The 144,179-nt window shown below is 35.3% G+C and overlaps 9 protein-coding genes across 12 annotated transcripts in view; 6 read left to right on the plus strand and 3 right to left on the minus strand.

Moving 5' to 3' along the window:
• LOC113231454 (6-phosphofructo-2-kinase/fructose-2,6-bisphosphatase-like) overlaps positions 1-3,975 on the plus strand; it is a 27,368-nt gene extending 23,393 nt beyond the window's left edge. For both annotated transcript variants that reach the window (XM_026465778.1, XM_026465779.1), the window contains exons 7-9: positions 1,584-1,818; positions 2,102-2,229; positions 2,623-3,975. In XM_026465778.1, the coding sequence (XP_026321563.1) occupies positions 1,584-1,818; positions 2,102-2,229; positions 2,623-2,730 (471 nt within the window). In that variant the 3' untranslated portion in view covers positions 2,731-3,975. The remainder of the gene's footprint in view (positions 1-1,583; positions 1,819-2,101; positions 2,230-2,622) is intronic.
• Positions 3,976-30,045: 26,070 nt separating this feature from the next.
• LOC113231575 (NAD kinase-like) lies at positions 30,046-68,296 on the plus strand. Of its 2 annotated transcripts, none has more exons than XM_026465920.1 (9): positions 30,046-30,602; positions 48,599-48,682; positions 50,141-50,270; positions 52,865-53,059; positions 54,068-54,170; positions 60,336-60,533; positions 60,831-60,988; positions 63,593-63,675; positions 64,716-68,296. In XM_026465920.1, the coding sequence occupies exons 1-9, from the start codon at positions 30,403-30,405 to the stop codon at positions 64,930-64,932; spliced, it is 1,368 nt and encodes a 455-aa protein (XP_026321705.1). In that variant the 5' UTR covers positions 30,046-30,402; the 3' UTR covers positions 64,933-68,296. The 2 variants fall into 2 exon arrangements, with proteins under 2 accessions (XP_026321705.1, XP_026321704.1); XM_026465919.1 differs by lacking the exon at positions 63,593-63,675 and adding an exon at positions 63,135-63,217 and having other exon boundaries at positions 30,047-30,602.
• Positions 68,297-69,655: 1,359 nt separating this feature from the next.
• LOC113231216 lies at positions 69,656-76,114 on the plus strand. Its single transcript, XM_026465422.1, has 10 exons — positions 69,656-69,759; positions 69,969-70,041; positions 73,173-73,345; positions 73,541-73,677; positions 73,974-74,099; positions 74,186-74,394; positions 74,465-74,584; positions 74,666-74,823; positions 75,450-75,694; positions 75,839-76,114. Exons 1-10 carry the CDS (start codon positions 69,705-69,707, stop codon positions 76,112-76,114), a joined length of 1,572 nt encoding a protein of 523 aa, XP_026321207.1. The 5' UTR covers positions 69,656-69,704.
• A 613-nt stretch (positions 76,115-76,727) lies between these two features.
• On the minus strand, positions 76,728-77,693 carry LOC113231245 (U6 snRNA-associated Sm-like protein LSm7). Its single transcript, XM_026465474.1, has 3 exons — positions 77,581-77,693; positions 77,307-77,490; positions 76,728-77,088 (listed from the first exon to the last, which is right to left on the minus strand). The coding sequence occupies exons 1-3, from the start codon at positions 77,611-77,613 to the stop codon at positions 76,949-76,951; spliced, it is 357 nt and encodes a 118-aa protein (XP_026321259.1). The 5' UTR covers positions 77,614-77,693; the 3' UTR covers positions 76,728-76,948.
• Positions 77,694-80,990: 3,297 nt separating this feature from the next.
• Positions 80,991-108,913, plus strand: LOC113231244 (protein brunelleschi). Its single transcript, XM_026465473.1, has 18 exons — positions 80,991-81,376; positions 82,023-82,113; positions 83,228-83,455; positions 84,032-84,300; positions 84,487-84,663; positions 88,427-89,068; positions 90,573-90,737; positions 91,488-91,648; positions 91,875-92,112; positions 92,849-93,051; positions 93,980-94,270; positions 95,072-95,382; positions 101,784-101,865; positions 102,128-102,252; positions 104,817-104,989; positions 106,112-106,309; positions 107,297-107,504; positions 107,968-108,913. The coding sequence occupies exons 1-18, from the start codon at positions 81,187-81,189 to the stop codon at positions 108,197-108,199; spliced, it is 3,984 nt and encodes a 1,327-aa protein (XP_026321258.1). The 5' UTR covers positions 80,991-81,186; the 3' UTR covers positions 108,200-108,913.
• Positions 108,914-111,245: 2,332 nt separating this feature from the next.
• LOC113231270 lies at positions 111,246-113,335 on the plus strand. Its single transcript, XM_026465505.1, has 3 exons — positions 111,246-111,438; positions 112,185-112,389; positions 112,784-113,335. Exons 1-3 carry the CDS (start codon positions 111,347-111,349, stop codon positions 113,189-113,191), a joined length of 705 nt encoding a protein of 234 aa, XP_026321290.1. The 5' UTR covers positions 111,246-111,346; the 3' UTR covers positions 113,192-113,335.
• Positions 113,336-113,462: 127 nt separating this feature from the next.
• LOC113231269 (ATP-dependent DNA helicase PIF1) lies at positions 113,463-116,870 on the minus strand. The gene is made up of 3 exons (XM_026465504.1): positions 116,049-116,870; positions 115,808-115,971; positions 113,463-114,472 (listed from the first exon to the last, which is right to left on the minus strand). The coding sequence occupies exons 1-3, from the start codon at positions 116,800-116,802 to the stop codon at positions 113,483-113,485; spliced, it is 1,908 nt and encodes a 635-aa protein (XP_026321289.1). The 5' UTR covers positions 116,803-116,870; the 3' UTR covers positions 113,463-113,482.
• An 18,048-nt stretch (positions 116,871-134,918) lies between these two features.
• Positions 134,919-136,028, plus strand: LOC113231427 (twist-related protein). The gene has a single exon (XM_026465743.1). The coding sequence runs from the start codon at positions 135,055-135,057 to the stop codon at positions 135,838-135,840; it is 786 nt and encodes a 261-aa protein (XP_026321528.1). The 5' UTR covers positions 134,919-135,054; the 3' UTR covers positions 135,841-136,028.
• Positions 136,029-137,113: 1,085 nt separating this feature from the next.
• LOC113231325 (zinc finger protein 2-like) overlaps positions 137,114-144,179 on the minus strand; it is a 22,410-nt gene continuing 15,344 nt past the window's right edge. For both annotated transcript variants that reach the window (XM_026465604.1, XM_026465605.1), the window contains exons 11-16: positions 144,064-144,179; positions 140,631-140,789; positions 140,195-140,363; positions 139,376-139,465; positions 138,793-138,901; positions 137,114-138,758 (exon numbers count right to left, since the gene is read on the minus strand). The exon at positions 144,064-144,179 is cut by the window's right edge and continues 5 nt beyond it. In XM_026465604.1, coding sequence (XP_026321389.1) covers positions 138,854-138,901; positions 139,376-139,465; positions 140,195-140,363; positions 140,631-140,789; positions 144,064-144,179 — 582 coding nt within the window. In that variant the 3' untranslated portion in view covers positions 137,114-138,758; positions 138,793-138,853. The remainder of the gene's footprint in view (positions 138,759-138,792; positions 138,902-139,375; positions 139,466-140,194; positions 140,364-140,630; positions 140,790-144,063) is intronic.

Genomic DNA, 144,179 nt, shown 5'->3' on the forward strand with positions numbered 1-144,179 from the left:
GACGACCCAAGACGACGCGATTTTACATCGTGAATTGTAGCTTGATAGGTGATCGTCACAGACCAGGCGTTTTTCGTAATATTATCGATTTCAGTTTTGCCAAACGCTGGCACCCCAATTAGTTAATAACGCTCATTCACAAGGTATGTGATCGTGATAGTGTAATACTGATTCAAATATATATAGACATATATATATATATAGATATAGTATAGATATATATATAGATAACACTCTTCTTTAGTATAGGTCGCCAATGGCAACAATGACGATAATTATTACAACGATAAATATTTTATAAAAGGAATCAGAAAATATACGTCATAATCTTGTTTACCGAAAAAAATACAAATAATACTTTAGATATTGATGTTATCGTCTAAAATATAGCATATTATATATGCACTTTAATGGAAAACACGTACAGCCGTGACGTGTCGACTATTATTAGTACTCCACTAGTGAGCAATCAACAACACCTGGTTCTTTTGGACCTCATTTGTTTGTACTTTACCTCATTTGTTTGTAATGTATCACCCGACTATGTCTCTATTGTGGTCTTGCTGCTTTATTTCTTTATATTTACGAGAGAAACGCACACGTTTAAATCTAATTCAGTTTTGGACAAATGGACCAAAGAGGATCTAGAAATGGACCATAAACTAAAGCAAGTGTATGGGCGAAGCGTTGCCAGTTTAATTTGGTCCGTCTGTGACATGAATATTTTTGTTATATTTAAAGACTCCAATTTTAGAATTCGTTCATTAATACCTGCTTATAAATATTAGTGGTTTAAAATAGGTTTCGGTAAGGCAATTGGTGTTTTTCATAATTTTTTCGATTTCACAGTTATGCCAGTCGGTGGTTTCCCATTAAGTAGTTAATAACGCTCATTGCAAATCATACGCGACAGATTTTTCTAATAAAAAGATAAGGTCGTGTAACAGTTGTAATATAGACATATCCTTGCGTCCGTTGGGTGGACAGTTACTGCGGCTGACTCAGCGAAAATTTACAAATAAAATTGAGCCATTGCGAGGTGTACGTACAGAACGTCATCATTTTAAAAAGTAATTTAATTTTCCATTACTCTAAACTTTATTCACGAGATTTCCACACTTTTACGAGCTATAAAACTAAGAAGTTATTTCCGGAAATGTGTAATAACTTAAGTTTATCGAGAATAATTACGTAGGTATTCTATTAGTTACTTTATTTCATATTTAAACAGAACATAAAAATTAGTTGCATTTTAATTACGTACTAACACAGCATAGATGTAAATTTTATTTAAATTAAAACATTTCTGTGCGAACTAAGCCTGAGTTAAATATTTTTGCGACTACAAAGAACAAAATGTTATATAAATAACGTACGAAACTCGCTTTGGACCGCAAAACAACGTTTTGCTCTAGCTTCCGTGCCAAAACATAATTAGGTATGTAGGCATGTACTCATGGCCCATTTACAATGGTCTAAATATTTTATTTAGACAGAGCCATTAAAAATATGCATTAGTTTCACGAAAGATAATGATTTATAAAAGTAAAAGTTAATTTAACGGTACTTTCTCTCCTCACCAGGGCATCTGTGAGGGTTTAACCTACGAGGAGATGCAGGAGCGTTTCCCACAAGAGTTTGCATGGAGAGACCAAGACAAGTTGCGCTACCGCTACCCTTGGGGAGAATCCTACATCGACATCATGACCCGTCTTCGTCCAGTTCTCTCAGCCCTTGAAGATGAGCATAACGTGCTTGTGGTTGGCCATCAAGCTGTTCTACGCTGCATGCTTGGATACTTCCTAGATGCTAAACTTGGTACGTTTGATTTTTATTTTACTGTCACTAAGTTGAAGTCGACTAGTGCCACATTATCTTATGCATATAAACTACCTAAAATATGTTTTAAACATGTACACGCACTTACCCAGAATAACTTATCATTATCACTGAAAGAGTTTACGTGTCACGGTCTTGGTGTACATTTTTCATGCTTCTGTACTACTTCTGTACTTCTGTACTAGGGCATTAACGCTTCGTTGCTTTTAGGAATGTAAATATTTAGGTTAGATAAAATTAATAGTTTCATAAAATTTTACAGATGAACTTCCGTACATGAACGTGCCCTTGCACACTATAGTGAAGCTCACATCCTACGGTTACAAATACAAAGTGGAGATGATCCAACTTCCCATTGATTGTGTGGACACGCACCGCAAACAACCAAAGGTTAGCTAACGTTATATATTTTGATATTTTGCACACTTATATTAAAAAAATATGATTCAATATTGTATGTTCTAGATGTTTTGTAGCGTGCAAGATGTTAGTCAGTATACTTTGTTGTCGATTTCATTAATTATTGATAAGCATAAGAAAAGTCTTAAAAGAATTTCTCAAAGATGAGTAGTAGGTACTATTGTCCTTTTGTCACTTTTAATAGTGTCGTTGTTCCGAAACAAAGCGTTGACAGTTTGTGATCAAATGTTTAAGTTTGAACTACGCGTTCCATTTGGCCCATAAGGACTGGCAAAAGACCAGGTACAAGGCCCACTTAAATACAAGTACGTACCTAACAACGATATTTTTAAACGTTTGACTAACTAATTGTCTTTGTTACAGAACTGCTCAATCAGCAGGAGCACAGCTGACGCTCTAGTGACTGTTCCGTCTCACTACGACACGCTTCCATCCAACATCTGGCAGAACTCAAACGAAGCACAAATTTAGGCTTCAGAGTCGGGACCCAAGAGGTCTACGGCACCGTAACAAACCATACCAGCATTACTAGGGTAGTAAACCCTCGGATTTCCAGTATGGGTTACGTCCACGGTTGTGAAAAACCATGGATCGAAATTACGCCACACCAAGGCGTCGAGAGTTGATATAGATCTCTGTTTAGACGGAATTTGGTGTGAGTAAACTTCACACTGCAATTGTGTGCAGCGTATGAATTATTCATTTAATTTTCTTGTAAGACTAATTGTACAATTTGAAATTATAATTGTTTAAGGTGAACACATACTGCGACAACATTTGATGAAAAATATGTAAATGTTTTGTCGCTGTTGTTGCCCATCACGTGTGTCAATTGAAATTTCAATAGAACGTGATCTCTAATCTGCACTGCTACGGCTCAATTGAATTCGTACAAAATAACGAAATTAAATTTGTAATGAACTATGAATGAAATCTCCCTACAATATACACAAATAAGACTGAAAGGGTTTCTTTTTTCAATAATTTCTGTTCATTTTTGGATCGCAATCAAAATGTTTTGTGTTCTTATTTTTAAAAAGGTAATTAGATAGATTTATTTAGATTTACTTACATGTTTTTTTCAATATTGTTTTAAAGAATAATAATATTAAGCTTATTTTGTAGGTTGTATTATTAAGTTTTGAGTCGATTTAATTGCCTTTTACGCATAAAAAGTGATGTCTCTATAAAAGTTTATGTAATCAGCGTCTAATCATGTCTATCGCGAATTTTAAGGCTATACGGAAAAATCTATCTAATTCCAGTTAGTTAGCTTTACTGCCTTTATTTTGCATGTAATCTCTATGATAAGATAGTCTCAATTTAAGTAGCTTTAGAATATACTATGCCCTTATCGTCTTGTCTACGTGTTTACTTAAATCTACACGATACTATAATAGATTATTTTTAGAGCGCCCGTAGTAGTATGCATAGGCATTTCAATTTTAAAGACGAGCTCATGAATGTATTGAGATACTTCATTTTATACTTAGTTCAACTGTTTTGATGTTGAGTATAAAACGTACTGACAAGTTTTTTAAATGTAATGCTTAAATAATACTAAGCAAAAGGTAGAATCCTTGAAACGGACTAGTTCTAAGATGTTATAAGCTGTATGGAAATTGAACTCTATAATCGTATGAAAAATCTTATAAGAGATTGTTGGAAAGACTAGAACGAATGTCAAATGGAATTGTCTAAAAAATCTTAATCACCTTATGTACTTTTATAATAAATGCTGCATTCTAGTTATGAACAGTTATTTCATTTTAAGCCTTACACCTTAGTGAAATGGTTAACATACTACGTAGTCACCAGCCACAAGAGTTAATTAAGGGAGAATTGTGTCACCTAATATTTATGATCGAAGATTACCTATGAATAAATTCATACTGCTGTACTCAACTGTACAGTTTAATGTAATGTATTTATTTATATCAAATTCTACTATATAACTTAGTTGCAGTTTTTTTGCTACTCGTTAATGTACTTATATCCTAATAAAGAGTAAAAAAGGCTAGATATCGGTATGCGGTCATATCATTACGGTCGCTTTTTGTATATCAGCTTATTTTTTGTTATACTTATTGATCGGTGTTGTCAACGTAATTTTTAATGTGCAATAAAGATTACGGCTACAGTTAATGCGTGCAGTCGTGATCAACTGCATACAGTCAAGACGTCGATTGCATGCAATTGCGGTTACTCCGTGCGATCGAGAAGTCGTCGATTGCATGCAGTCGAGAGTTCAGCATCGACTGCAGCTGATGAGAACAATAGTCCGAGAATCACAAGTAGCAGTTGTTATTCTTATGAGACATTATGATTTTTGTATCAGAAACAACTTGATCTTTAGAAGTAACGGCAAAAGGTAAAAATTACCTATTTGAGGGCTTATTCAATAAATGGTAAAACAAAAACACGATTGGTGAAACCTTTCCCGACGGATTTATATAATTTGCTCAATTCTTTAAATATTTTGTTTTGTAATGGCACTTTTGTTTACATTTTTTTGTAACGCAAATTCTACCGACCGTAGAGTGTAGTCGGGGATTACGGATGTGAATTTGTTGACAAATTAAAATGGCATTCAGGGATTGAGAATAAGTATTGTTTTTGATTCAAACTCACGTACCTATGCAAAAATTATGTAAGTCAATGTTAGTAGTGGAGAAATAGCTAATGTTCCCAATTTCAAGATTTATCCTAAACCATAAAGAAAAAAAAAAGAAATCTGGCTATAATAATTATAAAAATATGCCACACGTTGCACTAATTAATTAGTGTCAAACTAGGGAACGATCTGTACTAAGAGTTATAGAGTAGATACGAAATCCATTAGGTGGTCCGTCTTTCTGTTTAACAGTTCAGATACCTACCATAAAATTACTTGAGGACGTTACCCAAAAGTGCTTGAAAACAATGCAGAAAAGCTGTTAATACTACTATATAAAATTGAATCTGGGACACACTCTTCTACTACCCAAAATGCTAATCACTCACACTGTGCCATCGAGGTCGTCATAGTCGTCAACAACTAGAGCAAGTAAGTATATACTTCGACGCCTCAGTTCTGTGTACGTACCCTGTATTTAAGCCACGACTCCTAACAACAGCAACAGAGTTCTCGATGTAAAACAATAAGAACCAGTCTAGTGTCATTACCGATTGACAGACAGGCCATCGATCAGGCGAAGGCTGCGGCGTGATCGCGTCCAGATTAACATCTGTGCATGCGCCGATATAGTCGCGAATGAAGGTGACTGATGACTGAGATTGTTTCCTTGATAAATATATCGATAATTATTATTTTTATTATTGTAGTGCATTTAATACAGCTGGAGACGGATACGCAAATGGATATTGGAAGCTAAATATTAAATTAATTCAAAAACTGTTTATTTTTACTGAAAATATATACAAGTTATGCAGCTTAATCCAACGATGACGTCGATACGGTAATGGACTATATACGAAGTTATTGAACTTCAGTTTTATACCAGTATTTATTTAACTCGATCTTTTGTTACAATATTAAGCAAGAAAATATTTACGGGGATCCAAAAATAATTATGATTAAAAATAACAAAATCCGACTATTTACACACGTTCATGATACGGTCTTATTGTCGGTATATTGGTATTACTGTGAGGTCAGACGAGCGTAATTTTGTGAGTTGTGAGTCGCGTAGTTTGAGTTGCGTTGTTTGCGCTGCATTCGGTTGCATATAAGGGCGCGTTCCCACTATGTCGTCACGTTTTATTATCGTTGGACGACTGGCGCAACTATCTGTTCCCACTTGATCGTGACGACAATTTATCGTTTCACGACAGCCTCCTTGTCCATCTCTGGCTACGGCTAAAGCGGGCAGAGGGCGCGGGGTACGAGAGGGGAGGGCAGATAAATAAAACGTGACGACAATAGGAGCTGCGACAATCATCTGTCTTCACGTTTTTTTTCGTGACGTTTTTTATCGTCAGACGACTGTCGTATTAGTTGTTCCCGCTATGACGACAGTTTGTCGTTGTGACGATAAAAGATCGTGAACGACAGTTAATCGAGTCGTGCTATATGTGAACAACTTCATTTAAATATACAAGCCACGACACTAAACTGCACGACAATCTGTCGTCACAACATAGTGGGAACGCGCCCTCAAAGTGAAAAAACGCAAAATGAGTTATTTGCCGACTCACGGGCGTAATGAAACTGATTTTCGGTCACATCGTGACGAGCTGGCGCGGGTGGTGGTAGGGGTGAAGGAAGGGGTCACTTTGGTACAGGATGCGCGTGAGTATAGACGTTTCTTGCGAAAATGATCGATATGGAGGTTAAAATATAAATAATTGAACAACTTACTAGATTGTTATTATTAGTCTTTCCTCTGAACTGATGGCTTTTCTCGTATTTGCATCTGACTTAGTAATAAAAGGTTTTCCTAAGCTTAATAATTCTTGAAAAACATATATTGGCATGTGGTAGTACTTAATAAATTGATCTGAATGTTCACATGAACTTGTATATGTATAATATATGAAACTGCACACACTTTAATTGTTTCATATTGAGTGGATGTACCCAGCTTCTTTTTCTAACATCGTCTTCTAATGCTTCATAAATGCATACTATTTTTAATGGATCCATTACAACATTACATTACGACACAAACACCCAGTATAATTGTTTATAAGCAACTGAATAAAATACGTTCTGCTGGCGCTTCAACCAATTTCGGTCGAGCGCAAACTGCGCAACTCAAAAAACGCAACTCACAACTCACAAAATTAGGCTCGTCTGGTCTCACCCTTAAGCTTAGGAAATTTTATTTATAAGCAATAAGAGCTACCTGCTTTTTAAAATGGCACAACGCCCTGAAAAAAAAAACTTTGTAACATAAGATATTACTCAAATTAGGAGATTTCTCTCATTGCATTTAAAAGATCTATGGTCCCATCAATTTATTATTGCATGATTCCCTTGACTTCTTTCATTGCATTTTATAGGATTTATCCAGCGAAACTATTTAAAATTTTTTTTTGGCATATTGTATTTTGTTAATTAATTGTCGATTATCATTATCATCCTTACACATTAATTTCATAACAGTGGGTGCAAAAACTAGTTAAAATTAAAGCTATGACGTAGTTACAGACTGGCATGATGAAACTATAAAGATCCCTATGTTTACGTTATATTTCTGAGTAGCTGGATTTTTAGTATGTTTTTATTTTATTGCGTTGTATCTTTTGTATGGCGACAAGTGAAAATCGGACGCATTGTAGATGCGGCGATAGTAATCTGCCTGATAGTAATATAATTATATTTATAAAGGATAGGTAAGCGCGGTGCACACGTACTTAAGATCAACAGCGTCAATTTAGCGCCATAACAATAACTTTATACAGTAGGTACTTCTCAAACACGAATATTGAGCGTGATAAATGTTAACCTTTGTTAACAACAAAACAACTTAGTGTTTTTCTAGAAAATTCTCAGTAAAAGATTAACAAGAGGACAAGTGTTGCACGAAAGAAGGCTCCCCGCATGACGTACATACCATTCCTTTCTTGAACGTCTTGCGCATTCTGGGCAATAATCGGCGAGTAACATACGGCGTACGCTACTCGCCGATTAGCAATTCCTTTCACAGCAATGGCAAGCATTCTACGGAACTGTATCTTTTCGTATCAATGAATACGAAAAGAAGGATGAGGACAATTAATTATTATTATTATTATTATTATTTATATTTATCAAGGCTTTGGCAAAGCCATCAGCCGAAACACAAAGTTTAATTCTAATTCTGTAAATATGGCCGCCACAAAGAGGATAGGCAATTTGAGGCGGCGTGCTTGGATTGACTCGGGATTCCTTAAAACGGGCCGATATGGGTATTTTAGTTCGATATTCGTATAATTTCGCGTTTTAATCTTCGATTAAGGCACAATAGCACTATCCTATTCCACTTTAAACTAATTGAAAGTAATAAAAAACGACACTTTTCCCTCCAAAAGGTCCAGACCGAGTCTTTTTTTTTTTGACACGGCTATGAGTATGGCCGTGTGAAAAAAAGAAAATAAATGTAGGCCATATAAATATTTTTATCGTCGTTATCATTGACTTATGTAAGTCAATGGTCGTTATGAATATGATTAAAAATAAGTAGATAATATACACACATCAAAAAAAGTTTGCGATCAATAGCATAAGCTCCTATAATTCTTTAAATTTAACTTTATCAAGAAAAAATCTATGTTGTATGCTTTCTTTAAATAGGAATACCCTGTTTGAAATTAAAATATAAAACTATTTTTTATTATTTATTTTAAAAAATTGAGCCATTAATCATAATGTAATAGTGATAGAAATTTCATAGAAAGAAAAAGACTGTTTAATTAAACTTAAACAACAATTTATTATTAAAAGGTGTGAATTCAATATAAAATAACTCCTCCCCTGGCTCGAATACATGCGAAGATCCTCCTGGGCATGCTGAGGATCAAGTTATCCAGCATTTCCTGGGGTAACCTATCCCATTCTTCAATAGCGGCTTCCCTGAGCTCTTGAACTGTCTGGGGACGTGGCTTACGGTTCCATACTGCTCGTTTAAGAGCATCCCACGCGTGCTCTATTGGGTTTAAGTCGGGCGAGCCGGCAGGCCAGTCTAATCGTGTGATATCGTATTCTTGAAGAGCAGCATTGACTCGTTGAGCTCGATGTGCGGGCGCATTATCATCGACCAGTACAAATTGGTGCCCATGGTTTACTCGGAATGGTCTGACGATATCATCAATAGCAACTGCTTTGTACATGTCTGCTGTCATGAATACGCCCCGATACGGGATCAAAGGCGTTCTAGCTCCAATCATAATGCCACCCCAAAAGGACACCGATTTTCCGCCTTGCTGAACTGTTCCAGTGGCAGTTCTTTGTCTTTCACGGTCGCCTGGTCTTCTCCAGACACGGACACGTCGGTTATCTGGATGAGTGCTGATTCGGGATTCGTCAACGAAGAGACAGTTTTGCCAAATGCTTTCGTCCTCACCTTCTTCATTTTGCCGAAGTCTAGCCCACTGCAATCTTCGTTGTTGACGTTGCCGGGAATTGAGCGGAGCTCGCCAAGACCTCCGTGCTCGTAATCCAGCCTGGTGCAAGCAATTGCGAACGGTCTGCGTGCTAACTTCAAGCCCAGAGGCGGCCCTGACTTCTGCTTTTATTTTAGTGGCGTTGATTGTTGGATCACGGGCTGCCAGCAATCTAATATAGCGCTTTTGGGCAGCTGTCAAAACAGTTGGGCGACCGCTGCGGGGTCGGTCAGCTAAATTCCCCATTCCGTGATACCTCTGCAACGTAGCCACGACACAGGATTGGGATATAGCAAGTCTGCGTGCTATTACTCTCGTGGTGTATCCTTCTTCCCTCAAAGTTACCATTCTAGCTCGTAAAACCTCTGATAATCCTCTTGGCATTTTTTCAATCACAACTTTCCGCGAAAAATATCTTGAATCGCTTATAATTAACTAAATCAGATTTCTGAATGAGCGTAAGCTAGGACTGAAAGCCTTTTTATATGAAAAAACAATTGAACGGGGTCATTGTTTTATGTTCTAATTTATTTTTAAATAAAGAATCTAAAAAGAAGAAAAAATCATAATATAATCTACAGTACCTAACAAAAATGATTTCAGTTTTTCGAAGTGATCGCAAACTTTTTTTGATGTGTGTATGTACGTAAATATTGCAATTGTGTATATTAATACATGAAGAAAGGAAATATAGATTTTAGTATAATTATGAAGAGGCGTAACCCCAGGGTCGACGTGCATGAATAAGTAATTTTAAATAATGTATTTAAGAATATCAAATTACCATTTACTTTGGCGTTAACGGCGAAGAAGAAAAGCATGAGAAAGCTTCCATATTGGAAGGTTCACAAATTGAGATGTGAAATCCCATAATACGCTTCGCGCATTGGATCCGAATGACGGATTATGGCTTAAGCCCTCTATTTAGAAGAGACTTGTAAGACGTGTATGGGTAAATCAAACTACATTCACAAGTTAGAACTTTAGAAAGAAACAATAAATTTTCGTCACTTGAAGTTTGTGCCAAAGTTTTCCGATCGTGTTAAAAATAAGTATAGGTACAATTTACGCATTGATGATTAATGATAAAAAAAATATATCAAACATAATCTCATATCGCTTCTCTCCATTAAGTATTTCATAACCATCAAATAAAAAAATAAACGAATAATTGTTGCCTCCGCTTCTTCTCGATCATTTATTTTTCAATTGTCCATTTTTTAATCTCCAGCGATGGTTATTTATTTGTTCACGCAAAGACAATTTATCACCCAGTTAGTACCTTTACAGCTACCAGTCCTGGCGAGAGATGTCGCTATTCACTGTATTAATTAAATTTTTATTGAATTGATATTCAATTATTTTTTGTGAAATTACTCCACTAGTTAAAATAAAATGATAAATGATAAATCTGTCATAGATTTCTCATAGATGGCGCTACGACTAAAAAGTCGTTGAAAGACCAAGTACAAAGACACGACGCAAGCACATAGAAAAATTCGTGAGGTCCGTTGGTTCGTTCCGTGGCTTAGTTGGTATAGCGTCTGCCACGCTATGCAAGAAGACGTCGGTTCGAATCCGACCGGATCGAAGGATTTTTTTCTAAGTGTTCGATATTTGTATTAATAATTATAACAAACCTCAGTACCTGTTCCTGCATTTGTTTTGGACCCGTCAGTGAAGATGCGAACCTCTTTGGGGTTTAGTCCTTCATTGGGATCTTCAAATAACTGTATCTTGTATTTTTTTGTTGTAAATGTATTGTTTGGTGATCCTGTCCACAGCCACCTCCAGTAGCGGTTCCTCCTTAACAATATTGTAAAGGATTTCTGTATGTCCTTCTGTGCTTCCATAGGCCAGCTTTGTTTAAAACGCACTGCCGTTGTCGCCACTTCCTGTCTGATGAACAGTGGGAGAGGAGGCAGTAGGTTCAGCATCGCTTCGAGGGCCGCAGTCGGAGTTGTTCTCATACAGCCAGTCGTCGCCATGCATGCTGGTCTTTGGAATTTGTCCAGCTTGTCGGCTGTGGTTGTCAGTTTAGTTTGTGGCCACCATACTACCGCGCCGTAGCTGATTGAAGGTCTTATCACCACTGTGATAGCCTCTAGAGTTATTTTGGGTGAAAATCCCCATTGCTTACCTACCATTCTATAACACTGCCAGAAGGTGATTGTAGCTTTCTTGATTTTATTGTCCAAGTGCTTGTTCCAGTTTAGCTTGTTGTGAAGTGTTACTCCTAAATACTTGGCTTCCGCCGATAATTTTAGTTCTGTGCAGAAAAGCCCGGGTAGTAGGTACTTACCCAGTATTCTTTTGTTTGTAAACATTATTAGTTCTGTTTTTGTTGGGTTCATATATACTGCACCATCTTTCCACAATTTGGAGTGTAGTTTGTGTGATATCGCAGAGTGTATTGGCATTGTTTCCTGTTATCAGTATAGGTATGTCATCAGCGTAGCCTACTGTAAAGAAGTGTTCCCTGTTTAATTTAGTGATGAGATCATTTACAGCCATGTTCCACAGCAGAGGTGATATTACCCCACCTTGGGGGCATCCCCTCGCTGCCACGGCCCATGGCAACTCATTTATTGTTCTTTGCTTAAGCATGTTACTAATCCAGCTGGTCAGCGCTTCATCCATTCCGTGTCTTCTTATTGCTGAGTGTATGTTGGAGAAGCTTGTTTTGTCGAAGGCCCCTTCGATGTCTATAAATGTGCATAGGCAGATCGCTTTGTTATTTGTGTTTGTGCAGTGCCTCTTTAATCCTGCCGACAACAGCATGGAGGGCCGATTCAGTGGATTTGCCTTGGTTGTATGCATATTGATTGCCGTGTAGCGGTATGTTCCTTAGGGCTCCGTCTCGCAGTTCCCTATCATATAACCTCTCTAGTGTCTTTAGTAAGAAGTATGTTACTGCTAAGGTTAAGTTTCACAGCGAAAAAATTATACAATTGAAAAATAAATCAAAAAATAATTAAAGTATAATAAATAAAGAGCCAGGCAAGGTTAAACAGTATAGTAGAGATATAGTTCTAGAATTAGACGGCAAACTTATTAAATCAAAAGATGAGGTAGCCCAAACTTTTCAATCATTCTTTTCGGGATTTGCCGTGAACAATACAAAATCATTAAGTTCCTCTCCATTTCTTGGTATTGATCTCCTAATGAAAAATGTTAAAGTTTGTGGCAGTGTATTTAATTTTCATCATGTTAATTCAAAAGACATCATTAAAGCTTTTAAATGTATACATGTTAAAGAAACTGAAGATCGAGCATATCGACTAAAGTTATAGACTCGGTAATTTATCTAATTTCCCCACATTTAGCTGAAGCATTCAATAGGTGTGTTGACGAAGGTCTTTGTCCCGATTTGATGAAATACAGTAAGGTTATTCCTTTATTTAAAAGCGGTAGGAAAGTTGATCCTAGTAACTATAAGCCCATTTCAATTCTACCAGCTTTAAGTAAAATATTCGAAAAGGTTAAGTTGACTCAACTACTGTCGTATTGCGGCAGGAATCATATTTTTCATAGTAAACAATATGGGTTTACTAGTGGTAGATCGACTAGCGATGCGGGGCTAGCACTACCAAAACATATCTTTGATGCTTGGGAAAGGTCTCTGAACGCTATTGGGGCTTTCTGAGACCTTTCCAAGGCATTTGATTGCGTGGATCATATTACTCTTATTAGGAAGCTAGAATATTACGGAGTAAGTGGTAAGGCATTGGAACTTGTCTCGTCATATCTTAACGGTAGAATTCAGAAAGTAGATATAAATGGAGTGACTTCTTTGGTTTCTCCGGTAAAAATGGGTATTTCGCAGGGCTCGATACCTGGACTTTTCTTATTTCTCATTTATATTAATGATCTACCATTCTTTGTTAAGGACCTTTGCGAAATAGTATTATTTGCTGACGACACATCGTTGATTTTTAAAACAGACAGACATGACGTTACCTATGACAATATTAATGATACCCTTTCAAAAGCAGTTTATTGGTTTAATATTAACAATTTATTGCTCAATGCCAAGAAGGCAAAGTGTGTTAAATTTGAATTACCTAATGTAAAAGCGACTAGCCCAATCATAGAAATAAATAGAGAAAAGTTAGACCTTGTTAATAAAGCTGTATTTTTGGAAGTGACCTTAGACAGTAAACTCCAATGGTTTCCACATATATCTTCCTTGGTCAGCAGATTAAGCCCTGCTGCATACGCAGTCCGCAGAATACGTGAACTTACCGATATTGCTATTACTAGACTAGTTTACTTTAGTTACTTCCATAGTATAATGTCCTACGGGATTCTCGTGTGGGGTAAAGCGGCAGATATACAAACCATATCTATTTGTGTTGCAAAAACGAGCGTTTCTTTTTGTGTACCGTTTAGGTTCTCGGATTTCTCTCAGAGAAAAGTTTAAGGAGACTGGTATCATGACTGTGGCATCACAGTACATTTACTCAAATGTTTTATATGCCCGTAAAATATACATAACTTCGTTAAAAAACACGATATCCATAATATTAACCTTAGAACTAAATCCAAACTCATGGTACCACGTTTTCGTTTAACTAAGGTAAACAATTCTTTTATGGGGAAGTGTATACGTTTTTACAATAAGATTCCAGAGCATATATTAAGCTCACCATTTCCTAAGTTTAAAACTTACATTAAAAGTATTTTAATTGAAAAGTCATATTACTAAATTGTAGACTACGTGTTAGATAAAGATGTATGGAAAGACAACGTGAATCTAGATTCCACACAAATACGATTCAAAATATATATAGCATTTAAGTTTATTTGAAAAAAGCAATCCCTAGAGTTTCTTGCTTGTTCTTCTCAGGGAGGTCAGCGTGGTGAGCAGTAACTTAGAAAATGACGTTTTTAAGTGTAAAAATTTTACCTATGGACTAAATGATTAGTTGACTTTGAACGATGTGAGGCTAATAGGTCTGAAGGATTTTGTGTCAGTATAATCGTTTTTTCCTCGTTTCGGTATGAAGATAACTTTTACCTCTCTCCATCTTTGAGGCACATAGCCGAACGCTAGGCAGGCCCAAAAGATGTTGACTAAGTGCCGGCCGGACCAGTGCGTCGCCGCCCCATTGTAGTGTGGGGAATACTCCATCTTCGCCCGGGGCTTTGTATGTTTCAAAGGTGTTTATTGCCCATTTTGTTTTGTCGTATGTTACCACCTGTTCGGCATATTGCCAGTTATGAGTGGATGTGTTGTAGTTGATTTCTTCACCCCTATCATCTTTGATGAACCTGCATCCTGGGAAGTGTGTTTCCAGTAGGGTTATTTTTGTTGAATTTCCCTTATTCTATTCGCTTGTACATAAGACGTGATGTTCTCGCAGTAGCCTCACCATGAGGCCGTGCTTCTGTACCGTATGCGCTTTTTCAATTTAAATTTGGCCGTCTTGTAGTTCGCGGGCAATTGTAATAGAAACATCAGAAGTACAGTCAAGAGCACTTCAAGCTTGACACTTTGTACTTTGGACCATTCGTAAATAAACGACATAGAGTTGGATCTTAAGAGCTCTGCCTCATTAAGACGCCATGGCGACGTCGCCAGCTACGTATCCAAGCAGTTAATATTGAAATGTATGGTACCTAACTCAACTCATTGGCAACGTCGCCAAATTGGAAGCGTGGCCACGAGCTACAGTTCTCTACGTGGCTTCTGGATACTCTGGCGGCTTGGCGACGTTGCCACTATAATGTACACGATCAAACTGCACCTCGCTCACTCAGTCGCCAGTCAGCCGCCAATTTGGACGCTCGCTCGAAATATAGTACCTAGTTGATGTTGTAAATAATGAGTTCCGATACTGAAAAATTTATAATAGAAATTCAAAACCCTCCTTGTATATGGGATAGTTCATGTAATGAGTATTCCGATCGTAACTTAAAAATTAAAGGTTAGGACGAAATAGTAAACATATTTAAAGAAAAAAATGAAATGACAAACCAAGAAAAAAACAACTAGGTAAGTAAGTGTAGGTACATTTATTAACTTTTATTTATACATATTTGTCTTGCCATGGTAATGTATTTTCAGTTACAAAATAATCTGCTAGTTTGTCTCGAACTGTGAGTGCCGTTCTTCCTCCTCTATCGCGATTTCGACTTGAACCTGGTTCAAATCCTGTCACCGTCATAGTATCTTCGTAAGAATAGCCATCTCTGGAACGTACAAAATTGTGCAATATGCAACATGTCCTTACAATCGCTTTTGCCAAATCTATATGTACATTAATTGGCCTGTGAAAAATCCTCCACTTGGTAGATAAAATCCCAAATGTACATTCGATATATCGGCGTGCTCTTGATAATCGGTAGTTGAATATTTTTTGCTTGTAACAAAGATTGTGTCCTCCGTATGGTCTCACGAGGTTTTCATGTAACGCAAAAGCTTCATCTCCTACTATTACGTATGGAATATTGTCACCGTTTTCTGTTAATGGGTTTGCCGCAGGAACATGTAGAGATTGGTTAAGGAGATTAGTGTATAAAGCACTATCTTTATAAATTGCTGAATCGCTGCTTTTTCCATACGCTCCAACGTCTATGTATAGAAAATTGTAATTAGCATCACACAGAGCAACTAATACAAAAGAAAAATAATGCTTGTAATTAAAGTATAGTGATCCAGTATGCATAGGTTTAATAACTCTCATGTGTTTCCCGTCAATGGCGCCAATGCAATGGGGGAAGTTTGCGTTTGTTTAGAATAGAATAGAATAGAATAGACATTTGTTTCAAATTCTCTTGCAACTTTTTCCCAATCATTTTCTGTCTTTGGAAGACCTATAATTTTTTCTTGATATTGACATAGAATGCTACACACTTCTCTAATTATTGTGCAAATTGTTGTATGACCGAGTCTGTAGTTGTAGTAAAGGTCCATGAGTGAACACCCTGACGCAAAATACCTAAAAGAAAAGATAACATCTTTATTGGACTGCAATAGGCTGTTTGATTGGTTGATGAACAGTTATACTAAACTTCTTTATTTTTTTCCGCTGATACTTTACAAAAAAGGTGGAAAAGTATCCGTGGTTGCTTCACACGAGAACTGAACCGGCAAAAATCTTTGAAGTCCGGATCGGGTCGTGGACCACGTAAAAGCGAATATATTTTTTTAAACAACTTCTGTTTCTACAGAAGGTTGTCGCATCAAGAGAGCCTGAAGTTGTGGCAAAAGAATGAAAAAGAAACAGAAGACTGCACCTGAAGATGACAAATTTTTAGAAGTTCTTAACAAATCCATCAAAAGTAAAGAACAATATGAAGTTGGAAATCACGATGAAGACAGGTTATTCATGATGTCTTTAGTTAGCACTTTAAAAAAGTGCCTCCTCAAAAAAAATGGCAACCAAAATTAAAATAGTGACAATTCTTGAAGAAGCTACTCGCTCTGTGCCCAACATTGATGATAGTGCATTATACCGTCAAAGCTACTGGTCACAAACAGAACCGCCGCCGTCACGAAGTTATCACCCTGGATATTCTACTGTTCGCGGAGAAACCCTACCTATGATGGACTACAACACTGAGTCATTATCTAGTGCACCGTTTGCCACACCACCGTCAAATATGACAAATGCTTCAGAAGATTCATCTATTTTAGATATATATGATTAACTTGAGATTTTTTTTTCTGAACGAAATCAATACAAATTTTGGTATTAGATTACAAACTCGCCAAACTGTTACGTTTGATGGCGAGTGGCGCTCTTTCACATTATAACGGACATGTTTCATTTTCATAAATTTGATTAAAATACTACCTACTTACCTGAATGACACAAATAGTTTTTCTTCCGGACTTATTGATTTTCTAAATATCGTATCCTGTTTAGTTAAATCATTTCTACATAAGTTCAATAATTCGTCAAAAGATGCTATTGACATTCTCGTGTAATTGAAAAATTTTTCAGGATATTTTCGTAAATCTCCATACAGTTTAAAAAAAATACCACTTCGGCTTCGATCTGATATAAAAGGATGAACCCATAGTTTCTTTTTTTTTCTATTTTTCTCGACGTAAATAACAAAGAAGTGCGATTTCTTCTACATCCATTCCTGACGACGTAAACGAACTTACTGTCGAGACGCCATGTCCACTCGACTTGGCGACATTCGGATGCCAGAAGTAGCCAGGCCTGCGCCGCTGGCGACTTCGCCATGGCGTCTTAATGAGGCAGAGCCCTAAGTGTCAAGCTTGACGTGCTCTTGACACTGTACGTATCTATTAACACCAACAGTTTGGAATCATAATTTGTTAATCTTCGTGTAGATGTGTACAAATTTACATATTCAGTATAGGAGTAAATAAAACATTTAGAGGTACTTAATACAAAAATCGCTACAAAGAATTTTTATTATTTAGCACGCACGAAAACCGTTGTAATTTTACCTTATACTCTGAAACATGAAGAGATTTGTTTACGGTTGCAACTTATCTTAAAAATAGTCTATTTATAATATCAAGCGACATAATAGAAATATCTAGATTTATGACAATTTTAGCACACTGATATAGTTCACCTTGTTATTATTATAACTTATCTATGTAACTATTTACATGTTCATTGTCTTCGAGAACATATATGTTCTTATCGAGTTCTTAGGTTTTCGCGATTGTTACACATAGGAAACGAAACTATTTTTCCGGATTTAATATAATAATAAAAAAAAATTTGGTCACGGTTGACCATGATGGGACCTGTAACGAGCGCGAAACGTCGGTTTGTTTGAAAAAACAAATATACGCGATTTAAATCCGGAAAAATAGTTTCATTTCCTATATAATATGTTCTTATTATAATTATCTCCAAGAACTTAGTATAGGTAGCTCTATCGTGTAACACAGCATTGTATAGTTTACAATTCTCCTATACATATACGAGTATATGATAAGTAATGTCGATCAAGTAGATCCACACCTCTCGAGTTGCAAGACTGGTTTGCGATCAGACGATACTCAATAAGACAATGTTAATTGATTTATTTTCACAAGCCATTGATCATATATTACATCACGAGTTGTAACGTAAGTAATAAATAGCCCACGGGCTGCTCCCATTGAACAGTCGCCGCGAGTGAGAGGCTGCGACCGTGGCTTACTTTGTCCACAAACTGTTACGGACCTAGGAATTATCTGGTATTGTTACTAGTAAAATAGGGTTTAGAGAGAAGACTAAACAGACAGTAGTAACCTAGCCTCGCAGATTTACTGCTCACAAAAAACCTAAATATAAACACATGTTGAACGGATGCTGTAGGTACAAAGTCGCGGTATACAGACGACATGGTAGCGTAGAACCACGCATTGTCATACAAATGGCAAAGACGTGCACACGCGGCAACGGTAACCGATTACCGCCAATTTCTATTTTTATTTTTTTTAAACATTTGTGTTTAAGCGATGGACCGTTGTTATAGGTTGGCTGTGTTAGTGATACAATCGTGAATTAATTGTGAATTAATTAATTGTTCCTTGATCCAGTACTTTAGACTTCATTGCCTGTGCTCTCGAAAAGTAAGTATATACTTATATCTATCTTCTATTCTGTCTATTTGCGATAGATGCACATGTAGGCACGAGTATCCTAATAAATTTACTTGATATGTTAATGTTAGTTGGTAAGTATGACTGATTTGAAAATTTACGTATCTGAAATAAACAATGGATATATTACTATGACACTTATATACTTACATATATAGTGAAAGCTGTGACGTTAGTGTATGCAAGATTAACTTTACTATTATAGGTACAACACCTTTACCCAAGTAACATCATTGTTCATTGTAAAAAGCCTGAATGTATGAAATGAAAATATGACGACGTAGTATATATACTTGACGACACGCGACGTCTTTAAATACTAGTAGGTTCCTAAAAGTCTGAATTTTTAGTAACTAATTTGCCGTGAATTATCCATGGTTGCCTTTCTTCTTTTTGAGACAGAATTATGTTCACCAGTAGACGATATATAAAGGTGATGGCAGTGTGGATTAAGATAAGACAAGTGCTAAGATAATTAAGTAGTAATTAACTCATATTAAATTAATTACTCAATCTACATATATCGTTTACCTCCTACACGTGATACAAACAGGAGGCAAACGGTACAAGAGATAACTGTCAAAAAATTTACTTTTCTCCTGTCATTACTTTTATAAGAACAATAATAATAACGCGCACACACTCAGCACCGCACTAAGGAAACCGTGTATCGCGGGTGCCATGGACACACACATATACAACCACAAATTACACCCAAACTCACGAGAGAAATAAATGAAGGCCATACAAATATTTCTCATAGCACGAGAATCGAACCCGGGAGGTCTGCGTGGCAGTCGGGCATGGTAACCGTTCGGCCATGGAGGCAGTTATGCAGTTTATGCACTTTTATTGTTATGTATAGGGTTAAGAGCAAGTAAGTTAAGTTTGATACCTAGATTTAAATCCAACTCTATGTCGCTAGCGATAAAAAACAGTCCAAAATGTCAAACTTGATTGGGTTGTGGCTGGATCTCATCACCATAGGATGGTAAATATATATGTATATATATATATATAGAGGTATATTATAATGATAGTCTAGTCTATAGCAATGTGAAATAAGTACATAATAAACTTTAACGCCCTGTAAAATGCTACTGCTAGTGATACGCCCAGTCGTCGTTACTAATTTAATTAAACGGCTTGTACGAAGTTCGCCTTGATCTCGGAAAGTTAACTCGTGTCCACAGTTGAAAATCACACGAACCTGTTTGTCGAGAAAGGAACATTTAAAAGGAGAGCGAAGTTCTTCAAAATGTTTTGTGTCAAGGCCCGAATAAAGTTAACACAAGAGCGGAAAAAATTTATGACAGAAGACTTTGAAATTTTGTGTGATTAATTGATTATCAGTGATCGGAATAATATGTAGTTTTTTCGAGGAACAGAGTCGGAAAGTGGAGACTGCCTTACGACAATATTTTTAGTCCGGGATTAGGAAAATTTCTTAAGTAGGTACATTAAAAAAATTTAAGTTATTTGGGATGTAGTTGTAGTGGAAGTATTATACAATCTTTCGGAATATTTAAAAAACTTTAATAAAAAAATATTTTTTTCTCATACTTTGAATCTAAAAGTAAGCATACATTTTATAAAAGACTATCTCCAACCAAACTGAAAACAGTTACTTAATACATGTAATTGGAGTTATTAGACATGTCTTTCAAACATTCTGTTGAATTGTGGACATTCCTGCGGAATCCTAAAGCTAACGCATCGACTCTTCATGACTGTACGTTTCAACTTTCTGACACGATTCTCATGTCAAAATCAGCGTCCTGATTTTGATTCAAATCGGAATCGATCCGATCGAGTAGTCTCCAAATCAGATGGGTTTCTGAGCAAGAAGATGAACCCTATTCCTACCATATCTTTCTAATTTGTGAGTTAAATCAACTATTGTTCAAAAAGTTTCCTATCGGCCAGTTGTGAATCGCAATTATGCGCCTCGACTCAGAAAAGTCGCAGTTTCCGATCGGGAGAGGCAATCAAAATCCAACTGTGTTAAGCATGCAGAAAACTTCTGCATGCTTAACACAATCTCCTTTAAAATAAAAAAGGATGCGACAGGTAGGTAGTAATAATTTGAGTATATTTACCAAAACTTCAAAGAAGAATTACACATAGATAATCACTACTAAAAGTTTGTCTATTTATTGTTGGTTATTCCTACTAGCTTATCAGCAGATCCAGCCTTTTCCGCTGCTGGTTTCCTCGGTTTGTAAAGTACGGAGCCGTTTAGCGGATGAAACTATTAATACTTTTCTTTTTGCGCATTTACTACCAGATTAGTGCTTAAATTTTTCTTATTATGATAAATTGAGATTGATCTTAATAAAGAACTTAATAACATCCTTTCTTTATTTGAATGAAAGTCCTTCGCAAACTTGTAGTTTCATTACATGACCTTATTTCTCGAAGTATTTCAGCATTCTGCGGGATCCAGCAAATACCAGGCAAAAATAGCAAATACAAGACTGGAGGGGCTGAGATTATCCTGCGGGATTACATTCCCTACAGTCAAATTAGGCTTGTTTTCTCATAACAAAGCATTTTAATTTAACCAATTTTTCGAAATAATAATTCGTTGCAAATATATTCAAAATGCAATAAAATCGTTATTACTTAAATACTGGATTAAAAGTGATGTTTATCTTTCCGGCATTATAAAGGCGTTATTATCCACTCTATGTGTAGTACCACACCGGACACTCCATACAACGGCTGAAAATTATTTACCTACTACTACTACACACAGCAAGGTGCTATCTGCACACGCACAAATGTGTGCGTGAAGTGTCACGGTTACCCATCACTTGCTCGTACTATTACGACGTTACGTGGTCAGAGCGGCAACATAGCGAAAATTCTAACGATAATCTGTTATATATAATTCTATTATGGAATCCATATGGAATCCTAATAATTACACATGTTCATTACGTAGGTATTTATATCGATACAATTTTATATTTTTCGTTCATTCACTAACTAGAATAATATTGAAGATTTATTTAAAAAACATATTAAAAGCACTTAAAATGTTATATTTTGGACAGGTACCTTTAAATAAAGTAACCTAAGTATTTGAAATTGCGTGTCCAAGTTTACCGTTTACCTAGTATATTCTTCTAGGTAATTCAAGAATCTATCTAAGTATAGAGTTGATAATTAGGTATATTCACTACGTAATATTTATCGGCAAAACAAATAGAAAATTCGAGAACTCTTATCTAACTCACGAAATTATGGCGTTTTACATTGATATAATAAATCTGTATTATATGTATATTACTCTGCACTAAAGAAAACAATAATTGAATGAGTCTCAGACGTAAGTTTTTTCACTTAAGTCGTTGAATCTTTAAAAAAATGAAAGAAACTCCTCTCTTTATCCGGTTTAGATGATTATAAACAGCCGTACATAACACAATTCATGACCATTATAAATAGTAACGTAAAATGATGTTATATATTGACGTACAAATTTCGTAATGAATGAATGAAACCTATATTAAATTTTCTCGTTCTCTCGTTCAGTCAATGTGACCGTCAATGTGCGGGGCGTGGTGCAGTATCTAAAGCTAGGGAGGGGCGGAGAGTGTCCGCTCTCGTTACTTATTTGTTCTCTGGTAGTACTTCTTTGACGTTTATGTACCTACGTTTATATACCTACTGTACCTAGTCCGATCTCTGCTCATAAGGTACCGTACGGATCGCTCCTGCCGTCACGCGCCCTTTGTGATTCATTTATTTTTATCGATATCGTGCATGCGCACGCATTACATACATACATCACTAAGCAGGAGAGAATATCCGATAATTTCTGACCGAGTCTGCGTCGAGTAAATAATCTTCGTGTAGTTGTTAGAGGCCATTGTTTAATTCTCTTTGTTCTTCTTTTCAAAAAGTTAAAACGTATGCTTAGAACTATACAGAGTCGAGGCGATAGTTTTAGGATCCCGAAGGAATGTCCATAAATCAACAGTACGTTAGAAACACACATCTTAATAATTCTAATTACATGTATTAAGTTACAATTTTTCGACAAAATTTTCCTAAATATTTGGTAAAATTTGTTGCAACAAAACGTCGCAAAGTTAAGATAAATATAGTCTATCTGCCTATCCCAAAATACGCCAATTTTCAATGTATGATTTCCCAAATCTCGAAAAGGTAAAACATTGTCGTACGGCAGTCTTCATTTTCTGTCTATGTTCCTCGAAGCTTAGGTAAGAAACTACCTATTCCGATCACTGTTGGCTATACTACCGATATCATTTAATTGTTTTATTAAAAAAATACCCCATTTTTTGGGGGAAATGAAACGTTAGCACATCTTGAACGTTTTTGTCAGATACATCGTAAATATTAATTTTAACGTAATGTTTGTTAAAACATGGAAAACTGATAAACCAGGGCAAGATTAATATATTTCGAAATTCGTTTATGACATTATTTATTCCTCCTAGAGCTCATAACATTAATTTCGAAATAAACTATGTTCCTCTTACCTCACCTGACCTTACCTATACTGTTACCTACTATTTACTTCGGCGAGCGCTTACGGGCATAAACAATAATAAAAAAAGAGAAAATTTTTATAGTGTGTGGCATTGCAAAAGGGTAGGAAAACGGTACAAAGATCAACAGCTTACTTAGGTTTACAAGCTGTGTAACGTGCAAACCAGAAACGGAATATTTTATTAATATCACGTCATTTGCAAACTTACTAAAGCATATATGACGCAAAGTATACTGATGAAAGAGTCGGTAGAAGTCTCTATAACATTGTTTGTGTTTAAATGTGTACATTAACACATGTAGGTACGCTGTTCTCGATATTGTAGTACGTTTTATGTTCATGATAAATGCAAATTGTGTCAGCGTACATTAAAGAATTTGGCAGAATAATAATAATATTATGTAAATCCTTACCCTTATACTACCAATCAAGTTAAAGAATAATAATTAAAAACACAAACAATAATGATGTTAATCTCTTCGTCCGACAACGCGACGTATACCTACATGCAGTCAAGAGCGCAACAATAGCTTACTTTTTGGACTTTGGACCGTTCTTATCGCATTTAAGTAAGGAATAAACGAATTTGAAAATCATTAATGTAAAACGCATGCTAACTTAATATTTACAACAATTCAATTTATTGCTCCTATTTTCACTGTATTTTTAAACGTAGTTTAATTAATCTTTCAGAATGCTGAACGAGCAAGATTTGGTAGTGGCTCGTGCACTAGCAGCAGAATCTCGAGACAATTCTCCCGGAGGATCTCCGGGCCCGCTGCGCAAGCTTACGGATAAACTTAATACTTTTCGGTAAGCGTGGAGTCCTTTTTCATGTGTTTTAATATACTTGACGCTAAGCCAAACGAAAATGAACCATTTCTGTCATTCGCTTCGCCGCGCGCCGTCTGTTAGACATGGGGAAAATAGCGTTACATTTCTATCGCCGTGACTGTCGTTCCGGTTCCAAAAAAATCACAGTGATTTTGTATTTAATGTAATTTTGTTTGTTACTTATGTAATGCGAATCTTTGGATTGTTAAAAATAGCAATAAAGTGTAATGTAATTATATTTCTAGTAGAACACACAAAGTAGATTATACATAAATATAAAATACCAACTCTTCCTATAATAAAACAAATATACAAAAATATTTTACTTTGTTCATAAATAGGTTTATAATAACTGCTGCTGGTGATTTTTTCATCCGGCCTTTCTAGTAGTAATAAGCACTTACGACCCTTTTGAGTGAGCAAAGAAAGTCATCCTATTTCATTTACTCCCATCGCCGAAATGGCCCGATTTGAAGAGAACTACAACGAGTGGCGCGCTCAGTTACCACGGAACGGAGATCGCGCATTGTATCAAATACGTATGTCGTGATGTGAGTGACGGGGATGGCTATTGGAACGAAGGAACACCTATGTGACTTTGGAACGTCGTTCCTTCGAAACTAGTCACGGTGATGCTGTTTGACGGCGGATCATCGTGATTTTTTCATCGTGATGTTATTTATCACCCACCTCTACCGTCTGTCACTGACTGGCTGGAGTGGATGGGTCAAATGTCAGTGTTATTTTCGTACGCGTATAACCTACAATATTTGGGCTACGATAATTTAAATACGTCCACTTCGTGTTTCACATACATTTCAAAACAAGTCACTATAGTGTGTAGCAGTGGAATTTCAAATTATGATAATTTTCTGGCAAACTTTAACAAAAAGCTGTTATGAAGATGGATAACAAAAAAAATCTTAGTAAACAACCCACAACCAGCAAAGCATCAGAACGAAAAGTTTCTATGTCTTCAGAAGAAGAGGACAGGTATGTCTTACCTTTAAAAATAAGCCATCTTTACCACTTAATTTTATTTAGTTTAAGAAATGGAATGTCCGTACGAAATATGCATTTTTGTTGATCATAGCTTAATGCCGCCCCTCGCCAGTTAAATATCTATCACTATAACATACGGCAAATAGTTGAAAGTGTATTATTTATAGTATATTTCCATTTATTTCAAAACTGTGGAAGTAAATATTGTGAATGATATACAATAAATAAATAGAAAATGTTTCGGTAAAGTTCGGTTTTTCTCATTAAAACTGTCATTATTGCGTGCTTTTTTTGAAACGATGAACACAGTGCACAAGGTCATGCGCGAGAACGGCTTCGATATTTTGTCTCTTTCTGTTATTGTGCTGAACAAAATGGGTAAACAAAAAAAGCAAACGCAAGTATTCTTTTACACATAGGACAAAAAATGGCAGATTTAATAATTACATTTTTTACACGTTTTAATTTTTAGTTTGTGTATATTACGTTGTGCGTTTCTTGATTATTTGTTACCATTAAGCTGATGGCTCTGAAGCCAATGCTTTATAAATAAATAAATAAAATATTTTTTGCAGCTATACAGATTTTATACCTACAAATGAATTATTTTTATAGAATTCAAGTTTAATTACATACGTGTTGAGTTTTTTAATTATTTATTACCTGTTTGAGCTGATGGCTCTATAGCCAATGCACCATAAATACATAATAATAATAACCGTAAAAATGGCGGGTTTTGTGTATTGTTTAATAAAGTCACATATTTTGGGCAAATTAATTTTTCATTTATGTATTATTACCAATGGTCTGAAAAAGGTGTTCCGTTTAAGTAACGTGGTCTTGGCTCAATTTTCAGAATGCTTGTTTAAGCATGCAGTCTCGTGTCTGTCTGTGCGAAAGTGTAATTTTTCACGTTATTGATGCAAATAATATTAACATAAATTTTTATTTATTGCAAAGAGCCTGATTTTTGTGGTTATAGATTTTACAAGACCGGATATCACGTATTGAGTGTTTTAATTATTTTGTTACATTTTCAAGCTGATGCTCCATAGCCAATGCTCAATAAATAAACAAACAATTTATTCATTTTCGGGGGATATTTCTGTGTCATATAGAATTAGAAGATGTTCAGTTTCCATATTATTATCATTAATACTGCCTTGTTGTTTGTGGCACATAGTGATGTCCCACAAACAACCAGGCAGTATTTATATTCTATGGATTTTTTCTTTTAAACCCAGTGGGGCTTAAAAGAAAAAATCCATAGAACGTAACCGTATGAATATCAATCGTATCATAAATACTAACCATCGCAATTTTGCAATTCAAATTAAATTGTGTTAGAAGAGTCGATACTACCACTACCTCAGCTTGAATTAAAATTTTTCACCTACTGAATCGGTTCTATTGCGCGAGTCGAGCGTCAGGACCACTGGCTTTATTTTAGAATTTATTTTTCTACAAACGAAATTAAAGCCATTTGAAAAATGTATATCGTATATTATACGTTTTCTATTTGTTCAGTTGATATAGAAAAATTTAGGTATATGTAAAGTGCCTATTGAATACAGCAGTTTTCTTGTAAAATTCGAAGTAAGTTTGTGTTTTTTGTATCGTGAAAATTTTTAGTATTGTATTTTCACACCATGTAATAATGGGTGTATATCCTAAATTTTACTATATACTTTCCCCAAAGCGATTGATTCAGCAACCAAAGCCATTTGAGGTTGCGTCAATTTTTAACTGAAATAAACATGTTGTTCGTGTTTATAAAGAATAGCAACTAACTGTGATTAGAATTTGTTTTCTATTTTGATAATTATTATTAAATTACGTTCTATTCTATCTCCATTTCTATCTGTCAAAGTCACCATGCTATCTTGGTTCGACTATAAAATATGAGGATCAGCTATTAAATAACTATGAAGATAGGTTAATTACTTCTTAAATTTTACCCGTATGTCAAATGTTGTTATAGCACTTAACTACTGTAAAAGATAAAAATCATAAAACTCCTTCTATAAACTTAGAGCAAAGAATAAGAGATGCGATTCATTGTTGCTAAATAGAAATCAAGGCGTTTTCGTTAGAATCGTTTTCAGATTCTATTAAAAAAGTAATCTACATTCCTTACTTGCTTACAAATAGCAGACAATTAGAAATGAAACAAAAACGTGTCGAAAGGACCAGATTGCATTCCAATTCTTAAACAATATAAACACTACCACAAACGGGCAATCTAAATTCCATGGCAGGTAGGGCGCTGGTGTGTTCAAAAAATGGGCACACCTTCGAATACTTCAGATTCCAATTGCCGTGTTAATGTTGTATGATTCCGGATAATGCCCACACCAACTGTACTTTAACATTTTTCCTTGTGTTCTACTCAATGTCCTATTTGAGTGATTCCTGATCGTTTAAAACGTCACATATTATTTCAATATATAAAATTAAATAAAAGAAGTATCGACACGATAAAAAAAGAATATATAAAATTGATATCATGTTTAGTGTAGATTCCAAAAATCCATTGTGTAGTTTTAACATAAGCAACATCATTTCTATGCTTGCTCTTCGGTTTTTAACTTTTTCAAGATGTTTCTGCTTTCCTTGACCATTGTTAGCATTTCTTCAAAGATAAGTAAAATATATATGAATGACATTTCCTTTCAATGCTAATCTAGGACCAAGACAATTGAGTCAAACGCGAGTGTGTAATGTTTTCTGAAAAACTCCTTCCGTGCAAAGTGTTTCGTCTTTGCTTTCAACTACTTCATTGACAAAACACTTTCGTTAATTAACTGACTCAAAATTAACCTATTTATTCCCAAAGTTATGATCTCATACAATGTATTTATGTATATGTATGTGGTTTCTCAAATTAAAGTGTTCTGTATAAAAGTTCAAACTGTTCCTAATGAGGTCGAAATAAATATGACTGATTATACTATTTCTCCGGATTATGTAAATTGCTAAATTGTATTTACGATGCTTTAAAAATATCATGTCGAATTTTGATTGCTTCTTAGAGATGCAAGTTTACAAAGTGATACAATAAAGGTTATCGAGTCTCAGCCATAATATACACGCTTGCAAGCATGCGATCTGATACACGTATACATAATATATAATAAGATCATTGTGACATTAGGGGTTAATTTTATCAGACAACGGTTAAATGTTAGTGTAATACCTAGATAAGCATTTTTTCATTCACTTAGCAAATTTTAAAGAGGTAATTGGCAAAATGTAATACGTGAGGCGCATTGTAAGTTTCCGGAATGAATAAGAAAAAATACTACAAATGGTCAGAAATTAATTTATTGTATTATTTTTATTTATATATATTTTATTTATTATTTATTTTCATACGATTGAACCAATTTTGAAAACATTTATGCCACTCCTCCGTGACAATCTCTGAAACATATTTTTCATACTCTTCGACAGCCTCTTCAGGTGATGAAAATCGTTGACCGCGTAACTGGTTCTTAATTTTTGGACACAAATAAAAGTCACAAGGTGCCAGGTCGAGACTGTACGCAGAATGGCTCATAAGGTCAACGCTGTTCACCGTCAAAAATTCATTTGTCTGTCTGGCCGTGTAAGAACTGGCATTATCGTGGTGCAATGATGATACGGCGTTTACGGTTTTTACGGAGTTTGTCAATAACTTCCAGCAAACAAATGGTCGTGTGCCCATCATATTCAAGGTACAACGATTCTCCAAAGCAACAGTGGCCACGTGTCCAGTTTTATTAAAAAAAGAAGCAATCATCCGCTTAGAGGCACTTTGCACGCGCGCCACTTTGGTTGGTTTCAGCTCATCTCAAAAGACCTATACGCTCGATTGCTGCTTTGTTTTGGGATCGTAACTATAAATCCATGTTTCGTTACCTGTTACTATGTCCCACACCAAATTTGACGATTCTTCGTTAAATCTAGTAAGCATGGCATTGCACCAAGTGACGCGATCCGTTTTTTGAGCGTCAGTCAAATTGTGTGGGATCCACCGAGAGCACAGCTTTTTCACACCCAAATGTGTGTGTAGTATTGATTGTATTTGACTCATGCCTATGCCTAAAGATGCCCGAATCTCATGGCATGTCACATGCCTGTCCCTTTTTTAATCATACGACGCACAGCATCGATGTTTTTGTTGTCACAGCAGTGGCAACAAAAACACCGACGACCAACGACGGGCGACCATCACGAAATTCGTCACTGAGAACACACAACCGAGTTTGAATTTTGCAAATCAGCTATAAATAGTCGTCTTGCATGGTGCTTTATCGCCAAAAGCAGTTTGAAGCCGAGAAGCTCCGCTGAACTGTTCCACTTAAAGTCGTAGAAAATCATACTACGAAAATTTTCACGAGTTAAATCCATGGTGATGTAGAGAACCAATTTCTAAAATGATGCCACAATGTAAAAACAAGTGACAGACAGATGAAACAAACTGTATTCTACAGGCAAAGAGTTCCATTTTCTAATGCTCTAATTACTTTTTAAATATTGTTTATGTAAGTGACCAGTTCCGGAAACTTATAGTGCGCCCTATGTAAGTAGCCGTTAGGTTGCACGAATTGGTGTCAACAGAATCATGTGCGACAGAGATGATCAGAGAATCTCGTGGTCTAATCTGTGAGTTAAAGCTGTGACAGTTTAGTAGCAGTACTGGGTACACTATCTATCGGACAGCTGGTGACAGGCGCAGCATATTGTGGCTATCAGTCAGTCGGCGCCGGCAGTCGTTTGGGCGCTCCACCCGCGCTCTCACGTACGCATGGATCGCGGCCGCGCGCTTCATATACCGAACGGTTTCCGTATAACTCAATAATTTGCAAGTCACCAGCCTTGCAATTTTCAACCAGTCGGACTGGCTTCACGTGTCCGAAATTTTGCAACACTGTGCCGACACATAGAAGGTTAACGTCGTTAACGTATACTCGTATAAACACCGCCGGTTGTGAAACTTTGCAAAGTTTTTGCTTCGGACGTTCTAAAATTGCATTCCTAAGGCTTTAGTCAAGTATGGTTGCAATTGTGACGTGATCGTTGAAAAATCTCGATTCTTGTGTTTGGGAGTGCTTTGTGGTTTGAGGCTATGTTATCGATGGATTCGTTGTGGTGCGGGTCGGAGGGCGAGCTGTCGACATTGCGAATGTGCAAGGGATCCGACCGCGCGGAGTACCGGCTGAGTCGACGCAAGCCTTCTAAGAGCTTGATTCCGCCTGCACTGCTGCACACACAGCCTGAACAATCTCAACCACGATCACACCGCAGGAGACGGTCCGGCACTTGGCCGTAAGTTTTACGACACAGGATAAAATATGTTTTCTCAGTTTAAATATTTAACCTGAAGAAAGAATCATACTTATGCAAAAAAGCATGGAACGTGGAATAGTTGAGCCGTAGTTTACATTCTTAAATGGATTTATTCAACGTGCAACACAAAATATATTTAATAAAGGAGTTCGTAAAATATAGAAAATCAACGTTGCTTCTAGGAAACCGCACCAATGACGCGTAGATGTATTATAAATGTCGAAATCTGCGTTATTATTCATTTTGCTACTCGTAAGGAGTTTAATAAGTAATGGCCAATAAATAGGATGCGGATAAATGTTGGTTTCAATTTGAGCTAATAAATATTTTTAGATCCTATATAAGATTTTCCTCGTGCTGTTAATTTAATCGTAATTATGTTTATCCTATTTTTAAACTTCAGTAATAATCATAACTGATGGCTAAACTTTCTCATGCTCACATTTGAACTTTTTTTTTTACTCTACAGTGTTATTCTTATTGTCTTCCAGTGTACCTAATTATTATATTCAAAGAGCCGTTACTGTACTAGTCTTTACTGTCATGATTTTTAACAACACTAGCTCGTGATAGGCCTTTCTAATGTAGACACATTCCAATGCCATTTTTATCAAAATAAATAGATTATGTTAGTATATTTTAGTTTTGACGTTTTGACTAGACGTTTTGAGAACCCTCGAAACTATGTAAATCGCAGCAGAAACTTTTGTCTTTTTTATCATAAGAGCTAATTTACCTACTGAACGTATCGACGATAATTGTATTATTAACAATAAAACGAATAATGTACTTTCATTCTTTGTACAATAAAGCACAATTTAAGTAAAACATTGACATTCAATATTTATTTTGTCTCAATTGTTATAAAATGATCACGACGAACAATCTGAATGTAATATCAATCGCAAACACGAGGCGTTAGACTGATTTAATGCAGAAGAATTAATTAACTGTATAACCTATGTCAAGCCAATAATTTACGGTAGAAAAGAGCATTTCTCTCTTGGCGAGGTTCTTCCATAATAATCGCTTACGGTCAGGTTTCCATACTAGTGTCTTGTTTTTGCGCTTACAGACGCTACTACGGTTTCACTCTGTTCACCCCATTTCTTTGTTGCCGACCCTGATGTTTCTTCACTTGGGCCGTAATATAATCCTAATATGGAAATGAGAGTACTTTTTAAACAAATCAAGGAATTTGAGATTTCTCCACACATCTTATCTTATTGCTTCAGGCTATTAGTTTAACAATGTCAAGGTTTATATGTTTATAATATGTAACAAGTTACCAGATGTTGGAATTCGTGAAATAAATTTTTGTTTCCTGTATATTTAAATTACAGATTGTTATCAAATTATCTTCGTAGATTCATTTCAAAAACGCTTCAAAAATGGTATCATGTTTTCACAACACCTACAGCAACTATTGAACCATGCCTTTTTTAAAGCTATGCATGTCACTGTGCGTGTGTCGAATCATTAATCGATAAAAGATAAATTTGTCAACCATCGACACTTGCACTGGTCCGATGATATACACCCAGTAGAAAGCCAGTCCTGTTCACAATTAGCTTACCCGTTTGAAAACTTAAAGTTGCGTTGAACTATAAAATCAGCATCCACTTTACAAACAAGCTTGTACCAAATTTCACGCATTTTCTAGAAATATTTCTAAGCATTAAAAGAACCAATTAAGATAAGTAAAATCGATTACAGGTAATAAATTAATAAATTAAAAAGTTGTTATTCGATTATACTGATGGTTGGTTTCTCTGTCATTTTTACTATAACTAGGGTGAAGCAGGATTACAACTTCTGCTTTTGTAATTAACTTCGTATGTATTTTAAATCGACAATGCGCAAAAAAGAATCATAGTTACCCTATACTTGGTCTGAAGCGATTAATCAACAGCAAAATAATTCACGTAACATTTTATTCGTCTTAAAGCATATTTTGCACATCATGCTACGTATTTATTATTCGTGTTCTTTAATCAAATACTTATCTAAAACAAATTATAACTTATACCTTGAACAAATAATGGCACTTATAACAGACGATGGCTACCAAAACTTATTGTGTCACACATTAGCAATATGTGCACTCCGTCGGGTTTCACTTTAGGCAATATTTGCTTTCCTAGCCAGGCTTGAACGCGTGCGTGCAATCTGCGCGCGAGTCGCGTAATCTACGTAAACGCAGACGTATTGTACCAGTTATGTAATCTATTACATTACGTTGCACCGCAAGCGATATTTCATTTATTCTAAAATTTAAAGAATTTAGTCCGAAGATAACTCCGTACATGAGTATATATACACAGTATGATTTAATAAAGCTACATTGCATTTGATTAGGTATTACAAATTATAATCAATAATGAACAATGAACTTTGTTTCAAATCTAGCTATCACGATATATCAAGACACGATAATGCACGACTTGCGCGAGAGTGGCTTTCAGCGGGAGATCTCTATGCAAGAATACAGTATCGTTGAATGGCAGACGTTGTTATAATATTTTTGGCATACTTACTTGCATTTTACAGCAAAACGTGACCGAATTGACAATGTAGTCATAGATTACAATGTGCTATTGAAGTAACATAATTAAGCGGCTTAACTTTTAGATGATATTATGGATTACTTTATTACTTATCTACTTACAAAATAATCTATACTTATATGTTTATATAGTCCGTGCATTGAAATCATTCAATTGTGATAGTATAAGAAAAACAGTTTAAACAATTGTTTCTGCTATTTGCCTCTTTTATTTATTGGATGGATGAACCGATAACTTGGTGAAAGTTGCGGAAATCCGCTGAATGCGAGCAGCACGGGATCGCAATCGGTCGTAGTGGCGTTATTTTTGAAGAGTCATATGTTCAGTAGTGGACTTCTTTCGGCTGAAATGATGATGATCTCTCAAAAGTCTCGAGAAAACAGCAACACTTCATCGGGACAGACAGACAATATATGATCTATCCCCTAAGTGTCTTCCGCTTTTCGAGGTTAGCCTGCTAATGTCAACTTTAGTTAAGTACTTATTTTCTTTAATGAATTTCGTATTGGCTGGAAATTGCGAGTGCCTATTTATTGTTTATGTACACGCCAGCACATCAAGCTACACATTGACGTATCTTGTCCCGTTGCACTGGAGGCGATTTTCGAACAAAAATGTGTAGTCTGATGTGTCGTTGTCCGTACATAATTTAGGTAGTCTGACTCTAGCAGTTACTTTTTATAAGACTCAGTCGATCCATATAGGATGCGGAATTGATCCATTGTCAGCCGATGAATAGATGTAGGTACCTACGCTTGAAATTCTATTGTCGACTTCTTATTCTCAATATATCGCGCGGTTTTTCCTACCCATTCATAGTATAAGGTCTCTGCTAATAAACTTTTCAAAAGGTGTAAAATGACAAATTGAGGCCTGTTTTAGAGCGGGTACACACAGCTACTTATTGCAGCGATGGGCGATACTAGCTATTTACATGCGGTTGCAATCGCACGTTCGCATCGATTTAGACGCGTGTTTGCATCGCGATTGTATCACACACTGCAGGCTGCGACTGCATCGCGTTTACGTCGCGATGGCATCGCGTTAAGTCGTGTTTGCATCGCCATTGTAACGCTGTAAAAGTCGCAATTGTGTGTAAAAGTACACGATTAGCAACTGCATCGAGACTGAATCGCTGCAATTGCCCTGCTAAAATTAACCGTGTATAACCACTCTTAATTGTAATGACTTGGTTCTTTTCAATCATGCGGGACTGATGGTTTTGAATACATCAGGAAGTTTATGGAATTAAAGACAGTCTAAGCCTTCGTTAATACAATGGTTGTAGTTTCGGTATTGTTGTATATTTTTAAATTAGAGTACTCATCTAAACATTGATTTTTTAATTTTCTATTGGCACAAAAGTTGCCTTACACGTGTTCTGAAAGCTGTGAAATATTGATTACGTAGATTCTAAATAGAATGGATGCCATTATACAGTAATAACTTTTAACCATTTTGGCTATTAATTATTTGCCCATATATAATGTGTGTTGGCTATTTAGTACCTTATTTGTTGACTCTGAAGAACTTACATACGTTTCGCATCATGTATGTATATATTTTTTTAAATAGTAAATTTTATTGTAAGTCAATGAGTAAATGTCAATGTAATGTAGTAAATGTTCTATAGCACCTCATACAGGTACAAGTTTAATACAGGTTGATACTTTTTATTTCAGTCAAGTTTTATACAACAATAACAATTATAATATGGGTACCTCCCCCAAAAAACGCGAAAAAGGTCCATGTTAAATGTTCATACCTACTTGGCCGATTGGTAAATTAAATTATTGCAAACAGATTTGTCGAGTTTTGTGTTTCATAATGTACATAGATTGGGATAGAGATGGGCGCCAATCGAATAATCCTTGACTGGAGGCGTCTGGTGGTTGTTGACTAGCGACGGCGGCGACGCGATCTGTGTGATATCCATGTGGCTATGTAGCATATACACATTTTTCAGGTTTTTAAAAAACACTAAAACATTGTTTCAAACAATCTTTGTTTGTTTTCAACGTTTTTACACTTGAACTTGTATTTTAGGTAGATACTAATTATTAAAAAGAATAAATTTAAAACACGTTTGTAAAAAAATCTATATTCAATAATAAACGCTCTTAATTTAAATCTAGTATGAATAGGATGCACGTAGACAGGAGCGTAAATCAGTTTAAGAGTTTAAAATATTGTGTTGAAATATATTAAATAATTAACAAAGAATTTGATATTGCATTTTTCGATTTTCCTCCGGTCAAGTTTATCGGAGGCGGCGGCGGCGGCTCGGCGCACATCTCTAGTAAAAAATGATGTGATACGTATTGGCAAATTTTTTTCGGGTCCTTTCGTTGAGCGCCAGGTATCTTTTGCCCTCGTTTTGTTTGCACCCGATTAGATAGGATAATGTAATTCAAAGCAATTTTAAATTAATTGTACTGGGACAGAAAATGCATTTTATTAAAATAATACAATTTTAATAGGTGTGTTCTTGGCCTCTGTGAAAATAATTTGGCATAACATGAAGTTCATGAAAAAAAAGGTTTGTTACACTTGATGAAATGAGAAGAAGTTACAATTATTGTAACAATTTATTTATCATTTTGTAGCACTAATTACTTAAAATAAAATATAACTTGAAAAAATTTTTAAACGATACTAACGCAAAATATGCATTTAACAGGCCAACATCAAAATAATTGTTTTTATAAAAGTAAGTTTATTTTTTAACCGACTTCAAAAAAGGAGGAGGTTCTCAATTCGACTGTATGTTTTTTTTTCTTCTTTTTTTTTTGTATATATGTTACGCGATAACTCCGGTATTTGTGAACCGATTTTCATGATTCTTTTTTTGTTGGAAAGGGGGTATTTCCATAGTGGTCCCATTTTATTTTGAAGAAAATCATCTACCTCAAAGGGTAGCTGTTCACGCATGAAGATTCATTTTTATAAATAGCGCCTAACTTTAATTTAGGAGCAATTACTTTTAGCAATTATTTAGTTGATTTTGCTATTACTCCAATTCAAGGCGTCTTTCTCTCGATATACTTTGAGTAGTGTCGTAGTGAGAACCTATTTTTATTATCTCCAGTATCAAGTCCTGTATAGTGGCGAACTAGGGGATATTTCAATGAAACTTAGCAAATAAACGTAATTCCACGTACTTTTGAGGTCGGTTTTTTTAGTACTCTGTACTGAAATTATTAACATTCATAATCAACCATAATAAATAACAATTCAAACAAAAATGTTTAAGTATAGGTAATTAGAACAATTGTATTACACATACGTAATTTAATCAATTCTTAAACATTTTAATTGTCTACAGTACTTATATTTTAATTGTCTATAGTGCAAAAGAACTCGTATCTGACAAAAAATATTGATATAGAATTTATTTAAATTGGGTGCAAATAACGAACCCTTTTTGTCGTAACTTAGTTTAATTTCTTTATTTTTGTTTAGGTATAAATAGTCAATAAGAAGACATAAACACGTGACACGACATGAAATGGGAAAGTTACACGAAAACACATTATGGTGTGTGATTTTATTTAATTCTTAAATTGTTGTCATAACAATTTAATCCAAACATTGTTACTTCATAGTACATACGAGGCTTATGATACCTTAATTTAATTGTGTTTAAATGAAGAAATGAATGAAATGAAGAAATCCGTTGCCATAGAACACATTTTTCAGTATTAACAGTTAATTTTATTATATCGTGGCAATTATGTCTCAACATTTGCATGTTATTTGCCCCAGTTCCAGTGGGCGGGTCACTGCAGAATGCTCTACTTGGACTGTTTGACGCAGGTGTTTGAGTTTTACTACAGGTCACCTACTTATGGTTCAAAGAATTGTCGACAGTATAGCAATGTGGGACAGATTAAAGAACTTTTCTGTCTGAATCTTCTAATTGAATTCTTCCCAATTGTATGACATTCGGTAATTAAGAACACCCATTTTGATAATAAATTTTTATCATTTACACGTGTTGCTCAATTCTGTAACTTGCCATGACGATTTGTTTTTAATGACTGAAAAATAAGCATCACATTTCATATAAACAAGCCTCAACAACATGGCCGCTATGAACTGTCAAAATCTATACGCCCTTGATGGAAAACCCTTTATCTAAATTGTTAATGTATACTTAAATGGTAATGAATAACCATCATAATTATGCTCTCTTTGGCATAATATACATATTGCAAATTTGTGTTTAGTCCGACAATGCTACCAAAAAGTTTTTGCGTTTATGTTTGCATGTAAACCAAGTCCCATTGTAATGCAGTTAACTCGAAGGACCAGAACACATTTCCTGACCGTGGCCAATGAAGCAAGAACAGTAATGACCATTATTGCGCAAGTGCACTAGCGCACGCATTTTTAGCTACTTTATAATACTTGTACACAATACCTAGATCATCTAGTTTAATAACCGATACTTGACACACATAAACTTGGTATTTATTTTTCATGCTTAACGACTCCTATTTGTCCTCATTTAAGCCCGGTATGCTAAATAAATAATAGTGATATATAGGACAGCGCTTTAAATAATAATGCATGGTTAGACTGTCAGATCGAAAAAAATCTACGACTGTTTTAACTTCCTCCTCTTCTATGTTATTTTTTACATTCCTACAACTAATACTAAAGTATATTAAGGCGAGTTACCGTAGGAGAATCTGGTAAAACTATGTTGCTAGATCACAATTCGACGCTGGAAAGGCAAAACGTCTAACGTGCATTTGGAAAATATTACAGAAAAGCAATTTAATGTAATTTTTTAGAAAAAAAATCTTGACTTTAATTTTATTTGTTACATGGAAAAATAGGACGTTTCCGCTTTTCCACAATATAACAAATAAAATTACAGTTTTGATGATTTTTTTTTTTAAATACTTTCAATTGCTCTCCTGTAACGTTTTCCAAATGTACGCTAGACGTTTTACCTTTCTAGTGACGAAATGCTTTAGGTATTTACTAACGGTAAATGACGATCTTACAAAATATATACGATACACCTAAGGATATTCTCTATACACGATAGGATGTAGTTTATCCGATCATATAAAATTCTGATTCTGAAAACAGGTTGAAACAAAAGTCTAAAAACGAATTATTTGAGAATAAAATATCCATCTTTTTACATAATTTTTATACGGAGATATTTCTCTTTAAGTACTATAGAGAACCTGCTAAATTTTGGTTCTCAACTGAAGCTCTATTAGTTATTAAATTCACATTTATTCCAAAATTTGCAAATTGCCCTGTGGTTTAAGGACACGCCGCGCCGCCCGGTGTCCCGTCGCGAGAGGCGAAAAATATCTTAAAAATAGTACTTGTACCTGAGAATATATATATAATATAAGGCCTCTGGAACTTTTTTCTGTGCATGGACTGCGATCCTTTGAGTCAATTGATCACGTGTTCACGGCCATTGAGCCGGGAAGCTTTCACGTGCCAGTCAAAATGTCACAGAAAGCGAGTAATACAGCTTCCCACTAGTGTTATCCCTTTTCTCGAGTTTTTCGACCAAAAAACTTAACTTTGGTGTTTGCCTGTACTGTAACTTTCACTGGTGACATACTCGCACGTCATCGGCAGCACTAAGGACGGGGCGTTCTTTAAGAACACAATAGTGGTATGTAGGTACATCAAATATTCTTAAGTAGAATAGGTACTAGTAAGCTATAACACAGCTACAAAAACTACAATTAACTCGCTCACATGCATTTTTATGACCATTAACTAATTCTTCGCTAAATATCGTCAACAGATGTAATATTGTTATTTGAAGAATATTCAACATTTCCGATTTTAGTGCATTGTTATATTTTTTTAATGCTAATTTATTAGTACTTATTATATAATATTTATTAGTACTTATTAGCAATTGTAATTCAAGTTTCGTGTCGTAAATGAAATGAAATAAATACGGTGAGCGTCAAATGGAACTTAGTATTTAACACACATTTTACCTGATTTGGCATGCAACATTTTACTTATAATGAATTGAATTATAATAATACCATGTACAAGGAATAATTAGTCCATTAATACCAATAAATTAATAATTATCAATCAGACAATTAAATATTATACTTACATAATATATCAAGTACCTACTAAATTGTAAGTCAACTTCAGTCACTTTGTAATAATTTGTCTTTAAGCCACATTGTAAGTCTATTTCTGAATATATTTTTTATGACCTCGATGGTCGAGTGATTTACACACTGGTTTTCATAGTGTCGCCATCTCTGAGGTCTCGGGATCGATCTCCATCGGGTCAATATAGAAACTAACATTTCTGTATTGTCTCGGGTCTGGGTGTTTATGTTACCGGCGGTGTTTCCGGTTTCCAAAACACAAGTTCTTTAGTTACTTACTTTGGGATCAGAGCAACGTATGTGATGTTATCTAATATTTATTTATTTATTTATTATTTGGTAACGTTTTAATGTCCTTTGGTAGAGCGTTACATATTCGTACTGTATGTAGATATCCTTATAAATACACAATTATCACCGCATTAAAAGATGTCTAACGCATAATGCATTCGTATAAATTGTTTATGAAATATAGCACTCTTGATAGCAGCATTCATCACAAGTTTTCTAGAGCTTGTGCCAGGGTCATAAAGATGACCCCATCGACAATTTAATAGGTTATACGTATATGATGGACATTTGTAAACAAAGTGTACAGATAAAGAGCAATAAAGAAACACCAGGGAGTAATAAAATATGTATATTGTATAAAGCATTTATATTTACATCTTTTTGAAGATTCCCAAATAGGCAATACATACACACAAAGTATTCTAGCAAATGGAAAGTAACAAATACAATGTAATCACTGTACAGTAAGATATAAAGTTTTGTATGCAGTGCAACAAGTACGAACGAATGTTATGATATCACTCAAAACACAATGATTGATTGATGAAAAGGCAAAAGAAACGTGTTGAATGATTTACAATATGATTCCTTTGAGTACACGTCACAAAAATGGAAGAGCCAGGAAAACTTATGTATTTGAAGAGGTATTTCCATTGCTGAATAAGGCAATATTGATATCGAGTTCTTAGGTTTTCGCGATTGTTACACATAGGAAATGAAACTATTTTTCCGGATTTAAACCGTCGCGTAAACAAGTCTGCAGTCTGCGAGCATGTCATGGATAAACCTACACATTCAATGAAGTTTGACAAACCCCAGGTCCTTGCAAAAGAAGTCCGTTATCTACCCAGAATGCTGCGAGAGGCCATTGAAATTAAAAAACATCCTAATTTCAACAGGGAAGATGGCTTCTCCATACCACCAGTTTGGGATCCAGTATTTCCTCTAATGAAAAATCCCAAACAGACATAAGACTGCAGTACTAATTAATATGTTTTAGTTTATTCTAATTTCTATTAATAATTAATAAAAAATTGAACTTAATAAAAATTCATTCAATAAAATAATTTGTAAAACTTAATATAGCGTAAATTGGAATGTTTTCTTTGTAAAATTAAAAATAAGGTATTTAATTAATAACTATTGTAACTATAGTGAAAAAATAGGGTGGTTTGCATCAATATTACACATAACTGGTTGAAGACTGTACCACCTCAGTCAACCGTGACCATGGGACCTGTAAAGGGCCCGAAACGTCGGTTTGTTTGAAAAAACAAATATGTATACGCGATTTAAATCCAGAAAAATAGTTTCATTTCCTAAGCCAATATTGATTTGATATGTAAATACAATTACCCTTACTTCATTCATATAATTTGGTTTATCTTTTTAGTCATAATACTCCTGTAACAGTCTACCAAACACATGTAAAGAACGCGCAAATAAACATAATCAATGTTTTCATTAGTCACTGCTCGACTAACGTTACTGAAAAGTCACGGAAAATTCTAGAAGCTACCAGATCTGTTGTAGGGCTAGATAATACACAAAGGTATGAAGAGCAAACGTACCGGTTATGACAAAACACAACGCCTATGTCGGTCAATGCTGTATGTTGACACCTCGTCACACGATCGATTTGGTAAAGAGGGACTGGACTCGTCCTTGACAGGTGCTTGGAACTAGAAGGACAGGTAACACGTGAAACTGGACAATACTGTTAGAAATACCTACAGTATTTAATTGGAAAAGCATAATACATTCACATTCCTTTTAGTAGACAAATATTCTAAAATATCAGAACAATAATGTGGTAGTACTTATTTAGTAAGTACCTAGTACTTTCCGTACAGTTTTCCACCAAAAACAAATTGCTAATCTGGTTATAAACAATAAATCGAAGCATGAATAAGTCCTACCTACATATTTAACCGAATTGCTGATGCTCATCACAATAGAAGCCTGTGCCACTTTACGTTGTTAAATATTCACACATTAATAAATTAGGCTTTACAGACCTTGAAAATGTGATTAGGCGGGTAAGTTATTCTGGCGAATGGCTTGCGTGTGGAAAATAGGTTCGGACATAGTTGCTTTGCCTACCGTCAATCAAGATCCACAAACCTCAATGCTCTGTTGAGACTTTGTTTTTGTAATTACAAAACTAACTAACCACAGTGACTTTAATTACGTTCCTGATTTCAGTGGTATAACATGTTATTTCATTGAGTATTCAATTTGAAAAGTCATCAACATTATTTGTCCATCAACGTTAAGTTTGCAAGTTACGAAACCCATTGTTTATTTTATGTTCTTGCTCGCTTCCTGATGTAAATGTTACGTCATTTTTCAATACAATAAGTAGTATGAGGCATATGTTGTACAACACATAGCAATCAACTTTTCGTTTAACTTAGTTAATTAAACGACAATGAAACCTTACTTTCCGAAGTAACTGTTCGTGAAATCTTTGCGTGACCAATGTGTGACGAATATTTGTGAACCTTTATGCCCTTTTCAATACCTATTATCAACCTTTAGGGAAAAGTCGTGCAAGAGGAGTCCGATTAAAATCCACGTAAATGTAAAGAAATTTAATGAACGAATTAAATATAATCGAACACAAGCTCTATGGCTATTATAATTATTTTATGTAACATAACAAATAATCAACATTTCTCAGCAACATCGCTTTAAAAAAAACTTGCAAAATAAAACCGTTTTGCCCATAGGGGGTCGTCGGTAGAACCGGTACCCTAAGCGGGCAAAAAGAGAACAACATAATATGAATTACATCCTAATTAGGGTTTCGGATTTCTCGACATATTTTAATTTCTCGAGTTTTGACAATTCCCGTACCTGATTTCTGGAGTTTCCTTAGTTAATCGAGAATTTTTTTTAAAACCCATAAAAATCAGTTTAATCAACTGTAAATGTATCTAAATAAAAACACATTTTATATGAACTTTTCTAAATAGTTTTGGTCTGGGTGTTTCCTGGTAGTGCCCCGGTAAATTTCGGGTTCGATACCCGTTAAGACCAATTAGGAAAATGAACTTTCCTAAATTGGTTCTGGTCTGAATAGGTAATTTGTTGTAAAACAAACCACCAAAGTTTGCGTTGCTCAGCCGCTGGCTGCGTTTCAAACAAAATTATATCTTATTAGGGGTTAAAGTATGAAATTGCCGTTTTATTGCAATAGGTTCTTTGAATTTTCATAGAATCTTCATGGTTTGAGGTTTTCGAATGAAACTTTTTTCAAATGGTTTCTGTGATTTTTTTTTTTTTTAATTTGAAACATTTGAATATTGACTTTCAATTGTTTTTGTTATTCAATTTAGACAAGAAAGATGGATACTGCGAAAATTCGAGTGATTTTTGAATACGAGTTCCAACGCGGAACTAACGCGGCAGAAACAGCCCGCAATATCAATGCTGCGTTTGGAGAGGGGTCTACTAATGAACGCACCGTGCGATTTTGGTTTAAACGCTTTCGTGATGGAAATTTCGACTTAAAGAACGAGCCACGAGGAAGACCGCCCACACAGGTGAATAACGATGAATTAAGAGAGATAGTGGAAGCCGATCCTAGTCAAACTACCCAGGAATTAGCGGCATGGTTTAACGTTACCTTACCCACAATATTGACTCACTTGCGTCAAATCAATAAAATAAAAAAATACGAAATATGGGTGCCTCATGATTTGACTGATCTGCAGAAAGAAACGCGTGTTGAAACTTGTGTTGCCTTGTTGAGCCGGTACAGAAATGAAGGAATATTGGATCGAATTGTAACATGTGATGAAAAGTGGATTCTTTATGATAACCGGAAAAGAAAAATGCAATGGCTGACCCCAGGTCAAATGCCACAACAGTGTCCTAAAGCAAAACTTACCAATAAAAAGGTAATGGTAACTGTTTGGTGGTCTCAGCATGGTGTTATTCACTATAGTTTTCTCCGATCTGGTCAAGCAATAACGGCAGATGTCTATTGTGCCGAACTCCGAATCATGTTGACAAAACTAGCAGTAAAACAGCCCCGACTCATGAATCGATCTTCACCATTATTGCTCCACGACAACGCGAGACCTCACACAGCACGAGAAACCATTTTGACCCTTCAGGAACTGCAGTTAGAAACCATTCGTCATCCTCCGTATTCACCAGACCTTGCTCCAACGGACTACCATTTTTTTCGTGATTTGGACAATTATCTACGTGACAAGAAGTTTTCTTCCCAGGAGGCAGTACAAAATGCTTTCACACAGTTTGTGCAGTCTAGATCGTCGGAGTTCTATCGCAAAGACATTAATAACCTTCCCATTAGATGGCAGCAATGTATAGATAATAATGGCAACTATTTTGATTAAATAAATTTGTTAAAAATTTAAAAAATAAACAATTTAGATTTTCAGTGCAAATCGGCAATTTCATACTTTAACCCCTATTACTATTGAGAAGCAAAGTAACAGTATGCGCCGAGCGTCTCTTTTGGTAGAAGAAATGCCTACTTTATGCAGTAGAGAATATGTATACCAAAAAGCACTCTGAGTTTTTCATTAATAAACACCATCTGTAATAAATACATTAAATTAAAGCCATGTATTCATACAAAATAACAAGCGGGGGGAAAAAGGGTTTTGCCCGTATACCTACCCGTTTCGCCTTGCACCTCCCAATCTAAGCCCACGCCGAGAATATTAATAAAATTAAGCATTTTGTTAGTTAATGCACTCTGTGTATCAGATAGCACGCAGACTAAGCGTTATCATGGTATGCATTAATGTACAGTAAACTTTACATAAATCAAAAAACACAGCGCACTCACCTTTTTTAAACGCAGAAGCTTATAGAGGATCCAGTGTACTTGGCGAACTCGTGCTGCTCCCCGGGGAATGCTTATTTGCTTGCGGAGGGAGTACTCGTAATCAGGGTTTCTTACTTTGGCTTTAACACACAGTATATTGAAATACTCTTTTTGCCCACCGTAACTTTTACACCCGACGTTTCCCTACCTGGTGATAAAGTTCATTTTCACAAAAGAAGCAAGCATTGCTTGGCAAAATGTTATCATAGCTATCAAGTTCTTATCACAAGTATCAAAATCAGCTATTGCTTGCATTCCATTTTAGGTTAGATAGACAAAGGTGTTCTCAATTTCCTGGCTTTGTTTAAAATTGACAAAAAGCTTTTCTTTGAGGGTAATGTGAAGTCTGTCAAGCGTTGCAGTTCGCAGCTCAAGCCGGCCAATGCCGAGTCCAACGGCACGCTCTTGAATAGTACTGAACGAAATCCGAGACGGCTAATCAAACTACTGTGATTTTGGCTGTAAAATAAAAAGATTAACCAGTGTTATCTGTAATGTGATTGTCCACCTTCAGGTATTCCCAAATATTGCCTTTTTGGCTATTCATTCTGATGCGTTATTTTAAGGACATCTGTTTTGGTCCGTTTTTCATTTTATCATTTTGATTGCTTTGGTGCATCCTGCGGTTGTGCAAGTTTTTGTTGTAAACAGTCAAGGGGAAATTTTGTTCTGCAAGAAACAGACGATAAAATCTTTGAAGAAACCGGTTGAAGCGATTAGTTCACTTGCAAATGACGATAATGCTAGTTCTCCAAGGACACAGCTGTCATTCAATCGAGTGGAGAGGAGGGTTCCTCACGCGCCAGTCGCCGTCGCGCGCGCTTCTCCAAACGACCGTAACCTCTACTGTTCCGTTCTAACCGCCAGGTTGTTTACATTACAGTTTATTATTTAATAGATAACATTTAGTGCAAACAGTGTTGAAGTTTTTGTATTGTAACCTCACCTAAATTAGATTTTTTTAAATGACGTTATTCTTTAGGAATACAAATCGGTATTTGATTAGTTGATTTTGTTTATTATGAAATTATGTTCATGAGTTCGTACAAGAAACCATTGAGATTTTATGTCATACATCGTTTGAGTTAACTTAGAGTGTCAGTTTGGACTTAAAATTCGACATTGTTTCGCATTATGTGTAATGAAATTTAACATAATAATATTGTGTGTCAACTTTACGGAAAATGTTGCGAAGACAATTCTCTCACGATACTGGGAGGTCTACACATGATTCGGACTCTCAATTTTTCGATAGAAGGTATGTTGCTACATTAAAAAAATAATCGAGATATTACCTCCAACATCTTTAAAGCCAGTAGTTTTTATGTGTGTCCCGAGATTACACTCTGATTTGTTTTTTTTTGTTATTGTTTTCGTTACCCATTGTGTCTTTAATTAACAATCTGTTCAACCTTAAATGGAGATTTGTTCAACGGCTTTTCAAATCAATCATTCATATATTTGTGAAATATTTTTCAATTATTTTTTACACACACTCATAGTCTCGCAATATCCTGTATCGCGAGTGCCATGGACACACAAATAGAGAACCACAAGTTACATCCAAACCCACGAGAGAAATAAATGTAGTCCATGCAAATATTTTTCCCGCCCCGGGAATCGAACCCGGAATCTCTGCGTTGCAGTCCATCATGGTAACCGTTTGGGCACGGAAGCAATTATAAATATTGATTTATGAAGAAGTGACATAATCCTAGCACTGTTTGCTATCTTAGCTCTACAGTTATCTACGTTACAATCAGCATTTTGATGAAGTGGTTATTGACGGCATGTATATTTACAATACCACCTTTTGTCATATTATAGTGCTGCTAATACTGTTAAGAGTCTATGCATCCTCTAATGGCTTTGGTTGATTCCGGATAACAGTGAAAGCGTTAAATGAATTACTTTGGAAAAAATATATAGTAAAATTGAGGACATACACTGATTATTACTACATGGCGTGAAAACACGATTCCTAAAAATTTTCACGATAGAAAAAAAAACACAAACTTACACAAACGTTGCAACGTTGCGTTTAACAACTCCAAGTAATTAAAAGTCAAAGTTCTGTATTAGTTTTTTCCCGATTTTAGTCACATTATATAAATCGTAATGCCTAATACGTCCAATATATCGTATAAACTAATGTACATTATTAAACATGTTCCAGTTGAAGACCGTAAAGAAACTAACATAAAATCAAACTAAAAGAATGCTTTCCATTTAGTATTGTAATACTGGATATAGTAGAATTGAGTAAATACTATCATAAAAACAAACACTTTTAGTATTCACCTTCAGAGTTGAAGAGCAACAATAGTATACTTATAAAAAAGGTACCTGTTTTGTTTTTTGTTGCGAATCTTCCTACAACATACCTACGTGACATGTAAACACATGTAAAACAAATTTGAAACACTATAGAAAAGAATACATACGGCAACTTCGTAAGTAAGTATAAGGAGTGGATAAAACTATTATGAATTATTTAATTATTTAAACATTTTTGTCCCTTAATAAGGAAAATGACATCACCGATGAGTTAATTCTAGTAAAAAAACGATAACAAATTCAATAGGTACCTTGTGAATAGGCGTTATTTAGGTGTGCATGCTCCATCGTCACTTTCCATCAGGTGAGATTGGAAGTCAAATGCTCATTTATTTTTTAATAAAAACAATTTAAAAAATTAAAATATTACCTCAAATCGGAAATGCAGTGTGAGTAAAGTGCGTCATACTCTATTTTTTCATTAGCAAAGTCATCGGGTTAATTCTAAAGTTTCTGTATATATAATTGTGTAAATTGATATACAGAGTGTTTAGTTCTAAAGTTCTTCAAGAACAATATTCTCAAATAAAAATTGACTCACTAAAGGATAAAATTTTCGTAAAATCCTCGGTGCTGTGGTTTTTTGTTTAGCGCGCAAACAGAACTTTTGTCTGATGTCCAAACTTCTTGCATACATTATAGCACATACAACTAGCACTACTTGGGCAGAATCTTAGTTTCATAAGGCTACTACTACACACTACCTATGTAGTGTTGTGAACCAATATTTAATCCATCGATACTCGTCTATAGGTACTCTAGATACTGTCGAGACCTTGAAACTAGTAGGATGTTCACCATAGTGTCGAGCTAAACTGTCGGTAATGAAAATCTCGACAGAAAATCGACTAACAATGATATTTTTGCTTACAGATGAAAAATAATTGAATGCTGATAAGCAATAACGTCAACAACCAACATGAATATTATAGTTTTGCGAAAATGGCAGCATAAAGAATTTTTCGTTGTTTTTGATAGTTTCTTCTAAAATTTATTTATAAAATGACAACTACAAAAGTTGTGTTTGTTATTGTTAGGGAATTATAATAATTTATCACAATAATTGATCATTCCTGAGGTGACAACAGCAAAAGTTTTCATTTCACAAATTTTAGAACAAACTATCAAAAACAACGAAAAAATCTTTAGGTGAAACATCAAACTATGATCATGTTGGTTGACACGATATTGCTTACCAGGATCCAATTTGTTTATGTATATATCTTTTGCTTTAAATTTCGAATTTTGTTTTTTGAAATACAGGGTCAAGAGCACGTCAAGGTTACTTAAGACTTAAATCCAACTCTATGCCGCTTACGATAAGAACGGTCCAAAGTACAAAGTGTCAAACTTGATGTGCTCTTGACTGTACCAGTAAGTAGCCTCCCGTATAAAAATTCATGCGCATAATTATGTTATGTGCGTAGGTATAAACGCACGGTAGCAAATCGTGACTGTCTTTTGACAATATAGACGGTTATAGACGTCGCAACGGTTACATTCGGTCAGGTTACCTTTCCAACATTATACATTAAATTCTGTTGACTCTGGCAGTAAATACGGACAACTTCTAGATATACACTTATTCCGCTTGCGTACATTTGATTACGTTGGTAATCCAAAGAACAAAGATGTTACTGTTTTTGATATTTGAACGTTTTATCTGATGTACTTTTTAAAGTTCATTCACCCACGAAACAAATTTTTTACTTGACTTATAACATGATTTAATGCTACCAGTCTTTGCTGTTTGGATGAAAGTAATTGATTATTTTCTTTTATTGCTTCCAGAAGGACCAGATCCCTCAATGCCCCAAGCCCCATACAACAATTCGGACCATGCGGCAGAATAATGAAGAACTCCGCCATGGTTATGTAAGTATTTAATATGTTCTTGTGAACAACCCGTTTACCTAATTATCTTTTCCAACAACTGCACTAAGGTTTGTCAGAATACTAATTATTTATAGCTGCTAATTTTAAATAAGGTCCCAATCGTCATCTAAAATTATACAGTCTTTCGCTTTATTTACTATATTGCGTGCTTAATGTTACTAAATAGGCTTTTATTGAAGAGCTTTTTCAAAACTTCAGTAGTAAGTAGCCAATAAATACATACATAAATATATATTTAATTAAATACTCAACCATTCTCAATATCACTATCATTCATGATGACGTGACCTGAACTCGAGGTGGAGGGCAGGCTAACTATTATAATGTGAATACACTCACCGACTTTTATAAGAACAAAAATAAAAGTGAGAACTTAAAATTGTTGCGTTTATATTTAAATAAATAAGAATTAAACATAAGGTAGCAATTGAATTAACAATTTAACATTTTTAATATCGACTTTGTAGAAAAAAAAAATTAAACAAAATGCATTATTTTCCATTTTGTGACAAACCAGAAATGGCTAAATATTATAACAGCATGAATTGATTAGACCAAAGTTTAATCAATTAAAAAACCACTCGACAGACCCGTATTAGTAGGAAATAAAAAACAAACGAATGACAAATTTTTTATTTTCAAATTAGACCTAAAATAAAAGTGTGATATCCAGCCAGACTTTTAAAAAGCACTGCTTTATTTTTGATGCATGCACATATGATATAACATGTTATACCATATATTTTTTCCTATTTTCTCAATAGAATATAATATACAGGGTGTAACGTTACACCCTGTATAAAATATGAACATCAGCATATTTTTTTTAAATTTAGGTCTTTATCATCGTGACTAAGCAATTTGCACTGCCACAGCCTTGTCATTACGTTAACAAGTACCTACTTCAAAAGTATCTTTAAATCAAGGTTATAAAAACGCCAGGTATCATGGAGGCAAATTAACAATTATACAACTTTGTACATGTAAGTGTACATCCGTGATTGATTTATACACTTGAATAAAGACGCTTATTCAAGAATTTGATTTTACAATAATTTTTTTTTTCAAACAAGACGTTTTGTTTTAAAGTGCAATGCAACGTGGCTTTTCGAGGATTGATTTTCGAGTAGAACACTAAAAATTTCATCATCATTCTCGCATGCCCATTTAAAGTTAAACTGCCTCCGCGGTCGAACGGTCCCTGATTCGATTTTCGGGCCGAGAGAATTATTTGTATGTACATTTGTTTGTCTCGAAGTTATCCAAACTTCCTGTAACGTAATTTGTGGTTATTTATGTATGTGTGTCCATGGCACCCGCGATACAGGGTTTCCCTTATGCGAGGCTATGAGTGTGTGCGTTGTTAATGCTATAATAGTCATATTAAATGTAAATTGCCTGTCGATAATTTTAATTTAAGAACGCTATACATTGCAGGCAAATCCAGGATCCGGCGTCTCAGCGGCTGACCTGGTACAAACCTCCACTGACGGTGCTGGTTATAAAGAAGGTGCACGATGCCACTATACTTGCACCCTTCGTACAGCTCGTCCATTGGCTCGTTCATGTGAGTAGATATATATTAGAGAGCATATCAAAATTTTTCCAAGTTTCAGTTTTGACTTTGTTTCTGAAAAACTCGAGTTAAGTAGTTTCTGCGAATCGGTAACGACTTCGCTGTAACTTTTTTAGTTCTTATCGACGATAGCGCCAAGTAGGCGTTGAAACAGCTTTTTGCATAGACGATAAGCGAATAAATAAACGAATAATATAATGTCTTATTTTTATAATACATTTATAAAAAGAAGATAGCAGTGAGCATTTAAAACGAAACCATTCTGCCACAGTTTAACTTAACTTTAAAGTTCCCAACTTTCTTCCAGTCAAAATATATCTAGTTTACCTTTCACCAAATTTACGACAAAATTGCTAGATCTATAACATAGATGCGAACTAGAAAGGTTATTGGACCCAATCTAATTATAGTTCGCGTACGTTACGGCCTAATTATAGAGCTGAAGTTGAATCAACTTTTCATTGCTACAATTTTATTTCGCGAGTTCGTCGCAAGACGCGGCTAATACGGTCATCAAAGGCGCCTTTTGCTCACCGTATTAGCCGCGTCTTACAAAATTTGTTGTATTACCTAATTTTTGTCACATGAAGAGCTCTTCATTCAGTCACCTGCGCTGAATAAAAGTAGTATCAGTCTATATATGAGGGGTATAGAAACAAAGCCGACTCTGTCCAAATCAAGAAAACGAGATCTTTTCGTTTTTCAACATCTTATTGCCATCTATTGGTCACAAAAATTTACTAACTATTGGATGGTATATTACAGTTATGTAGCAAAATTAAACAAAAACGAACCAAAAACAAATGATATCACCCTGATAAAAAACGAAGTACCATAGACATCAACGAATTCGCTTCTAATGAGGGGATATTACCGACCTTGCATCTTAAAGAGTCATATACTGAATCTATAATGTACTTATATCATATAACGTCGTTGTTTCCGATTTCCATAACACAAGTGCTTTAGTTACGTGCCGTGCGTGCGTGCGATTTTCTATTTCTTCATATGACAGTCTTAGAAGCCAATTAGTTATCATATTCTTACACTCATATTTATTTTTTAGATGAGACGCTAAAATATTATTACTTTTGTTGTATAAGAATCATCCCAAAAAGTAAAAGAACTTTTTGCTGAAAGAAGTTTTGCAGATAACTCTTCGGGGAATGATATTCACACGTCTACTGTATTGCAATGAAGGAAAGTATATATCGGGAGGGGTATTGTTTATTATAATGTATGAGTGTCATTATTATATTTTAGTTATATATAATATATGGAATATTAGTGGGGTAGAGTAACCAATATATTATATTCGAAGGGCTTTCATTCCGAGAATCTACTTAAAAAAAAAAGAAATCTGGGTCCCAAGAAATTCTAGTCTCCACAGTTGTTTGACATTTTCAAAATTCGAAAGTGATATTTTCAGTCTCGGTAATATAGAATAATATATAAATAATAATATAAATATAGAGACTTTTGTTTATATTTTTTTCCATCCTCTGAGGAATTTTGCGACTTATGTCAATTATACAATATTAAAAAATCTACTGAATCCTTAGAGATTTGGAAAAAAATAGTCTAAGACTAAACCGACCAATTTTTAATTCTGGTTATGTGGACTTGGCAACACTGTAAAATTGAGCTGTGTACCTGTAATCTGTGAAGATTAATTAACGATAGTAAAATCAGGTCCTCTATTTGAAACTATGCCCTTTATCTCTTAAGTATAAATAAAAATAAAAAAGAAACTTTCAAGTAATTTTTTATTTTATGATTTGAGTTAATAAAAGTCTTAATTAAAATATCCTAGCCTACAAATATAGAAACCGCTTTTGACGTTGTCTCTAATATTGTCTGGAATTATCGAGATCGCATCGAGTCTCGGTTTTTTCCCGGGTCGCGAAACTGCAGCGAGACTGATACTTAATCCGCATGAAAATATTTGTGTATTTTAGTCCTCTTAGTGACCGCTGACATTGCTACAGTCAGTATATGACGTGAACTCCAACACTAAAGTAATAGTACTGACATCACTTCAGAAATCAATCACATAATGATGATGAATTTTCGTCATCCATATTAAAAAACTCTGTATTTATTTAAGTTTGATATAGTAAAAAGCAAGAAAATGTGAAACTAAAAATTTGTTGATTATCACTAATTTCAGGTTTCTTACCACGGTATGACTTCGTTTTATTTTCCCGATATTTCGGAACGGTTGCACGCTCCATGGTCACGGGTTGACTGGACGACTTCAGATGACAGCTTTAAGAGCAGACATATGTATCTGTCTACCGTCTTGCGCTTATGATATAGATATGTCTGCTCTTAAAGCTGTCATCTGCCACCGTCTAGTCAGCCCGTGACCATGGAGGTTGCAACCGTTCCGTAATATCGGGAAAATAAAAAGAAGTCATACCGTGGTAAGAAACCTGAAATTAGTGATAAACATTTAGTGAATAACCACGAAAGCCTTAAAATTTATATAAAAATTTGTTGTACAATGACAAAGAGTAAGTTTAGTGTGTATTATTTATAAATGGTAAAGAATTAAAATAATATATATCCATTTTTTTTTTCAGGAGAAAAGCATGGTAGTGTTCGTAGAGGCTGCAGTACTAGACGACGTTCATTTGAAGGAATATGGCGACTTCTCCTCAGTGAGAGAGCGTCTGATGACGTTTCGCGCGGGTACAGACGAACTCACGGACAAGATCGACTTCATTATATGTTTGGGAGGAGATGGAACGTTGCTACATGCCAGCTCGCTCTTCCAGGTGAATAAAATATTTCGGAATAACTTAAAAAATACCTGAGGTTTATGAAATATATGCTTGTTCGATCCAAACCAGTTTGGCGTATGATATTACCCAATATCGTCCCCTTAGAGTGAAAACTACGCATACGCGTTTTCACATAGTTCGTTTTTACTGATTTTTGTTGAAGAAAAACTTATGAACTTTTTAGTCAAATATATTATTAAAGTAATATCTTCTTCTTTTAAATATTATGGCCCCATCGAAATAATCGATGATTTCACCAATGTCAAGTAAAAATAACTATGTACGGTAGTTTTGTAAAAATAATATCATCTTTTAAATGTTATGGCCCCATCGAGATAATCGATGATTTCGCCAATGTCAAGTAAAAACGACTATATACGGTAGTTTTATAAAAATAATATAAAAATTATGGCGGACGCCATTAGCAAGGCCGGTACCTCTGAAAAGTAAATAGTATCTGAAAGAGGTATAACTAATTAAAATGCTAACTACAAACATTGTTGCGTTTACTACATTTTACACCACATTTTTATCTTCATTCTGAAAAGTTACATAGAACTCACAAAGGTATGAGGTATTCACTAAGACGACGATATAATTATGTGGTTATTAATAGGTCCGTGAAAACTAATTAAAACACTCCATTAGGAGCTTATTCAGCTAGGTAGCCAGAATGTAAGTGTCATTACGCCCAAATACCCTCTCATTATTTATAATAATAAACTAACAAAAACCTATGCACAAAATAACACAATAACGCTATATGAGAGTTATATTTACGAATTATTGCATGCATATTTACGTATTAACCAATTTTATTGTACAAATATCAGAATTGTGTAATAAACCACATCGTACTGGTTTTTGTCTGGTCGTTCCAAGAACAGTAATAACTTTTAATCTATATAAATTTTCATTCATAAACATAATGCAAACTTCAGTAGATATGGCAACACCTTCATATTAATTAAAGTGTTGTAACGACTTGTAATTCAATTTCAGCAATCAGTTCCTCCGGTGATGGCATTCCATTTGGGCTCGCTAGGGTTTCTCACACCATTCGAGTTCAACAACTTCCAGGATCAAGTCATGAACGTATTAGAAGGTAACATTACAAGAGGACTATTATAACAATTTGATTAAAATTATAAGTCACACCAAACCCAAGAAGGTGGTACTTAATCCTCTAGGTCTTCTAATCTAATCTAAGTCTAGTACATTTTATTTAACTTTTAGTATGCTGGATTATCTACCCTAAAAGTAGGTACATTACACAAACCCCAGGTCTCATTATCTAATCAAAGTCCAATACGTCAGAGTTAAAAGTGAAAAAATTACTTATACAGCTTTCAGGGATCATACGAATGATAAATAACTTTTATTAACTAAGACAGCAACATAAGCTGTTGCCGTTATTAATTTTAATTGCGTAGTTACATACACAAGCGGGGAGAGCGAAACCATGAATTAATATTTGGAATCGATCGATTCGCGACGCATTACTGATTCTCAATGCGAAAGAATATCGATTCCTCGACTATTTTGAATAATGGACGTCCATTTTAAAAGTTAGTGCCAGATTACTTATTAAACCCCAGGCGATCACGGTGAAATGAGACATCTATAGATGTAGTGTGGATTGTACCCGTAAAGAAATAGCGAGAAATATGATTTTAAATTCGTGGAACAAAACTTAAGGGTCGTATTCTAGAACTCTATTCAATGCTCAAGTCAGGATTGCACTGGAAACACAAGCACTGGAAATACGACCCTAACAGCAAGGGACTTGAGTATGATATCAAGTGCTTTAAACTTTACTCAAATCCTGACTTGAGCATTGAGTAGAGTTCTAGAATACGACCCTCAGTATCTCTTAACCATGTCCTGTTGACCGTGCATATTTATATGAGAACATATAGCGATGTTTGTTCTGGCCCAGTGATTGTGATGGCGCTGGATCAGGGGGCTTAATTCCCCGTAAGACCAATTTGGGAAATAAACTTTTCTAAATTCTGAGTGTACCGGGTGAATTCCGTTGCTTTGATACTAGCCTAATACCTAGTTTTTCCGTGGGTAATTGATGTGATTATCGGGCACAAAATAAACCAAATATCATTTAAAACATGGTTCGCGTTTTTCTTCTACTCTGTGTAATTCAAATTCATTCAAATTCCAATTCATTTATTCTCAGAACAATTACTCCATATTTGTTAGTAACAATCTTATGAGCTAAGTTAGTAGAAACTAGGATAACAATTACAATACATTCAATTAAATTACAATATCACATTATTATTAGAAATACATTATTGTATGTCCACGTGTAACACGGTGAACCTACGGAAAATAGCCGAGTCCATTCTTCCTGCTGTCATCCATCATGGATACCATTGGTGCTCCCACGCAATCGCAACATCTGCGACGCAATATTCTTGCGCATGATTGCCTAAAAATCATCTACACACGCATCCGCAAACATGCCAGAGGCGCCGCAAAAGCCGGGAAGCCTCAACAGTACCCTAAAGATGTTGTTCTACATTACACGCAACACCCGTATAATGTTCAGCAAAACGAACTAACACTATGCTCGGTACATAAAACTATTGCTATGGCGAACCTTCTCAATTCTGATCCCTAGAAAATGTTAGTCAACTTTACATTTATATATATTAACATCAATAACAAATCGATTTTTTAAGCAAACATACATTATTTATTTAGGACAACTTTCAAAACATACACAAACAAAACGGTCAAAACAATAAATGTTGCGGTTCTAGTTATTGTGTTATTTCACTTACAAGTTGCCACGGCATGCGTTTATACATAGGAGTAAGATAAATAATCTCAGTACAGAGTATTAAAAAAACCGACCACAAAATTCATTCATCCACTAGTTTGCCACCCTTAGAGGCGGAGTATTTTCTTTCTAATTAATGGGACCCCTACTGAGGTACCCTCTTTCCAAAAATGAATCATCAAAATCGGTTCACAAATGAAAGTTATCGCGTAATGTACAAACAAAAAAAACCATACAGTCGAATTGAGAACCGCCTCCTTTTTTTGAAGTCATTTAAAAATAATTCACTAAGTACTTCCAAATGTACTATTTATGCTTAATTTAACATGCATTCATTATTTACGTGTTAACTAGATTACAGTTTTGTATTACACACATTATATGACATTGTTGACCGTGACACAGCAGAGGTTGATGTAGCGTGAGTTTTTTTCAACGCAAAACGCATAAATATCACACTCTTATCTATCACCCAATTGTTTCGTGGTCAACCAATATTACCACTAATGATGATACCACTTAATAAACAAACTTGTTTGTGACTAATAGCATATATTTTTAGTAACAGTAGAGCTTCTTGTATTTCTGCCGCCAAGCAGTAATATGAGCATTACTGCGTTCGGGTTTAGAAGGTTTTTTTTATAATATCAAGTGACGGGACGAACAAGTCCTGCAAGCGCCTGTCCATAACAGTTGCAGTGCCACTCAGGAGATTTAAATCGCAAAGTTCAGAGGGGCACTGCCACTCCGCCCGTCACCCTGAGACTTAAGTTGACAAGTCCCATGTGCCTGTAATTTGTCTGTGAATTTGTCGCTGTGGCAATGCCCATAAGATATTTGCGATTGAAAGCTCTGAATGACACTGCAACAGTATGAATAGGCATGTGGCTTACCACCAGGCGCAGACTTGTTCGTCCCGCCACTTGGTATCATAAAAGAAACATTCAAAATGTGATCACTTCAGCACGTGATAAACTCATGTTAAGCTCAAAAGCCACCTAGTGCGTCAGATCGTGTTTAATATATAAACATAACAATAAATATTTGTACAATTAGTGTCCTAAGGAAAATGCGGTCGTTAAGTTTCCTGTAAGTGCCTAAAGGCATTAAGGAAACGCGAGTAAACATGCGCAAACCAAGTGCTTTTGTATACAAAAGTGCGAATATTATTATCACTAACTACAGGTTTAGGGTAGTAGGTAGGGTAGTAGGTACTTACCATGGTGTGACTTTTCTTATTATCTCGATATATCGGTATGGTTAGAACATAGTATAATAAGCAAGTAGAGCAACTCCCGCCTGTTTGGCGCGTCAATGCATACACGTCTCTCGGAGTATGGGGTTGTCACATTAGTATTATTTTATAGGAAATGAAACTATTTTTTCGGATCTAAATCGCGTATATTTGTTTTTTCAAACAAACCAAGGCAGACGTAAGTAAGAAGGTAGACATTTCGACTAATCCGTAGAACAAAGATCTATGTGCAATACTACTTGTACTCAGGATATAGTACATTTCGTTCGTTCTTCTACACAGTGGATGTCATATCGACCGTTATTCGATTTTATATTTCCAAAACGAAGTAAGATATATAAAGTCTCAAAACACCTTTACATAGGCCTTAGTTTGAATAACGAAATTATACTCATAACGTACTTGTTCTCTTTTCGCTATTTAATCACGTCAGACTCTGTTCTTCGGATGACTCGATTTTTTGCTACGCCACAACACACAGATTATTTATACAGATATATTTGCATGGATTTAAACTCGCTTTCTTATTATACTATGGTTACCGTAAGGTCGTTGTTTCCGATATCCATGACACAAGTGCTTTACTTACTTACTTTGGGATTAGAGCAACTTATGTGAAATTGTCTAATATTTATTTATTTATTAGACTTGTCTACTACAATGGTCGTTCAAAAATCATGGTAACATAACAAACGTAAAATGTTTATGGAATAATCTTTGATATCTATGTACAGCACATCAAGTATACACTTTTGTTCGAACATCGCCTCCAGTGCAACGGAAAAGGTCCGTCAATGTGTAACTTGATGTGCTGCCGTATTTTATAAAGCAGCGTATTACATAACGGCTTTCCGCTTTGCAATACGGCGCTGTTTTCTAATACGGCTACCTCGTTTTCATTCAGATTGCTATTCGCCTAAAAAAAGTACGTCACATTATAATAGCACGTGTCGTTTCACAAAGCGGCTAAGAATGGTGTCGCCGGAATACAATAGGGCGCGTCATTGTTACGCTGCTTTGAGATACTTAGCTCCAAATACAGTAGAGCTACATTATCATAACAACAAAAATTCTATCCCAAACAGCAACTGTTTTAACCATCGACTAATCGAATCGAATAATTTATAAAAACAAATTATTTAAAGCTCAACTTAGACTGGCTATGGTTCGTTACGAAAGTAGCTCCCGTAGATGCATTTTATCAGTGCGTCTCTTTCTGTCAAATGTAACTATTAAGTTGTTGTCTTTTCTTTCTATTATTGGCACGTGTGCCTAGTGTTGTACCACTACTTAATTTGTAAATTATAAAGTAGTGAAGATTAACAGTAGTGAAAAAGAAATTAGACAAAACTTTCAAATTTAATTGAAATAAAGCTGATAATGATAAGTGCAGTGTTTATTAATTAAACAATTGGGATTTTCTGTGGAAGTTTGTTTTTAAATAATTTGTAATAAGTGTAATATTTTTTATTTTACGTAGGTTTCCAAAAGATCCACTTGTAAAAGAAAAGTGGGTAAATGCTACCAGACGCGATAATTGGTTCCCGTCGGCTTAGACCTGCCATCTTACCTTACGTGAGAGGTGTTACAGACAAGATCGGAAGAGTCCTCAGGCGTGCATCTATCAAGACCTATTTCAAGCCCCTGAGGAAGATTTCTCAGTTCCTGAGACCCGTGAAATGTAACATCCCCTTACAGGATGCAGGAGTTTACAAGCTTGACTGTGAGTGCGGTCTCTCTTACATTGGACAAACAAAGCGAAATATTTGTACCCACGTCAAAGAATATATAGCTGATGTCAAACACCGTCGCGTAAACAAGTCTGCAGTCTGCGAGCATGTCATGGATAAACCTACACATTCAATGAAGTTTGACAAACCCCAGGTCCTTGCAAAAGAAGTCTACCCTACCCATCTAAGAAGAATCTACCCAGGATGCTGCGAGAGGCCATTGAAATTAAAAAACATCCTAATTTCAACAGGGAAGATGGTTTCTCCGTACCACCAGTTTGGGATCCAGTATTTCCTCTAATGAAAAATCCCAAACAGACATAAGACTGCAGTACTAATTAATATGTTTTAGTTTATTCTAATTTCTATTAATAATAAATTAAACTTAATAAAAATTCATTCAATAAAATAATTTGTAAAACTTAATGTAACGTAAATTGGAATGTTTTCTTTGTAAAATTAAAAATAAGGTATTTAATTAATAACTATTGTAACTATAGTGAAAAAATAGGGTGGTTTGCATCAATATTAGACATAACTGGTTGAAGACTGTACCACCTCAGTCAACCGTGACCATGGGACCTGTAAAGGGCCCGAAACGTCGGTTAGTTTGAAAAAACAAATATATGCGATTTAAATCCGGAAAAATAGTTTCATTTCCTATGAGTAACAATCGCGAAAACCTAAGAACCCGATAAATAATTTGAAATTAATCTACGTACATTTTTTTATTACAACGTAATTTTGAGAGAAATACTCGGTGTTTTCTTTTGTCGTATCTTTTAGTGTAAGTACCCATATTTATTACAAGTAAAAACCATTCCCATCCCTATTCGTGATTTATGACATAACGCGACCTTGAAAAGGCCAATCAGTTTGCAATCCCAACCGCTCCCCGCGCCCGCGCACCTCAGCTCTTTGACACATTTGTTTGTTTGAAGAAATTAAGACATTAGGCGTCTATTAGGTTATGATGTCGATGGTTTTAACAAAGGAGTTTAGAACATCACTTTTAGCAGTGGAAAAAGCAAAAATATGCGTGAAATTAGCGAACAATGGTGAACAAAAGTAACGCAAACAAATTCAGTTCTGGTCTGCTTTTTCATGTACTAACCTAACCTACTGAATAGAGGGCGTAACCAAGATTTGATCTATGTATAATTCGTAGTCAGGGTGACATTTTCCCTGTGAACAATACGGTCAGACGTTGGCCGTAGCTTCGTAGAACGTACCGTGATCACAATCCGGCTAAACATGAGGTAGCCGTATTAGAAAACAGCGCCGTTTTGCAAACCGGCTAGCCGTAATGTAATACAGCGCTTTATACAATACGACTGCGACACATACATTATAACATTATAATAGTAGTGACTTTTAACTTTATTAGTGTTGTCGTTACAAAAAAACTAGTTCATAAAAATACTGCTACAATTCAAACGTAAGTCCTCGTTTCAAATATTGTTATTATTTTTTTGTACTTTTCAGGTCACGCAGCATTAACGTTAAGGTCTCGGTTACAATGTGTAGTGTTAAGGAAGAGTATAGACGAAAACAATGACAAAAAGAAGCCCACCACGATCCTAGTTCTAAACGAAGTAGTTGTAGATCGAGGACCATCGCCGTATCTATCCAATATTGATTTGTTCCTTGATGGAAAACATATTACATCTGTACAGGGCGACGGTGAGTACAGAATAAAAAGACCTTCAATTGATTTTTTTATGACACCATTGCATTCGTTTATTATGCCAATAAATATTTAACATTCAGTTTATTAAAGCTGTTATTTTTATCAATATTGTCATTGAAAAAATTAAATTGAAACTGGTTTCAGACAAACTATAAAAAGAACCTGTTATTTATTTTAAAGTACATGCAATGAAATTGAAATTTTTTACGTTCCTTCGCCCAGTCATTATTACCCAAATAAATGTTATGCGTTTTCTATACAGCTATTTTAGTATTGCTTTTCATTTGCAGGCTTAATAGTGTCCACTCCCACGGGTAGCACGGCGTATGCAGTAGCTGCCGGCGCCAGCATGATTCACCCATCAGTGCCAGCTATCATGGTCACACCAATCTGCCCCCACTCATTGTCCTTCAGACCCATCGTTGTACCTGCCGGCGTTGAGCTCAAAGTACGCTTCCACAACCTCTCTAGAATTTTCTATGACCACTCCTACCGTACTAATTCCGTTCACAGATTTATCGGCGCCAAGTTTGATTTGTTTTTTAATATACCTTCATATTCGAGACGCGTTTCCAAACACGAGGATTTACCTTCCAAGTTGAATAAAGTGGCGATCATGGTAACTTCAATATTAACTGCCTCCGTGGCCGAACGGAACGCTGAGATCCCGGGTTCGATTCCCGTGCCGGAAGAAATATTTTTTTAAGTAAGTAAGTAATTTATTTAGTAAGTAATTTATTTATTTGTACATAAAAATAAATACAGTTCAGTTACCAATAACAGGAACAGGAACATATTACACCTTATGGAATACGTATGTTTAAGACATGTACTTTTAAACTTTATCTAAACCGGTTACACTGGCTCCTACACTAGGCAAAGCCTGTCTCGTAGGTAACCAATTCTGGAAAGAATGTAAAGTCTGTTCCAATCCATTCCGAACAAACAGCAAACAAGAGTGTTTGATGACTCAATATATCGAACAAGCAACACATTCACGTATATTTCGAAGACATCGACTTGATATCTCACCATTGTCTCCATTTTATGGCCTACATTTATTTTTCTCGTGAGTTTGGGTGTAAACACTATGGTTGTCTATGTGTGTATCCATGGCACTAGCTATACCGGGTTTCTCTAGTGCGGGATTAGTTAGTGTGCGCGTTATTATTAATATAGGAGACGCTACTACCCGTGATCCATATTTACTCTTTGATCGCTTTCTAGAATAAGCACAGGATGGATTTGCCATAGTAAAATAAAACAAGTAAAGTAACTTCATACAAATTTAGCAGGGCGACTTGTATGTGTGCGTGGCCGCCGAGCGCAATGCACGGACGCAGACGTTCGCATAATCTCACTCGCCATTCAATATAGAATTGATGAGTTTGTTCGCTCAGTGTCACTAGACATGTTTATTGGTGGTTTAAACAAGAGTGACTCAAATTCAGAATTATTCCGCATTTTATTTATATTTCGTAATCATACTCCTATAATCCAGATAGCAATCCGCTATGTTGGCATTATAATATCAGTACGTAAGTACTGCATTTATCAAAGATTATTTTAATATATCAGACAATGTTGTGATGAACACATTAATTTTTTAAAATTACACTTACACCCATCTTACAACGTGTAGGTTGTACAACTATAATAATATGACAACCCTACTTTCCTAGTGAAATATAAGGAACATTGACACGCCGAACAGGCGGGACTTACCTATATTTGTCTTATTACACTATAGATTTGCTGTGGTTCTCTTCGTCAACCGAATGACAACGGCGTACCCATATTTCATGTAATGAAATACTATAATTCAGACTGTTTTTATAGCAAAACCTGGAGTTTGACTCTATAAGTGAATCATCATCTTCAACCCATTATTCGTCCCACAGCTGGGCACACGTCTTCTCTAAGGAGAAGGTTTAGGCCGTAGTACTACACGCTAGCCCGGTCCGGGTTGGAGACTTCATACATTTTCCGCAGACTGTGAACCATCTTCTACGTGCAGATTTCATCTAGTGATGATAGAGACTCCCATCTGTTAAGGCCTATTTAAAAAAACTCGACTTATTTTTAACGCCTCACGACTAGACTAGACTATTCTTTTAACCTTTAAGTCTTGAGTCATAAGACAAAAACTGAAGGAAGACTAATATGAGTTGATGTCTAACTCATTTCACTTTATTTATAATAAAACAAAAGAAGTGTAACTCCATTGTGTATTAGCCTAAAAGCTTGAGCTGTTGTCTAATATAATGCACGACCAAGACGCGAGTATTTTTTTTAAAACATCTGGAGTCGTCGAGTCTGTTAGTATAATTGAGTCTTTTAATGAAAACTCGAGCCTCCGGACTTAATTTTGGAGTCTAGTCTCGTAAAATGGAGTCCAGTCTTGTTAATAGGCCTTAAAAGACTTAGTGTTTTGCATCACTAGCTTTATCACGATGTTTGCTTTCTCTGTTAGTAATACCTCTCGTATTGCAACTTCACAAATTATAGAAGAAACAACAGTTTGCCCATTGGGCTTCCACCGCTCTTATAGGTGATTGACTAATCCAAACACTACAAATAATATGACATTTTAGATCGCATTATCGCCGGAAGCACGAAACGCCATGTGGGTGTCATTCGACGGCAGGAGTCGACAGGCGTTATCACACGGCGATAGGTACTGAATCCTAAGGGATAAACAATACTGCATTGTATTGACGCACCCGCAACGCTGTAGAACGCTTGTAGCATCGCATGTGGCGCCTAATTTTCATTGACTTTTTGTAATTTATAGTTAGCGTAATTGTTAAGTTAGTAGTAGTATTTATTCTTTTAATTTTAAAACGTATTAACTCGTAACAAAGTTAACCCTGCTAGTCTTAGATATGAACTAGGCCTTATAAACTATAAAAAATAACATTTTATAAAAATTGATAATACTGGCAACACACTGTAGTATTTTGTATCGAAACTGCTCAATAGTTGTTACCTACGGAAGTCAATGCAAGAAATTGTGCTTTACGAATATCTGAATTAAGCAAGCTTGTTTCAGATAATACCTAGCCTAGAGGCGCGTAACGTTGCCAGCATCTCCTTCGATGGCCGCTCTCAGATGATACTCAAGCCAGGCGATAGGTAAACATGGCAATAGATCAGGGTACACTGGTTCACTCTAGACTACGCTAGGCCATCTCTAGAATTTAATTACCTCTGACAGTGTTTTTGTGTTTGTAGTTTTGTTTTATGTAGTGACAAAATCGTAGCAATAGATTGTTTTTTTTTTAATTACTAACTTTACATGGTTGGTGCTTTCTGCTTCGCTTGGCTTTTGTTATTAATGTACTAATAAATTGAACGTTTTTCTAACCCTGCGGAATTATAGTAGGTGGCTAACAACATTATTTACCCCAAATATATTTTGGTTGTATTGTTACGTGGAATGACCAAAATGTCACCCAAATAGGGAAGTATTATTTAGACCGACAAGTCCAGTTAACATTTGTTCTTAGAGTGGTTACACACGGTGACTTTTAGCAGCGATGCAAACGCACGCTCGTGAAACGCTACACTTGCGATTTATTAACTGCCTCCGTGGCCGAACGGTTATCATGCCTGTGGACTGCGACGCAGAGGTCCCAGGTTCAATTCCCGGGCCGGGAGAAATATTTGTATATATAATAATAATAATAAAAATATGTAATTTGTGGTTGTTTATGTGTGTGGCCATGACACCCGCGACACAGGGATTCCCTAGTGCGGGGCTATGTTGAGTGTGTGCGTTATTATTATTATTATTATATTATTATTATTATTATTGGCAATTGCATCGATGCAAACGCGCGACTGCGTCGATACAAACCCATGATATGAATCCCAAGTGTAGCGATGGAATCGCGCGTTTCTATCGATGCAGTCGCGCGCTTGCATCACTGATTAAAATCGCGCGCGTGTGTAAGGTAGACGATTAGCGACTGCATCGCTACTGCATCGCTTGTAAAAGTTGTCGTGTGTAACCGCTTTTAATGTTCATGTTGTCCGTTAGAGAAACAAGTTCTTCAAAACTGCAACGGGGAAAGGGTTCAGATCTAACTTTTCAACATTTATATTCTGAATGATGTATTGTATATATGTATGATATATGTGATATATGTATGAAAACCATTTTACATTTTCAGTCTATACGTGACGACGTCAGTCTACCCAGTGCCTTCAATATGCGCGCAAGACCAAATCTCAGATTGGTTCGATTCCCTTGCCGAATGTCTTCATTGGAACGTGCGAAAGAAGCAAAAACAAATTGACGAACTGAGTGATTTAACTCACTCATCCTCAGATACTCTAGAAGAATTGGACGCCAACCATCATGACACAGAAAGACCGGCAGACACGTGATCTTAGAATTTTAAGTATTTTATTGTTAACGGTATTTTTAAGGAGAAGGTATTGGTCCTTATAAAGAATTTTCAGACATATTTGTCTAACTTAGGTACAGTTTTATTGTTAAAACTTGTTATTGGCAATGTTTCAAACTCGTGTATGTGTTGTCTTTTTACCTACAGTCTTTCTCGCAGTCTTTCCTATATTTATCCAAAATATTAAATGCATACGTATAATAATGTAGTTTCTATAATTACTTCAAACCGAATTCTCTGAAGACGGTTAGTGAGTTTGAGGCATTGCAGATGTTAATTTATGGTAGTACGTCGCGATCCTTTTTTCATACAAAGGTTTTTACAGATACGTCGCCACTACGATATTTATGTAAAGTGTTAATATGCGGCAATATAAAAACAATATGATTGAGTCTGAGAAGCGATTTATTTACTTATTTGTGTATTCAAGGAAAATCAACAGCTTCATCAATCAAAATATCCATAAAAAAAGGATAAAAACTTACACCCAAAAGTCATACAAATCAAACACGAGTACACAAATTTAGAACAAACCATAAAACGCGCACACAACAAGCACTCGCATAAAAAAGCAACCCAATATCTGCGTCACTAGAGCCATAAATTATTTAATAAAATAAAATAAAATGTCTGTAAGTTTACGCTTTAATGCACTCGCATTACAATTGGATATGTCAACATCCAGATTATAATTACTCAGCACACTGTCCAAACTTGCTAGTACTACAAAGAAAACTATTTTGTCTAATTGATTTTCGCTAAGAAAATTGCAACAGGGCAGTAGTGTCTCATAAAACACATAGGTATATTACCGAAATATCACCCAATAAATCGGCGCAGTCAATATCACCGTTTATGATGTTTAGAATTGTACAATAAAAAAAACAATTAAAACAGTTAAAAAAAATGCTGATTCTATATAAATAAATAAATAAACTCAAACGTATTACGTGGCACAATACCGCAAATTAAACTCTTATTGCCTATTTACACCTGGTTGACAGCACGCCTCTGCTTACCCACCATCAAGCTACCGGGTGTAAACACCGAGTCGTTTGTCGGCTGTTGTTCGCTGCCGAAGTCGACCGAGTCCTTTAGGTGTAAACACTGTCAAGCGACTCGATCGCTTTCAAGCAAGACATTCGACCGGATAGGTTTCAAACGCGGCCGCGTCCCGCCGCGTTGTGCGTGCTTGGGTCGTAGACACGTACTTGAGCAGTAGGGCTAGCACGACTTGCGCTAGAGTGGCATAGCGCGAGATACTGCTATTCTCGCAATAGCGATACTCTTCTAAAGCGCTCTCTCGAAAGTCACCCTTTGACGTGCTAGCCCTACATATTGTTGAATGTTTTGAACGATTTGTTGTGTGCATAAAGTACGTGCGTGAGGACTGCAATTGCGTGGCGATTTCGAATTGGTGATAGCAGCGAAGGCGGCAGTCGACTCGGTGTAAACAGCGCGTCGACTCCTCCTTCGACAAGCCGAAGTAAGGTCGCAGTATACAAAATTAAATTACGTCGACGATCATATTTTTCAAGTCCCGTCCCGTTCCCGTCGCGTATAATCTGTAACGATATTAACAGTAAATCACGTTACGTATGCTGCGACCTGGTAGTCTGCCGAAGGTGCAATCGACCCGGTGTCAGCACACCTTTACACCAAATTATTTTTTAACTACAATATATATATATTATGAAAACAGGATCGTGATATAACACCTTATAAGAACGTGTACTCATTTTAGGGTCTCAAACATTTTTGATCCCAGCTAGACTGGCAAAATGTGTTCAATGCACAGGCACATGTACTGGCTAGTTAATTTTTTAAAGATATTTTATATTAAATTTTGGCGAAAAAGCTTCATTACAATATAGAATAAAATGGAAAAATCATTGGAAATAAATAATTTAATGTTTTTGTGATACAGTTTATTTCAAGTTGATTTTGGACATTCCCATGGACAATAAAATATAATTTCGTTATGTCTTAGTTGGGTATGTTTTATTTACGTTTTATGAGTAATTTTGTAAACATTTCTGTTGTACTTACTGGTTTTATATTTATACGTATATTCAAACTGGCAAACAGTCAAACGATCCATCTAATGGAATTGTAACCTCCGCGCCGCTTGTAGATATTTACAATACAGAGGAGGTAACCATAACATAGCAAATGTATTACCAGCCAAATGACATGAGATCTTAAGGCTTCTGAGCCTGTAGTTGCACTGGCGTTCTTCGCTCTTGTATTGAGAACAAGGCAGTACGCACTGCTTTGCGGAAGAAGAAACTGTGGTACCAAGAGTTCCACAGGGACAGAGCACCAGTAAATATGATACATTACCTCTTGTAACATAAAATTAACTGGATAAACTATTTATGTAAACGTAATAGTAAATATTTATATATTTTGTGAATGTGGTTGAGGTGCTACATGGAATACTATAGTGCCAATTTAAAGATAAGATTTGTGTCTTAAAAATTTTCACTTGTGTTCAAAGGGAGCACAGAACTAGTTCAAATATTTACACTCAGCTTTTGTATCGTGAATTTGTAACTCGATTGACATTGTAAAAAAATTGTGATTTACAGAAAATAAATATTTTTCAAAAGATCTTAGAACTATATATACGGGCGTGCCACGGGACAATATCGCTATGTAAATCGATTGCAGCAAAATATTTATTCTTCATTGGTGTTATGTAAATAACCAAGTTGATATATGTGTACTAGCACTCCTCAAACCGCGGAACGGAATTAAAGCTAATTTTGTAACGAAATTATATCAACTATGTACCGTACAAACTAGATACTATACGGTAGCTGCGGGAATACTCAAGACTGCGCGAGAAATCATTGAGAAGACGCGCGACCTGTTGTTCGGCTCGTATCTAGTTTCTAAGTTAAACAATTGACAAAACATTCATTATACTATGGTAACAAAAATTCGTTTCGATTCCTTTCGGCGGCAATGTTAATTGAACCTAGTAGTCGTCGAACTGATCAGAGAATTTATTTCAGTTTTACACTTTTTAATTAACCCCGTTCTGGGACCTTACCACGAACTCTTATTACGATTCAGTTTAGGATCTAAAATGAAGATTGTGAGACAGCACTGCATGAAGTGTATATCACCAACCTGCTTTTTGTGGTGAACCTATACTGAACAGTAATAAGAGTGCATGGTAAGACCCCGATGACTTATTAGTATCGATATCTATTAAGTCAGTGTCTGCTATGACTCATGACACCACCGTTTCATCTCACGGGTGTCAACGTGCAAGAACATGATCCATTATCGGTATAAGCGTGTTGTCTTTTTTCGTGAAAAACTTTACAATACTCTACCATTTTGCTACAGCCTATTTATTCTGCATCATTTCAGTCGGTTGTCTAGTGTTATAATTTGTGTGGAGATAAATAAATACTTTATTATGTATTTTCGTGAAGAAAAATAGCTACAAGCCCCAAAAATTTTAAAATTTAATCATGTTCCTTTCCAACAGCAATATTCTGGTTGATACTTTTTTGCTTTGATATGTAGGTATGTTAAACGGCCTAATACCTACTGTTGACTAATATTCATAATACATGATACAATTTACCTTATTTTACTAGACTTACATAATTGCTGTGTTCTGGCAAATAAACTTATTCTATTCTGCACTAAAAATACCTAACAAAATAACCAGATTTGAACGCAACAGTAACAAGATCATCCTACTTCAAACATTCTTTTCCATAGCGATCGACAATGCAAATGTTAATGTAAAATGCCTGCATAAGACTTCTCAAATTATGTAGGTATTTATATCTAATTCATTATACAGTTCCATCACACTATACAAATATTGTCTTTGTAAAACTTGATCATAGAGGGTCGCTTAAAGTACGAGAACCTTTTTATCTGTTAAGAGATTCAATATTTGGAACTGGCGTTTCACATAAATAATGTAACTAAAATAGTGTAATGTTTTAATATAAATTATACAAATTCGATAATTTCATTTTATTGAAACTTTCCTGCTGCATTGGAGACAAGCGGAATAGCTTGAGCCGGTCAGAATTGTTTTTTTGATTATTATATGTTTTGTTCAAGTGACGGAACAAACAAATCGTGCACCTGGTGGTAAGCGACACGCCTAGCCTGTTCATAGCAGTTGCAGTTCCACTCAGATCTTAAATCACAAAGATCTGAGTGGAACTGCAACTCTGAGACATAAGTTGACCAAGTCCCATGTGCCAGTAATTTCACCAGCATGTCCATTTGCATGCACTTTATGTCCGTGAAATACGAGCGAAAAAGACGTTGCGCGTTACACATCCGCTCAGAATGCCGACACCTTTTTCGCCGTTTTTACGTGCACATAAAACTTTTTTCCAACCGGCTTAATGCTTGTCCATAAATTTGTTGACTCCCTTAGCCGACAAACTCCTGTTCTTATTTTTATTTTTTATCCGTGTTAAAACAAAAAAAAATGACACCGAGTGAATTGTAAGTTCAGCCCGAATACATTCTCCAACTAGGAAATTTAAACAAATTCACGTAGTCACTTCACATACCAGAACTATTAACGTTTCCCTACGAACTATAACAAAAACACTGAACCTAACTGCTTACCACAGTTATTATAAATAATAAATTTCCTTTCTTTCACTGCCGACGAAGAGAACCGTGCAAAAGAAAGTAATGACCATAGTCAAGCAGCGTTGGTTGTTAAGTCAGTGCCTCCGTAGAAGCCGCGGGTGCAGCATGGCTCTCCTTTCGCGAATACTTGCTGCGATTGCGATCGCTTTAGTTCTTTTAGGTAAACAATTAACAGTAGCAATTTTAATTTTATCTATTCTTCAACAAATTTCTTCAGTAGAGCGATACAGTGTTCATTCAAAATACTTTGGATTTTGTTGTGGGTCATAAGTTTTATTGTTTTAAGTACCTATACGTAATTAATTCCTTTTTCTAGTATTTTATTATAATAAAATGAGGTGTTGTGTAATATGTATTGAATTCTTGCAGGAGTGGATGGAAAACGGTTAACGACACGTAGTTTGATAAATGTAAAATGTCACGAAAATGGACGATTTTACAGGTTCGTTCGCACACTATTTCTTACTTGTACGCTTTATTAAGAATTTTATAATAAGTTAGTATAAAATTAATTTCTACTGACACAAATGATTAGAACGATTTAATGAATGCAATATGGAATCCTTACAGTGTTTAGCTTAATTGAAAATTGTGGAATGTGGTATGTGTACCTGCATACAGTGGTCTACAACTATACGTAGGTACCTTTCAGGTGCTTACAAAATTAACCCATCTAAAATTGAACGTAACATTGTTCACACATAAACTAAACGATTTACTTGTCTATAGGTATTATTAGAAATACTTGCATCGCATATGAAATCCAATACTGTCGTAACTAAAAATAATTGAATTGAGGAAACACGACTTGAAAATAAAAAAAAAGTTGAATTAATCTTACCGCGAATTATTATTTAAACATAATTAGTTAGTTAGATATAACGAACACATGGGATTTGTCAACTTGTTTCGGGGTGAATGACGGGAGCAGTGGCAGTGCCCCTCAGATCTTTGCGATTTAAAGCTCTGAGTATCACTTCAACTATTATGGACAGCCGTGTCGCTTACCATCAGGCCTTCGACTTATTCGTCCCATCACTTGGTATCATAAAAAAAAATTGGTTCCATTCAGTATTTTTTTGAATTTTCAAATAGTCTTTTCTCAAATTCTATCATTTTCGAGTTACGACGGTATTTGGCTTCATGTGCGACATATCAAAATGACTTAAGTGTTATTTAAATAAACACGAACGCTTCACAATCTTACCCAATTCGCATATTTTAGCGCTTGACCGTGCGTAGGTAATAATTATATGGTGAGTGTACATCGAATAAAAGAAAAAATATTGAAACCATTTTAAAACCAGGATAATATTAAAACCAGTTTAATTAAATTCATAAAAGCTGTCAAGTTGTAGAATTGTGCTCTACAATACGGTAGGCCACATTTCAATTATATAAGTACAACCAGTCAAAACTTATAACTGAATATTGTCCCGTACCTTATCACAAAAGTTTCAATTTGCAGTTGAAAGTAAATCTAAATTTGCATAGCTTAACATGTAGTTGAGTAAACAATCTGCACGTCGTCGGTGTCAAGACACAATCAATATTGATTTGACAAAAGTAACTTTTTAGGCATAAGATTTAGTATAAATTAAGGAAATATATTTTAAATTGTCAATAGAAGTGGTAGGAAACGAATCATTTAAACGGCTATCTACTACTACTTATATTTGATCTATATTGTTTACACTAGACCCCTTTTTGAGGAAATGTAGGTAATTAAACTTATAGTTACCTACTTCCTCATACATTCAGTCATTGCTTTCAATTATGCATCTTGTTATGAAACCCAGTTTCATGTTATGCTAGTTTAGGTTAGTGTTATGATTTTCAAAAATGAAAACAAAAGGTCTTGTTTGTGGAACAAACGTAAACTAGCGAACCATTAAGTTTTGACATTTATATTATAATAGAAACTCTAGTAATAATAGTTTAAACTGATGATAACTTAGGAAACTAGTTTAGGTGCAATAAAATAAAAATTACCTACTTAAAGAATAGATTTCTATCCTTCCCTACAATCTTGTTAGGTCTTATGCAATCAAGCAAACACACAGTTATGAAGGTGAAAAGCGTGATTGTCCGAGAGAGTTAAAGCTGTAAATACTGGCGCGATTACAACTCTACTGACCGGTAATTCTTCACGGGTGACATATTTGCCTTGAAAACAAGTAATTAACGTAATAATTACCCACATTGGATTCATTATTTAATAACCACAATATAGCGAACTGCAGCAGTCGCTGCAAATCTTTTTCATCAAGTTTTAGACTCAAATTCTAAATTTAAATGTAGGCACATATACCAGTTCTTGTCGCCTTTTCTTTGATTTGTCACATCTCTTAGTTTGTTTCTGTTTTTAATAAACTGTCAATACATTTTCTTTGGACTTGCTCCTCTCTCGCGCACCCGACCCCCAATTTTACAGTCCGCTACAACCGCTATGCGAGCTTTGTTCTTTTTTGAGAATAAGTTACTTAACCTTGTTCTTATATATTTGAATCTTGATCTTCCAAAATATCTAGGTACTGGCAATGACTGTCAAAAAACAAGAGTCAGGTATAGGTACAAGGAGAATACCAAAATTGGTAAACTCGTTATCTAACCACTTAACCCCTTAGATGTTCTAATTCATGGATGTTATATTCCAATAAATACCTAACAATTTCCAATGCCAATTCCAGTCATTCTTCTCCATTATGATTGAAATTCCAGCATACAGGTGAGCATAACGCCAAACTCGCGGTTGCAACCTGCTGACCGACATGAAAAACGGAACTTGGTACTGCACGGAAACTTCCGTATATCCGTTCATCCATTTATCACGCGAATCGATCACGGTAGAGCAGTGAGTAGTGGGCTATTCTATTTCCCGCATGATGTGATATGCTGCGGGCGACGACCCCGCGCGACTTTCGCCGCAACCTTGACTCGGGCCCAGACCGCACTCTGTAGCGCCAATGGTTGCTGTCCGTCCGCCGCATTTCGCACAATTATCATTTCCTGCTACTTGAGAAATCCACTTTCGCTGTTCATTGAATCTGTGTGAACATGACGTAATTAAAGCACTGTTACGTGGACAATATCGATAATGATTCCGCAGTTTTGTGTACACGCTACGAACACATGAAACACGCAACCGTACAGTGTAATTGATTGGCGATTAGTACTTGGACTGAATCTATTACCATGGTATAATATTATGTACTACTATGCTATTACGTTTAACTAGATATACTTACTGGAGTGCTTTTTGGACCGCCTTAAAATATACCAAACCGTGCAATGATTCAAAAGGATTTTGTAGTCTTTATGTACACACGCCTGCACATCAAGCTACACATTGACGTATCTTGTTCCGTTGCAATGGAGGCGATTTTCGAACAAAAATGTGTAGTCTGATGTGCCGTTGTCCGTACCTTCTTCTACCACTTTTCCATCGTCTCCTTTAAGTATTAAACCAACGTTTAGGTAAATAGATGGTCAAAAAGAGTCTACGTAGATCTAAATAATATCCAACATTCCAATTTCTATAATCTATCTCTTACGTTTAATGCCTCCTATCAGAAATCCAGACCGAGCCGAAAGCAAAATATGGACAGTAGATGAATGCGCAAAATACTATCTATGTTTGGACAACGAGGTCTTCGAGTTCCGTTGTTCACCGACCCTACTATTCGATGTGAACAGACAGCTATGTGACAAGCAACAGAACGTACACAACTGCGATCTCACTGCAGGTAGGTACACAGTAACTACGCATTTCTTAAATTAAAGTACCTACGTATGTAAAAGTTACTGGCTGGACAACCGCTCCCAAGAAAGTTGAGCTTCATGCGTATTGATTTACATGTAGGTAGGTACATACATAGGTAAGTGGTGATTATTTATATCAAAACAAAGCCTGGATTGTCCTTTCACGATTCCATTTTCAGAGACAAAAGTGCCAACGCCTCTGCTGGACAAAGCAAAATGTGCTAATGCTACATATCTCGGTTGCTCCAACGGAGAATGTCTTCCAGTTGAATATTTCTGCGACGGCTCCATTGACTGCATGGACGGTTCTGACGAAGTAATTATCTATTCTATACGATTACGATATTCTTTAAGTTTAAAAGTAGGTCAAACATATAAGTTGGCAGTAACGAACGCAGATTGCGATGATTTTGCATTATTTTCACTACATGACTTCCAATACTGCGCTATAATTATATTATAATATTTCGTAATCTCAAAACATGATTCCCATTAGAGGAAGAAACAATTTCTAGTGTTAGAGTCATTAACTTTCACTATTAGTGCACCCCCTACAATAGACCTGAGACACGAGATTTTTGCTTCCTCTTTTATGATAACATGATTTTACAGGGCTGGTGCGATGTAAACTACGACCCTAATGCTGCAGAGCCGTGTGATCCTGTTGTCTGTCAACTTCCAGAATGTTACTGTACTAAAAATGGTACTGACATACCGGGAAACCTTGTGCCTAGTCAGGTAACATCCTTATATACAAACGCGATAAGTTATTCTCACAGTTATTCATGGCTAAAGTTCTTTCAAAAATTTTTTTACTTACTCAGACTCCACAAATGATCACTCTAACGTTCAACGGAGCGGTGAACCACGAAAACTGGGACATTTACACGAAGCATCTACTTACATCAGAAAGAAAAAATCCTAATGGATGCCCCATCAAAGCTACGTTCTTTGTGACCCATCCTTACACAAACTATAGACATGTGCAAAAGTTATGGAATGATGGACATGAAATTGCTGTTAATTCTATTACGTAAGTTCATTTCACAAAAATTCAATTTACATTATGTTCATTAATGTCATCATCATTTGCGAAATTGTAGATACCGGGGTCCAGCAGAATGGTGGGCCAAAAACGCCACCATCGAAGATTGGTTCGACGAAATGGTTGGTCAAGCCAACATCATTAGCAAATTCGCGGAAGTTCGGATGGAAGACTTAAGGTTCGTACTGTAATAACTAATCATATTCGGATCGAAAGACAATCGATTTAATTTTTATTTATGACGTGTTTATTTCCGCAGAGGTTTGAGAGTGCCAAATTTAGCAGTGGGATGGAATCGACAATTCCTCATGATGCAAGAATTTGGATTTGTATACGACGCAACGGTTGTTGCCCCTTTGGTCGATCCACCATTTTGGCCATATACCCTCGACTACAAAATGCCTCATAAGTGCACCGGTAAGTAGAGTTCTACATTATAATTAGTTACATAACATAACAAAAGGAACTTATTAAATGCTTCCCTCTTTGGAACTAAATATGCAAGAAATATTAATTTGAAATTCCATTTTACTTTCTTCCTGTATTATTTTTTCGTATTTCATTAAATTTAATGTGTACGTTAGGTTGTGTAATTCTCTACTTTACAGTTCATATCATTAGACATAATAACCTATTTTAGCTGCATAAAATAAGTGGAGCGTGCGAGTTGTTAATCAGTCGATCTGATGACAAGTAGATCACAACAAATTTATTCAGAGATCTTAAGTGTGCTCACATGTTGGTTAAGTTCTACGTAATACCGTATGCGACTGTACTTGAGATAATCTCTGAGGGTAATATGGCCTCAGTTTATAGCAGTAAAAAAGAGATTGCTAGCTATTATTCCGTGTGGAGGATGCACCTGTTGTTTGTTAATGATATAACGTGAAAAGAATGCGTACTTTGCAAAATTTTCGACATTTCACTATAGAAACGTAGAATTGTTTTTGTTTTGGAGATGACATAAAGTAAACAGTTAATGGAGAGATGCAAAGCCAGGTTTAAATATATTTGTCACTTAATTAGCCTTTGTCGTATTCTAGGTAGCAATCAATACTGTCCCACCAGAAGCTATGCTGGTCTTTGGGAGATGGTGATCAATCCTCTTATCCATGGAGAACATGTATGCGCAACATTGGACTACTGCCCTTCAAGAAAAAGTGCTGAGGATATGTACAATATTCTAATAAACAATTTTAAGAGACATTACCTTAAAAACAGAGCTCCATTTGGGATACATATTAACCCTACATTGTTGAAGAACTATGAATACTTGGCAGCATTTAAAGTGAGTTAATAAATGTAAATTGTTTATCTTGTTACCTGCATTGGAAATACTAATTACAGTGAAAATAATCTTTCTTTTTTCATCCTAAGTGAAAAATTAGAAGAAATTAATGAAGAATTTTACATTAATGTTCCTGGTTTTCAGAAATTCGTAGACGAGCTCCTGGGGCTCCCCGACGTCTATTTCGTCTCCTATAGTGAAGTAATAGATTGGATGAAACGCCCAACACCAGTCCTACAACTAGACAAGTTCCAACCATGGCAATGCCATCGCGTTTTCGATGAATGCGAAATTGCTTGCACTAAACCTAAAACTTGCAAACTGCCATCAAAAGTTCTAGAACACGACAAGTACATGATCACTTGTAATGAATGCCCAAAAAGCTATCCTTGGATAAGAAATGAGTTTGGAGTGGAATGATAAACCTAGTAATTAAACTGTTCTCAAGTTATAGTAACTTTGTCTTAACACCAATCTCTTAAGTACATTGTTTTTTTTTTATTGAGACCCCTAACGACTTACCGTGTTGTGTAATATGATCAAGGTCAAGACTATAATAGCATTTGAAGTAAAAAATATATATGGTCTATAAATATCACAGCTCTTGGACAACCCTGCAGTACATACAATTTATAAGAAGACTACGTGATTTCTTAAAGAGTGGTATAGAACTGAAGAGAAAAAAATAATTAGTTACCAGTACTATGAACGTAATGGATATTTAATTTATAATTTATTTTAGAAATAAGGTTTATACTATGTATGATCTGTAATTTTTTTGTTCTAAGTTTGATGTGCAATAATTTGTGAGTAGAATAAAATATATTTTTCAATAAACCAAGTAGTCTTACAATAACAATATTAGTTTATAAGACAATTTGTAATTGGCTTACTAATCTACATACAATACAAATCATTTGTTTGTCCTGTACCTATGTGTTTTATATTATTCACCTAAGTTGAACTTTTGTGACTTGTTGTGTGTACAGCAACAACAAGTCACAGCAACAGTTTAGATCTATTTTAAAATATCAGTGTCTGCTGCTGAAAAGACGGTTGCACAGACGCACTTCTTCACTTTGTGACTTCTTTTTATTTCAATAAATGTGCCTACACCCAAAAAATAAACAATAAAAGAAACAACTTAAAAATGTTAATGTATCTCTTATGTTATAAACAAAAGAAAACACAAAATTATCTTAAATTTACTTAAAATTACACTTATATTGTTCAATCACATTAATAAGCACAAAACTATCCTTCCTGTGTTATGAAAGGGTTTGGTATGGCCTCCATTCCATCCATAGGGCAGATTAGGACCACTGATGTTCCACGACAGACTACTAGGCCTAATGCTCTTGTGTCATCAAGTAATTTGTAGGGGTCATCAGGATCTGAAACAATATCATAATAAATTAATGAAAATCATTACAATTAAAAGTCTTACATTCTATGCAAATTCTGCAAGTTTTTTTGTAACACTACACTACCTTAGTGTCATACAATAAATTTTATTTTCACTGTCACCATGTCCACATAAAACGTAAACCATGTCCAGAAAAAAGTAATATCACAAAATAATTGTGTGATGAATACAAGGCTTCACTTTTACCTCTAAGATATTCTGTGGTATTGTCCAATACAAGGTTAAGTAAAGGATCATAGCCTTTAAGGATTCCCGCCGCTTCTCGTCCACCAGCGAACTTCACGCGAATACTTTTCTCGAGGTACTTGCTCAAATCTAAGATAGACTCCTTTCTTCGTTTCTCTTTGCTGTCCCCCGCACCCTGAGTGGCCTGGAGATTTAATTGTTATTTTTGTGTTGTGTCTCTCGTAAGTAAGTATATTAGAAATGTTACTTGCAAATTTAAGTATTTTCTATTTACCTTCGATTTGTCGCTTCCCTCTTTCGACGTCATTATATAATTCAAATTAGAGGTGCCGTTAATTAAGTTATATAGGTACGAACAATTTATTTGTTATTTAGCGGCGCGTACCACCCAAACAAACATTACCGATTTCGAGGTTATTTCATAATGACAGTTATAGTTCCGTCAGAAATCCGAAGAAAAAATGACGTTAATTTTTTTACGAAAATTAATTATTTGCTTCACAATATTCACAACACCGAACTATGTAACGATCCTAAATACATTGGAAATATGTAAATAACTTTTTCTTGTTAAAATTTCATTTTAAATATTCGTTATATAAAAAATATTACTACTTACTACTAAATATTACTACTATTATTACTTTATTGTACAACAATTAAGTATTAATGAAAATTCGTCGCTGCAGCATTACGGGATATGGCATTTGAAAAAGCGAAAATCGACCGAATGTAACTTGTACAGACACGTGTTATTTTTCTATCTACAAATCACACAAAAGCACAAATATCTTATGTAATTAGACACATTTAAGTAGTTTATTCACAAATGTTGCCAAATTTTGCTTTGGTTTCTTGAGATTGCCTGTTTGTTTGTGTACTTTGATGATTGTTGTTAACGATTATTTTAAGATAGTGTTGTTCTTGGAAGCGTACATATTATCGATATTCTGTTATCAAAATAATTCACTACAAGGTTTTTATTATTATTATTTTTACTATTTCAAGTTTACCTACAAATAAAAAAGAAAAAAGAATGGTTTGGAAATCAAACCGCCGTATAATAGCGCCGAATATAAACATTGAATCAAAGACCATCTTCATTTATTCGCTTCATTTTGAAGAGTCAAATATTAACATAACTTCGACTGTAACTAGATTACATGATAATGCAATTCCATCATTAAGTTTATTGGTAAATAATTTTATATTTAATTTAGATTAAACAAGACTCATTTACTAGGCATTCTCAGTTCCTGAAAACAAAATTATCCACTCATTTCCGATTTATTCCCACTGACAACTCTAACTACTAAAAATTCTTATTTTAGAAACCCAGCAATACAATACCTAGCTGACCGAGTGAAGGCGAGCGCTAACGTGTATAGAGCTCATTTGACGTGGCTTGTCACAACTCGCAGTCGCTCGTGACTACTTGTCTCACTTCGGAGAAGTGTCGATTTTTCTGCACAAATCAAAGGCGCTCGGCCAATAGTAGTCAATTAACATTGTATGAGCATTTGCAGGCTATCTAATATATGCGAAACATGTTTATACTAACACTGTCTTTTGTTACATCTCCTGTTATACCATGTTTTAAGCAAATAAACGAACGATAATAATATTATTATTGATAATATTACTACTTTAATTTATTTCCAAATTATATGGAAGTATTAAAGATTCACTTAAATCAGTCACTGATATTAATTCTATACCAATGCATAAATACAAAAAAACTTACACTATTTGGAATCTGTTTAAAAAAATCTCTATGAAAATATGAATCTTGAGGTTGGAAATGTATAGAATTTATATTTCAAAGTTTTCTCTTTTTTATACACTCTCAAATTACATTTTTTCTGTGCAAATTCACTTTTCGTAATATTTGAGTATTTGTAATATAAAATATAGAATAAATTCAACTTTTCATGTGACATTCCCGGATATTACCATATAACCTAAAGTATTCCCAAATGGAATATTGATCTACTTTAATTAAATGTTTGCATGTCGATAATGACTTACCGATACATTATGGTACGACACTAAAGAAATCCGCCATTTTGTTAGTTCAATTTTTGTTTAGGTATGCACGCATAGACGTAGCGCGCCTATGTATGCACGTTCATTCCGTAGCTAGGGCAGCTCCTTTCTTTTATTTTTTTTTCCATCCTCTAAGGTTTTTCCAGTAGATATACTGTTTTTGTACGACATGTACTGTTCTACTGTTTTTAGCGAAAATCTACTATTTATTAGGAATTTTCCGATTTTTCACTTTTCACAACTGTTCTTGCCGGCTTTTTAGTTTTTATGAATCGTCTTTTCTATTTACGACGTCGTACTTTATGTTTTTGGAACGAAAGCGTAAAGCACATTAAATAAACAATGTTGTAAACTGTTATTATTGGATAAAATAGGTTATTTATGCACTCCACTGAATTATTTTTTTTAGCTAGTCCACAAATGTATCTACTAAAAATCTTTCACGTGCTGGCATTTAGCATTAACGTGATCTCAACTGTGACTTTCTAAGCATATTGAACATTTTTCGGAGTTTTTGCAAAACTTTGCAATGTGATCAAATAATAGAACATCGTCCTTTCATATTTTTTTTGGTATTTCGGCATATTTATCAATCACAGGTCTAGAAAATGCGGGGAAGTAACATCTGTGGTATTATTATCCAAATACAATTTTTATTATCAGATACCAACATATTAAGATAACATCAAAAACATTAGGTGACGATGTTTGAAGAAAATTGATTTTAATTGTTTCAAACAACGTAAGTTAAGCATCTATTCTTCTGCTTTTTTTTCCCTGAATCTACTGTTTTTTTCCTTAGAGGATGGAAAAAAAGTCTAAGGTTTTTTCTGTGCAATATCTTCCGATTTTTCAGATTTGACCTAGCAACACTGCTTCAACGTAGAAAGATTCGATTCGCTCTGGGCCTTTTGGAGGGAAAAGTGTCATTTCTATTTTGACTTTCAATTATTTTGTGAAATCTAGTTTAAAGTGGAATAGGATAGTGCTATTGTGCCTTAATCGAAAATTAAAACGCGAAATTATACGAATCTCGAACTAAAATACCCGTATCGGCCCGTTCTAAGGAATCCCGAGTCAATCCAAGCACGCCCGCCGCCTCAAATTGCCTATCTTCTTTGTGGTGGCCATATTTACAGAAATATAATTAAACGTTTATGTTTTCGGCTGAAGGACTTTGTTTCCATGGCCAGCAATAAATTTTTTAAAAAAGTAGAAAGATTCGATTCGCTCTGGGCCTTTTGGAGGGAAAAGTGTCGTTTTTATTTTGACTTTCAATTGTTTTGTGAAATCTAGTTTAAAGTGGAATAGGATAGTTCTATTATGCCTTAACCGAAGATTAAAACGCGAAATTATACGAATCTCGAACTAAAATACCCGTATCGGTCCGTTCTAAGGAACCCCGAGTCAATTCAATGTAATTGTAACGTTTCTTTGTATTGTGTTGTGAAGATAAATAAAGATATTTATTATTATTATTAATTCAAGCACGCCGCCTCAAATTGCCTATCCTCTTTGTGGCGGCCATATTTGCAGAAACATAATTTAAACGAAGACATGGCTCCAAGTACTTGTATCCAAGCCAAAATTATTAATAAAAGAAAGATAGAAATTAGAAAATATTTTCGATGATACGCCCCGTGAACATAGATTATTAAAAAAAACGGGATATCTTCGAATGATTGACTTGGAAATCATTAAGAAAGAATCTTATAGAATACAGAAAGATACATAGTGCATTGCGCAGACTGTTAAATAAACTTGTGTCAGAAGTTCGCATCCTTATTAAATTAGTGTACTATTTTGTTTAGTAAAATAATCAGATGATATATCAATGCGATCGTCCGTGAGCTACATCCTGTCTCATGCGCCTGGAGAGACGGTGATGTCGCATCCGGACTACACGCAGCAAGCCCAGCACCATGCGTGCCTGCTGGTGCTGGTTAAAGGCATAGGCGGCATGCTTAAAAATTTCAACAAGCTCTGGGAACGTATACAACGAGTTAACAACATCAAAGTAACTGGTAAACATGCACATTTCGTTTCATTTACGTCCATTATTCTTAATTGAAGTAATGATTTGTTTGCTCTTGGAGAACTTTTTAATTACTCTAATTGTTGTAGATAGTTATAGAATTATTACAATTTCTAGAACGACTAAAAATGTAGTTAAGTGTTCTATACATGAATATAATAATCATAGCTCAATAGTTTTGTCCTTATTTTTTATATTAAATTATAATTCAAAGTTACAATATAAAGTAACTCCTCACATTGTATTCCTCCTTTCTGACTATCCAGTCACGGCCCCCAGAATAGGAATATATAATATAGGAATTCCTATAGGAATCTGTGGACACAGAAACAACTTAAAGGCCTGACGGGTTGCTGTCCCACAAGATTGTCTGACTGAGACTATACAGCACGGTGTATAAAAACTGGTATTTGCAAGAGATTTAGAATAAAGAAATCCCGCCCTGTATCATGGCCTGCGCAAAAGTATCCATTATACTGGCAGCATTTGCCTCGCTGAACGGCTAGGGACACTGTCAGCACCAACCACGACCCAGAGCAGTGATCGCAGCCACTGGCTGAGTCGGCGACTCAGCTCTTTAAACAGGTCAATGTGGTAAAGAAAGTATAGAGTAAACAGTATTATGTATATTTCAGACTCATCTGGACAAGTGAGAGATATATGGGTGAGATATGTTAGAGACTATCCTGTTGAGAATAATGACTGGGGAGATTTCCAAACACATAGGTAAAGTAAAATTAGCTCTGGAGCTTGATGGCTCTTGGTAAACAGTAAAGGCTGTAACCTAGAAATAATGCGATTGTATGCTACTGATCTTAAATCCATTTTTTCCTTTTAAGAAGTCCATGTAATTTAATAATTGCAACAATTATTTGAGTAGTTTAATATGGTTAGATATTTCTAACCACCTCCTAATACTTATGCAAACTCCAATAATAATGTTTGTTTGTTTACCTTTAGATTCACAAAACAAGCTCATAACTGTATTATATATTGTCGGTGTTTTGTAGGAAGGGTGAAAGCACCATTTCTGAAACATTTTCAGCGGCGTATGATTTATTTTCACTTCTTGTTTTTTTTATTTGAATTAAGTTTAAGTTTTACTTATTAAATTCAAAATTGAAATTTAAAACATGCTCTCCTGAAAAATTTTTCGAAATGGCGCTCTCGCAATTTCTACAAAACACTGACAATATAATAAAGTACAGCTTATTTTGTCCTTCTTATCCATATCATTAAGAAGTATAGAAAGTACCCATAGTTACAGAGGGAATTATCTAATTCTGAGATTAGTTTACATTATTTAATTTGGTAATCTTAGGGTTGTATTCCAGAACTCTACTCAATACTCAAGTCAGGACTTGAGTATTGCAGTGAGCACTGAAAATCATACTCAAGTCCTTACCATTAGGGTTGTATTTCCAATGCTTGAATTCATACTCAAGTCTGCTCAAATCCTGACTTGAGCATTGAGTAGAGTTCTAGAATACGACCCTTAGACCTGTACTTCACCATAACTCAACTAGCACAAGCCATATACATTATGTTGTATACATATACACACATGTGTATATATGCTGTTTAAGGAAAAATAGTCACCTGTATAAATAAAACATGTGGAAATTGCAAGTTTACTCATGGGTGTAGCTTAACTATGCAGATCGGCTTTTGGTAGTACCTATTTAATAAATTTGAAAGGTAATACTAACTACATATCAGACGTAGTGATGTTACGGAAATCAACAGTGCAAAAATCCCTACTAAAAAACCTTGACTTGAATGGCCTTTTCTGCCACCATGTGTAAAACAATAAAAAGTTATTATTAACTTTGATTTTTAGGAGACTCCTTGGGTTAATAACTTTAAGCAAGTTCCAAAACCAAGTAGAGCTTAATGAAGTATGTCGTGTCCACGAATCATTGAAAGTAAAGTATTCAAACACCTTGTATGACTCCCGAGCATTCATGTTTGGGCCTAACAGTAATATGAAGAAACCTGAGCAGGAGCCTGAGTCTTATAACATTTTTGAAGATGATAAGTGCACGGCGGGTCATAGTATCAGTGACAAGTAAGTTTTATTTTTATTTTGTTAATGGAATACAATAGAACACAAATACTTTATTAAAAAAAAAACTACACTGCACACGTAAATTTGGCAGTTACAATACATAAAAAGGGAAAAAACAATATAACAGAGTGTACACACACACATATCACACAAACAAGAAACAAATAACTATAAATAAATAATCCAGTGACATGTTGAAGTGTTTCATTGTAGCTTGTAATTACACAATTGTTTATATGGAATTTAACTTTGTAAATTATTTGTAGTTGCTTCCAAAGAATTAGAAAAAAATAGTAAATAAAATGTTATTATTTTTACCATATTACAGTTAGTGTTGATTAGTAACATAGAGTACCTATTCATATTTGTTACACAGATTTTTTTCTGTTCTTTAGTCCTGTACTGTTCAGCAGGATTTTGATAATAATCCTGTCACAAATTAGCTTTCAAAATGACAAAATTTCATATTTCTAATTTGTGAATAAAATAAGGTTACTTGAATGACTATCCTAATAAATATTATGACTGTGCATTAACATTTAGATAATCTTTAATGTATAGGTCATCCCTTTTCAGTGAACCACAAGACAGTCTTACATCATCAGACAGCTTCCCACAATCCTCAACATCTACTCAGGAAGATAACTTCACCATTCCATCAAACTTCAAAACACATGCCATGTTCTATGGCGAGAATGACCCGGTGACTGATTTGGAACAGAATGTGGCTGAATTAATCAACGCTCTGTTTTGGGTAGTTGAGTCTAAAAGACTAGAGAGATCTAGAGAAAAAGTGGAAAAAGTTACTTTGCTGTTAGCACCATTTGAAAAGAAAGATTTTGTTGGTAAGAGATTTTTTGGTCATATCATTTTTATTATCAAAAATTCTTTCCATAACGTAATAATGTAAACATGGCGTATAATGGGCAAAGTGCACACTCAAGCCCTTTCCTTATTGGAAATTTGATTTGTCACAGTTTATTATTGAAGGAAATGAAATTGTTTACTGGACTTCAAAATGTGGTTTTCAGGCCTTGATATGGAATCTCGCAACAACAAGAAGCGATGCATGGGTCGCGTTACTAAAAATCTGGCGGACTTAACACTTCAAGCAGGATTAGTGGCAGAGAGTCTCAGCATGTACCATTCAGCTGCTGAGATTTTAAAGTCCGTCAATGATTGGTTATGGCTCGCGGCTGCTAAAGAAGGTATGCATTTAGTATTATGAACATATTCATAAGTGTTGTTGTAATTGATTGTGGTTATTTGTACAAGGGAAATAGGTTGTAGGGCGATGTAGCCCCACTCTCACTGCGATCAGTATGACCTAATATAAGAGTCCCATGTCTTTAGTGCGCCTTCAAATTAGGCACTTATAGAAGCACTGCAGCTGCGCCACTACTAATTACACACATACAATATTTAGAAACGCAGCTGCAGCGCCACAATCGTGACCATAGATATAGAAAAAAAAGAGATATGTAATGACGCTATGTAAGATCGGGTACCGATGTCGCCACTTTTTAGTTTGTGCACACAATTTAAACTTTACGCTCTATTATCTACAATCATAACTTAAAGATTTTGATTGGGTAGGGCTTAAGACGTGAAAACGACGTAACACAATTTTAAAATTTAACAAAATAAAACATAAGTCACTTGAGTAAGAGTTATATTACAATATTTCAGTATTTTTTTCATCCTGGTTCAGCCATTCACCATCAGGTGGCGTTTTAGTACAAATGTTACTAGTATATAATAGCTAACTATTACAAGTAAGATGGCGCTGAAACTCTTTTTCCCTTACAATAAGAACTCACGGAGTGGTTTTCACATTTTCTATAATTGTTTCTAATTTATTTTGCATGCACATGTAAAATAAAGCCAATTTTATTTAATTTCTTTTTTAAATGCATTTGCTATGGAAATTTAAACAAAGTCAGAAATAGTAATAAGAAAACCAATCTTCCCATTTTCCTGCAGTTCCAATCCAACCTTCTTTTATTTTTAACTTATTGGAAAAACTTAAAAATACTCTACATTTAATCTACGAGTATAGTGGAATATCTAAATTATCTAAAACAATAATACACATACATTTTTCTTCTAGCAACAAGCAACATGCAAATTGACATATAATTGAAACGGTTGTCTGAAATATGAGTTCTGTTAAAGTTACTCGAAATAAAACGTTTAGTAATAGTAACATAGGGAATTTTGTTGTATATGATAGAAATGAAACACTATTATTTTTTTTAGCAATACTTGTTTTGCAAGCATTAAAAGCTTCTTCTAAAATAGGAGTCCAGTCTACTGGGCTATTGCTCTTTACCTTTGGACCGCTGAGTAGTGCATGGAGAGGTACTTGTAACTGTGCGGTGCCAGTAATAAACCGCCTGTAAAAATTTAGGGCACCTAGGAAACGCCTTAAATCTTTTATAGTTTTAGGCCGCGAAAAATTCTGTATAGCTTTTACTTTATAGGCTGAGTTCCCTCCGAGAATACTAAATAGCCTAGAAACTCGATCTGTGGTTCGGCAAACACACACTTGTCGACGATAAGTAAAATACCGCAATCGTTAAACCGTTCCAAAACCGTGCGTAGGTGCACCTGGTGTTCTATATTGTCGGCAATATTTCGCACAGGGTACCTATCGGGTATTGTGCGCGCGTTAAGTGCGCGATGATTGCCACAAGGGCGCCACCCTTTGTCCTTTTTAGGTACTAAGTGCAAAGAGGATGACCACGGATATCCGATCTCCGTGCTATACCTGTGCGCACCATATCTTCAAACTCGCGCCTCGCGATTTTTAGGCGGTCAGGAGCTAAACGCCTTGGGCGTGAGAAAACAGGTTGTCCTTGTGTTGTACGTATGTAATATTGTGTCTGGTATCGAGTTCTTAGGTTTTCGCGATTGTTACACATAGGAAATGAAACTATTTTTCCGGATTTAAATTGCGTATATTTGTTTTTTTAAACAAACCGACATTTCGGGCCCTTTACAGGTCCCATGGTCACGGTTGACTGAGGTGGTACAATCTTCAACCAGTTATGTCTAATATTGATGCAAACCACCCTATTTTTTCACTATAGTTACAATAGTTATTAATTAAATACCTTATTTTTAATTTTACAAAGAAACATTCCAATTTACGCTACATTAACTTTGACAAATTATTGTATTGAATGAAATTTTTATTAAGTTCAATTTATTATTAATTAATAATATAAATTAGAATAAACTAAAACATATTAATTAGTACTGCAGTCTTATGTCTGTTTGGGATTTTTCATTAGAGGAAATACTAGATCCCAAACTGGTGGTACGGAGAAACCATCTTCCAATCAAATCATCGTCCAACCAAGCTGCGAATATGGCGCAAAAATTGGATTGGATATCTCCCAATTCCTCTTTAAAAATGAGCTTAACGCTCCGCCCTTGTGCTGGATAAACGGGAAATGAGTTCAGACTTCAATTTCTCATATTTTTCGGTAGACGGTGGTTTGGTAATGATGTCTTCAACTTCAGCGGCATATTTGGGTTCCAACACCGAAATTACATGATAGAATTCCGTAGGGTCTGTCGTAACATTCGCGAGAGCAAATTGTCCCTCGAGCTGCGCGAACCATAAGGTTGGCTTATCTGGCCAAAATTATAGGTATTTTGACACCAACGCGGCAAATTGATGGTTCACCTTCCGACATTTCGTCGATGTTATATTTTCTGTTACGCGAATTCGTTAAAACCAGGGGTCACCACTTTATATATAGGGAATTTTGTTGTATATGATAGAAGTGAAACACTTTTTTTTTTGTAAACAAAAGAAAGTACCGTTATTCAAGGGCGCGAGCGCGACGTCTTAGCCTCGGCATCGGTCCAAGCGCATTGACTCTTCAAAAACACGAGAGCGCAGGAATGTGCGTTCGGCTCGGCGGAAATAGCCGAAGGTGACGTCGCCGCCATTATCCACGCGCGCGCGCATCGTCAAGTAACGGCGCTACTTATTTATTTATTTAAAAGTAACAGCAATAACATTTATTGTAAATATTTAATAATATTCTAAATAATGTAATCGCTTCAATAATAATAATAAAATAAGAGAAATCAATTAAACGTGAATGCTTTTCACTTTTGCAGTCATAATTAGTGAACTAAAAATTACAAAAGCGCTACAATCGCGCAACTGCAGCGCTTCTACAAGCGTCTAATTTGAAGATTTTAGTCATTTATTTTAGTGAAGAATTTACTCAGGTATAAAATAATTCAGACTACTCCTGATTAGTCCTACAAATTGAAGTCGATAGTCTCGGAAGAAACTTCATGCTCAATAAGGCATATATTTGTATGAGGTGAACTGCAAGACATTCGCTAACGATATAGATGGGCGTTTCATGTTTAATTATTTATTTACAGTACTTATGATAAGTGTGGACTATTTTTCTTAGGGTCGTATTTTAGAACTCTACTCAATGCCAAAGTTAGGATTGCACTGGAAACACAAGCACTGGAAATACGACCCTAATGGCAGGGACTTGAGTATGATTATTTTTTTTTTATGTTGAGTGTGAGCGTTATTACTATTATTATTATTTTGAGTGCTTTAAACCCTACTCAAATCCTGACTTGAGCATTGAGTAGAGTTCTAGAATACGACCCTAAATGTCGTATTCCAGAACGCTACTCAATGCTTAAGTCAGGATCTGAGTATGATTTCAAGCACTGGAAATACGACCCTAATGGAAGGGAATTGAGTATGATTTCGAGTGCTTTAAACCATACTCAAATCCTGACTGGAGCATTGAGTAGAGTTCTAGAACACGACTCTTAATATTTAATACAAGTTAGCCATGTGTTTAAGTCTGAACTGAAATTCGTATTTTTTTTCCTGTTGTCTCTTCATGTTGACATCTTGCTATTTAGGCAGAGTAAAAGTTCGAGCAAATAACATTACACGGTACAAATATGTTTCAGGGCTCTGTGCAGCATCAGCAATACTTTTATATCCAAATCTACGTTGCTCGACGCCGCTACAGAGAAACGCTAGTCTACAAGAGAGCTCTCCAAGCAAAACAAAGCCATTATCTCTATTCAATCCTAACACCAACACTGATCCATTTAAAAAGTTCAAAGTGACTTCATCCCCCCTTAGGTCTTCTAAAACTTCCAGTCCTGTAAATCAGCCCAGTGAACTAACGCCATCTTCATCTGAAAGCCTAGAAACTTCTTCCAGGCAATCCGAGACTGACAATGCTGACTCGGAATCTTTAGCCTCTTCAAGCGATATTGAATATCAAGGTCCGAAATCCTACTTAGGTCCAGACCTCCCTTCAATTCCTAGACAACCTCCTTCTCAAATTAATAACCAGTATTTGTTAAATGGGGAAGAAATAGCCGAAAAGTATCGAAAAGCTATTATTCATTACAGTAAATACCAGAATGCTGGTATAGTAGAGACTGAAGCTTGTTTTAAAGCAGCTAGAATTGCTATTGAGCAGAATAATAGTTTACACGCGTCTAGTTTTCTACAGAATGTTATATTTATCAATTTGACGCTTAGCGAGCAAGAGAAGATTCAGAGGTTTGACACACTTGCTGATCTTTACAAGGAAATAGGTAAGCTTCTTTTTATGATCGTTTAATAGTAAGCAGTTATGATTGAGTTTTAAAAATATTCCGTTGAATACAAAAATGTTCTCACCCTCGAGTACTAAATAGCGAAATTGCTTCATTAAAGTTAAAGGTAGTATTTAACCGCTCACCAAAAAGCAAGTTTTTTCACAGCCAAATATGTCACTTCCCCAACAAAAGTGCTGATTGCACATCAAAATATGTACATCAAAAGAAAATTTATTTAGCATTATGTACTAAAATTAATGCATAACATTTTATCGCAATGCATATCTATCATCTAAATACATATCTAATATTTCTGACATACAACAAATGTATGGCCATAAATTTTTGACAAAAAACATACCTAATTCACTAAAAGGTACATCAGTTTATCGGAATGAAACACCATTTTATTTGATATAATGGTCTAATTGTACAATTTGTCCAAAACAATAAGATCAACGAATAAAATTAAATTTCACACAAACATTGCAACAAAGTCTAATGCTTGAAAATCGCAGTTTTTTTTTTGTATTTGCAAGTAAAGGTTCTATTTAGTTCCAATATTATTAATTATTTTTCAAGAAAATCAGCTCCAAAGCAGAGAACAAATAAAATTACGGTAATTTTGTTAAAAGAATTGTTAATTCGTTTGACTTAATTTAATGTGCAATCAGTATTTTTGTTATGTAAACCATACTTTTGTTAATAAATTAACACTTTCGTTATTAACTGAGAAATTACCAGAGGTCTAGTTTTGATATATGTTTTTAAATTGTTTTTGATACTAGTTTTGTTAGACAGTTGTTTTATTTCTAGTAATATTTTTTAGATGTGAAAGTTATTTGAATAATGGACATAATTTCATATGTATTAAGTTTTCTGATATGCACTTAAATATTTCCTTAAAGTTATTAATAATCAAATTTCAATAAAAAGTAACAATTACGTATTATCAAGTAGCATTTTATTTATTTATTTCTGTTAAAACCTAAATAATTTTCTATGTTTTTCAACCCAATTTCTCGTTCATTTTATTTTCTGCAGTAACGTGCTGAAAAAACCGTATTATATAGCAAATAAAAACTCGACGCGAGTCGTCAATATATGCCGAAAGTATGATTAGACCCGATAGCAGTTGATAGGCTAAAAGAATTCTGTTTTTTTTCTCAAAGACGCTCGGAAATGATAATATTATTTTCAATGGTAGAAACGCGAAGCAATATTTTACATGATAAGGTTGGCAGTTTCTCATTATTGTAATGTTTTCGAAGAAGGAATTTATTGCACACCAGTAGGGCTAGCACAAAAGGGCGAGATGTCTATATGCGAGAATAGCAGTGTGTCGCACTTTATGTCGCTCTCGCTCAAGTCGCGCCCTATCGTGCTAGCCCTACAGCAATTTTAGTAGAAATTCCATTATTGTCGTGCACTGACACCGGGTTAGTTAATTGGCCCGGTCAAACTCGTAGTCATGTTTGCTATAAGGTAAAAATCATTTCAGGCTTTCTCCGCAAATCAGCGTTCTGCCAACGCCTCGCGGCCACCCGTCAAGTGAGCCCCAGCAATCCGAACCCCGACTGGCAGCGTTGTTATTATCTCATGCTGCATAGCTTCCCGGGGCATAAACTTAGCTTGGATCCAAATTACGTAATCCAGCATCAAGTCGGTAAGTTAAAAGTATACCATTGTTTTTCCAAACAACCTTTTCATTTTACGTTTGACTGACTTGAGACAATTTTCTTTGTGATTATGTGATTGGTTATTTTACTTAAGTGACAAAATTATCGTCAACCTATTATATGTGCACTTGTAGGGCACGGGTCTCCTCCAAAGAGAGGGCTTAGACCAGAGATTTCCAATTTTTTTTATCTGGTAGATAAACTATTGCCTTTGCAATATTTTATTTATTTCAATTTACATTGAAATTGGCGAATTTGTTTGACAGCTGACACATTGCTAGTGAAAAACTTTATTAAAAATAAACAAATTGATGTTAAGTTTTATACATTTCATCCAATTGAATATCTTGTTTGTTGCAAAACATTAACGTACCTCATAGGTGATTTATACGTCTATTACAATAAAGTTTTAAGTGTTTACATAGGTACCGATCTAATGTGGATTATTCCATTTTTAAGACAATTTTGACCACGACCTACCTTAATGGGTTCCATCCAACTCTCGTGGACTCCCATTAACGTCTCATGCACCATCTATTTCTTTTTCGCTTACGTGGACCCCTTGTAGGTTGGAGTGAACCCCTGGGATTTGCATAGACCACTTTGGGAATCATCGGTTTAGACCATAGTCCTTACAAACGTAATTATAAATATCAAATAATTTCAGAATGCCTATATCATCACGTAATAACTATAGTAAACAAGCACAGAATCAAACTGATTTTTGTCGTCATAAGGTTGGCCCGCGCTTCAAATCCAGCTGCTACAAGAGCTAGTAGTAGCAGCGCGGCGGATGGGTCACCCTGCGCTTGCCACGCGTCACATGACGTTTCTCCTTCAGACCATGTGGCCGCATCTTACCAAGCAAGAGCATAGGGATCTCGCTATACAATTACAGGTATGTAAAATATTATTATACTTTAACACCGTGTTTGTGCTATTTTAATTACTCTCTACTAAGGTCTCCTTTTTTAGGAGCCTATAATGTTGTTTAATAAACTTTCGTAGCTTGATATAATTCAATTGGAATGGCTCCATGAATATAGAACAGATATAAACATAAGAAACTTTAAGTTTGCCTACAGTACGTACTTGTCACCCTAATGAGAAGTGTTATTTTCTAGGGTCTCTCAGCTCAATGCGAGGGAGGTCCCGTACCTTTAGTCTTAGAAACGGGCGAAGTAATACCACCCGCGAACTTAACACACGTGCCGCACTGTTCGTGGTTCACCCCCCGCCCCCTCGCGCCGGCACGCACACCTCATCTCATCAAGTGCAAAGCGCAAACTGGGCCTTTTATATTTACGCCTATACATTTTGGCAGCCTTGAGAGGAAGGCGAAGAAAGATGAAGGGAAAATGGGTAAGTGTTTTTAAGTTCATAGGAGAGCGTAGAGAGTATATATAAGTGGGTTCGTACGAAAGTAAGTGAAGGAAGGGATGTTCGCCATGGCTCTCCAAAGTGGCGATCGATAACCCTTGACCACCGCAAAGGGACTGTAAAGTCTTGAGTGTTTGTATACATATAAGTTTAAATAATTATGTAAGTTTATAGAACGCCTTTTAGTCGAAACTCAGACGTATTGCAGTCAATAAACTAAACTATTAAATAAACTATTGTTTATTGACTGCAATATCACATATTGCAGTCAATAAACAATAGTTTATTGACTGCAATATTTAATACATGACGAAACCGAGAAGCTTTTGACTATAACATCGTAAATGACATGCTCTCATACGATTGTCACGTGTCACACACACACGCATCCACTCATGTACAAAACAATAAAAAAAATACTTTTTAAATTTATTTCCTAATCGCAATTGCACAAAGTAATTTAAGTACTTGTTCAACCAAGACATAAATTGGAGATAAACACTCCTAACATACACAGCTCTTCTAGTTCAGCCTTTTTCTCTCATAAATATATAAAATTCATATTTATGAGAGAAAAAAGCATAACTCTGTTTTATTAGTTTTTAGTAATTTTTATTGGGAGAGAAAATAAACAAATATTATAATTATATGAATACTGTAGACTAAACTTCTTGTAAAATATATTATATAATTTTATGCATACCATTTCTTCTTATAGAATACCTGTGGGTTGAAGACGATATTTGCGAAGTGCAATTGAAATTAACAAATCCCTTACCTTTCGAGCTGAAAGTGTCGAACATGAGACTACTCACATCAGGTGTTGTATTTGAATCCATTCCGGAGACTATAGTACTGGCACCAGATTCACCCACTACTGTGAATCTTCATGGAACGCCAAAAGAAATAGGAGAATTGCAGGTAGGACGTAAATAGTACTTAAAAATATATACCACAATTTAATAATACAAGTAGGTTAACTCCATAAAAACGTAAAAGTGAGACTTGTATGTGTGCACACCCGTCGAGCGCAATGCTCGGACACACATATTCGCATAATCTCGCGGTGTACTCACGTTACATAGCGCGTTTCGTCTCACATGCCATTCAATATTGAATTAAAGCGTTCACTTGGTTTTTAAAAATTACTTCAAATAGTAGACATGTTTATTATTATGTTTAGTGGTTTGAACAAGGGTGACTCCAATATTTCAATACTTCAACATTTCATTTCTATTTCATAATCATACTCCAATAAACCAGATAGCAATCTGCAATGTTGGTATTGTATATCAGTACGTCAGTAATGCATTTAACAAAGGTTATATCAATACATCAGATAATGTTGTGATGTACACCTTAATTTTTAAAAATTATGCTTACAACTTGTAGGTAGTACAACTGAAATAATAATAGGACAACCTTACGTTCCTAGTGAAGTGTAACGCGCCGAACAGGCGGCAGTTGCTCTACTTGTCTTATTATAATACATACTATCACAGATAGAGGATAAAAGTAGTTTTCTTGTAAAGAAAATAGATATCAATCGAGAATTTGCTCATTGCGTTTCGTTTTAAACTCCTCATGTAATATAATATCGCCCAGGACGTAAATTCTACATCTAAATTTATTCAATAATAAATCAAAATAATGAATACAGTGGAGACTTGAGTGGCGGTAAGTCAAACCATTAGGCTACCAAGACTTCATTTTCATTGTACTCATTACCTATTATGTTGATGTATTAAAGTCATAAAACGTTCACTTTGTTCATATTGATGTATTAAAGTCATAAAACGTTCACTTTGTTTCATACTACTAAAAAGCTATGACTGTGTATCTGTTTTAGATTCTCGGCTACTCAACCCACACTCTTGGCGTTAAATCGAATTGTCGTCTCAAAAACATGCCTACACCTAACAAATTCCCGGCTTCTTTCTCTATAGAGGTCATACCAAGTTTGCCTACAATAACCATTGAGACCACAGTTACATCTTCTGGGGGTAACAGTCTATCGAGTATGGAGAATATAGGCAGTAACACTAATATATCATTATATAATGGGGAAAGTCAGGAATGTACTATGAAGATTACCAATACTAGTGCTGTGCCTATTGAATATCTTGAACTTTCTATACAGGTAAGTAAAGAGAATAAAACATTAATGATAATGGTATACATAAACATAAAATCTTATAAACATACCTAAATATACAACTTACATTATAATTATTGATTTATAAATATTTGACAAAAAAATGCATGCATTTGTTAACTGCTGACTACATAAATTTACGCCCGATTCTAATTAATATACGAATATCTAACATTAATTGAGGCTATCAGCTCAAAAGTAGTGTAACAAACATTTTTTCTGCAATATTCCTTTCAGTAATACTAAAGTACATAATTATTTTATATTTGGATGCTATTTTCATGTATATTTTTTTTACAATAAGACACATTTATTTCGGACTTGAATCCATAAATAATTTGTATCATAAAAGAAACAAAAATTAGTAACATACTTATAAACTATGTTAGTAGGTACGTTAATTATATTATACTTATTTGGCATACCAGTTATAAGCTACTATATGCAGTGAGTTAAAGCGTTTATTAAACGAACCATCAACTGTCCGTTACTATGGTCAAGAGACTGTTGGCACTGCCGTGCACCCTCTGCATCAAAGAGGATTTTCAACAATAATTACATATTTTTAAACATGAAAATAACTAATAATAAACTAATTGTGTAATTTAGTTCCATTTAAGTAAAATTGTAGAAAAAAAATTGAGCGTGAGTAAAAGTGGTGCACTTTTGCCCTGATAACCTCAATTGTAATGTAGTACTTTGAATTTTTTTTATTTGTTTCAAACAACCACTTTTAAACTTTTAGGGAAGTCGCTCATCTCATTTTGTTTTATTTCACGTTTCCAGTCAAATATGGACAATCAACTTCAATCTAAAGTATTCCAATGGTCCAATGAAGATATACAAACACAACTGCCGATTGCACCAAATGACACCGCCACTATAGTCATGAAACTATACGGAGAAGCAGATTTCCTTGACCTTGGCGGTGTTGGTGGAGAGAACTTATTCCCTAACAGTCTAAATTCAAATTATCCCTCAAGAGTAGGTTCACCAGTCCCCAACGCGCAGACCTCACTGCCTACGCAAAGTTCGAATCAACACACATCTTTAAATAGCGGTTTGATGCCTAATAGAAATCTTTCTGGGAGTTTTAGGTAAGATAATTTAACATTATATTATTGCAGGCGTTCTACTGTTCATACATTGCGCGATTACATTATCTTTGAACCAACACCAATTGCTCGACTAAGTAAATCGCGAATTTGCTCGAATGTTCACGCTCAATCGAGGACAACTTCATACAAACAAATAAATGTATGATTATATCTCAAACATAAAAGAGTTATTCCATTCGTGGTACTAAGATAAATGGAAAATTTAACCAGGCTATCAGTTAGTTTTTTGTAAATAGCTCTCAAAATCCAACAATTCTGAAATAAAAACTATTTTTTTTACCTGCAATTTCCAGAAAAAGTAATGAATAAAGTAGTTCCGAATTTTTAATACTATGTAACTTCCAATTCCAATTTCTTTATAGTGGCAACATCGATTTACACGATGATTCTGCCAATGTCAGGGTTGAAAAAGAAAAAAAAGGGTTGAAAAAGACACTTTTACGTTGGTGTGACTATGTACAGTTACGTAGCCGAAGATCAATTGAGTACGATGAGAATCCAAAAAGGGATAACACAAAAACACAAATTAGACATTCACATCACATGCATAAATAAAAAATAAAATAGAAGGGGGGATGGGTTTATAAATATATAATATTGTACTGTAACTAAATTTTTGACAGAAAATAGTTTTTAATAGATAAGGTTATTATAATTTAATATTGTTGATTTGGATAAATTTGGACAGGGTATTTACAAAAGGACTATGAATTTGGGTCAAAAGAAATGGTAGATTAATGGGACGGGGCATATTTTCAGGGAGCAATTCGTACAGGTGGAGTCTTATTATTACAGTGGAAAAATATATGATCTACAGTGCCCTCCTCCAACCCGCATTCACAAATGGAATTGTCTCTTACCCTAATCTTGGCCAAAAAAACTGGTGAAGTTATGTGTCCTAGGCGCAGTCTAATAATTATAGACGTTACCAGTTTACTTAGGTTTCTACGCTTAAAGAACCAAGGACGACGAGGTATGTCCGGTTGAAGGTCTCCGTATTGTTTACCTTTAGATAAGCGGGTCTTCTGCCAGAGATTGTCCCAAGTCTTAAACATTTAGGTTTGGCTGAAATACGGAGGTCCCGGATATAGCATTGATAATTCGTGATATTTCCAAGCCGGGTGGCTTCCTTGGAACACGAGTCAGCTGTTTCATTCCCCAGAATACCGCAGTGGCCTGGAATCCATGCCAGAACTACTTCAATGCCCTGCCAGTTTGCATATATATAGAGCATCTTTGATTTTAAGACTCAAAATAAAATTATCTTTACCATGGAAGCTTCCAAGATTGCGATCGCTTCACCCGTAAATACAGGGGCCTGGAGGGGAGATTTAAAATCGAGGATTATTTTATACTTGGGGATCCACACTGCAGATCCGCAATCACGTATTTTAGATATACAGATTAGATATATATAGATAGATGTAGATATTACATATCTTCTGCTAATTTAGAACGTCATTATATAGACAAAACCAGTTATTCCAATCCTTCTTAATTATGTTTTCTAATTTTGAGCTTGCATTTGTAGAGTTTTTATTAATGCCGATATTGAAAAGAATAGTAGGTTGATATATTAAGGAGTCATAATCAAATTCAGAAATTGGGTTTTTATTATATTGTACTGGTAATTTTTCGGTATTTGAAAATTTATTTAGGCTTTTCACTAAACGAGGGGGTCCTTATAGGTCCAATACTTAGAGGTTGGGATTAACTGGTTGAGCGATCGGAGCTTTTCAAGCAATGGATGAGAGGATATTTGTAGAACCTTGCATAGGAACCTGTCACACAGATATTGTCTTCGGAGATAGAGAGGCGGCTCTGAGCACTCTACCTGGAGCGCGTTAATGGGGGAGGATTTCATAGCGCCAGTTATGATCCGAAGACATTTGGATCGGATTTTGTCCAGTTTGCAGAGGGCTATTTTGTGGCAGGGTTCTAGGAGGAATCCGCCGTAGTCAAAGTGACTGCGGACTATGGCGTTGTATAGCATTATTTGGCTGTAGGGGTGGGATCCCCAGCGTACACCAGAAAGTGCTCGCATCGCATTAATACCGGATGCAACTTTTCTGCATATATAGTTAAGATGATGCACACCTGTCGTTTTAGAGTCAAGGATGAGACCGAGAAATTTGACTTGGTCCTGAACATCAATCGGTTGACCGTTTACGGATAAAGTGACTTTAGGAATACTTCGCTTCCTAGTAAAGACAACAGCGTTACACTTAGCCACTGAGAGAGATAGTCCGTGATCTGTGAGCCAGTTATTGAGATAGAAGAGGGCTGAGTTGAGTCGGTTAGTCGCGTCTAACACCGATGCCGAAGACGCGTACAGGGCGATATCATCTGCGTATTGCAGAATATTGCAAAAGCAGTCTACCGTTCTATCGAGGTCGAAGGTGTATACGCTATATAACAAGGGACTCAAGACAGATCCCTGAGGTAAACCTTTCCAGACCAGTCTTGGGGGTAGGTAATTGCCCTGGACATTGCCATAAACATACCGCAAATGATGTTAACCAACCTGATAGGGATACTCAGCTGAAGCATTTTCTGCCTGAGAATTGGAAGTTGTACATTGTCATATGCAGAAGTTATGTCCAGAAATACTCCAAGTACGTGATGGTTTTTAGAAAAAGCCGACCGGATATCAGTGGTAAGAACACTAAGACTATCTAAGGTGCCCATTCCTCGTCTGCTCTCCAGTATCCACTCTAATCGGTTCTTGACAAGATGTTCCATGATTTTGGCCAAAACCGAAGAGAGTGCAGTAGGTCGATAGGATGTTGCCATATTGGGATCTTTGAGAGTTTGAATTGGGACTATTATTTGTGTTTTTCAACTTTGCGGTACTCTACAGGTCTCAAAAAAATTATTGATTAAATTTGGAAAAAATGTTTTAGATTTTAGATTTACTTGTGAAGATTTAGTGATAAAAGAGTAAGGGATACCGTCAACACCTGGTGAGGAGTCCTTTAGATTGTCCAATGCACAGTTTAACTCAGCAAATGTGAATATGTCCTCCATTCTATCTAGTAAGCTTCTCGACGTAGGGAATGTGGGAAGACAATCCTCATATGGTACAAAAGCGGAGGCCAGTATGCCAGCGAATTCGGTGAGCAAAGGATCGGCAATGTTAAGAGTAGGATTATTAGTCGATGACATTGATCTTCTGAAACATTTGAGTTTTTCCATACTAGTGATGCGGGCAAGCGTGGCGAAAGAGACTTACAGAATCTCTGCCATTCCAAGGCTTTCTTTTTGGTGAGCAATATTTTAGTACGTGCTGATATTTTTTGGAAGGTTATATAGTTGTCCATATTGAGATCGCAGAATAAATATTTTCGACTAGATTTCGCTCGCGAACACTGGCAGTGCTTACCGCGTCCCACCATGGAGGAGAAGAAAGCTGAATTTTTAATGTGGATTGATTTATCTGCTGCTGTAGAAAGGGCGCTTACGAATATATCATATAGATCCAAGAAGTTACCAGAATTTACATCTGGCTAATTTGATAATTCTTCATCGAGACCAGAGAACTTTTCCCAGTCAGCTTTCTCCAATCGATATTTTAAAAGTGGAGCAATGGCCGTGGGAGGGAGGGGGGAATGATGGAGAACTGTTACAATTGGGAAGTGATCACTACCATAATGAGTTAGGGAGCACTTTCCAATTGAGAAGAGGGGCCATTGAGGGCGAAGCCAGAGTTAGATCAACGGCACTAGGGTTTTGGATAGGTGAGACTCTGCGAGTGGCTGAAACATCATTTAAAACGCAGACATTAATGTCATCCAAATCTAATAAGAATGGGGATAAGGAGTCACAACAGTGAGAGCCCCACGTGGTATGTTTACAGTTAAATTCTCCCAGAATGATAAGAGGGCTATTAATTGGGAAAAGGAGGGTTTCTAATTCCCTTATCAATTCTAGGGAAGGATGTGGGATATAAACGGATATGAAAGAAATATTCATTGCTCTGGCAGCGACAACATGCAGTCCATGTCTATGTGGAGGGATTGGAATCTCATTGTAGAAGATAGATCTACTGATGGATAAAGCACAGCCAGCCCATCCATCATCCCTGTCATCCCGGAGACATGAGAAGCCAGGTAACCTAAACTGGCGCCCCGGCCCAAGCCATGTCTCCGAGATGGCAAGAACAACACGGGAGTGTCTCTTGATTCAATGTAAAATATCATGTTTTTTATTTTTGATGTTTCTACAATTCCATTGGAGGAAACTGGGGTCCATTATAAGGTTTATTTTTAAACGTGGGTATCAACTCATTGAGCAGGGTCAAAACATAAGGAGGAATAATATCTGAGAATTTTTCTAGGATGTTTACTAGAGTAGCAGTGAGTAGTTCAACCAAGTTATCATTAGCTGACGGTGAGTCGGGTTCTTCAGGCCTATTTAAGACATTACCATTCGGGAGTAAGTATGCCGGAGTCGCAGTTAGACTCTGGTGGGCCTGGACGTCATAGGAGGGGCTCAATTCTGGTCTTAACTGGCAAGTTACATTGACAGTCTTTCTGTAAGAGACGCAGGTGAGGACGATAAATTTTTTGGAGACTGGTAATTGGGTAGAGTCTGAATAAGGAATTCTCACACACCTGAAACGTTTCGATGCCACTGAGTAGGAGATGTACTCTTCAGACATAACAATTTTTATAGATTTTTGACGTGAATGCTCAAGGCACTTAAAGTCAGTAGCCTTATGTTTTTCTAGAGACAGGAAACAAGATACATTACAGTCGGCTACATCACAAGAATCACCTGCGTGATTTTCAGAGCATTTATTGCAATGAAGCTTTGAGCGGCAGTCCTTACTTACGTGACCAAATCGACAGCAATGACGGCATTGAATCGTAGGTAATTATAAATCTCGACTGGAAGAGACATATTAAAGCAGTATACTTTATCAAGAACATTGACTTACAATTATATGGACGTCGGGACCGCGCTAAAAAGTGTCCGCACTTGTAAGGCGCTAAAATCGTATACAGAGCGCCAAACTCCGCTTTAGTCTTCATTTGTTCGACTGACAGCGCGATACTGCGATGACATTACAATTTAAATTTCGAATAGGTTGACTTGGGACATTTTTTTCGTGGTTTTTGTATTAGACCCGTCGTCCATTCATTTGTAAGTCAATAATCAAGAAGGACCTGACCAACAAAAGTTAAAACCACAGTATGATGTCAGGGTCCATTCACTTACACCATCAGTAGCAACTTTTCTTTATTGTCTGGCTCTGATAACTGAACCGCATGTATTGGGAGATTTCGGGGAGAACACAAATTCTTCCATTGACCAGTCTTTAGGGACATGACGAACTATTCCCATACGTGATACCTGATATCTTGGAATGTTAGCAGTAAGTTTATTCTTATTTAGGAACTCACTGTCTATAAACAGGTTTGGTTCTTCTGCAGTCTTGAATTCTACGCATACTTTATTCCTGCGTAATGATCTAATCCCACATTGGACAATGTCAGGAACTTGATTTTTGTGGAGTAATTGAGCTACTTTAGGGGCACTAACTGTACTGCCAGGAGAGTGGATATCCTCGATTTTTGATACCTGAACTGAGAATGGCGCTTTGTCAAAGGATGAGAACTTGATTTTAGAGTGTTTTTCGTAACCAGGAACAGTGAAAATGGTTTGGATGCTGGGGGCAGACGGAGATGATCCTCTTTTTGCTTTGACGCTATTTACGTTGGTAAGTGCAGGGCGCTTTTGAGCAGATCTGTGATAGTGCAAAATCACCACTTGCATTGACATAATTGAGGATACCTCCCCTGTCAGGGTGATCATCTGCGTCTGACTCCATCAAGGAAAGGAAATTAAGGCTCTTACCAGATCAAATTTTGTTAGTTATCTTTCACCAAAACAAAAATACAGTACAATATTTAGAATCTTAATTGTAAATAAGTGAAAACATTCGAGTTAGTATAAAACACGTGTATTAGACAACATATCAACGAGCAGAATCTCTAGTATGTAACTTAAAAAGGAACGGAATCCCATATTGACAGATCAGATATCCATATCATTCTTGTATTTGCTATAATTTTTTATATTATTCTTATAAAACTGACTCTGGTCGAGAAAAATAATAATTATGTTTTAGAACATTTTAGCGTTTAAGTGTTGCTGCTTTTAGGACTTTTTTTAGTATCGCCGTGTTGCTGGAAATGCAGGCCACCATGTTTTTTATTATTCTGTTAAGCTCTTTATTTCAAGCTTATATCTAGCATAGAAGTTGAGTCTGGTTAAATTTTTCTGGGAGTAAAGTGCCAAGCTCCATACTAGTTCGGTACAAGTCTTATTTGTTTTGTAAATAAACATTGTACCTAATTTTAATGTATCGATTACAGATCAACGAATTCTCATGCAACGAATTGGTCGGCACCTATCTCTGTATTGCCCCCTTCGAGAGGTCGTCAAGTAGAAACTCAGGTATAAATACCGTTAAAAGTATCGTTTCTGTTACAGTACTATACCTACTCTATACTATACATTTATTTAACTATGATTAAATAAATGACTACACAAAAAACCGGAATAATCTATATAAACTACACTACATATTATTATATATTTAGGAAATGAAACTATTTTTCCGGATTTAAATCGCGTATATTTGTTTTTTCAAACAAACCGACGTTTCGGGTCCCATGGTCACGGTTGCCACTCAACTCAGTCAACGTAATGTTTGCAGGTGATCATAAGATATTCAGGCGGAGGTGGCAAAGAAATGCATTGTAGACAATCGACTCTGCAGATCAATTTGGAACTCCTACCAAATGTATCTATTACCCACTGGGATGTGCTACCGGCTGAAATGTAAGTGTAAACTTACGAAGTGTAATATCGCAATTATTTCTTAACTAATCATCACTACATTACTAGTAGTTAGAATTTAAATATAAGTGACAATATACAGGTAAAGGTACCTTATAGTCATTGTATAGTCATAGTATCTTACACTTTTGGTATACGTTTTTGGTACACAACCATTTTCATAATACAATCCCGCCATAATGTATCATTACATGCGGATCGTTACATATTCGTATTAAAGTTACTTGCGCACCTTATGGTGAATCTAAATCACCATCCCTCGTAAAGAGTTTGAAAGTCGCGTTAAATTAAATTTGTGTCATAATAAGTGCCGGAAAGACAGTAATAACATAAAAATAAACTAAATACAACAAAATTATTATTGATACAAAGACGGAACAAGCATAAAGAAAAATTCCTTCGATCCGACTTCTTCGCGTATCGACTTTTATATTTATGAGCACCAGTACGCAGCGACTCAGCATTATCAGTGGCGTTGTACAGGCCCTCCCTTGGTGTAGGGGCACGCAGGACAAGACTAGAGATGTGGCATAGTCTGGGGAGAGACACCACAAATGCATGCGCTCTCCGAGCTACCCTATCTGTGCATGCCTCCTTGCTTCGGCTGACTTCGGTCCGCAGTCTATTTAGAGACTTCCAAGTGTGCCAAGGCAGATTATGCCCAGGAGGGAGGTGCTCTGACAGCGCAATGAGTGATGCCGTGGGATATCTCTCCTTCAATCCGACTGGGCCAGTATTTGTTGCATACAGGCCAGTCGGTTTGAAAGATTTCTTCTATGTGTTTGTATGATCTTTATATCAATAATAATAAGAAACTAGTGGAGTTTTTTTACCAAAAATATATGAATATCATAGTAGTAAAAACGTTATGATGTTCAATAAAATAAATAATATAATAACATACAATTTTTATATTAGTAGTACAGTCGATACTCTAAGATACCTGATCCTAGCCGACTTTCTGGTTCTTAGCACCTTCTTTCGCATTAAAAAAAAAAGTAAAGGAAATCCATATTTTGGTTAAATTTATATTTTTTTTTACATGTAATGTAATTAAAGATCGTGTTGAATTAAAAAGTTTCTTAAAACATCATTCACTAATGATGTAATAAAGGAGTCATAACAAATGATTTAACATTTTTGTATGACTCAGAACCAAATAGTCTGTTAGAGGTAGTGATGAAAGAGACCCAGTCTTTTAAGGTCTTTTAAAAAACCTCGACTAATTTGTAACGCCTCACGACTAGTCTAGTCTTTTTACCCTCAAGTTTTGAGTCATAAGACTAAAACTGGAGACTAATTCGAGTCGAAGTCCTTTAACCCTAGGAAGCTTAAAAGAATTGTAGGACTAAAACGACTAAAACGACTGGCGCCTTATAGCCTGTGGAGTCGCGAGTCATGAGCCGTATGGAGTGATTTTATTTCTACCCACAAGATATTTATTTTCCTATTGATGGATGACGTTAACGTAGCTTTGTTCACAGAACTCAGTTAATTATAACCAATTCAATAATTTGTTTTTTTAAGAAATATTTGTTTCTTTAATATAAAAATGAATGGATACTGAACCCAACAGTCCAAAGTATTTTATCAAATTTTAGTGTCTGATACTGTCATTTGACCATAATGCTGAATGAAACATACTATTTATGAACGTATTAAGTGGAGGTCCACAGTCACTGCCTACCCTTGAATGGGTGACAGGCGAGATTTTTATGTATATATTTGTTCTATGTATTACAGATAAATTGTATCTCACTAGTGTGCACGGGTTTCTAAAGAAGTTTAAACAAAAATACCAGGACTTCATAATAGGAAAAGTGGTTAAAGACCAATATTACACACAATAAAAAATGGCACGTTAGAATTGGATTTCCATAGACTTTTAAATATTGGTTGAATTTCATTATTTTAATTTACTCGCAGAAAAAGTATGATAAGTCATAAATAATTCTATAATTAGGTCTTAAAATCTCGTACCTATTGCTTAAATCACTCTTTGACTCCTAATTTTTATTATAAACAAACCGTGATTATTTACTACATACTACGTCATTTTTATTTATAAACTTCGGGTTTAATAAGGCTGAAATAGGTATAAGTCTATTGCAAAGTACTTGAGTCGTTTAAGCGTCGTTTTCCAGAACTCTACTCATTGCTCAAGTCATGACATGAGTATGATTTAAAGCACTCGAAAACATACTCAAATCCCTCCCATTAGGGTCGTATTTCCAGTGCTTGAAATCATGCTCAAGTCTGCTCAAATCCTGACTTCAGTATTGAATAGTGTTCTGGAATACGACCCTAAGTCTTTTAGGTTTTTCTTTTACGAAGTCTTGTTTTTTACTAAACGTAGTATAACGATTGAGTCTTATTAATAAAAACGCGAACCTCCAGTCTTAATTTTAGAGTCGAGTCCTGTTAAATGGAGTCGAGCCTTTATAAAACGCCTTAAAAGACTGAGTCTCTTTCATCGCTAGGTAGGGGATCCGAAATCTTAGAGCATCGACTGTACAAACAAACATTATTTCCATTGAACATTTCAGCCCAACACAGCTCTACCTAGTACTAGACGTGACGAATCTAACTAACGAAGAAATGGACTTTGAATATGCGTCGGGCAAACACATCTTAATTGAAAGCAAGGAATCGTGCCGTGTGCCTGTGCCGTTAGATAGGTGCCCTTTTAACGCACCACCAACAAGATTGAAAGATGATGGTATGTGTCAGGACTTTTCACACAATTCATTCTGTTACACACAACTATACTAAAATGTCTCTGAGAGCTACATATTTCGTAACTTTCTTTGAATGGTAATTTGACAAAACGTTATAACTTTTCATTGGATAAAATTGAGATTAAAAACACTGCTTGTACTAGTCAATTAATTATATATATAATATAAAATTTTATTCTAGTATGGGAAGTCAGAGGTCATTTACCTTAGAATTAATTGTACAGCCTAATATATAATATTTACATAATTTTTGCACCTTATTTAATTTTAGTTATCTATTCTGTAATTAGGCCTTGCTAAATAAATTATTGTTATTATTATTATTAAAAATGATAATTGGGGCTATCAACGCAAAAGTGGTGAAATGCTTTTTTTCTACGATATTACTTTCAATTATACTAAAGTACATAACTATATTTGGATGCTATTTTGGTGTATAAAAAATTGTATTGGTCAAACATGATTACTATTTATAATATGAATTTGGCTAAATTTAAATCCTATAATGATAATAATAATAATCTTCTATAATACGCATTTCATGTGGTTACACCACTTTTGCGTTGATAGCCTCAAAAATATAATACAGCACCGGTCACCTTGATGAACCACTGAGCAAAACAGAATTAGTTGTGTTGGTACTTGTCTTGCCTGCGCCCGTACAAAGGATCCGTACAGAGGATGCGTCAATTAAAAGAGAAACCAAATATTATGTTGTCGCTTTATACAAATTATTGTTTAAGTTCTTTGCTATCGTGGATATACCCACTAGCTAAAATATGAACCATTCAATTAAAAATGAAGTATAAATCTACATATGTATTTGCCTATAAAAATTAAAGTACAAAACCAAAAACTGCCAATTAATGATTATGAATACAAAGATCGAACCAACAAAAAAAAAAATATTTCGTCGACCCTGTGGGACTTGAACCCACGACCATGCTACACCGTAGCTTTGCTCTAACCATCTGAGTCACGGGTCTAGTTACCGATTCGTCGAAATTCTCCTATGTGTGTTTTGTTATAGATCTTTCGGCATTCGTCGCCGCTAGAGATATCTAGTGTGATTTTTTTTAGATTGCGTATTAATGTTCTTCCAGACTCAATCGACGTCCGTTCGACAAGCACGGGCGCGTTAAGTAACAGTCTAGAGCTGATGTGTTCCGAACACATTACTAATAACGTGGATCTGAAATGGCACCTCATGCAATCTGACATCCGTGGTAGAGCATCTGTTAAAGGCATCACATTGTCACAGGCCATGATGGATATTGTTAGGATGTCGCCTTTGAATTGGGGTAAGTTTGAACGTTATTTAAAAAAGATATCGATGGTTTTCTAGAATAGTGGCCTATCACAAAATCACCTAAATTATCAGTAAGATGGTTTAGAAACAATTGCAGAATATCTAAAATGCAAAGCAGACGAATTATATACATGCTCATATTCTCACATGTTTATTTTAAACAATAAAAAGTTTTTTTTTGCAATAAAATTTAGCTCATTCTGAGTGCATGTCTGTAATAAGACGAAAAAAATGAACTATTTTGGTTGAAGCTACTGTTTTTGAAAAGCAGCGGTATGTATTATAATATTATTGCAAGCTGTGTTGTAGTGAAGTAAACTGTTATCCCTGAACGATACAAGCTGGATGTCGTATGGGATATCAACGTCAACATCTGCACTTTACAGCAAGTAGACGATTGACAATTTGGAAAATATCTGTATCTAGCTTATAGTAAGCGATATACAATTGAATTTAAATCTTAACGAATCAAGCTTCACGTGTTCTTGGCTTTGTACTAACATGAACCTGTCACTAGTGTAGTGTATCGACTTAGTGGATATAATAATACATTGTCTCACGCGCACAAATGATGGCATAGCCGTCAACTGTGCGTCAGTTGGTAGAGGGAGCTCGACGGGTTTGGACGTCTTATGTGACGCTGTGCGTCCTAAGTGAGTCAGTGTAATGTATATCTGTAAAACATATTTAAAAGGATCCTACTACTATTAAAAAATAAACATTCATAGATTATAAGTTGCATCCTCTTGTTGTAGTGGTGTTTTTAAAGCTTCATGGAAAACCAACGTGTAATTTAAAATTAAAACTTATTTTGAGGATAACTACATAAAGTTGGGCAATATTAGTAAACATCGTTAAAAAAAGCGAATTACAGATTTATTAAAGAAATAAGACAAAGGTGTTCTTTTCTTAACGATAAGAAGAAATTCACCACGCAGTAAGTTATTACAAATTAACCTTATTTATTTTATCATTGCAGAAGTAAGCGTAAACAAGCAATGCATCAAACCGCAAGAGGAGTACAACTGTTCGGCTGGCGAGTGCCTGTCCTTAGGCGTGATTGTTGCCAACCACTTAACACAGCCACTGCATAAGCTTTGCCTTTCTGTGCAATTCTATCAAGATTATAACAATGGAGTTTTGAATTACAAGCTGGATAATAGAGTTGCTACTGCGGGGAACAATAAGTATGCTAATTTGTTTTTTATTATAATTACGGTCACGTGTCATATACAAAACACTAAGCATACTTCTAAGGGTCAATTCATTGTTGGATTGTAATGCGTAAGCTACGGCATGAAGCCCGGTTACCCTGATTAATATCGCATGTTACAGTAATATGTCATGCGAATTACAAATAATACTCATTAATCAAACATGCTCAACACAAATTGGCATTATTTTATCAAGAAAGAAACAAAGTTTTTTTTACGGACCACGTAACTCTTTACCGGCCTAGGCCAGGAAAATACGAAAATCCAATTCTATCCGCAACTCTAAAGTTCTAAATCAATCTACTAACAAAGAACTATGTGAGCAGACCTAAGAAAAACTATCATACAGAGAACTGCCCAGTAGCATCAGTGTAACAGAAACGCGGCTTTATACTAAATAACGCACTAATACATAAGTAATAAAATGTGCTTACAGAGTGGTGCTAACTTCTCTACCAGAGTCAGCGAAAGTGTATCACGAATGTACAGTTGTATTCCTAACGCCCGGCGAGTATAAAATCGACATTCAATGTTCAACAACAGAACCAGTGTTAGAAGATACGTCGCTAAGAGATACTGAGCATCCGTCCATTATAGAGCCTTGTTCAGGAGAAGTCAGTCATGTTTGGAGATTTATACCACCTGTTGCTATCAGCGTTACTGATTGATTTTGATATTTGGTGCGGACATGTAAGTGGTTAAGAAGGAGTGAGCAGTAGTCCGTAATAATAAAATCAATAAAGAAATGATAGCACTTAGAGTGGTTACACACGGCGACTTTTAGCAGCGATATAGACGTGCGATTGCATCACGACACTGGCAATTTATAGGCGGTTACATCGATGCAATCGCTTATGTTGAATCATCAAAAACGTGCATCACGATTGTATCGCGTGTGTGGAAAGGTAGACGATTAGAGACTGCATCGCAACTGAATTGTTGCAGTCGCGCTACTAAGTCACCGTATGTTACCGCTCTTACTTGGGGTAAATCTTATAACAAACTTGTCATAGTTTATAAAGGTGTTTTTGTTAAGGTTTCTTGTTTATCTCATACTCGACTTCTAGTCCCATGTTGGCTTGCAGGGGTACGAATTATATTGCTCAATTCGCAATTTTGCTGTTTCTGGTGCCATTTGTTAAACACGACCTACTTCTATTTACTGCCAATAAGTTGATACTGTTACTGTATTACTGTTGAAAATCTGTAATCGAAGGACTACTTTATTTCAAAATATTGACCACAGAATATCAAACTATTTATCAAAGCTTATACCTAAATAATTTAATAGGCTAATATTATGTATTGAATTATTTATTCGTTGGGCAGGCAACTAAAATAAATATTTGTGTAATTAATTATTTTAACGTGAGAAATGTATATGGCTGACTTTGTTATAACTGTTGTAATAAAAAATTATAATACAAAATATTTCATTATTTCGCATCTTTTCTATTCAAAAGATTTTTGATGAAATTAAAGGCACATGGGACTTGTCAACTTATGTCTCAGGGCGAGGGGCACAGCGGCAATGCGCCTAAGATCTATGCAATTTAAAGCTCTGGAGTGACACTGCAACTGTTCTGCTGTCCGCTAACTAAAACGCAGTTAAGTGACAAAATATTTTTTTAATATATAAAAAACCATAAACCAGTTTTAGAATATTGAAATTGTTTAATGATATTTCAGCTAAGCATCGCTAGGGGAAGTTCCAGGGATAAGTAGAACACGTTAACTAATTTTAACTGTTTTTAAGAGAATTTTGTGCTCTTCTTTAGCTATTTCAAACGGATATTACACTATTTATCACTTAGGCGCGGTTTAAATAATGGACAGGCGTGTGCTTACCACCAGGCGCACAGTCCTGTCACTTAGTTATTTTGGCTTATTCCTCATGCCCCTAATGGTAGGAATAATTCATATGTCCTTGTGTTAATGTGGTGCTAAAATTATAGCATATTAATGGGTGCAATTTTGTGTTTTTTTTACAAATCTGAGATGCACGATAAACAAGATAAAACGTTTGGGTAGGTACAACGGGCGTAAATAAAATAAACTACGTAATCTTGTCGTATAATTGTATTACGACCAGTGACATGTGAAGACCAAAGGCGAATCTGCGGCACCTCGGGCCTAGGACAGCCTCTTTAAATATTTTCTGTTGTGTTATTAATGTACACACCTACTTGTAGTTGTAGATTGGCAAAAAGAATTTTAATTTAAACTATGCCGACGATATGGTGCTCCTGGGTCCAACGGCGGGCTCAATTGCGGAGTTGCTTCGAACTTGTGAACAGTACATAAGTTCTCACGGCCTTGTGTACAACTGTGCCAAGAGCGAGTTTTTGATCTTTGGGCTCCCCGGTAAGGGAATGTCCTACGAACCAAAGATAAGTCTGAACGGTTTGCCCCTGAAAAGGGTAGATAAATTTAAATATCTAGGACATTACCTGACGGATGATCTCAAAGATCTAATTGATATTGATCGAGAACGTAGGGCGTTGGCTGCCAGATGTAACATGTTGGCACACAGATTTGCCCGTTGTAGTGAGGAAGCCAAAATTACATTATTCAAGGCATACTGTCAATCCTTCTACACGGGTGGTCTGTGGGTGAACTATACGCAGAAGGTACTCAGCGCCCTGCGTGTTCAATATAATAACGGTTTCAGAATGCTGATGGGACTACTACGGCATTGTAGCGCATCCTCGATGTTTGCTCTAGCGGGAGTAGATGACTTTTTTTGCTGTGATGCGAAACAAAAAGGCGTCACTACTCTCGAGGCTGCGTTCTAGTCCTAACAGCGTACTGAAAATGTTTGCGGCTAAGCTTGATGCGCCGATGCTTCAACATTTTATCCAGGTTCTGGTGAGATCATCAGGTTATCGGCGCCTCGAGCGGTAAGTTGCATATACGTGTTTCTTGTGTTGGTCAATGTATTGTCCCGTAAATTGTACCTACTAATAATAGCTTTAAGTTTAAATGTTCTGTATCTTTTTGTATTATTAACAAGTGGGCCATAGATGTCCAAATAAATGATTTATTATTATTATTTACCTAGGTTTTTAAATAGTCATGAGCGGCAGGAGTCATTACTCATTTTCTATCAGTTAGGTACCTACCTAGTTCATTTGCTATTAAGAGACGTTGAATGGACGTCGTCGGGTCCGCGTGTACTGCGCGACATTACAATTTAAATTCAACGTTTTAGCTTTTTCATATTTCTTTACATGTCACTACGTTTAAATAGGTTGACTTGTGACATTTTTTTCGTGGTTTTTGTCTTAGACCCGTCGTCCATTTATTTGTAAGTCAATACATGTATTGTAAAAAATATTGACAGTGAGAACAATGAAGTTTTAATAAAAATTAGGATATGGTCGACACTAAAGAATCCGCCATTTGTTCGTTCAATTTTTGCTTAGGTATGTTCATTCCGTAGTTAGGGCACCTCCTTTCTTTTATTTTTTTTCCAACCTCTAAGTTTTTATATGATTTTTCCGTTGTTGTCAAATAATTTTTTAAATCGTTTTACTGTAACTTGCTTTTATTCTATGTAATTTTATTTTATAATTCACGCTAAATAAAACTTCAAAAGGTCATATTATATCATACATTAATTCACCATTTGAAATACCTATTTCGGAAAATTACCCAACGGTGGTAGCAATCTTTCTTCTGTCATCGTGACATTGACATTTCGGATTGTGGATATTTCTATTTGTTTTGTTTGCCGCGTCTTAGGTCGGAAGTTAAATATTTGTTTATAAAACGATTGATATACCTCATAGCTTCCATTGTAAGTTCAAAACAAAATGTCGGAAATAAAATTCGTCCAAACTCACTGTGCCGTACAAGGCTGCAAAACTACAGTTTTCAACAAAGGCCTCTCGACTTTACTTCATCAGTAAGTTTTACTCGTACGTGTTTTTAACTCCGATGCAAAAAAATGCGTGTGTGTCTGTATGTGAAATTTGATATTCTATGAAAATACCATGACATCACAGTACTGTGGTAACCTTGATCTGATGCTGCAAGCAGGACAATCTGCCGACTGCTTTAGTAGCAGTAGCGCTCCTTGGGAAAGAGTTCGTCCAGGGAAGGACTGACACCTTACCTATTTCTGCCGCCAAGCAATAATGTGAGCATTACTGACTTCCGGTTTAGAAGGGTAAGGGTGCTAGTAAAATTACAGGCACATGGGACTTGTCAACTTATGTCAAGAGTAATGGGCACAATGGCAATGCCCATAAGATCTTTGCGATTTAAAGATCTGAATGGCACTGCAACTGTTATGATAGGCGCAACTTGTTCATCCCGCCACTTGGTATCATAAAAAACTGCCCTATCTCCTCAATTACTTACAGGCTCACTAATTTGTTTTGACAAGTTCTTAGGCATACAGATCTTGTGGCTTTATTGACTTTTTGGTGTACACTGTTTTGTATCATGTGTTTTTAAATGTTAATTGGTATATGGATTTTGACACCCATTCATTGTAAATATATGTGTGCAATTCATGTAAATTTCATACGATTTTTAAACTGTACTTTTACATTTATATTATTTGTATTATTACATTCTATGATGAGTTTATATGGTCACAATTATTTGAACTCACATAAAACTTTAAAATCTCAAACTTCTGTGCAGATTTCCAACCTCAGTTGACATGCGAAACAAGTGGTTGGTGATTCTACGAAGTAAGTGCGCGTCAGTGGATTGGTTGAGGAGCAAGATTTGTTCAAAACACTTTGAAAATAAACACTTTGACCACCAGAGGAAGTTAAAAGAGACTGCCATACCAACATTGTTTCCTGGCTCTTCTAGTTCTAGTACCACCAAAAAGGTCACCAAGGTAAGTTTTGACATTTGTTACCAAGTACTGTTATTCTATCATCTGTCTAGTGTTTTTCTAATATTTACCTATTTAACAAAACCAGGATTGAATATGGAATATTGAGTCCCTGTATTCATTACCCATATCTTACTTTTGTTATCACTACATTGAGTATATGTCTTGCTTTTATATATATATATATATTGACTGACTGAGCTAATTATAACTGCAATGCTAAATAAAATTAATTTAAGCATTGCAGTGCTTTTAAATTTTTTTTTATGCCAACATCAACATAAAGTAATCAGGTAGTGTAAACACCATGCAGAACAGTCGTCTTCCAGATTTAATATAAAGGGATTCAACCTAAGGGGTGTTCCCCTGAATAAGCACAAAATTTTATTTTGTACAGGTAGCAGAAAATTCACCTAGAGACAAAATAGATAGAATGCTCAACACATTAACACAAGCAGAAATAACTGACGACATCAGAAACACTATGAGGATGATCAAAATTCCTGACAACTTCTCTGATTGTGTTGGTGACAATCTACAATGTATTCCGGACACACCAGTTGAAGCTCAGCTAATGCTGTTAATTAAAAAACAAGACCACTTGATTACAAGACTGAAGCAAGTTGTTATGCAGAATAAAAAACATGTAGAAGTGTTACAGAAAAACTTGGAGGATATTCGAACTTCTAAAAAGGAAATGGAGCAAAGTATTGAAAGTTACAAATATATTGTCAAATGTTTGCAAGAGAAACATGCCACACTTGAAGAGCAAATTGAAATCCTAACAGCAGTTGAGTCCAGATAAGTGCAATGGACTATTAAGTGTATTCTAAGTTTAGGTTGGAATTTAAATTTTAATAAGCCAAGAAAACAATGAGTATGTTTATGAACTTGGATTACTTTTTTTTATTAAATATATAAGCTTGCATAAATAATTAGTATTTTTGTTAAATAATTAAAGTTCTCTTAAACCTAAGTACAGTCTTAAATAACATGATTGTTATAATATGCAAAGATATTACAAAAACATACAATTAAGCTATAATTATTAATTAACTAAATTATTTATGTCATGAAAATGTGAATTTCTTCATTTTCAACGTAATTGTTTTTTTAATATCTCTCTTAATTTTAATTTCTTATTTGTTTTGTCGGCTAAAGGTCTACCTAAAGGAATAATTTCCATATGTTGTAAACGTCGTCTGAACTTTTGATAGAATTCCAGAACACTAGGATCAGCCCAGACATGCCTTGAATCAAAATCAAGTACTCTCAATGTATTTAAGCTGTGGGCTCTACTTAAAGCCACATAAGCTTGCCCAGCCTCAAAAATTTTAGACAAAGACATTTCCACACAATCTAATGTCAAACCTTGAGATTTATGAATAGAAAATGCCCATGCCAAATTCAAAGGAACTTGTCTACGACACAGTAATGTTCCATTTGAGTTTTTGACGTACCATCGCTCTGTTTTTGCTGTGTATTCTTTCTTATTTTTAAATCTTACAACTGGTAAACCTTCCTCAAATCTAACTACAACTCCTCTAGCTCCGTTTACCAAACCTGCATTGACATTTACATTTTTTAGTAACATCACTTGAGCACCTATCTTGAGTACTAGTTTAGCTGGAGCGATGGTCTGCATGTCTAAAGTCTTTGCAGCATTATCGCTATCTTGCGAAGAAAACACCTTTTCTTCTCCATCTAGGTTTCTTAATTTTGATTCATTAATCAATTTAGAGTCATTTGTGTGTGAGCAAAGTCTTGTAGCCAAGATCCCATCACCTTCAATTTTTTGTTTAGCTGTTAGTGTTAATCTGTCACTTATTTCTTTTGTAACTCGTCCAATTCTAATACTATTAAGTATTGACACGAATTCAGAGTCTTTTTGTCTGTGGACTTCCTTCAATTCAAAGCAAAGCTCAATACATCTATCCCAACATGGTGATTGGAAACAGAATCTTTTTCCATTTTTTCCTTTTTCAACAACTGGTGGTAATTGCAAGAAATCACCACAAAGTATCAATTGAATCCCACCAAATGGTTTATCATTTTTTCTAACATGCCTTGCAACTGTTTCCAATTTCTGAAACCAAAGAATTAGAATTTAGTCACATTTAAGTTCCTTTATTGGCTAGTTTACAAATATTAAGAAATTGATTGAATTTTAACTAATTAAGTACCTAGTCTAACATTTACCCATGTTTTAGTGAAGCTATAAGTACTTTGACATTTTGCAAACAAAACATTAGCCAACTGGATGCTTCAAACCAAGGTAGTTGCGAATAGCAGCATTAGTGATGAAAGAGACTCAGTTGTTTAAGGTGTTTTATATGACTTTCATTACTCGACTCTAAAATTTAAGACTGGAGGTTCGAATTTTTGTCATTATACTAAAAGACTTATATGACTTAAACAACTTGAACAACCTAAACTACTCGAGTTGTTTGCAATGGACTTATACCTATTTTATGTCCTATTAAGCCCGAAGTTTATAAATAAAAATGACGAAGTATGTAGTAAATAATCATATTTATTTAATTAGTTAACTAACTGACTTCTTTGAACGAAGCTATGTTAACCTTATCCATCAATCGTAAATAAATATCATGTGGGTAGAAATAAAATCACGCCATACGGCTCATGACTCGCGACTCCCGAGGCTATAAGGCGCCAGTCCTTTTAATTCTATAAGTCCTAAAAGTCTTAAGCTTCCTAGGGTTAAAAGACTTTGACTCGAATTAGTCTTGAGTTTTAGTCTTATGACTCAAGACTTGAGGGTTAAAAGACTAGACTAGTCGTGAAGCGTTAAAAAAGAGTCGAGGTTTTATAAAAGGCCTTTAAAGACTGGGTTTCTTTCATCACTAAGCAGCATCCATGTTCAAGTCGTGACATGACAAAAAGGCACGCTGGAAAAATACAAATTTTCCAAAAACAGACTGTAACCCGAAAAAGCTGCTCAGCTGTTGTTTTTAAAATATAACTTAGACAAAATTCCACAATGATTATGGTAGGCAAATTGATTGTTTTCATGAACATTATTTTGTTAATAAATGTCACAAAATCATTGAAATTATATTTTATTACAATATCAAAGAAAATAGATAGATTTTTTATGTACACATATTCAACATATTCAAAAAGATGTACATTTATTGTGTGTTTTTTAAAACCTAAAATCAGCATCCACTTACGTGTAAACCTGAATCAGCAACAACCCCGCTTCAAACTTCAAACCACACCTATTGGGGAATGTGTTGGGTGTGGAAGGTTGTACTTTATCAAAAAGTAGTTTTGATTCTAGTTTACATATCCACTAAGTCGATGATTACATAACAGCATAGTTGATTACTTTGTTACTTGATATGTGTAAACCAATACACCTATATACAATATATTATAATAAACAGGAACAATATACCTCAAAGTAACTGCCGTCAACCATAGATATCTCATCAATAATGAGGTGTTTACACTTCCTCCACTTTTGAGCCACTAAAGGAAACTTCAAAGCCTTATCACAAAGATTTTGCACCGATCCACTCCCATCTCCAATACCTGCAAATGCATGTAGTGTTGTTCCTCCTGCAATTTTATAAAATATTTTGTTTGATCTTTCTATCACATTAAAGAAAACAACTGATAATGAGATTTTTACTTACCTATGTGGCAAGCAGCAACTCCAGTTGATGCAGTAGGCACAGTAACATCAGGAGGCAATGCTGCTACAATTCTCTTCAACAGAAAACTCTTCCCTGTTCCAGCAGACCCGGTAAAGAATATATTTTTTCCACTCAAACATGCTTCTAACACTCGCTGCTGCTCAGCGCTTAAAGAACTGGTAGTAGTCAAAGGAGATGGTGAATACAGTTTCTTAGGGGCAGGCCCTTTACCCAAATCTTCAGATTTTCGCTTCTTTGATGGTGGAGATGGTGTAGTTATTGTGGATTTACTGATTTTTTTCTTGGCATTGTGTATATCTGCTACAGTAACTGGACTAATTTCCTCAAATGATTGAGATTTACCACTAAGCAATTTCGCTCTCATGCTTTGCGCGGAAGGTGCTGTATTGGCACTAACTTCTTTATCACCAGTCATTTTAACAAATATCGTACGGAGAAATCCCACGAGGTTAGTCGGCGGTGCATTTGATATGAATATAGTGCATCCTGCTTCTTGAAATTTGACACTGGCTTTGCCTTCAGCCATGAACTTTTTAAATACATTTATACCTTTCAGCGCTAGTCTAAGTGCAGCAGACTTCTCGCTCGATATTTCCATGAACATTTCTCGAAATTCATTTCGGATTAAACGTAGAGACGCTGTTTTGTAATTAACCTTTCTGATGATGCACCCTTGTGGGGTCATCCACTCCACTGTTGCAGCACAAGATAAAAATGATTCTCCACCTTCCATTTTTTAATTCACTACACGGATTTTAATTCAAGAAACTGAAGAAAAACAAAAAGTACTCGAAGGCGCGCAGGCGCATTCTTTGTAGTTTATTTGCGAATATGCTGCTAATGTCAAAATTCAATTCAAAGTGACAGTTAAATGCCATTGGGTCAATAGACAAGCTATGCCTTTAACATGGTTACACATGAGTTAATTCATAACTTTCAAAACAGATGGCAGCAGCAGTAAACTCTCGTTTCCATATTATATTCAAAGTACTTCGTGATAATATGATTACTCTGAACCAGGAGTTCCCCAACCAATTTTGTCTACTGCCCACTTTGAGAATAAATTATTTTTTGGCGCTCCCATTTTTTCACCTACTTAAAAACCGCTATAACTTCAAATTAAATTAATTATTGTGAGCTATATTAGCGGAGATTAAACATTCATTCTAAACGAGAGTTTTACTATAACCCGCAAGTTAACATGAGACCTGAGCGGAGTAGGTAGTACACAACGGCACTCAGGTCTCAAGTTTCAACTCAACTCTTACGGGCTGCACCTACCAATGAGAATGATTATTGAAACGCAAGTTTATAGTATTCAGACAGAGTATTTTATTCAAAATAAAACAAACATAATCGATTCTAATATAAAAACTATTGTGAAGGATGAATCTGATGCTGTTTAATAAGTTTGTTGATATCAGGCTCCAATTTACTCAAGAACAGCCGCAAGTCCACCCATTCGGTAACATGCAAACGATTTCTCGTTTTAGTAAGCAGGGTTGTCCCAGCACTAAAACCACGTGCACACAAATATGACGATAGGAATGCTATCAAGAATCGTTGAACGATTGACCACAATCCAGGGTACAATTGCGGGATCGGTTTTTGTAGCCAAAATTCTTGGTACCTAGCCATTTTTGAACTTAATTTTTATTTCCTCGTTCGTTGTCAATTCAATAAGTTCTTCCAGTTGAGGTGATATTGATGTGCTGTTGACATTTGAAAATGGATCCAACACCCAGTCTGGTATTTCCAAGTTCAAAATGTCTTGGTATCGTTCGGTGAAGTCAATGTGGAGGTTTTCCAAATGTTGGCAGTAGGCAAACAAGTCGTCGTTACTGCAGGATACTGATAAATTCGGAAATTTGTGAAACTCACGTCTGCCCATATTCTTTTTGTGTAGAAGCAGTTTGGCTGCGAAAGCAGCAACGACATCTTTTGTTTTAATTAAATTTAGTTCATCGCCTTGCAGTTGGAGATTCATGTCGTTGAACAATTTATACAGGTCTTTCATGTAACCTATCTCATTCTTTGATGTAATGAGCTTGTTGCGCAATTCTGTATCTTTAGTTTCCAAGAACTCTAGCACAGAGCCAAACAGGTTGTAAAATCGAGTCAGACAATTGCCTCTTGATAGCTAAGGAACTTCAGTATGAAATAATCAGTACAGAGTACTAAAAAAACCGACCTCAGAAGTACGTGGAATTACGTCTATTTGCTAAGTTTTATTGAAATATCCCCTAGTTCGTCACTATACAGGACTTGACACTGGAGATAATAATAATCGGTTTTCACTACTCAAAGTATATAGAGAGAAAAACGCCTAGAATTGGGGAAATAGCAAAATCAACCATTAAAGTAATTGCTCCTAAATTAAAGTTAGGCGCTATTTATAATAATAAATCTTCATGCGTGAACAGCCACCCTTAAAGGTGGATAATTTTCTTCAAAAAGAAATGGAACCACTATGGAAGTACCCCGTTTTCAACAAAAAAGAATCATTAAAATCGGTTCACAAATACCGGAGTTATCGCGTAACATACATACAAAAAAAATACAGTCGAATTGAGAACCTCCTCCTTTTTTGAAGTCGGTTAACAACAAACGGTTGAAATCTTCGTCATTAGTAACACAAAGCTGACGAAATAATCTATCATTCAAAGAGCTGTTACGAATTTTATTGACTGCTTTGATGACATATTGCAGTGATTGAAATAGTCGTTCACTTAAATTTCTAACAACCAAATGTTGTCTATGAATAACGCAATGTACAGCAAGGACATCTGGAATTTTATTTTTTAAGTACACTATGAAGCCTTTATGGCACCCTGTCATAGCCGGAGTGCCATCCGTATATAGCAACTGATATAATATTTTTCAAGGTAATCTCTTTCTCATCACAAAACTTTTCCAATGCATTGAATATGGTTTCTCCTTTTTTATCGGTCTCTAAATTTCTAGCAAACAATACTTCTTTACATATTTTCTCATCTTTAATAAACCTCACGTAAGTCAGCAACAATGCTTCATTAGTTGGTAAATTGGACTCATCGACTGGATTGAGAATTGACTAATCCTCAGATGATTGCACAATGATACTTCAATGTTTTCAGCCATTTCATCAATTCGTCTTTGCACAGAATTATTACTCAAAGGAATTTTTCGTATAATATCTGCGGCCGGTTTATGAAGCACAGTAGTTATTACTTCCTTTACTGCTGGCAAAATTAACTCTTCTCCGATAGTGTGTGGTTTGCCTTTTTGGGCAATTAACAAAGAGATATTGTACGAAGCTCGAAGTCCGTCGTCATCTTGCTTAGCAGCCGCCGAAAAAAGTTTTGCTACACTTTTCTTAGTATTATGATTCTTCTCTAGGTCTTGAAAATATGTTACATTCTTGTCTTTCTTATCTGGAGGCATTTTATTCAAATGATCTTGCAGTCTTGAAGGCTTAACTGCTTCATTCGAAAATGTTTTTAGACATAGAAGGCACAAAGGCGACGATGAGTTTGTGGGATTTTCAATGAATCCGAATTTAATATATTCCGCACAGTATTGACGTCTCTTCTTTTTTCCGACATCGTTTTGTTTTGAGAAATACGTAAGTGTTGAACTCAAGTACCTACTGCTTATCTATTACGCGAAACTGCAAATAAAAATAAAATAAATATTATATTATTGTGTATATAGGATTGCATAAGCAGCACGCACCGACCAGAATAATAAAAAAACATGCATAAACTCGTTTATCTCATTCGACGCGCAATCGTACTCAACAAGTAACAACAAGTATTCTATGAACCAGCCGATTGATACAGGAATCCACAAATCCACAAAAAAAACTTGTTAAAACATTATTGCCGCGGTCTATAATCTACGAAAATTACCTATCTTGGGATACTAATAACTATTAACATGCGAAACAGTGTCTACTTTCATTTCGAAACGGAGCGACCGATTGACATGATTTTTATTTTATTTATTCAATAAAACAGGACAGATATATGAACTACACGGAGAGAAATATCGAACCGAGTTAGTTTGAGCAATCTCTTAATTAATATTATTTGATGTTCACAAGTTGTGGTCGAGAGTCGAGAGCTCAGTCGTAGTCACAAGGTCGTAGTCCAGAACTCTACTCAATACTCAAGTCAGGACTCGTCGACTCGAGTATTGCAGTGAGCATTGAAAATCATACTCAAGTCCTTGCCATTAGGGTCGTATTTCCAGTGCTTGAAATCATACTTAAGTCTATTCAAATCTAGAATACGACCCTAGGGATCGTATTCGTCAATACTCAAGTCCTGACTTGAGTATTTACTCAATGCTCAAGTCAGGATCTGAGTATGATTTCAAGCACAGGAAATACGACCCTAATGGCAGGGACTTGACTATGATTTCGAGTGCTTTAAACCATACTCAAATCCTGACTTGAGCATTGACTAGAGTTCTAGAATATGAACCTAAGAGTCTTCCTAGATGAAATGACAAATCTCCCCTAAGCCCTAAGCCTACCCATTTTTTTTCTGGGTCCCTTTAGGCCTGCAGCGTCCACAGGGGGCGTTATCGCCCATTTTGGGAAAGGCTGCTCTAAACAGAATTCCAATGCAAAAAATACGTATTTACTGATCGTGAACTATTTTAATATTATTATCTGCACCTTTTATATTTTAGATTTTACTATATAGATAACATTTTTAGTCAGAATACTACCGTACCACACTATGCCGACCCATTTCTTTAATACTTACCTCCAAATCTATTAAACTGCCGCCATTCAATGATTAGCAGTGCGAATTCTCATTTATCTTTTATTTCCATTTCTCTGCCGGAGACAGGCTGTCACTGGCCGACGGCTAATAACTCATCGGCGATCGTAAAAGGCGGCTAAACATAACACCGACTGTCAGTTCTACTGAAATACGAAAGTACATATCTATGTGTACAATAATTTGTTTTCGACCATTTTATTGATATTTAACTGAACGTTAAGAAATGTTCATAAATGGTCAAAGTTTATTAATAAATCGTTTAACGTTTGTCGTGTTGATGTTGTATAATAAGTATACGTAGGTAGTTATACCTACTAGGTATACTTGAAATTACTATATAACAGATACTACAACACGCTGAGGACAAAAACTTGATAACCTTTAGCAGATAAGAAGGAATCTGGGCTACCTTTTTGGGACTACCACACAACCTTTGAATTTCAACTAAAATATAAATCGCACATGAAACCAAGTAGTAGGTACCTACGTACTGTCTTAATTCAAAATGGTGAAATTGAGAAGGCTCTATTTGAAAGTTCAAAAAAATACTGAATGGAACCATAAATTTATATTCTCGTTTAAAAGTGGATTACTAAATATTATCCTTACCAAGACAAAAAATCCTATTGTTCCAATATTATTCCCAATAAGATACATTTCATAATTTTTTGAACATTCAAATCTTGTTTTATCAATTCCACCATTTTTGAGTTACGACATAATTGGTATCATGTTCCTAGTGGCACGTAAAGCAACTGATTTTAATTACGTTTCTACAAACTATTTTATGTATCACTATTTACACAAATATCCTAATAATGTTCTTTATTAAAAAAACACGATTTCATCACATCCTGGATGGCATCTCTCATGTGCAGAAACAGTCGCAGATGCATGACGCAACATTCTATACGAGAGTTTCATTACGCAAAATACACATGCGATATTTCAAAAGTCTAATGTGACAGAAACCATGCCCCGATGCTGCTCGATATATGAGATCATCATTCAATCTCTTTGTATGCTCGCCGAAAATTGATTAGCTTCCTAATTTCGTGAGCGTTCATTCTGTTTAATAATGCCTTTACTCTGACTTAAATTACTTTTGTAGCTGACATTATGTACTGAGGTACTTTATTTTGTTTTAAAATTTCTTACCTATATTTATTATAAAGGTACAGTGAAAAAGCACGTCAAGCTTGACACTTAAGATTTAAATCCAACTCTATGCCACTTAAGATAAGAACGGTCCAAAGTAAACCGTGTCAAGCTTGACGTGCTCTTGACTGTACCTATATATTTTACTTCTTAGAATACGTTCTTGCACAGTAAGAAATTAACAAAAATAAGGACAAGTATTCATGAAAAATGGCAAACTGACTCATTTATTATTTCTGGACGTTGATGCAGCAAACAATATGCCAATACCTACCCAGAAAGTTATTTACAATCATCCCTTTAATCACCAAATAATTCCATTTGTATCCGATTCACGATTTTGGTACCTAATGTTGATGATTATGTGCGAAATATACCGTGTATATTCAGACTGTAACCTATATACATTTCGCCAACGGAATATAATAACACTTTATTCATATCGAAGAAGACTTTATATGAACGGAAGTGGCCAGTAAACGCATCAACACTCGTTTGCTTTCAGAGCAAATAACCTTACTCGCAGTTCATTCGGGGATATATCACGAGGAGTGAATTAAAGTCGATAATCATTTTTATTTACGGCGAACCTCGTTTTTTTAGGAATAAGTAAGAGTCACACCAAAGAAATTAGACCCTATTTTATTTCTTTTTATTTTATTATGTATGTACAATCATAGCTACACAAGTCATCAAGTATAGCCCTTTGCGACTACAATCCACTTACAAATTGTACACAACATATCTAATCAAAGTAAAAAATAAAGAAAGAAAGAAATACCAACGCAGTTGACTCAATAGCCCTAAATAATAAATTGCGTAAAAAATACTAAAATGTTACATTAATTAAAATATAATGATTAAAAATAAAAAGAAATTATAAGCAGCGAGGAAACTCTTAAATTTGTTTAAACTGAGAAAATATATCAAAATCAGAACAAATTTTGGTGCATACAATGAATGGTCTTATATACTTACTTACTTAAAAAAACACATTGGGTGCACACGATTCAAAAACGATATGTCGAAAATCGAGATTTGTCAGATTATTGAATTATATAGTTTTATACATTACAATGCTTCAAAAATTCACAAAAATAAAGCTATTCCCTTCCACATACCTATAGGTACTTGTTCTCATTTTTCAAGACAATGCATGGAACGTTTTCTATAAATTTTGGAATCAGGCCGTAGGAAAAATAACGAACATGTGCAATATTTACAGGTATTAATGTGTTACCTTGAATACTAATAGCATCTTCTTGCAGGAGACACGGGCTCAGTAGTGGAATAAAGTGATGCTATAAAGTGAGAAGTTGCGGTACAAGCCCTATTACGCCGTTGCTGGTTCACAAAGTAATTTCAATAAACTAATAGATGTATCTATCCATCGACTCTAAGACATTCTAAGCTATCATCTAAATACAGTAGACATAATCTACATTCCTACAGGAAACGACACACATTAGCTTCAACTTCAAACAATATGAGCGGAAAATGTATATCGCAAAATAGTTTGCCCATGTCACCGACGACGCAGCGCAGGCGGGTGCAAATTTTGAATCCTTCAATAGTTAATATTTTCAAAGAAATTGTTTCGGTGATGTGACTCCATTTGCTAAATTAAAAGTAGGTTAGTAAGTTAAATCGCAAATTTTTCCATGGGTATGCTATAAAGCAACCCCTCCACCTTCTCAAGGGATCAACACTCATTTTTGTTGTGCGGGCTCAGTTGAGTCACTTTCCAACACGTAGATACTTTTCTACGATTCTTATTTTCCTACAATTTTTAATTTTGTCTTCTAATACCGGTGGTCACTTAATACCTAGTTGTAAGGAAGACTATGATAAACTATTTACTTAGGTACTGTATATACGCGATTTAAATCCGAAAAAATAGTTTCATTTCTTACATGTGAACTTAATGAAAGCCTACCCTGGCTTCGGTAAGTGTACCTATTAGGTATTCCATAGGGTTTTGTAATTTTTAGTGTAATATCGCCATTAAAACTTTCGCAATTTGATGAAATATTTTTTTTGTCACGTCGGTAATGACGCCTGGGTAGTCGCAGTAGGTACGATTTCTTGTGATCTTCTCGATGTTTCCTAGGTAATTCTCTGTAATTGCCGTTGGCGTATTTGTGAAAAAAACGGCCAAGGAATAAATCCATAAGACGATCAGAAGCACGGAAGAAATTATGTGGTCTGTGATCAGAAGCAACACCTTATGTAGGTAGGTACCTAAATTAAATAATAGATGATTGCAGCTTCAATGTTGTCAACTCGTATACCAATACCTAATTCCAATTCGTTGATGTCTTTTATATATTAATGCAAACATATTCGCTCATTTTGAAAAATTTTTGTTCATCCTAAGAATATTCGAAATACCCAAGTCATTTCAATTGTCATAATCGAATCAGGTATTCAGGCTATAACAAAATAACATGATATGTACGAGACTAATTTTCGAAGATCTATTGAAAGGTTATTAGTTATTACTTTATGGATCATTCGTTACAAATCGAGCGGTTTGAATATCACGCTCTAAAAGTCGATACAGGAAATATGCTACAGCGCATGTTGCACATAGCCCAGAATTAGCGTGGTCACTGTCTAGATGTCTGCCGACGACAAACGACAAAGTCGTAAACGCAGCTATATGTGCAAAACGGTGCTAACCAGTACCACAGTCAAAGATTTAATAGTTGATATTCATAGCATATAACCGTTAAAAATACCACGCTAAGTTAGTAGTTAAGGAAATCATTTGAAGAAATTTATATACAATTTTATAGACATCAAGGAATGTGGACACCTAAAAGGATGCTGCAAAATAAATTAATTTGTAGGCAATTTAAAGTGAAACACTACAATATTGATGATTTTTTACTCGACACTATAAAATGCTAAATTTAAGTGATGTAGGTATGCTATATTTCAACTGATTTAAAAAAAAAATTATTGTTAGTTCTTTTGTTCTATTATATTAATTTAACTTTAAATGCATTCTACATCAAAAGTACAATAAAAAAAGTGTAAAATATTTGCATGCCAGGTTTTGGTGAAATGTACGGTCTATATGACACCTTCGTAGTGAACTGCATTTTTCAGCGAATTAATATCTTGCATTCACGTATTCTGTAATTTAATAAATACTCTGACCTAATAACCTTGATTTAGACGAAGAAGACGCCTTAATTTTTAATGACTAACAAAGTTTAATTTAAAAAGTATACTAACTTAATACAAATTCTTTCTAGTTGCTTGTAATGTAAAATGTACTAGAAATGTAAAATAACCGCTTCCACTTCTTTGCTTTAAATAATTAGAAACAATTTCATCAATAAAATTTATTGAAAATTCATTGAACACTGTCAGAATACAAAACACTTTTGTTTTGTAATTTGAGGTAACACTATCTCGTCATAGACATTATAAACTCCTCCCCATTTGATACGGTGCTGCGAATCACAGGTAACTCCACCCAACAAAATAAATATCGCTATTGTCCGTGGTCACCATTATACACCCACGTTGCATGTTCACTACCGGGTACTGCACTCGTGATTTATAACTAACTGAGTATATAATTTAGTAGGTACTTTGTGTGTAATAAGTACATTTTGCGTAAAAAAAATCGCTAAGTAAAATTCAACAAGTACACAGACACATTTTAAATATGATGTGATGTCAATAAAAGTTTCTATCTCTATTTTTATTTTATTAGTTATTCGTGTTTGAAAATGATTTCGATAACGTATAATGCATATTATTAGATGTATTTTCTTTATCGAACCAAAACTACGTCGGACATAATATATACCTAGGTAGATATTGTAGGACTTAATCACGATTTATATAATGTACCTATGATGCTGCAACAATACTCCGGAAATGAGTTGTTATTTACAAAAATTACCTAATGTCGCTCTTGGTAATAAAAGGTGCGACTTTCCCACGACGCCGCCGTTCGCCCCACAGCTGCGCACCGTATGCCAAAAATAGTGGCCATCGATGACCATTGTTTCTCTTCTACATAATAAAAGCGGCGATTAGGTTCTAAACGGCAATATTGTAATAAATAATAAAACGTCTTGGAAATATTCAGTGCCATAAAACATCTGCGGAGGCCTACGCAGCTGCGTTTAGGAGAAAATACGTCACACGTGTGCCGGATTCATAGCTCAAACCACCGCGTCTACCTGCTCGCAAAGTTGTACTGACAAAGTTACTTATAAACTATTGTTTCGCTAATGCGAACTTTAGTAATTTGAACACCTGTGCTTGAGATAATGCGGATATGTATCAAAACTAGTTGGAAGTCGTTTAAGTCACACGCTTTAATCTTTAGTTAGTTCCTTCAGTAGAGTATTGCTACTCAATAGAAATTATCTCGTATTAAGGAAGCTTATTTTTTTACTTAGGTAATTACGATTTAAATTGAGCGCAGTAGGTGATAAAACCAAATGTAGAGTGAAAAGTTTTACCGCAAACGAGTCGGTATACATTAGAAAACAATCGCATGACGGTTTCAGTTAAATGTCCCATTATTATATGAGTATCATAGAAGTGATTTATGTTTTCGACCTCGTGTTGACTCCGGCCCGCCATATAAAATGACAGAATAAAAATACCAGGACCAAACTATAAGTTTGAGCATTTGGGTCCACCTCCAGCAAGCACAGATGCGTTCCATGTGTGGCGCTCTCTCTGCTCCGCCGACGCTCCACGACGCCTGAATAGGGCCTGCATTATGCTGCCTCTGTCGGGGATACGTCTCGGCTCTGCACGAAAAAAGGATAACCTAACTAAAACTTAATTACCTACTGGATACCCACGGAAAGTTTCATATGGACACAACTTCCAATTGACACAGTTCTAACCCTAAAAATCACGTACAAAATCTATTAAAATATAATTCCGCAATATTATAATTGCATATAATAATTATCTCCAGTTACTACTATCGGGGAATTTTATTTACTCCCATATTGCACATGTATAACATTTAAAAGGTCTTATAATAAAATGTAGTAGGTAGGTATGGTATATGTACATGGCCCAGTCAGGATGTTGCAAAAAGGCTTAAAAACTAAAATAAATAATTTATAACTCGTTCATGTCGCTCTCGTTTTTAAAATTAGATCGGTATGAGCTTTCCGTTAGTTTGTTTTTCATTAAGAAATTAATTTTGCTCCCTTCATGGACGAATGGCATAAAGTCGCCTCACTTTCTCAAACTCTTATCTTAAAGCACAAAGTATACACAAATTTTCCAGGCTGATTTCACATCACATATCCTTCATCTAGCTTTTACCTATTTTTAAAGTAATGCATCCAAATTAACACCGTTGACAATAAATTTAAAATAAATAGAAACTTTACCATTTTCTGAATAATCACTCTTTAAAGTATACGAGTTTGAGAAAATAAGGCATCGATAAGTGGACTTACGTCAAAAACGTTTATTGCTCCATTAGATACAGAAAAATATAACCCACGATCCTCTCCAATTCTTGTAACTCCATCAATATTAGTCGATATATTTACAAGAATTGAAGACGATGTAGGTTATATTTTTCTGTATCTAATGGAGCAATAAACATGTTTGACATAACTCCACTTATGCCATTCTCTTCCATGAAGGTTGCGATTTATAGAATAGTATTATTTTTGGATAAAATATTATTTTTGTTTTTTTTTGTTTCTCTGTTCGCACCAACTTCCTACGCACGCGTTACTGTTTATTAGAGTTAGGACTATCAGCGTCTTTTGTTTGTCCTAATGAGTTTTAGAATGATGGCGACTACACCGTCACCCCGTATTGTCCGGCCGCGGCATTCACACGAATTGTTTTGTTTCAGCACCAGCAGATGCCTGGCGGTAACGCAACCGCCTCTACCTACTCGGAGCCATGCCAACTAATTAACATTAAATAAATAGTAATGTCAGTTGTAAACGTGTTTTTATTTAAATGTAAACAATGGGAAAATCTATGTAGTAATTTTACGCTCGCTTTCACTGGAATACCTACAGAAAGGCGAAGTTCGATTTACTATTTATAAGAACACTGTTTTTGAAATTCTGCTCTTTATAAAAATGTATGAAAGTAAAATAAAATGTAGGCGGTAGGAAGACCTAAGTATAATATTATCTTAACGTAAATGTAAAGTAATACTTACTTACAAATCGAAAGATATTGACATTTGTTATTTTTCAGAAATGTGAGGATTGAGTGAGCACTTAAAAAAAAATATTCAAAAAGTTTCACATTAGTGGATTGTTTTATATTTTACAAAATGCTTTATAACTTTTACTAAAACTAGACATAAACGAAATTTAATTCTCTTATTTTTGGTTCTTAAGAAATCGTTCCTTTAAAAAGTGGGAGGATTGAGTGAGCAAAGTATTTGTAAAAATTTGAAAAAGGCTCTAATCGATCTGTAATTAATTACAGACGAGAGTTAACAGAACTACTACTAAAAACTAGTACAATAATATTATGTGCAAACTTAATACTTTTGCAGATCTGACTGGTCCTCTGTGAGAACTAAGTGAGCACACATCGGAGTTATTTTTCTTTTGTTTTTTCTTTTTACATAGAAAGATTGGCTGCTACAATTGTTTTAGAACTTTTACTAAATGACTAATATATTTTAAAGTTTTTACAGAGGGTACTCACTCAATCCACACACACGTAAACAAATAGGTATCTACTTACTAAGGTTAAACGTCGTTGTAGATAGGCACAACAACTTAAAACATGCATATTAGTTTATTACTGTTAAGAGTGTCGTATTTTACTAGTATTTTTTGCGAAAAACAATATCTTACTATCTTAAGCAGGTGCCAGTGTCACTTGGCAACGTAAAAAGTTTCAAAATAAACGCTAGTGCCATAAAACGCTTAACAAAATAAACTCGCAAGCGTTAATCTTCCCAGTTAACCATCTGTACCACTAACGAGGTTTATCTTCAGTAAGTATTACAGTAAAACCGTTAGTACTTATGAAGGGCTTTCTTCAGTGTTAATTTCAAAACTAGTGTTACTAAACGTCATCTAGTAATTTTTAGATATTTAGTAGCAGTATAGAGCTCTTTCTGAAAGAGTTCGTCCACAGAAGTACTGGCACCTTACTTATTTCTGCCTCCAAGCAGTAATGTGATCATTACTGCGGCTGCGTTCCGTTTTGAAGGTTAAGGGCGCTGGTGAAAGTACTAATATTTATAATATTTTTTTAATTACTAGTATTCATTATTAAATATATATTTTAATTATGTCTCAAGGTGACGGGCGCAGTGGCGGTGGCACTCAGATCTTTGCGTTTTAAGGCTTGGATACACTAGGGGACAAAATGTCCCCTAACACGACGCGCAACAGTGAATCTACTTCTATAACGTTGGAACATGCCGCGCAACACTTTGCAACGCATTTACGTGACGCCGAACATGTTGCAAGCTCCCGCTCCGAGAGCGAAAACACGTGCCGCTAAAACTCTATGTGGCACTGCAAATGTAATGGTCAGGCGTGTCGCTTACCACCAGGCCTACGACTTGGTCGTCCCGTCACTATCACAAAAGAATAACCTTGTATACATATATCGACACCTTAATTAACGGTAAAATATTCACCGGACTATAATAGAAGTATTCTGTAAATAGGGTTTCCTATATAATATGATCTCGTGTGTTGACATTAAGGCTTTTGTTTGTACCGAGATTGACATTACTACCTAGCGCATCTAATTCAATCAAATCAAGCAAAATATATTTAGTCCATTATAAATCCATGTTTACCCACCATACCAAATAACCAATCAGTCTGAATAAACATTTTTTGCTTTTATTATGTGCTGGTAACAAATAATTGTAGTGAAACTACAGGCACATGGGACTTATCAACTTATGTCTCATCTCTTTGTGATTTAAAGCTCTGAGTGACTTTGGAACTGTTATAGACAGGCGTGTCGCTTTGCACGCGACTTATTCGTCTTGGTATCATAAAAAAAACTTCATTGATCATTACATTATTTAATAGACGCAAAATAGATTGATGAGGTACCCACGTGAATTATTGATGAATAATAGACCAATTGATATAAAAAGTAAGTAGGTATAGTTTAGCTTTCTGCCATCTAATTCTAAATAGCAAACCAATACACAAAATCTGACTTGACTTAGCAAACAAGCAAGCATAATCTTAATATATTCTCCGGAATCTTATTGTAAAAACGTATACAGTTCCGAAATAAAAAAATGTTTACCTTAGTTAAACGAAATCGTGGTACCATGAGTTTGGACTTAGTTCTAAGGTTATCTAATTATAGATATCTTCTTTGATAATGAAATTATGTACTTATATTTTTACGGACATACAAAATATTTGAGTAAATGTGCTGTGATGCCACAGTCATATACCCATCTACTTAAACTTTTCTTGGAGAGAAACCCGCAAACCTAAACGGTACACAGAATGAATCGGTCGTTATTGCAACACAGATATGGTTTGAATATCTGCCGCTTCACCCCACATGAGAATCCCGTAGGACATTATACTATGGAAGTAAGTACACTAGTCTACAGAGCAAATTCTCATGCAGCAGAACATAATCTGCTGGCTAAGGAAGATATATGTCGAAAGCAGTGTCTAGCAGTGAACATATGGGTAAAAACAATACATTTGTTAACATCATGTAGTAGTAGTAGGTTCTACGCATACTCAAAATCAAAATCAAAATAATCTTTATTTCATAGGTAAGAATTACCACACTTGAAATCGTCACGTTGGTTAAACTCTACCGCTCATTCGTAAGGCAGATTCCCCTGAGAAGAATGAGCAAGAAACTCTAGGGGTTGCTCTTTGTAAATAACATTTGTACGCATCCAACATTTACAATATTTTTTTTTATTTCAAACATCAGAGACCGAGACTACTTCCATGTGCTAAACGGGTTATTACCACGGAGTTTTGCCATCCAAGTACGCAGAAGTTGTATAATAAACTTTAGTATAAAGTTTTTGTTTCACTATAGTTTTAAACCTTGTGAATGGCAAATTTTGTATATCAACCGGAATCTTGTTATAGAAGAACTTTGTGAAGACGACTATCAACAACAGCTAGTTTATTTTTATTCCTCGTAGGTATTAATATTATGTCTGTCACTATTTTTCATAAAGAGATTACTATTCCTCTTAACATAAATTACATTTTCATAGATGTACTGTGACGGTAGTGTAAGAATATTAATTTCCTTAAACTTATCTCTCAAAGATACTCTGGGGCCCAGATTGTAAATTGCCTTAACCGCACGTTTCTGCAGGACAAAGATACTATTGATATCGGCGGCATTACCCCAAAGCAAAATGCCGCATGTCAATAAATTGTGAAAGTAGCTGAAGTGAACCAATCTAGAGGTTTCGATGTCTGAAAGTTTCCGTATTTTTTTAATCGCGTACACTGCAGAGCTGAGCCGTTTTGATAACTTACTTACCTATATGTGGCCCCATTGCAATTTAGCATCTAACGTTATACCTCGAAATACAACTGTATCCACAAGATTCAATTTTTCGTTTCTAACTACAATGTTTGTAACCGTCTCTCTAATATTGGGTAATGTAAATTTCACACATTTTTTTTTCTCATTAAGGAGCAGGTTATTAACAGCAAACCAATCAACTATTCTTAGATATAGTTTTGTCGTACTCAATTAAGTTTGTATCCATTTGAGTACTGACTGCAACTACATTATGAATTTATAGTTACTAGGTAATTACAAATAGAAGAATGTATATCCCATAAACAACGAACAAGCGTAATAAGTAATAACGTATTAAGGAAAAGAAAGCAAATTACACCAGGTACCGACTGTTTCACACAACAATGGTCAGTAAAATCATTCATAGCAGCGGAATGACCTCAACTTTTAACTATCATTGCCACACAAACTTTGAAAAAATACCGTGAGAACTTTGCAGATAACGGAGTAGATTTTTATGAATGAATTGCCATTTAGGGATTCCCTAAGCTAGGTGAAAAGTGAACAGATGGTATGGCATGGCATGTTATTTTTTCACAAATCCGCGGTAGATAAAGGAGGGTTGAAGAGAAACATAACGAATATCCCTTAGATATATCCTAAACATATGTTGTGCATTATAAATGATAGAGCGGAGTTTTCATATTGATTACTTACCTAATAACGCTAATAAAATCACAATTAGGAGTCTGTATAAAACCTTGTAAGTCGCACTACTGTCGACGGATCTCCAATAAGATAATTTAGAAAAATCATAATTTGTACACGCACGTTGAGATCAATTTATTTACTTTTCATTTATAATGCTAAAACTATCAACATATTTCATAAAAATCAACTTATATCAATTATTTTATGGTGAACTATTTGGTTTTTGTTCATTTGCAATCCTAAGCACTTGCATCGTGTACCATAACATAGTAATCAATCATCATAGGCGTTTAAATAACTTATTTGCGATATACATAACATGTAGGTACATATCTTCACGCCTGTCTCCTACCGAGGTATAATATAGGCAGAGACCATGGATCTCCACCTGCTACGCTCCTTCTTCGCTTTCCTCTCATCAGTCTCTTTATACATGCCCGTTTATTCTTGGTACTTTTAACGTGGCCGTTTTAAGGAGATTCCCAATCTGATCGAGACATTGTAAGTACGCCGAGGTCTACTCCTCCCCACGCCTCCATCCACATTCGCTCTATAAATTTGTGACGTCAATCTACCAACATTCATTATTTCTACATGACCAAACCATCGAAACATCCTCCTCTGTATTTTGTTCACTACATCATCTTTCACGCCACAACGCTATGATACTACACTGTTCGGCATTCTGTCTTTAAGACTAATATCGCACATATTGCGCAAAGCTCCGATTTCTACAGCTATTACAATATCACTAATGTAGGTACATTTGGTAACGCTGCCATTGCTCTTAATTTGGTTTCTTTAATGTCCTCCCTAACATTTTATTATTGAAGCGCAAAGCAAACGAATACCAAGAAATGGTTTAATTTAGATTTCTTAATAGTATCTTCCTGCACCGATCGGTACGCTTCCATTATTACATTACGATAAAAAAAAACTATGGCACCCTATGAGTTTATAAGAAAATATTAAATGAAGCATTAGGATAATGAAGTTATTAATAAAACTGTCGGGCCGTCACTGCTGTGGTAACGCGCCAGGAATATCTGGAAAAATTATAACCACACCCGGTAATGACTAACGATTATTAGTTTGAAATAAAAAAGCGCGTCTATTTACAGCTTTGCGTTGTGATTATCGTGAAATTATTGGTTCTACGATAAGTTTGAAGAAGAGTCAATATGGTTTATGAACTTTATAAATATTTTTAGTCTAGTTTGTAAAAAAATAGCTGCCACATTAACAATAAAAAAAACCTAATAAAATAATTAATGTTACGATAATAGTTCTACATAATTCTATTGTTAGGTGATTGTCTGATGTAAAATTACACAGATATACTTGCGGTAAAGACATGAAACAAGCACCACAAAATATCAGCGGCATTTTTAATTGAAAACGAATGTAGAGAAAAAGGCACTTCATCTTTGGACCTAATTGGTTAGACAACAAGCAAAAAAAAAACCAAATAGAAAGTTTCAAATGAATTCACAGTAATACCACAGGATGTGATTTTAATGTCTCTTGCGAACACGTTATGGGTGCTTTTAAAAATAACGACCGAGATCCTTTTCTGGCGTTCGCAAAAACGATACCGAATTCCCCCTTCAAATTCCATTTGTCGTATTCTTCCGTTCCGATATAAATTTATATGTAAGACAGTATAAGATTGATTTAAATTTATATATATATTAGATAGAAAATAATTCTAAAACTAACGAAATTTAATACACAATTATTTGAAATTTTAATGTGCGATATTAGAGTTGTGTCTATGGCACCCGCGATACAAGGTTTCCCTAGGCGTGGCTATGTGTATGCGCAAAAAAAAATTGATGTTTCTTAAGCGAAGCCCTAAAATAATAGTTGGAATCAATGGAATCAATTTGAATTACGAGTTTATTATATAACATACTTATTAAAACACATAAATGTTTTCTGTTTATACCTAAACCGTATCTCAGTTCTTAAGTTAATCGGAGATAAGTAAGTCAGTTGCCATACCAGTATAAATTATACGTGATCCGAAACATTGTCCAGACTCTCAGCACCTATCCTGCGCAAGATAAAGTTCAAATATTTATAATAAGCAACGGCAGCCTGACCGTGGGACTTGAGATTACGTCACGGGTATTTTTAGACTGGCGACAGGACGCCGTAGAAAAAACTTACAAGGGTGGCGCCGATGTAGGTGAAATGAAAGGTATTGTAGGTGGCCTTTGGTCTATATTATGAGTTTATGCAAATTCAAGCCATAAGGTGAAGTGTGTGCTTTTGTAGGTACTTATACCCGATAAGGCGCGTCCTGAAATGTACTGGTTCTTAAGTTCTAGCAATCAGGTTGAGAAAGAATTCTAGCATTAACATTTAGGATCTGTTTTAAAATTCTGAATCTTCTAGGAAGAACCAATTGTGTACAATTCCTTAAACATTATTCCTTTCACATTCATAATAATTTAGAAGGACATTGGACAAATAAATACGCTGAAGTCAGAGACCCTACAGGATGCGAGTTCAGCGACGCGATCGACAATGGCGACACCAAACACCCACATCTATCTGCCTATGTACTGGGTAAATACGCCGCGGAGATGATGGACAAGATAAACAAAAAACGACAAATACATCTCGAATATTGCTATCTCGCTTCATCTCGTAGGTTGCGGGCAGGAGGCGGCGCTCCGGTCGCGGCGGGAGGCGCTCGCGCCGCGCCACCGTGGAAATGGTTATTTTTTGTATCTTGTCAATGAAGGGACGGGTCGGGGCGGGCCGAGCCTCAGGACTCCAGTCAGTTTAGAGCCGCAGCTGCAGCTTGACTGCGCTAATCCATATCATATGTATTGCTCCCGACTTGCGTTAAAACTATGAACTACGAAGGTTGTGAAAACATAGTGCCTATAAAAAGTGAGCGAACCGATTGCAACGAGGACGAGGAGCAGTATTATGTTTATGCACCTTTAGAGGTAAAATCCAATGTGGACACGCAGGGCTTTGCGCCCTCTTCGCCTTCGCATCTCATGGACCTTAGCAACGGCTCGGAGCGGCCGCAGCACGGATGGCCTCCTAACGTCATCTGCCCCTACGTCGAAGAAGGAGAGTACCAGCAATCCATGTTTCCGCCATTGGAACAACAATACATCGACCAGCACCGAAGACAATACCCAAGAAATATGTATTACGAAGATTCCAATTCACAAGACCGAGTTAGATTTTACACAAACAGTGACGCAAGATCGAGTGAGGGATATCGAACTCCTACAGACGAGAATGAAGAACAAAAGAAAGCGAGGAAGCGGACGTCAAAATCATCACGGAAAAGAGCTCAGTCGTATGAAGAAATACAAATACAAAGAGTGATGGCGAATGTAAGGGAGCGGCAAAGGACGCAAAGCTTGAATGAAGCGTTTGCGAGTTTGCGACAGATTATTCCTTCATTGCCAAGTGACAAGTTGTCTAAAATACAAACGCTGCAGTTGGCTACGCAATATATAGAGTTTTTATATCAAATCCTATCAAGTAGCGAGTCAGCGCCGAATAGCGACGGGGGAAGTGAGACTGGGAGTGAACATGGGAAATATCTGGCGCAGGATAAACTCAGTTACGCTTTCTCTGTATGGAGAATGGAAGGCGAGTGGAACGGACAAACGTGATTGTGATAAAAGTGCCAGTTTAGTTGTTTTAAAAGACGCTTATTATAATTCCATAATTTTATAGTTTGTTCATATTGTAAAGTGGAAATTAATTAGGTAAAAAACTTTAAAATCTAATGTGATAGTTTTGAATAAGTAATAAAGTGATGTATATTTTTGGAAACGATCCGAGTAATAACTTTAGTGACGTATTTATAGGGTGTTTGGCAACTAAATGGCTCAAAATCTATTAAGGAAGTTGTTTGTTATCGTAAACTGGATAGTGTAAAAAAATAAAAAAATATTTTAAATGTTCAAAATATTTCGTTCTTGAAGGGTTTTGAGTCTTTTATAAAGCGTGAAGGTTAATTTTAAGACAGAAGACATACAGCTGTATACCAAAAAAAAAAACAAAAGTCGTCAAGGCATTGTAAAATGTGAATTCTAGGATATACAAAAAAAATTTCAATAAAATGTTGATTTCTGAATTCATTCTTTTTTTGTGTGCGTATGCTTGTTATTTTTTTACCAGTTTCGTCAGTCAGGGCCTCGTCATATTGTGGAATGTTACAGCACTATTTTCTTCTACTGAGAATACGAACATTGTAGTCAAAAGATACTACTAGCGCCAGCATTTCGGAGCCGTAAATTAACTTGTCAGTCTTAAACTATTTATAAGATTTCAAATACAAGACAATTATTTTAAGTTGTATATTTGTGGTATTTATTTATGTTCGCTTGATTTTTAAAGATCTTATTTATGCTAGGTATTTAAAACAAAAGCGAATGTAACAAATTACAATCTAAAACATTGCAGTTATCATTGTTTGATAAACAATATTGATCGTTGAACTTAAATAGAGATTACAAGAATATTTTGAATGGAAGAACTTTTGGAGGCGTTTCAGGAAGGCGTTTTTACAATATAGTGAGAGTCTTACGAGAGCAACGATAAAGTATTTTAGTCTGAGATTTATAAAACGAACTTAGATTTCGACTAAGCAAAAATGGCGAGCTAAGCAATTTTTTCGTATTTACAAAACGAACTTCGCCTAAGTTTAAGCAAGAAATTAATTTTTGCATGCCATGAGGCGGATTAGTGATTCAAAATCTATTATTTGTAACAACTTTATAACCTGTGCATCAAAAATAGAAATGATTTGATGATTTGAAATTAAATTACAAGGTTTCATTTATTTTCTTACTTAGGCAAAGTTCGTTTGGTAATTACGAAAAACTTGCTTAGTCGGAGTCAAAGTTCGTTTTATAAATCTCAGACTTAGTTTGTTAATAAATAAATGGTGAAGAAAAATATCTATACGCGTAATATTTTTTTATGCAGGTTTTAATTGCTTGGTTTTACAGCTAATCTACGTTATAGTATTGCAGATCTCAGATAACGACATTAGTGACACGCGTACAGCATCTGACGATTCTATGCAACTGTAAATTTCGTATTTTATGCGCTTACATTATCCTTCCTGAAGATCCTTGATTTAAATTTTGTACTTAAAAATATATACATATTAGTCGACCAGGGCAATTGTAACTTAAAAGGAATTGGGACTGTTGAATATCACAAGGTAATATAATTCTAAAACGGTAAAAAGAATAGTTCTTCAGAATTTTAAAGTTTCAATTAGCCCAGTCGAGCTTAGTTCAAAGATGGAAATAATTGATTTCATGAGATAGCTCATTTATAGAGGTACATCTGAACAAAAACAATCTTAGTAAAAATTTTAACAATTCTGCAGTCATGGACAAAAGCACATAAGTCAAAACAATGCTTATTGTCGTTACTAACCAACAAACGTAGTTTGTTATTCCGTGTTGTTTATAATGTCGCAATATTTGAAAATAATGATAAGGCTGAAAAAATACGCCATTATAGAATTTAAGTTGAAACATACGCATTTACCTCAGTTGGTCGATGTTTTGATTTAAATGATATTAGATTAGATAAATGATATTTGATTTAAATCTTATAAATTTCGAAAAATGTGTATAACAGATAATCAAGTTTACTACACCATTATTTGCATACTCGATTCGGACACATTCCATTAAGCATATTTTTGTAGTTGATGATAAGGGTAGCTTCTCCAAATTGCGAAGTATGTGGAATTTCTGAGGACGCACAATGAATGTAAGTATGTCATTTACTCATGGATTGTTTGGATGGATTATATCAGGGTGCGGTGATTTGCACAAGTTTGTTTTGGTACAAAGCCATAAATAAATAAAGAGTTAAAAAATGCATACATTGTTATTTGCTGCTAGAAAGGTTTAACAAGTTACTTAATTCATAGGAACTCATATCAAACATTATAATAACAATAGTATATAAAACAATATTATATACCTACACATTTACATAATATGTTACAATAGCACTGGCAAATACATTTTTCCTAACTACTTTAGTTGTGTCCAGTCTGTTGGTCACATGTATAAAGTTTATTTAATGAATTGGATTTTAAATTTATACTATTCTTATGTGCCCCTGTCTGTTGTAAAAGGGACAGTCCCATATGTTTTTACTTATTTCTGTTATAGTAACCCGCGGAGGGTTACATCAACATCTTGGTAATACGGGAAGGGCACTATAACTTGTGCAAGCAAGCCTGCACAGCGACCTTATAAGTTCAAATCCTGATCTCAGATCAGCCCGTGGACAGGGTTGAATTAATGCTTACAATTTTTAAGTTCTACTAAATTAGTTTAGATTTTAAAACTATGTGAACAACAGAATCGACACTTATCAGAGCGACTTTTTACGCGTGAAAAGAAAAAACTGTGTAGTTTCACCACGCTAGGTAATCGCGGATATTATCGCCCTATCGATACTTTTTTAATTTGATAATTTTATTATACAAGCAAAATATTATTTAATCACATGTTCCAAATACTATGGAAATCCCTTTTTTAATTTAAAAAATATGATTGCCTCGACGAAGTTCAACTGTCAAGCATCCATTTTTCACTTTCGACACAAAAAGTCACCCTGTATGTATAATATCACGTTATTTAAAATCTAGTTTGGGACTATAAGCTGGTTTGTATTAATTATTTCCATTTTCATCTGAAAAACCAAAGGGAAAAAATAAAATAAAGAAAAGGTGAAACAAATCAGATTAATTACAACATAAAAAAAATAAAAAAGGAAAATCAAGAAAAAATTTGGCGACAGCTTCGGATCAAAATAATTGTAAAAATTGCGATTGAAATTAAAATAATTACTGACCGAAATTATAGCTGATTCAAAATTACACTATGAAAGCGTTGGTATGATCAACATATTAAAATCTACCAGATTAATATTTCAAAAACAAAAATAACAACAAAACATGTCTCGAATATCGTTTAGTTAATGTAATTGCCGCGGCGAGGTTACTGAGCGGGCCCTCGTCCGCAGGCGGGTCAATGTTAGACGAAGAAGTCGAAGTCTACGATGTGATCATGATGTATCATGTATCATGATCATAACGCTATTTCATTATATAGCAATAAACAACATCAGGTACTCCATAAAGTGTATTATTTAAATAAGCCGTACCTCTCTGGGCAGACTTTTGTTCACCTGCAACTCTTCTGTGTCTGCTTCCACGTTTTCTCTGATTATCCATTCGTCTTCTTTGAGAACCGTCTGGAACAAATTAAGTTTATTATTGTGTTTTTCGACTGCGTAGGTTAGTTGCTAATTATTAAATCTTGGCTGTAATTGTAGGAAACAAGAGAGATACTGACTGATTGTTGTCGGAGACTGAAGTAGCTTCTTCTGATCCCATTGTATTGTAAGTAACCGCTTAATATTTATTTAATAATTACATATATATTTAGATTTTCTTTCGTATAACACTTCACAAGATTTGGATTATAGTATACAATTATTTTTTTAAACTGGGACAGTATAGGGAAATCCGACACCATAGGAGATACAGGGAAGCTGTCTTAAGAACCATAAGTTATTTTTTGTGAGAAAAAATTTGGTATTGTCAAATTTTTGGTCAAGCATGTGTTGACTCAGATTTTTCTTAGATCCATTTCATTGCATCAAAACAAAAAATCGGGACAGAAGAAATTGATTAAATTTAATAAAACCTTCTTTCATACACTAGGAAAATGCAGCGTACAAAATGAATCATAGTCCAAGTACTTAACAATCTCTCTCCCTGTAATACTGGATTTACCCATATCGTCCAAGTTTAAAAAATCTCACTGTATATCCCTAAAAAAGTTATTTTCAGCAATGAAAACTTAATATGACAATCTACAGAATAGAAAATCAGTGATATGTTAGTGGTTTTAATTAGTAAAAAGTTTGTAATGGAATCTAGAACCCCCTATTTTGAAGTCGGTTAAAAAGTGTACTGACCAAGCTATCAACCTTATCTGCGTCTCGATTGTGCACTTGCTTGATGTGATCCTTCAGTGCAAATGCGCGCGCGTAACTTGCGCCGCACATGGAGCAAGAGAACTTGAGATTGTTCTGCCGCGCGTGCGTTTCCGTGTGCACGCGCAGTTGATACAGCGACGCGAAGGGCCTGAGAAAAAACAAGTATATTGAGAAAATGTACAAAGGATCATTTACCATGTGAAATTCGAAGTATTCTTTTTTTTAATATTACGTTATTTTTAGTATGTAAAATTTTTTCATAAAACAAAACATTGTAAATAAACCGTAGTTCTAAATGTATAAACGAGATGAGTGTTAAGTAGTTTTATTATTTACTTAAATACATACTTGTGCAGTCAACGAACAAGTTGAAAATGCCTACTTCAAATATTTACTAACACTAGTTAAAACTTACCTATTACAGTGCTGGCAGGCAAAGGGTTTAGTATGGGAGTTCTTATGTCCAGCGAGCTGTACGGACGTTTTGAACGCTTTCGGGCAGTACGGACACTTGTACGCACGCACTTCAGAGTGCGTTAACAAGTGGTGATTGTACACGCTGTGTGCTTTGAACCTATACAAAGTAAACCATTAAAGGAACCGTTCCTTCTTCATCGTTCCTTCTTATCATACGGTCTCGAGAGAGAAATAATAGCATTCTTTGTTTTGACCTCGGTTCTGCTAGGCTTTGGCCCAAATAGAATCCGTAAAACATGGCATTCTACAACTAACAACAGTCACTACAAAATGATTTTAAATTGATAAATCGTATCAGTTGCAATTTTACTAAGAACTCTGTGTTAAAGAAATAAACTTTTATTTATAATTCATTTCAGCAACGTAGTTATTTTTCGACCTCGAAAGGCGAAAGTATTGAGCATAAATATTGAAGAAATTCAACTTTTGAATCAGGTACATTAGTCGAAATAAAATTTTAAATTAAACTATTAATAAAAATGTCTATATTTTTCAATTTGAGAGAACACATTTCAAATTACCTGGTGCACCGTTATGCTTGAAAATAACACGTCAAAGAAAATTTACATAGCTTCCATATATCAAGAAATTGTAATAAAGGGCCGCTATTTTTTAAGTTGTATATTAGCTTACTATTATGGTGTAGCTTAGTATTCACCAGAAAACACGGTTATATGAAAAATTATTTTCAGCCACATTAGTGAATTTTGTTGGTGCCTCAACGACCCCCAACTTTTTGTTTTCAAATATAGTTGTGAACGCAATGTAGTCCAACATATGCAAGACTGTATCGTATTCTCGTGTATACAACGCTTAAATGCATTATTTTTACACTTTCAATTAAACGTACTTTTGTTTCATACAAAATCTTCAAAGGAAACCGATATAATTCCTTTTTTTTTTTAACAAAGGACCGAGCACTTGGAGCGGTCTACGTTCAGGCATATAGAAGATCACCTCTATAAATACGTGGCATCATAAATTTCGTCGCGGCACCGTTAATGACAACGCTTGTACGATAAGTGGATGGAAGGTGAATGGAGTATGCAGTGATATTACGATAGTTATTTCTAGTAAAGTACCAAAAGTTCTCATTCTTTTAAAAGGGTTGACGTAAGGTATGCTGTGAGTACGTTATTTATCAACAATATGGAAAGTCGGCGGCGTCATTCTTAAAAATAGTTATGTTAGTAACAATGTATGTTATATAGTGATGAAAGAGACTCAGTCTTTTAAGGTCTTTTAAAAACCTCGACTAATTTTCAACGCCTCACGACTAGTCTAGTCTTTTAATCCTCAAGTCTTGAGTCATAAGACTAAAATTGAAGATTAATCGAGTAGAAGTCTTTTAACCCTAGGAAGCTTAAAAGACTTATAGGACTATAACGACTAAAAAGACTAAAACGACTGGCGTCTCATAGCTTCGGGAGTCGCGAGTCATGAGCCGTATGGCGTGATTTTATTTCTACCCAAAGGTATTTATTTTACGATTTTTATTATAAGTACATAAACGTGATTATTTACTACATACTACTTACGTCATTTTTATTTATAAACTTCGGGTTTAATAAGACATAAAATAGGTATAAGTCCTTTGCAAACAACTCGTGTAAGTCTTTCAAGTGGTTCAAGTCGTCGTTAAGTCTTTTGAGTCTTTTAGTATAACGACTGATCTTATTAATAAAAACTCGAACCCCCAGTCTCAATTTTAGAGTCGAATAGACTTGAGAAAATGGACTCCAGTCGTTATAAAACGCCTTAAAAGAATGAGTCTCTTTCATATCAAATTCAATGTTATACTACATTACTGATTAATTTATAATAGACTACGTCATCTAATCGGGTTGATGCGAATTATTTTTTGTACATCCCAGTTGGGATAACTGGACAAGCTACAGTGTTGGTAGTTACACTTTTTTTAGTTTTATATTATTTGACGACAAGATGTTGATAGAAGGACGGTAAATAAGAAATTACTAACGAGGGTTTATTAGAACTGAGTGCTTTAATAACTTGAGTTTTGTATTTTTTTACCATCCATGATACGTACAATGTTTTTCATCACATTTGCGAGGAAATAAATACAATATAAATATGGTTCACAACACAACAATTTCGGATTTGACAAATGGCGGGCTTTTTGTTTTTTTTTAAATTCTTCCATAGATAATACAACTCGACCTAAAAAGTTGTAAAAAGCAAACACGCCTACAACGCTGCGATGCAACGATGGTTCGTAAAAAAATTGCTAAATATTATACAGAAAATAATACAATTTAAATCAATTATTAGAAATTCTTAATATTTAAGTAGTATGTGGCTGAATTGCAATAAAATTTCTGTTTAGATAACACTAGGCGAATGTTTTAATTTTGAACTTAAGTAACTTCCTTACTTGAACCTGACCTATGAAAGGAAGCATGTCGTGCCACAAATTTAAAAAACTCCTTACTGACCATGGCTAGCAAAGAAAAAAGGTCCGTGACTTTTATTTGGGGCATTATAGTCAAGTTAGCCATCATGCCATCATACCATTTACGAGCAAGTGTGATGAAAATGATATTTTAGTGGCAGTAAATCTGCTTGTGTAAGAGTTTGTCCTCCTTCGCCTCCTCCACTCCATCAGTCTCTTCATACATGCCCCTTTATTCTTGATAATTTTAAACCCGGCCTTTTTTAAGGACATCCCCAATCTGACCGAGATATGTACGCTAAGGTCTATCTCTCGCCTTCGCTCTATAAAGTGTCGTCAATCTACCAACATTCGTTTTTTTTTCTACATGACCAAACCATCGAAGGAACCCCTTCTCTATCCAGAAGGTTTAGCACATACGTTCCCAAACTTTTTTGCTCATCGCCAATTCATAGGCAAAATAAAAAAATTCAATGCCCACCACCACAAAAAATTGTTGAAAACACGTATTTTTTGTAATAACTTAATACAAAAATTACAAAGAAAAAAGATTATATATTTGTTCATATAGATAATTCAGGTTATTTTTCAAATGCGGTAGCACCCCTGGACAGCATCAACGCCCCCAATTGCTTCAGAGGTACTCTCCTAGTACTCTTCTGCGTCCACTGGGGGGGCGCTAGGGACCACTTTGGAAAATTAAGTTAGTTGATGCATTTTTTCAAAATATTTGTTATGTATACTGCCGTGACCAATAAAAGAAAGACGATTGTTCCTAGGTGGATAATGTACGCAGTAACAGCAAGAGAGAGACAGACATTTTTTAATTTCATTTCTTTCAACATTATTTTCTCGGTTTTGAGTTTTTGACACAAGCGCCTTTCAACTAACTGCGGCAGTATTATGCACCGCATTATGTATCGTATAAATTTAGTACTCTTTATAAATCACGATATACCTTTTCCCGCAGTGTGGGCAGGCGTAAGGTCTGGCGCCGGTGTGTGTGCGCATGTGCAACGTGAGACAGTACGACACGCGGAATGACTTGCCGCAGATCTCACACGAATGGGGCTT

Source organism: Hyposmocoma kahamanoa, unplaced genomic scaffold, assembly GCF_003589595.1.
Source record: "Hyposmocoma kahamanoa isolate Upper Pololo Valley unplaced genomic scaffold, ASM358959v1 65, whole genome shotgun sequence".
NCBI classification, from domain to species: domain Eukaryota; kingdom Metazoa; phylum Arthropoda; class Insecta; order Lepidoptera; family Cosmopterigidae; genus Hyposmocoma; species Hyposmocoma kahamanoa.

What these genes read in the sequence shown, in the direction of transcription:
- LOC113231575 (XM_026465920.1), top strand. Translation starts at nt 30,403, where the DNA reads ATGTTATCGATGGATTCGTTGTGGTGCGGGTCGGAGGGCGAGCTGTCG. An exon ending in AAGAACTCCGCCATGGTTAT is followed by an intron (nt 48,683 to 50,140) that starts GTAAGTATTTAA and finishes TATACATTGCAG; the next exon opens with GCAAATCCAGGATCCGGCGT. An exon ending in ATGCCAGCTCGCTCTTCCAG is followed by an intron (nt 53,060 to 54,067) that starts GTGAATAAAATA and finishes ATTCAATTTCAG; the next exon opens with CAATCAGTTCCTCCGGTGAT.
- LOC113231216 (XM_026465422.1), top strand. Translation starts at nt 69,705, where the DNA reads ATGGCTCTCCTTTCGCGAATACTTGCTGCGATTGCGATCGCTTTAGTT. An exon ending in GCATGGACGGTTCTGACGAA is followed by an intron (nt 73,678 to 73,973) that starts GTAATTATCTAT and finishes ATGATTTTACAG; the next exon opens with GGCTGGTGCGATGTAAACTA. An exon ending in GAAACCTTGTGCCTAGTCAG is followed by an intron (nt 74,100 to 74,185) that starts GTAACATCCTTA and finishes TTACTTACTCAG; the next exon opens with ACTCCACAAATGATCACTCT.
- LOC113231245 (XM_026465474.1), bottom strand. Translation starts at nt 77,613, where the DNA reads ATGACGTCGAAAGAGGGAAGCGACAAATCGAAG. An exon ending in AGGGAAGCGACAAATCGAAG is followed by an intron (nt 77,491 to 77,580) that starts GTAAATAGAAAA and finishes TTAAATCTCCAG; the next exon opens with GCCACTCAGGGTGCGGGGGA. An exon ending in TACCACAGAATATCTTAGAG is followed by an intron (nt 77,089 to 77,306) that starts GTAAAAGTGAAG and finishes ATATTGTTTCAG; the next exon opens with ATCCTGATGACCCCTACAAA.
- LOC113231244 (XM_026465473.1), top strand. Translation starts at nt 81,187, where the DNA reads ATGCGATCGTCCGTGAGCTACATCCTGTCTCATGCGCCTGGAGAGACG. An exon ending in GAAAGATGAAGGGAAAATGG is followed by an intron (nt 92,113 to 92,848) that starts GTAAGTGTTTTT and finishes TTCTTCTTATAG; the next exon opens with AATACCTGTGGGTTGAAGAC. An exon ending in ATCTTGAACTTTCTATACAG is followed by an intron (nt 94,271 to 95,071) that starts GTAAGTAAAGAG and finishes TCACGTTTCCAG; the next exon opens with TCAAATATGGACAATCAACT.
- LOC113231270 (XM_026465505.1), top strand. Translation starts at nt 111,347, where the DNA reads ATGTCGGAAATAAAATTCGTCCAAACTCACTGTGCCGTACAAGGCTGC. An exon ending in CTCTCGACTTTACTTCATCA is followed by an intron (nt 111,439 to 112,184) that starts GTAAGTTTTACT and finishes ACTTCTGTGCAG; the next exon opens with ATTTCCAACCTCAGTTGACA. An exon ending in CCACCAAAAAGGTCACCAAG is followed by an intron (nt 112,390 to 112,783) that starts GTAAGTTTTGAC and finishes TATTTTGTACAG; the next exon opens with GTAGCAGAAAATTCACCTAG.
- LOC113231269 (XM_026465504.1), bottom strand. Translation starts at nt 116,802, where the DNA reads ATGGAAGGTGGAGAATCATTTTTATCTTGTGCTGCAACAGTGGAGTGG. An exon ending in AGTTGCTGCTTGCCACATAG is followed by an intron (nt 115,972 to 116,048) that starts GTAAGTAAAAAT and finishes ATAAAATTGCAG; the next exon opens with GAGGAACAACACTACATGCA. An exon ending in TTGACGGCAGTTACTTTGAG is followed by an intron (nt 114,473 to 115,807) that starts GTATATTGTTCC and finishes CTTTGGTTTCAG; the next exon opens with AAATTGGAAACAGTTGCAAG.
- LOC113231427 (XM_026465743.1), top strand. Translation starts at nt 135,055, where the DNA reads ATGAACTACGAAGGTTGTGAAAACATAGTGCCTATAAAAAGTGAGCGA.